Raw genomic sequence first — 123,454 nt, 5'->3', positions numbered from 1 at the left:
CTCCTTATACTTCAATTTAGGAACATGATGCCAGAATACCAAATAAGCACATTTCAATGTTATATGACGTCACCATAGGGTAGGGATGACGTATGTGACCCAAAATAAACATATATATGCCGATTAAGTTGAAATTAACACATAATTTTCAAATTGACATATTCATGAATTAGAAACGACATCGAATTACGTCAGCAACCAATTGATGCTCATTTTCAAGTAGCTTTACCAAGGGCGCAACCACGTATAAAAGGTACGGGGGTCCCAGTCAGATTGTGTTGGAGGCGCTCAATCCCCCGATAAGTTTTCGTTTCTCTGCCAGAAGTTGAGGTTCCACATGAGGTTTGGGCGTGAGCCTCCAAGTGGTTGTGCCCTTGGGCTAATGGATGTTGTGGAGGAATGACATAAACATTAGGACCAGCATTAATTAACCTAGTGCAACAGGCACATATACCTATGTATTCTACACGTCAACGTCATCATCGGATTCAATGTCTGGTCCCAGTGGTTCTCACAGAAATCCACTTGGCATGGTCCACATGCTGCTGTGCAGGGTAATCCATACCCTCGTCAAGTACATCGCCTCGTTCACGCCGTTTGACAGTTACAATGTACAACCGTCAGTTTGGGTTTGGGTTTGGGCGTGAGCCTCCGTCTTTCTCCTGGCCGCACCAAACTCTGATTTGATAGTTACACCTCAATGAGTGGAATTTCGTCGCTGACGCAGTCGGGGGTAGCCGTTCTGGAGTAACAAAACTTGTCACCAAAGAGTAACGCCATTGCTTTGTTTCCATATTGTTCAATAGTGTAAGATGTTTCTCCGACACTCTCAAAACGAACTGCACACGAAACTAGGTCTTTGTCCCCCTCGACAATCTTCTGGAACAACTTTTCCCCCACACCAAATAGCATGGATGAACAGCAAGTGAGAGCAGAAGTTTGAGCTCATTAATGTTATAAACTCGAACTTTGTCGTTAGACCGGAAGAACAAAGTTTTGTTTTCTGGGTTCATATAGAACAAGAAAAGAACCAACAAGTCGGTGTCTTCTCCAACTAGAGTAGTTGTTCCAGTTTCGGAAGTTGCAATGGCGGCATGAACAATGTCACAGTCCGCATCTGCCTGACATGACATCCTTTCTCTCGAAGCCTATTGTTACTTCCCCTTGAGAGAACTCATCCTTTGTCCCACGGAACACTGCTCCAGGGGTTACGCTCACCAGTGGGTGCTGCCTGTGTTGCCCGTGAGTGCTGTCTTTGGTAGATTGTGTCTCTTGGACAACAGTTGCAGGGCCATAGTTTCTAAGGGTGAAATCTGCATAACAGTGCTTTATCTGGCTTGCGGAATACACCATTTGCTTCAAAAAGCGAAGGGGGGGGGGAAGGAGTCACTTCGAACTCCAGGATAGGTCTCCAGCTTCTGCGACAAGTTTGTTACTCCAGAACGGCTACCTCCGACTGCGTCAACGACGAAATTCCACTCATTGAGGTGTTACTATCAAATCAGAGCTTGGTGCGGCCAAGAGAAAGACTTGGAGGCTCACGCCCAAACCTCATGTGGAACCTCAACTTTTGGCAGAGAAACGAAAACTTATCGGGATTGAGCGCCTCCAACACAATCTGACTGGGACCCCCTTACGTGGTTGCGCCCTTGGTATAGCTACTTGAAAATGAGCTGACGTAATTCGATGTCGTTTCTACTTCGAGTCGTTTCTACATCTGCCTGGTTTCGTTTGAAAATTGTGTTAATTTCAACCAAATCGGCTGATATATGTTAATTTTGGGTCACATACGTCATATAACATTGAAAATGTGCTTATTTGGTATTCTGGCATCATGTTCCTATGGCATCATGTTCATATGCCAAAATTGAAGTATAAGAAGGTTCTCGGTACATTGAAGCCTTTGGGGTCCGCCATTTTGGAAAAAAAAAAAAATTAACCCCTTTCCCGGGTTCCGATTTTGGGAGATGTCAGTAACCTATAGAGCGACTTAAAGCAAAAAAACCTTTTGTTGCAATTTTTTTGAGGTCAATTTTTTGTGATATTCAAAAACAGACGTCACATTGAGTTGCGTCCGTTTGTGATGATATCTCAAGATAGAAAGGTCATATTTTGTTTAGCAATTGACTCCCAACGTTTCTTTATAGCAAAACTTTTAACTGCAATATTTTAAACACGCTCTTTGATGAAGATGAAAGCAGTCTCATCCTTAAGAAATAATAAAACCCCATTGTGAATAAGGCGAAAAATCTAAAAAAACACATCCAAAAACCAGAAAAATTCACACCAGTCAGTTTATTTTCAACAGTTTGCAGTCAATGATGATGAGCATATATACCCCCCCCCCCCCCCCCTTCAGGCTTTCACTGTAGACCAACAATACGCTCATGGGCATCTGATGAAAAAACGAGTTTCTGACAGGAAGAAATCTGAAAATCAATTGCACAAAAACAGAAATTTTCAAAGAAAAGGACTTGTTGGAAGCTTGGACCGAAGAAGACATTTTTAAAAGCAAAAACAATTACGACTGTGTGGGGCACAAAGTGTCAATTTCAAAGGATATTGGCTATCAACGAAACCATGAGTTTAGATTGAGGTTGCTTTAAGAACTTGTTACCAGGGGTGAAATTGTTTTAACATTATGCATTATGCATTGGTTGGAGTAACAGAAGCTTATTGTTTTTTATGTATGCCAAAAGGTCGTTTGGGGTCACTAGGGAGGAGACATCATCGAACCCAACGTTATGTGTGCCTCGTATAGTGTGATATGTCAAGAAAGGAAGGTCAGACCAATTTCATTTGTTGTGTGTAGCAGCAGCACATTGAGTAAAAGAAACTTGGTTGTTTCTTATTTGGGGTTGTTTCTTATTTGTTGTTTGGTTGCGGCGGGTATTCAGGAAAACACGCCTATTGTTTTATACATTTTTTGGTAATTTTTTTTTTCCATTCCCGACCGAATCCTCCCGACGGGTCAACAGTGTCTCCTTGCGTGTTTTTATCTTTTCGACCTGCTCGTGAAGTTGTGTCAGGGTGCCCATTCGAAATCGACAGAAACTGGTGATTTCTTTCGTTTCCAATGCGACCAAACAGCATGTTTCCATTCGCAACATGCGTCACGAATGGTCACCTGACCATCCCTCGATATTTAACCGAGAAAGGATGTCTCCGTACGCGAAAGGCGTGAAAATGGATGGATGTTCAACCGGCGAGAGGAGACAACTCCTCTCGCCGTGTGAACATCCCCTTCCGTTTTCACCGTTTTCACCGTTTTCACCGTTTGTGTAATGGGGTGTCTTCTCCCGTCGGGAGGAGTTTCCCGTTTCTCGCTGGGTGAACATCCCCATTCGTTTTCACCCGAAACTGATGTTTTCACCGCCCCTTTTGGTCCGCGAAACTGGTGATACCGTTTCGAGTAAAGGGGTGTCTTCTCACGCCGAGGGAAGCACCCCATACGTTTTTAACCCGAACGGCCTGTTTACGTGTTTTCGCACTTTTTTGACAGCGAAAGGCGTCCTATGTTACATGAAGGGTAGCTCCTCTCGCTGGGTGAACATCCTCATTCTTTTTCACCCGAAACTGATGTTTTCACCGCCCCTTTTGGTCCGCGAAACTGGTGATATCGTTTCGAGTAAAGGGGTGTCTCCTCTCGCCGGCTGTTTTCGACCCAAACAACAGCTTTTTTGGCAGCGAAAGGCGTCCTATGTTGGTGATAGGCACCGTTACGTGGAGGGATGTCTTCTCTCGCCGTGTGAGCATCACCATCCTATGTTGGTGATAGGCAACGTTACTTGAAGCCGGCTGAACATCCCCATCCGTTTTTGACCGATACCGTTGTTTGCAGCACCCGTGGTGTGCTTCAAACTGATTATACGGCTTCGAGTAAAGGGGTGTCTTCTCCCGCCGAGGGAAGAACCCCGTACGTTTTTAACCCGAACGGCCCGTTTACGTGTTTCGACCCAAACAAGTGCGTGTTTTCCGCAGCGAAAGGCGTCCTATGTTGGTGATAGGCACCGTTACGTAAAGGGTGGCTCCTCTCGCCGGCTGAACATCCCCATCCGTTTTTGACCGAAACCGTTGTTTTCAGTGCCTGGTGTGCTTCAGACTGATCGTACGGTTTGGTGTAATGGGGTGTCTTCTCCCGTCGAGAGGAGTTCCCCGTGCGTTTGCGACCCAAACTGCCTTTTTATTTACAACCTGATAGGCACAGTTACGTGAAGGGTAGCTCCTCTCGCTGGGTGAACATCCCAATTCGTTTTCATCCGAAACTGATGTTTCCATCACCCCTTTATGTGCACGAAACTGGTGATACCGTTTCGAGTAAAGGGGTGTCTTCTCACGCCGAGGGAAGCACCCCATACGTTTTTAACCCGAACGGCCTGTTTACGTGTTTTCGTGCTTTATTGGCAGCGAAAGGCGTCCTATGTTGGTGATAGGCACCGTTACGTGGAGCAGTGTCTTCTCTCGCCGTGTGAACATCACCATCCTATGTTGGTGATAGGCACCGTTACTTGAAGCCGGCTGAACATCGCCATCCGTTTTTGACCGATACCGTTGTTTGCAGCACCCGTGGTGTGCTTCAAACTGATTATACGGTTTTGTGTAATGTGGTGTCTTCTCCCGTCGAGAGGAGTTCCCTGTGCGTTTGCGACCCAAATTGCCTTTTTGGAACCTGATACAACCCGTTACGTGAAGGGTGGCTCCACTCGCTGGGTGAACATCCCAATTCGTTTTCATCCGAAACTGATGTTTCCATCACCCCTTTATGTGCACGAAACTGGTGATACCGTTTCGAGTAAAGGGGTGTCTTCTCACGCCGAGGGAAGCACCCCATACGTTTTTAACCCGAACGGCCTGTTTACGTGTTTTCGTGCTTTTTTGGCAGCGAAAGGCGTCGTATGTTGGTGATAGGCACCGTTACGTGAAGGGTGGCTCCTTCTCGCTGGGTGAACATCCACATTAGTTTTCACCCGAAACTGATGTTTTCACCGCCCCTTTTGGTCCGCGAAAGTGGTGATACCGTTTCGAGTAAAGGGGTGTCTTCTCACGCCGATGGAAGCACCCCGTACGTTTTTAAACCGAACAGCCTGTTTACGTGTTTTCGACCCAAACAACAGCTTTTTTGGCAGCGAAAGGCGTCCTATGTTGGTGATAGGCACCGTTACGTGGAGAGGTGTCTTCTCTCGCCGTGTGAACATCACCATCCTATGTTGGTGATAGGCACCGTTACTTGAAGCCGGCTGAACATCCCCATCCGTTTTTGACCGATACCGTTGCTTGCAGCACCCGTGGTGTGCTTCAAACTGATTATACGGTTTTGTGTAATGTGGTGTCTTCTCCCGACGAGAGGAGTTCCCTGTGCGTTTGCGACCCAAATTGCCTTTTTGGAACCTGATACAACCCGTTACGTGAAGGGTGGCTCCACTCGCTGGGTGAACATCCCAATTCGTTTTCATCCGAAACTGATGTTTCCATCACCCCTTTATGTGCGCGAAACTGGTAATACCGTTTCGAGTAAAGGGGTGTCTTCTCACGCCGAGGCAAGCACCCCGTACGTTTTTAAACCGAACGGCCTGTTTACGTGTTTTCGACCCAAACAACAGCTTTTTTGGCAGCGAAAGGCGTCCTATGTTGGTGATAGGCACCGTTACGTGAAGGGTGGCTCCTTCTCGCTGGGTGAACATCCACATTAGTTTTCACCCGAAACTGATGTTTTCACCGCCCCTTTTGGTCCGCGAAAGTGGTGATACCGTTTCGAGTAAAGGGGTGTCTTCTCACGCCGATGGAAGCACCCCGTACGTTTTTAAACCGAACAGCCTGTTTACGTGTTTTCGACCCAAACAACAGCTTTTTTGGCAGCGAAAGGCGTCCTATGTTGGTGATAGGCACCGTTACGTGGAGAGGTGTCTTCTCTCGCCGTGTGAACATCACCATCCTATGTTGGTGATAGGCACCGTTACTTGAAGCCGGCTGAACATCCCCATCCGTTTTTGACCGATACCGTTGCTTGCAGCACCCGTGGTGTGCTTCAAACTGATTATACGGTTTTGTGTAATGTGGTGTCTTCTCCCGACGAGAGGAGTTCCCTGTGCGTTTGCGACCCAAATTGCCTTTTTGGAACCTGATACAACCCGTTACGTGAAGGGTGGCTCCACTCGCTGGGTGAACATCCCAATTCGTTTTCATCCGAAACTGATGTTTCCATCACCCCTTTATGTGCGCGAAACTGGTAATACCGTTTCGAGTAAAGGGGTGTCTTCTCACGCCGAGGGAAGCACCCAATACGTTTTTAACCCGAACGGCCTGTTTACGTGTTTTCGTGCTTTTTTGGCAGCGAAAGGCGTCGTATGTTGGTGATAGGCACCGTTACGTGAAGGGTGGCTCCTTCTCGCTGGGTGAACATCCACATTAGTTTTCACCCGAAACTGATGTTTTCACCGCCCCTTTTGGTCCGCGAAAGTGGTGATACCGTTTCGAGTAAAGGGGTGTCTTCTCACGCCGAGGCAAGCACCCCGTACGTTTTTAAACCGAACGACCTGTTTACGTGTTTTCGTGCTTTTTTGGCAGCGAAAGGCGTCCTATGTTGGTGATAGGCACCGTTACGTGGAGAGATGTCTTCTCTCGCCGTGTGAGCATCACCATCCTATGTTGGTGATAGGCAACGTTACTTGAAGCCGGCTGAACATCCCCATCCGTTTTTGACCGATACCGTTGTTTGCAGCACCCGTGGTGTGCTTCAAACTGATTATACGGTTTTGTGTAATGTGGTGTCTTCTCCCGATGAGAGGAGTTCCCTGTGCGTTTGCGACCCAAATTGCCTTTTTGCAACCTGATACAACCCGTTACGTGAAGGGTGGCTCCACTCGCTGGGTGAACATCCCAATTCGTTTTCACCCGAAACTGATGTTTTCACCGCCCCTTTTGGTCCGCGAAAGTGGTGATACCGTTTCGAGTAAAGGGGTGTCTTCTCACGCCGAGGCAAGCACCCCGTACGTTTTAAAACCGAACGGCCTGTTTACGTGTTTTCGACCCAAACAACAGCTTTTTTGGCAGCGAAAGGCGTCCTATGTTGGTGATAGGCACCGTTACGTGGAGAGGTGTCTTCTCTCGCCGTGTGAGCATCACCATCCTATGTTGGTGATAGGCAACGTTACTTGAAGCCGGCTGAACATCCCCATCCGTTTTTGACCGATACCGTTGTTTGCAGCACCCGTGGTGTGCTTCAAACTGATTATACGGTTTTGTGTAATGTGGTGTCTTCTCCCGACGAGAGGAGTTCCCTGTGCGTTTGCGACCCAAATTGCCTTTTTGCAACCTGATACAACCCGTTACGTGAAGGGTGGCTCCACTCGCTGGGTGAACATCCCAATTCGTTTTCATCCGAAACTGATGTTTCCATCACCCCTTTATGTGCACGAAACTGGTGATACCGTTTCGAGTAAAGGGGTGTCTTCTCACGCCGAGGGAAGCACCCCATACGTTTTTAACCCGAACGGCCTGTTTACGTGTTTTCGTGCTTTTTTGGCAGCGAAAGGCGTCGTATGTTGGTGATAGGCACCGTTACGTGGAGAGGTGTCTTCTCTCGCCGTGTGAGCATCACCATCCTATGTTGGTGATAGGCAACGTTACTTGAAGCCGGCTGAACATCCCCATCCGTTTTTGACCGATACCGTTGTTTGCAGCACCCGTGGTGTGCTTCAAACTGATTATACGGTTTTGTGTAATGTGATGTCTTCTCCCGACGAGAGGAGTTCCCTGTGCGTTTGCGACCCAAATTGCCTTTTTGCAACCTGATACAACCCGTTACGTGAAGGGTGGCTCCACTCGCTGGGTGAACATCCCAATTCGTTTTCATCCGAAACTGATGTTTCCATCACCCCTTTATGTGCACGAAACTGGTGATACCGTTTCGAGTAAAGGGGTGTCTTCTCCCGCCGAGGGAAGAACCCCGTACGTTTTTAACCCGAACGGCCTGTTACGTGTTTTCGTGCTTTTTTGGCAGCGAAAGGCGTCGTATGTTGGTGATAGGCACCGTTACGTGGAGAGGTGTCTTCTCTCGCCGTGTGAGCATCACCATCCTATGTTGGTGATAGGCAACGTTACTTGAAGCCGGCTGAACATCCCCATCCGTTTTTGACCGATACCGTTGTTTGCAGCACCCGTGGTGTGCTTCAAACTGATTATACGGTTTTGTGTAATGTGATGTCTTCTCCCGACGAGAGGAGTTCCCTGTGCGTTTGCGACCCAAATTGCCTTTTTGCAACCTGATACAACCCGTTACGTGAAGGGTGGCTCCACTCGCTGGGTGAACATCCCAATTCGTTTTCATCCGAAACTGATGTTTCCATCACCCCTTTATGTGCACGAAACTGGTGATACCGTTTCGAGTAAAGGGGTGTCTTCTCCCGCCGAGGGAAGAACCCCGTACGTTTTTAACCCGAACGGCCTGTTACGTGTTTTCGTGCTTTTTTGGCAGCGAAAGGCGTCGTATGTTGGTGATAGGCACCGTTACGTGAAGGGAGGCTCCTTCTCGCTGGGTGAACATCCACATTAGTTTTCACCCGAAACTGATGTTTTCACCGCCCCTTTTGGTCCGCGAAAGTGGTGATACCGTTTCGAGTAAAGGGGTGTCTTCTCACGCCGAGGCAAGCACCCCGTACGTTTTAAAACCGAACGGCCTGTTTACGTGTTTTCGACCCAAACAACAGCTTTTTTGGCAGCGAAAGGCGTCCTATGTTGGTGATAGGCACCGTTACGTGGAGAGGTGTCTTCTCTCGCCGTGTGAGCATCACCATCCTATGTTGGTGATAGGCAACGTTACTTGAAGCCGGCTGAACATCCCCATCCGTTTTTGACCGATACCGTTGTTTGCAGCACCCGTGGTGTGCTTCAAACTGATTATACGGTTTTGTGTAATGTGGTGTCTTCTCCCGACGAGAGGAGTTCCCTGTGCGTTTGCGACCCAAATTGCCTTTTTGCAACCTGATACAACCCGTTACGTGAAGGGTGGCTCCACTCGCTGGGTGAACATCCCAATTCGTTTTCATCCGAAACTGATGTTTCCATCACCCCTTTATGTGCACGAAACTGGTGATACCGTTTCGAGTAAAGGGGTGTCTTCTCACGCCGAGGGAAGTACCCCATACGTTTTTAACCCGAACGGCCTGTTTACGTGTTTTCGTGTTTTTTTGGCAGCGAAAGACGTCGTATGTTGGTGATAGGCACCGTTACGTGAAGGGTGGCTCCTTCTCGCTGGGTGAACATCCACATTAGTTTTCACCCGAAACTGATGTTTTCACCGCCCCTTTTGGTCCGCGAAAGTGGTGATACCGTTTCGAGTAAAGGGGTGTCTTCTCACGCCGAGGCAAGCACCCCGTACGTTTTAAAACCGAACGGCCTGTTTACGTGTTTTCGACCCAAACAACAGCTTTTTTGGCAGCGAAAGGCGTCCTATGTTGGTGATAGGCACCGTTACGTGGAGAGGTGTCTTCTCTCGCCGTGTGAGCATCACCATCCTATGTTGGTGATAGGCAACGTTACTTGAAGCCGGCTGAACATCCCCATCCGTTTTTGACCGATACCGTTGTTTGCAGCACCCGTGGTGTGCTTCAAACTGATTATACGGTTTTGTGTAATGTGATGTCTTCTCCCGACGAGAGGAGTTCCCTGTGCGTTTGCGACCCAAATTGCCTTTTTGCAACCTGATACAACCCGTTACGTGAAGGGTGGCTCCACTCGCTGGGTGAACATCCCAATTCGTTTTCATCCGAAACTGATGTTTCCATCACCCCTTTATGTGCACGAAACTGGTGATACCGTTTCGAGTAAAGGGGTGTCTTCTCCCGCCGAGGGAAGAACCCCATACGTTTTTAACCCGAACGGCCTGTTTACGTGTTTTCGTGCTTTTTTGGCAGCGAAAGGCGTCGTATGTTGGTGATAGGCACCGTTACGTGAAGGGTGGCTCCTTCTCGCTGGGTGAACATCCACATTAGTTTTCACCCGAAACTGATGTTTTCACCGCCCTTTTTGGTCCGCGAAAGTGGTGATACCGTTTCGAGTAAAGGGGTGTCTTCTCACGCCGAGGGAAGCACCCCGTACGTTTTTAACCCGAACGGCCTGTTTACGTGTTTTCGACCCAAACAACAGCTTTTTTTGGCAGCGAAAGGCGTCCTATGTTGGTGATAGGCACCGTTACGTGGAGGGATGTCTTCTCTCGCCGTGTGAGCATCACCATCCTATGTTGGTGATAGGCAACGTTACTTGAAGCCGGCTGAACATCCCCATCCGTTTTTGACCGATACCGTTGTTTGCAGCACCCGTGGTGTGCTTCAAACTGATTATACGGTTTTGTGTAATGTGGTGTCTTCTCCCGACGAGAGGAGTTCCCTGTGCGTTTGCGACCCAAATTGCCTTTTTGCAACCTGATACAACCCGTTACGTGAAGGGTGGCTCCTCTCGCTGGGTGAACATCCCAATTCGTTTTCATCCGAAACTGATGTTTCCATCACCCCTTTATGTGCGCGAAACTTGTGATACCGTTTCGAGTAAAGGGGTGTCTTCTCCCGCCGAGGGAAGAACCCCGTACGTTTTTAACCCGAACGGCCCGTTTACGTGTTTTCGACCCAAACAAGTGCGTGTTTTCCGCAGCGAAAGGCGTCCTATGTTGGTGATAGGCACCGTTACGTGAAGGGTGGCTCCTCTCGCCGGCTGAACATCCCCATCCGTTTTTGACCGAAACCGTTGTTTTACCACCCCTGGTGTGCTTCAGACTGATCGTACGGTTTGGTGTAATGGGGTGTCTTCTCCCGTCGAGAGGAGTTCCCCGTGCGTTTGCGACCCAAACTGCCTTTTTATTACAACCTGATAGACACAGTTACGTGAAGGGTGGCTCCTCTCGCTGGGTGAACATCCCCATTCTTTTTCACCCGAAACTGATGTTTTCACCGCCCCTTTTGGTGCGCGAAACTGGTGATATCGTTTCGAATAAAGGGGTGTCTTTTCACGCCGAGGGAAGCTAACGGCCTGTTTACGTGTAATCGGTAGTCGACCAAAACGGGTGTAAGTCACCGTTTTATCCCAAACCGTTTTCGACCCAAACAACAGCTTTTTTTTGGCAGCGAAAGGCGTCCTATGTTGGTGATAGGCACCGTTACGTAAAGGGGTTTCTTCTCTCGCCGGCTGAACATCCCCATCCGTTTTTGACCGCAACCATGGTTTTCACCACCCCTGACGTTTTCGAGATTGATGATACGGTTTTGTGTAATGGGGTGTCTTCTCCCGTCGAGAGGAGTTCCCCGTGCGTTTGCGACCCGAACTGCCTTTTTACAACCTGATAGGCATCGTTAAGTGAAGGGTGGCTCCTCTCGCTGGATGAACATCCCCATCCGTTTTCACCGAAACTGATGTTTTCACCGCCCCTTTTGGTCCGCGAAACTGGTGATACCGTTTCGAGTAAAGGGGTGTCTTCTCACGCCGTGTGAACATCACCATCCTATGTTGGTGATAGGCACCGTTACTTGAAGCCGGCTGAACATCCCCATCCGTTTTTGACCGATACCGTTGTTTGCAGCACCCGTGGTGTGCTTCAAACTGATTATACGGTTTTGTGTTATGGGTTGTCTTCTCCCGTCGAGAAGAGTTCCCCCGTGCGTTTGCGACCCAAACTGCTTTTTTACAACCTGATAGGCATCGTTAAGTGAAGGGTGGCTCCTCTCGCTGGGTGAATATCACCATCCTATGTTGGTGTTAGGCACCGTTACTTGAAGCCGGCTGAACATCCCCATCCGTTTTCGATCGATACCGTTGTTTGCACCACCCGTGGTGTGCTTCAAACTGATAATACGGTTTTGTGTAATGCGGCGTCTTCTCCCGTCGAGAGGAGTTCCCTGTGCGTTTGCGACCCAAATTGCCTTTTTGCAACCTGATAGGCACCGCTACGTGAAGGGTGGCTCCTCTCGCTGGGTGAACATCCCAATTCGTTTTCATCCGAAACTGATGTTTCCATCACCCCTTTATGTGCGCGAAACTTGTGATACCGTTTCGAGTTAAGGGGTGTCTTCTCCCGCCGAGGGAAGAACCCCGTACGTTTTTAACCCGAACGGCCCGTTTACATGTTTTCGACCCAAACAAGTGCGTGTTTTCCGCAGCGAAAGGCGTCCTATGTTGGTGATAGGCACCGTTACGTGAAGGGTGGCTCCTCTCGCCGGCTGAACATCCCCATCCGTTTTTGACCGAAACCGTTGTTTTACCACCCCTGGTGTGCTTCAGACTGATCGTACGGTTTGGTGTAATGGGGTGTCTTCTCCCGTCGAGAGGAGTTCCCCGTGCGTTTGCGACCCAAACTGCCTTTTTATTACAACCTGATAGACACAGTTACGTGAAGGGTGGCTCCTCTCGCTGGGTGAACATCCCCATTCTTTTTCACCCGAAACTGATGTTTTCACCGCCCCTTTTGGTGCGCGAAACTGGTGATATCGTTTCGAATAAAGGGGTGTCTTCTCACGCCGAGGGAAGCTAACGGCCTGTTTACGTGTAATCGGTAGTCGACCAAAACGGGTGTAAGTCACCGTTTTATCCCAAACCGTTTTCGACCCAAACAACAGCTTTTTTTTGGCAGCGAAAGGCGTCCTATGTTGGTGATAGGCACCGTTACGTAAAGGGGTTTCTTCTCTCGCCGGCTGAACATCCCCATCCGTTTTTGACCGCAACCATGGTTTTCACCACCCCTGACGTTTTCGAGATTGATGATACGGTTTTGTGTAATGGGGTGTCTTCTCCCGTCGAGAGGAGTTCCCCGTGCGTTTGCGACCCGAACTGCCTTTTTACAACCTGATAGGCATCGTTAAGTGAAGGGTGGCTCCTCTCGCTGGATGAACATCCCCATCCGTTTTCACCGAAACTGATGTTTTCACCGCCCCTTTTGGTCCGCGAAACTGGTGATACCGTTTCGAGTAAAGGGGTGTCTTCTCACGCCGTGTGAACATCACCATCCTATGTTGGTGATAGGCACCGTTACTTGAAGCCGGCTGAACATCCCCATCCGTTTTTGACCGATACCGTTGTTTGCAGCACCCGTGGTGTGCTTCAAACTGATTATACGGTTTTGTGTTATGGGTTGTCTTCTCCCGTCGAGAAGAGTTCCCCCGTGCGTTTGCGACCCAAACTGCTTTTTTACAACCTGATAGGCATCGTTAAGTGAAGGGTGGCTCCTCTCGCTGGGTGAATATCACCATCCTATGTTGGTGTTAGGCACCGTTACTTGAAGCCGGCTGAACATCCCCATCCGTTTTCGATCGATACCGTTGTTTGCACCACCCGTGGTGTGCTTCAAACTGATAATACGGTTTTGTGTAATGCGGCGTCTTCTCCCGTCGAGAGGAGTTCCCTGTGCGTTTGCGACCCAAATTGCCTTTTTGCAACCTGATAGGCACCGCTACGTGAAGGGTGGCTCCTCTCGCTGGGTGAACATCCCAATTCGTTTTCATCCGAAACTGATGTTTCCATCACCCCTTTATGTGCGCGAAACTTGTGATACCGTTTCGAGTTAAGGGGTGTCTTCTCCCGCCGAGGGAAGAACCCCGTACGTTTTTAACCCGAACGGCCCGTTTACGTGTTTTCGACCCAAACAAGTGCGTGTTTTCCGCAGCGAAAGGCGTCCTATGTTGGTGATAGGCACCGTTACGTGAAGGGTGGCTCCTCTCGCCGGCTGAACATCCCCATCCGTTTTTGACCGAAACCGTTGTTTTACCACCCCTGGTGTGCTTCAGACTGATCGTACGGTTTGGTGTAATGGGGTGTCTTCTCCCGTCGAGAGGAGTTCCCCGTGCGTTTGCGACCCAAACTGCCTTTTTATTACAACCTGATAGACACAGTTACGTGAAGGGTGGCTCCTCTCGCTGGGTGAACATCCCCATTCTTTTTCACCCGAAACTGATGTTTTCACCGCCCCTTTTGGTGCGCGAAACTGGTGATATCGTTTCGAATAAAGGGGTGTCTTCTCACGCCGAGGGAAGCTAACGGCCTGTTTACGTGTAATCGGTAGTCGACCAAAACGGGTGTAAGTCACCGTTTTATCCCAAACCGTTTTCGACCCAAACAACAGCTTTTTTTTGGCAGCGAAAGGCGTCCTATGTTGGTGATAGGCACCGTTACGTAAAGGGGTTTCTTCTCTCGCCGGCTGAACATCCCCATCCGTTTTTGACCGCAACCATGGTTTTCACCACCCCTGACGTTTTCGAGATTGATGATACGGTTTTGTGTAATGGGGTGTCTTCTTCCGTCGAGAGGAGTTCCCCGTGCGTTTGCGACCCGAACTGCCTTTTTACAACCTGATAGGCATCGTTAAGTGAAGGGTGGCTCCTCTCGCTGGATGAACATCCCCATCCGTTTTCACCGAAACTGATGTTTTCACCGCCCCTTTTGGTCCGCGAAACTGGTGATACCGTTTCGAGTAAAGGGGTGTCTTCTCACGCCGTGTGAACATCACCATCCTATGTTGGTGATAGGCACCGTTACTTGAAGCCGGCTGAACATCCCCATCCGTTTTTGACCGATACCGTTGTTTGCAGCACCAGTGGTGTGCTTCAAACTGATTATACGGTTTTGTGTTATGGGTTGTCTTCTCCCGTCGAGAAGAGTTCCCCCGTGCGTTTGCGACCCAAACTGCTTTTTTACAACCTGATAGGCATCGTTACGTGAAGGGTGGCTCCTCTCGCTGGGTGAACATCCCAATTCGTTTTCATCCGAAACTGATGTTTCCACCACCCCTTTATGTGCGCGAAACTGGTGATACCATTTCGAGTAAAGGGGTGTCTTCTCCCGCCGAGGGAAGCACCCCGTACGTTTTTAACCCGAACGGCCTGTTTACGTGTTTTGGACCCAAACAAATGCGTGTTTTCTGCAGCGAAAGGCGTCCTATGTTGGTGATAGGCACCGCTACGTGAAGGGTGGCTCCTCTCGCTGGGTGAACATCCCCATCCGTTTTCACCGAAACTGATGTTTTCACCGCCCCTTTTGATCAGCGAAACTGGTGATACCGTTTCGAGTAAAGAGGTGTCTTCTCCCGCCGAGGGAAGCACCCCCGTACGTTTTCAACCCGAACGGCCTGTTTACGTGTAATCGGAAGTCGACCAAAACGTGTGTAAGCCACCGTTGTATCCCTTGAGTTTTCGACCCAAACAACAGCGTGTTTTCCGCAGCGAAAGGCGCCTATTTTGGTGATAGGCAACGTTACGTGAAGGGATGTCTTCACTCGCCGGCTGAACATTCCCATCCGTTTTCGACCGAAACCGTTGTTTGCTCCACCCCTGATGTTTTCGAAACTGATTATACGGTTTTGTGTAATGGGGTATCTTCTCCCGTCGAGAGGAGTTCCCGACCCAAACTGCCTTTTAACAACCTGATAGGCACCGCTACGTGAAGGGTGGCTCCTCTCGCTGGGTGAACATCCTCATTCTTTTTCACCCGAAACTGATGTTTTCACCGCCCATTTTGGTCCGCGAAACTGGTGATACCGTTTCGAGTAAAGGGGTGTCTTCTCCCGCCGACGGAATCACCCCGTACGTTTTCAACCCGAACGGCCTGTTTACGTGTAATCGGAAGTCGACCAAAACGGGTGTAAGTCACCGTTTTATCCCTTGAGTTTTGGACCCAAACAACAGCAGATTTTCCGCAGCGAAAGGCGTCCTTTGTTGGTGATAGGCACCGTTACGTAAAGGGGTGTCTCCTCTCGCCGGCTGAACATTCCCATCCGTTTTTGACCGAAACCGTTGTTTGCACCACCCGTGGTGTGCTTCAAACTGATCGTTCGGTTTGGTGTTATGGGGTATCTTCTCCCGTCGAGAGGAGTTCCCCGTGAGTTTTCGACCAAAACTGCCCTTTTCAGCGTAATCAGAAGTCGACCAAAACTGGTGTTCTTCTTCGTTTTATCACTTGTTTATTTGACCCAGAGAGCATGTCTCCCTACACAAAAGGCGTCCTTTTCTGGTGATAGGCACCGTTACTTGAAGGGTGGCTCCTCACGCCTGGTGAACATCCCCATCCGTTTTTGACCGAAACCGTTGTTTTCACCACCCCTGATGTGCTCGAAGCTGATCATACGGTTTTGTGTAATAGGGTGTCTTCTCCCGCCGAGGAATGCACCCCGTACGTTTTCAAACCGAACGGCCTGTTAACGCGTGATCTGAAGTCGACCGAAACGGGTGTTAGTCACCGTTTTATCTCTTTAGTTTTCGACCCAAACAACAGCATGTCTCCCTACATAAAAGGCGTCCTTTGTTTGTGATAGGCACCGTTACGTAAGGTTAGCTCCTCTCGCCGGGCGAACATATCCATTCGTTTTCGCCCGAAACTGATGCTTTTACCACACTTCAGGTGTGCGAAGCTGGTGATACCGTTTCGAGAAATGTAAATTCACCTTATCTTGTACTCTTTTCTTGAAGCGTCTCATGGTAGGCTTTGAGTTGGGTGTGATATAAAATTCACTTAAGCCCCGCCCCTTATAAATATGCATTATATCAACTTGAAAATATAGCAACATGTACCAACTATCTACCAATATATTAATACCAAGTATAAATAAATCTGACATTTGGTTGCGGAGTTAAAAGCATTTGGAGATTTGCACGTTTGACCCCGTGCAATGAGTAGCAAAATCAATAGGGTTAATTTGCTCATCATGTCGCATCTATGTACCAAGTATGACTTGAATCCAACTTGTCGTTGTTCAGCTACAGTGTTCACAAGCTATTTGAGTGAAAATTCACTTAAGCCCCGCCCCCAATAAATATGCATAAATCAACTGGAAAATAAAGCAACATGCACCTGCTATCTACCAACATATTAATATCAAGTATAACTTAATCTGACGTTTGGTTGCGGAGTTATAAGCATTGGGAGATTTTAACGTTTGACCTTGTGAGTTGTGACCTCTTAATTATTCATGAAATGAGCAACAAAAACAATAGGATTAATTGACTTACTATGGTGCATCTTTGTACCAAGTATGAGCTGAATCCAACTTGTCGTTGTTCAGTTACCGTGTTCACAAGCCATTGGAATGCAAAATTCGCTTAAGCCCCGCCCCTAATAAATTTGCATAATAACAACTTGAAAATAAAGCAACATGTACCTGCTATCTACCGACATATTAATATCAAGTATAAATTAATGTGACATTTGGTTGCGGAGTTATAAGCATTGGGAGATTTTAACGTTTGACCTTGTGAGTTGTGACCTTATAATTATTCATGTAAGGAGCACCAAAATCAATAGGGTTCAGCTACTCACTATGGCGCAGCTATGTACCAAGTATAGCTTCGATCCAACTTGTCGTTGTTCAGTTACCGTGTTCCGGCTATTTGAGTGAAAATTCACTTAAGCCCCGCCCCCTAATAAATATGCATAATATCAAGTGGAAAATAAAGCAACATGCACCTGCTATCTACCAACATATTAATATCAAGTATAACTTAATCTGACGTTTGGTTGCGGAGTTATAAGCATTGGGAGATTTTAACGTTTGACCTTGTGAGTTGTGACCTCTTAATTATTCATGATATGAGCAACAAAAACAATAGGGTTAATTTACTTACTATGGCGCATCTTTGTACCAAGTATGAGCTGAATCCAACTTGTCGTTGCTCAGTTACCGTGTTCACAAGCCATTGGAATGCAAAATTCGCTTAAGCCCCGCCCCTAATAAATTTGCATAATAACAACTTGAAAATAAAGCAACATGTACCTGCCATCTACCAACATATTAATATCAAGTATAACTTAATCTGACATTTGGTTGCGGAGTTATAAGCATTTGGAGATTTCATGTTTGACCCCGTGACCTCATAATTATTCATGAATGAGTAGCAAAATCAATAGGGTATAATTTACTTACTATGGCGCATCTATGTACCAAGTATGACTTCAATCCAACTTGTTGTTGTTCAGTTACCGTGTTTACGAGCTATTTTAGCGAAAATCAATTTAAGCCCCGCCCCCTTATAAATATACATAATATCAATTTGAAACTGTATCACCATGTACCCACTTTCTACCAACATATTAATATCAAGTATTTTAGCGAAAATCAACTGAAGCCCCGCCCCTAATAAATATGCATATTATTAACTTGAAAACTATTTCACCATGTACCCACTTTCTACCAACATATTAATATCAAGTATTACTTAATCTGACATTTGGTTACGGAGTTATAAGCATTGGGAGATTTTCACGTTTGACCTTGTGACCTCATAATTATTCATGATATGAGCAGCAAAATCAAAGGGTTCAGCTACTCACTATGGCGCATCTAAATACCAAGTATGAGTTGAATCCAACTTGTCGTTGTTCAGTTACCGTGTTCACAAGCTTATTTGAGAGAAAATTCCCTTAAGCCCCGCCCCCTAATAAATATGCATAATATCAACTTAAAAATATAACAACATATTTCTACCAACATATTAATACCAAGTATTACTTAATCTGACATTTGGTTGCGGAGTTATAAGCATTGGGAGATTTTCACGTTTGACCCCATAATTAATCATGAAATGAGTAGCAAAATCAATAGGGTTTAATTTACTCACCATGGCGCATCTATGTACCAAGTATGACTTGAAACCAACTTGTCGTTGTTCAGTTACCGTGTTTACGTGCTATTTTAGCGAAAATCAACTTAAGCCCCGCCCCTAATAAATATGCATATTATTAACTTGAAAACTATTTCACCATGTACCCACTTTCTACCAACATAATAATATCAAGTATGAATTAATCTGACATTTCGTTGCGGAGTTATAAGCATTTGGAGATTTCATGTTTGACCCCGTGACCTCATAGTTATTCATGAATGAGTAGCAAAATCAATAGGGTTAATTTACTCACCATGGCGCATCTATGCACCAAGTATGACTTCAATCCAACTTGTCGTTGTTTAGTTACCGTGTTTACGAGCTATTTTAGCGAAAATCAATTTAAGCCCCGCCCCCTTATAAATATACATAATATCAACTTGAAACTATATCACCATGCACCCACTTTCTACCAACATATTAATATCAAGTATGAATAAATCTGACATTTGGTTGCGGAGTTATAAGCATTGGGAGATTTTCACGTTTGACCCCGTGACCTCAAAATTATTCATGAATGAGTAGCAAAATCAATACGGTTAATTTACTCACCATGGCGCATCTATGTACCAAGTATGGCTTCGATCCAACTTGTCGTTGTTCAGTTACCGTGTTCACAAGCTATTTGAGTGAAAATTCGCTTAAGCCCCGCCCCTTATAAATATGCATAATATCAACTGGAAAATAAAGCAACATGTACCTGCCATCTACCAACATATTAATATAAAGTATAACTTAATCTGACATTTGGTTGCGGAGTTAAGCATTTGGAAATTTCATGTTTGACCCTGTGACCTCATAGTTATTCATGAATGAGTAGCAAAATCAATAGGGTTAATTAACTCACCATGGCGCATCTATTTACCAAGTATGACTTCAATCCAACTTGTCGTTGTTCAGTTACCGTGTTTACGAGCTATTTTAGCGAAAATCAATTTAAGCCCCGCCCCCTTATAAATATACATAATATCAACTTGAAACTATATCACCATGTACCCACTTTCTACCAACATATTAATATCAAGTATAAATAAATCTGACATCTGGTTGCGGAGTTTTGAGGAGATTTTCACGTTTGACCCCGTGACCTAATAATTATTCATGATATGAGCAGCAAAATCAAAGGGTTCAGCTACTCACTATGGCGCATCTATGTACCAAGTATGAGTTGAATCCAACTTGTCGTTGTTCAGTTACCGTGTTTAGGAGCTATTTTAGCGAAAAATCAACTTAAGCCCTGCCCCTAATAAATATGCATAATATCAACTTGAAACTGTATCACCATGTACCCACTTTCTACCAACATATTAATATCAAGTATGAATAAATCTGACATTTGGTTGCAGTTATAAGCATTGGGAGATTTTCATGTTTGACCCCGTGACCTCATAATTATTCATGAATGAGTAGCAAAATCAATAGCGTTAATTTACTCACCATGGCGCATCTACGTACCAAGTATAGCTTCGATCCAACTTGTCGTCGTTCAGTTACCGTGTTCCGGCTATTTGAGTGAAAATTCCTTAAGCCCCGCCCCCTAATAAATATGCATAATATCAACTGGAAAATAAAGCAACATGCACCTGCTATCTACCAACATATTAATATCAAGTATAACTTAATCTGACGTTTGGTTGCGGAGTTATAAGCATTGGGAGATTTTAACGTTTGACCTTGTGAGTTGTGACCTCTTAATTATTCATGATATGAGCAACAAAAACAATAGGGTTAATTTACTTACTATGGCGCATCTTTGTACCAAGTATGAGCTGAATCCAACTTGTCGTTGCTCAGTTACCGTGTTCACAAGCCATTGGAATGCAAAATTCGCTTAAGCCCCGCCCCTAATAAATTTGCATAATAACAACTTGAAAATAAAGCAACATGTACCTGCCATCTACCAACATATTAATATCAAGTATAACTTAATCTGACATTTGGTTGCGGAGTTATAAGCATTTGGAGATTTCATGTTTGACCCCGTGACCTCATAATTATTCATGAATGAGTAGCAAAATCAATAGGGTATAATTTACTTACTATGGCGCATCTATGTACCAAGTATGACTTCAATCCAACTTGTTGTTGTTCAGTTACCGTGTTTACGAGCTATTTTAGCGAAAATCAATTTAAGCCCCGCCCCCTTATAAATATACATAATATCAATTTGAAACTATATCACCATGTATCCACTTTCTACCAACATATTAATATCAAGTATGAATAAATCTGACATTTGGTTGCGGAGTTATAAGCATTGGGAGATTTTCACGTTTGACCCCGTGACCTCATAATTATTCATGTAATGAGCAGCAAAATCAAAGGGTTCAGCTACTCACTATGGCGCATCTACGTACCAAGTATGAGTTGAATCCAACTTGTCGTTGTTCAGTTACCGTGTTCACAAGCTATTTGAGTGAAAATTCACTTAAGACCCGCCCCCTAATAAATTTGCATAATATCAACCTGAAAATAAAGCAACATGTACCTGCTATCTACCGACATATTAATATGAAGTATAAATTAATCTGACATTTGGTTGCAGAGTTATAAGCATTGGGAGATATTCGCTTTTGACCTTGTGACCTCATAATTATTCATGAATGAGTAGCAAAATCAATAGGGTTAATTAACTCACCATGGCGCATCTATGTACCAAGTATGACTTCAATCCAACTTGTCGTTGTTCAGTTACCGTGTTTACGAGCTATTTTAGCGAAAATCAACTGAAGCCCCGCCCCCTTATAAATATACATAATATCAATTTGAAACTATATCACCATGTATCCACTTTCTACCAACATATTAATATCAAGTATGAATAAATCTGACATTTGGTTGCGGAGTTATACGCATTGGGAGATTTTCACGTTTGACCCCGTGACCTCATAATTATTCATGAAATGAGCAGCAAAATCAAAGGGTTCAGCTACTCACCATGGCGCATCTATGTACCAAGATGTCATTGTTTGAGTTAAGGCCTCACATACACACACACACACAATCACCATCGCACAGATTCCTTGAGCCTTCGGGCAAAGAATCAAAAAGTGAAGTGTGAGCTGATGAATGTGATGACAATCTGCAGTTTTTCAATAGGCATAAGCAAAGATTGAACAACACTGTAGTCCAGCCTGGTGGATAAAATCCTTTTAGGGGTGCTATCTAAAGTTAGGGGTAACAATCTGTCCCTTATTATGTCAATGTTATCACCAAAGCCATGAAAATGAATGCTTCTGGCTATGAATGGATTGATCATTATTTTAGTTAAGTGTGTGAGAATTGCAAACAATAGAATGTAAAATGGAATGTTATGAGCAGGGTAAATACTTAAAAACAAACACTCTAAAGAGGGTTGAAAAATGACGTAAGAAGAGAGATCAAATAACCACAAGTTTTTGTTGACAAGATGCTAATTACATAAATATAACATAATTAAACACCTTGTTCCTCTTACAGACACGTAAAAATGTTAAACAAGATATGCTTAGATAAATATACATATATATATATATATATATATATATATAAACATACATATATATAAATATACATATATATATATATATATAAACAAAAATATATAAATATAAATACAAATTAACATATCTATATACACATATATATATATTTATAAATATATCTGTAAATATAAATAAACATATATATATATATATATATATATATATATATATATATATAAATATACATATATATATATATATATATATATATATATATATATATATATATATAAATATACATATATATATATATAATAATAATTATATATATATATATATATAAATATACATATATATATATATAATAATAATTATATATATATATATAATAATAAATAATATATAACATAATAATTTCATCATCAGGTGAGTGACCAGTTCATTTGGTATACCTATTTTAAAGAAAGTTTTACTACTATTGTCCTTTAAACTTACAGAGTAATGGTGCATCATACAGAAAACCAGTTGCTTTCTGTTAAGTGTAATATAAAAATGTGTAGGAATTATATTTACTCTTTTCACAAACATTTCAATGTCAACTCTCTGAGACAATTGAAACAAAGGAAACAAATATTGCAAGATGCCAACTCAATCCAGTACCCAAAACCAACCAAATGCAGAGAAGTTATCTAAATTACAAAACAGAAACATGATAAAAATAAACAGAAATACATGTTGAAATTTAAAAGATGAACAAAATAGGCCTTTTCCTTGTAAAGATAACTTAGTATGACATATGAGACGTATGGATGATCCTGTAAATACACAAAGTATAGTGATAGTTAAGTAAGAAACTCACCTATACCTTCATTGTTATCAGGCTAAATTCCTACTAATTCATGGACTTATAAATGGCAGCAAAGTCATATCTAAAGTGAAAGGAGACTGGCATTCCCTCCACTCATAAACTTAGACTGAACTGGAAGTCCTCTTCACTAATTTGACAGCTTGGTAAACATATCTGTTACATTAACATGCACAGTAATTGTTTTATGTTATGTTTGGTCACTAAAATGTGATTCTACAGATATATTTTTTAGAAACATTGATATATATGACAAAGTAACTATTAGTTATTTGCCACAATTATGGAAGGCTCAACCCTGCACCATGGTTCTAGACATCTATCTTGTCAACTTTGGATCCAACATGTGTTACCAAATTAGCATCCGTTGGTGTCTCGACAAGTCCTCTGGTTTTACCATTAGCAAGGCAGAAAATAACTTCATCTTTTATTTTGTAACAATTTAACTTCCTCTCTGAAATAATCTATAGTTTTTTCTAAACCGTCGGAGAGTGGCACCTGTGAAAATAACAATATAAGTACAGTGTTAGAAAGTATTAACACATGTATGTTAGGAGTTTCTTCTCTTCTTAATCTCAAATAATCATAAACCATCTGGTTTCCAGTATGCAAAATAACAAAATAAGAGTGCAGTCAATGCAGTCACTTCCACAGGTCTTGAAATATAGGCCAGAAAGTGCGGCAGAGAAATTGTGGCTCATAATTTTGTTATGGTTCCAAGACAATGTTTTGCAGCTGGCTATGTGAATGTCAAAACATTTGGAGGTCACTATAGGTGATTTGATGTCAGCTATCATGAACAGTGTTTTTCAGCTATATGCAAAGACAAATGGAATGTCTATGTTGAGAAAATATCACTTAAAGTTTTGAGGTGACTTGTACAATCTATCATGCTTTCAATCACCATGAAAGGCAGCCTTCCATATTGTCTGTGTGTAACAGCTGATTATAATCAACTGTGGTCTAAATTAGATTTGTATTTAAAAATTCAGTTAATTACTTACTGCAAAGACCTCTTATCCTTTTGAAACTTTTTGTGCCTTTCACCAACTGAACACTGCCACTAAGTTTCATACATTTCAGAATTATAAATGCCTTGACCCAAAGAGACCTCGGACATACTTTATCTGTTAACTTTAATGAAGGCACTGACATGGACAATAACTTGGACATCTTGGTCAGGACCATGCAAATGACATGCGGGCAACAGCCCTTCAATTGATGTTGACGGACAGATCCATTGTCTGATTTAAAATTGCTTGGATTTAAGAGTGCCTATGCAATTGCTAACCAAGGCCCAGGCACTCTCTCTACTCCATCCTTGCCACACTTTACGTGAGAACGATCATGGTATACCACACAAGGTTTCCAGGTTTGACTATTGCTACCAACAAGTTACATGCACTCAAGTGGGCAAATATATTGATCAACTTCATCCTCTCTTTAACTTAGCATGTTAACAAAAAGTTTTTTAGACAAAAAGCAATACGGTTGTTGAACCTGCTATAGTGGATCTACATACCATGCACCAAGTTGATCAGTGCTTTACTTTTCAAATGATGCATTTTGCATTTTTTTAAAGGCATAAACATCCATTCCGGGGCAAGTAGCTTGTAAATTCCAAACTTGCTGCATTAAATATTCACAAGTGTTGGGCTTACCTGTCTCCTCTTAACCACAGCACCTCGTTCTACCGTGCCTAAAATGAACTGGTAACCTTTTTACACTATGTCCGGACATCTCCATTCAATGGATTTCCTTCTCATTAGACCACTTCCTCTTCCCAAAGTGATTCCCTATCACACACCAGTCAGTCTCGACTATACTCACAGGAATGGCTACCCTCAGTCCCTTGGCTTTCACATTCCAACCAAGAGAAATTCATGTAAAACGTATACAATGTACAATATACAACTTAAAATATACAGCAATATAAAATAATAAACACAGCTATATTGCAATATTGATATGACATGGCACAATCTGCAAAATAAGCGAGCAAATTGTATGTCACCCTGACCGAGTGCTGTATGCTCCTTCAACATTTTGTTTTTTTTAACCTAGTTACTACACTTTTCAAGTTGAAAGTTGGTTCAAAACATTGAACTCACCAATAGTAACACTGTTCACCATCTGGGTTCAGACTGATGATGGCCCTGACCTCTATTAACTTGAGCTGAACTCTCCAGGGAGCTTTAAATGTACTCTAGGGTGACCACCCCTCCGTCCCGCTGTCTCCCTAACCCTCACAGAGGAGGGAGGTGTGAATGGAGACAGGTAAGCTTGTCACTTGTAAATATCCAAACCAGTGAGTTTTGGAATATTTACTTTGGTCCTCTCTTACCCTTCTTGTCACAACCTCAACTGCAACAAGATGGGTGGGATGCCCAAGGGTAGGAGCTGGGATTTTGCATCACCGCGTTAGACTCAGCCTGTAAAGTATCTGATAAGTAACATGTGACAAAACTTGTCAGTGTTCTCCAGGCTGCCGCAAAATGGCCCCTGTGCTAAAATAAACATGTTTGTGGTTGTCGTAAAGTTTCTCGGTTCCTTCAGGTACCATTTCAATGCCCAGACTGGTCATCATAATTTATCTTTGGCGGCAGAAGACATAGCGTTGATTCCTGGGATGAAAATACCCCCTGGAAGGAAATTCAATGTTAATTTTACGCCATAGTCGGGAATTGTAAGTTGCCATTGTAGATCTCCTTCAGTTGGCTGCATTGGAGGCAACTGCCTGCAGAAATCCTGTCTGTCTGAAGGAAGCCCTGACAACTTCCAGGCAACTCTTCGATATCTGGGTGTATATATGAGCATTCCTCTCTTCTGTGATAACAGGTGGTAAGTAACCATCAGAATTATGGTGGGATTGTGAATGCTTCCAGATAATCCCAAGAAAACGATAGAGCATCTGTATGGTAAGCCCTTGGGTGGAACTGTATTGTGCAAAACAATACAGACTGGTGTTCTGGGAGGTGGCATACCGATCTATTAGTGGTCTTCCCAGAATCTTGAATACTGTGTCACATGTCCTTGGGTACAGGGGATCTAAGTTCCCCTTCAACAGATAATCTGCTTCTACGTTCTCTTTCCCTGCTGTGTGAAACCTAGTATTACCTTCCACTCCGTGCACTGCATCAGTAGTTCCCATGTCGACTGGCACAACTTCTTGGAGTGTGCCCCCAGTTGCAGATTGACATAGGCCACTACCATGGTGTTGTTGGTGAAGACTGTCACCTTTGAGATCCTCACCTGTGCTAGAGAGGCCTCCAATGTCGGTCTAACAGATTGATCTGCTCCTTCTCTTGCCAATGAGCTCCCCACCCTGGCACCCTGTCGGTGAGGCACCTGTAGTGGATGTCATTGGTAGATCTCACCTCAAGGGAACCCCTTAGTTCTATTTTTCTTCTACTTGAGGAATTCATGCCTGCTTGTCCAGATTTTTTGGGCCATTGAACCATTGCAGATGAAGTTGGAGCGGTCCACCATGCATGAGCCCCAGGGAGCCAATCTACTGCTGACGATTCTTGTTGTGACAAAATTTGGTCTTCTATTGAAGGGACTGCCAGTAATCAACTGTGGCACGTCAGAAATCTAATTTAGCTCCCAGAAACTGGATACTTTGTGTTGGGACTAGATTTGGCTTTGCCTTGTTCACCAGCCAACCTTGATCAAGTAAGACCTGCAAGGTTTGTGGACGTTGTTCCTTGTATATTCCTTTGGTTTCCCAACAATCAGCCAATCATCGAGGTAAACAACAGTGTCACCCACTTTTGTGAGAAAGGAAACCCCTGCTCCTGCACATCTGGTAAATACATGAGGTGACGTCGACAAGCCTAACAGCAGTTCCCTGAACTGAAAATCTCTTCCTTTGTATCGGAAGGCCAGGTAGCATAGATGTTTCTGGTGCAGCGGTATGTGTTAGTAAGTGTCTTGGAGGTCCATGCTCGCCATATATATGCCTTTTCTCAGCAATGGAATAAAGCGAGTTAGTGTTCCATGCGGAAATGCTCTGGCTTGACACCGTAATTGTTGAGGGGTTTCAAATTTAGAAAAAGACGCCACGACCTGTCCCTCTTTTTGGTTAAGAGAAATGAGGACCTGAAGAGTGTTCCCAACTCTCCCAATACCTCAGGCTACCACTGCTCATTTTGTAGTAACAAATTTCCCCCTTCAATGGTAACTTTTGGACGGGAACCGAGAATGTTGGTGTAACTCTTCTCCGAAAAGCAGACCAGACGTAACTCTATCTTACCTTATACCTTTGATGATGTCACTGTGCCAATAAGTGCACACTGCTGGGCAAAAGACCATTTTCCTAGTTTTACACGGGTCCAAATATTGGGAACCGGGTATCCAAGAGCCGTTACCCGTCGGGTATCTGGGTACCCGAAGAAAATTGTTTACCCTCGTGTTTCGCCCCTTTCAAGAAATTACATATTGGATGCTATACCTAATGAATTATATTCTCCACTGACAATGTTTTCATGTTCAAATACGTACATGTAAGATAAGGTATAAAACCTTCCTCAATATTTTCTATTTGCTTTTGCTTCTTTCATTAACTTGTTAAAAACTTCATACAAATGAAAAAATAATAATTGTGAGAATTCTTTCAATTTCTTCCACATGGTAGCCTAACACCACGCTAAGCCAACAGGGAAATCTAGCCTAACAATCTGTTTACTCGCTGAAATTGTTTCGCAGTTATCAGATATCAATGAAATACATTCATTTTACTGTTCCTGTTATCTTTGACCATATGGTAGCCTAACACCACACTAAGTCAATGGGAAAATCTTGCCTAACTATCGGTGCCAAAAAAAAACAAATCACACTTTGCGTAGGATTGGGGTAATAAATGAGGAACCTGGTTGTATCGCGTCAGGTGGGTACCCATGTTATTTCCAACCCCCAACCTCCAGTTTTGCCGAGGTTGGGTGAGCATCCCTAGGGCCGGGCGGTGAACAATAATAATAATTATAATCAGCAGTTATTTTATGACACTTAAGCGATGGCAAATGTGGGAGGAACCCACAAGGGCTATGGGCTACAACTTACACGTCAGGTGGCTTCCAATTCAACATTTTAAGTGAAATTTGGAATCTTTTCAATTTAGAAATTCATTCAGATGGGAAATTGATTGCTCTTGGATGAAAGACCCACTTTACTATGATTCATTGCTTCAAATACCTCCGCCTATATCTGCCTACTGCAGGAGCGCCCACTGTCCAGTCTAGTCGTTGCTGTAGAAGATCCTTTAGTGATAGTAGTGTTTACATGGGTCCAAAAATCAGGAACCGGGTACCTGAGAGCTGTTACCCGTCGGGTATCCAGGTACCCAGAGAAAAAATTGTTTACCCTTGTGTATCATGATTTTCAAGAAATTACATATTGTATGCTATAATAAATGAATTATATTCTCCACTGACAATGTTTTCATGTTCAAATACGAACATGTTAGATAAGGTATAAGACCTTCCTGAATAATTTCTATTTGGTTTTGTTTCTCTCATTAACTTGTTATAAACTTCATATAATTAACATCACTACTAACATCGTACTGCTGCCGCTGCTTATGTTTGCTCTCCACCTCTATTGGATCAGACCATATAAATATCCAATTTAGCCCTTAAGCAGTTGTTACTACTACTACTATTTATTATGCATTATCTGCGAGATTGCGCGTTTCACGCAATTTGATCGCATTTGGAATAAAAGTCTAAGTAAAAAGCAATTTGCGATTTATATTTTTTAGTTATCCCAGCTATAATTCATTAACCTCTCGTGAAATTCCTTGTCAGCCTTCACTTCTATGAAAGAAATGAATGAATAAATAATAATTATGAGAGTTCTTTCAATTTCTTCCACATGGTAGCCTAACACCACACTAAGTCTATGAGAAATCTAGCTAAGCCTAACCATCAGTTTATTCGCTAAAGTTGTGACGCAGTTATAAGATATCCATGAAATACTTTCATTTTTGCTGTTACGTTTGACCACATGGTTGCCTAACACCACACTGGGGTAATCTAACCTAGTATCTGTTTAATAGCTGAAATTGTGACGCAGTTATAAGAAATCCATGGAATACTTTTGTTATTGCTGTTATCTTCGACCACATGTTAGCCATGGTAGCCCAGACTAAGTCAATGGGAAATCTGCCTTACCCCTAGAGCCTATCCACAGTATAACAACTGAGTCTACCTATTGCCCTGCTCGTGAACGACCTTCTCTGCGTATAACCCTGTAAGACTCCTCGAACCCCTCTGGTAGGTCTTGCCTCTCTTGGTCAATAGCGTCAAGGTCTACTTCTCTCCCATGACCTGAACTCCTACTTTGCCTGGGTCTCTTTACGGGTCAACTCTTCCTGCAGCTTTAGATGGATTTTACCTGCAAACAGGTCATCCCCCCGCCCCCCAAAAACAGAAGTGCTATCATCCTTGTCCACCTGGTGGATGAGGCCACCTTCTCCTTTCTGCATTGTTATTGATCTCGTTGACACCCTGGAAAATTGATCATAAGTTAATCATTTCAACGGACCCCTTATATCAACGGACCCAACAGTAGAAGGAGCTGCCCGCACTGTTTCTGGAGACAGGCAATTGTTGATGGTATCTCATGAGGACTTCTGCAATCAGAATAAGGACCAATGTAAACTTCATGCCTGCGTTGCTATTGTGGCTCCTGAAACCCCAGTCCAATATTGGCCAATCTCACTGAGCACTAACTCCGGGGGTACCGTCGTTCCCCTTGCCGAGGGGGCCTCCTCTTCCAGGACTCTTGAAGAATACTCGTCTAACACTCACTGAAACCAAGAACATGTCTTCTAGACCTGAGTTTTCTACTGATGCTCTACAGTCTAGAAAATCCTCCTCTCGCAGGCCCTCTGCCATCTCTGGCTCCACTGCCATGGTGGACGTGGACACTGTTGTTTCTGTCAGGCCATATTTCTGTTCCCTTTCAAGGAGCTTGTCTCTTGCTCCCTTTTCCAGAAGATGTTTCAAGAGGCCTGTCAACTAGGTCTTACCTATATCTAGGTGACCTATTTCTTCTCTTCACCCTCTGATATCCTCTCCTTCCTCTCTTACTCCCCCCATCTCTACTTCCCCCTTTTCCAAAGAGCCATTCGGTTTCAGTAGCTGAGCTTGCTTCTGCAACTTATTCCTCCACTCTTTTAACCATGAGTTCATCTCTTGCCAATGTGATAGGAGAAAATTGAATACAAACTAGACAAGGATCTATGCTAGTGCACGTTCGGCATTTTGGCAAAGATCATGCTCGTCCCAAAATCTTCCAGGACGAAGCAACGAACAGTTCACACACTTAAGTTGGCTCCTTGAAAACATCTCTGAATTAAGGCAAATATGAATAGCAAATGGAGTAACAAAGGTGGAAAGAATGATAAGCTTACACAAAACAGCCTAGCAAGTACGGAAGTAGCAATATGCTTCATGTAAGCTACAATCCTCGAAAAAAATGATGGGACAGTATGAGCAGCAACGAGCGATATTGGTTTAAGCGCACCCCCTTCCCCCTGTTCAATGTTGTAGCCAAAAGCGCTCAGAAACTGCAACATTGATACGGGGAGTGGGGTGTCCCATCTATTTTTGTCAACGATTGTAGATGCAAGTGGCTTACAAGGAGAGTAGTAACCAAAACCCTAACAAGAATACATAAGAAATAGGCCAACGAATGGGAAAATGAAAGAATGCCAACTATAAACAGTTAATAGTCTTTGAAAGAAAACTTAACAAAGAGGATGTGAAAATACAAGTCGAATATGGCAACAATATGACTAGTACACAGACAGGAAAACTAGTGTGAGCAGTTTGAGAAACTGCTACCTTTTCCCCCGAAAAAAATAAACAAAGCGAGGAAAGGGATGTCCTGAAAACCATCCCAAATTTCTCAGGCTGGACACAACAACTTCAGACTTCTTCCAAAACACCAAAAAGGGGCTTGAAAAATCCAGTTCAGTAGAACTGAAATGATACACAATCAGACGTATGCCAAAATACTTTGGGTGGTAAGATGAGAAGGACGCGCATTGACAGGAGGGGTCCAGACAGAGCTGGCGAACCCTGTTAAAAGATTACCCGTTCATTATTTAAAAGGTACCATACCTAGAATGCTAGGCACGGTATCATGCAAGAGCTAAGGCTGTGAGGAGACGGGTAAGCGAGGAGCGAAATAAATCTATCAGATTTACCACTGGTGTAGGTGTTGGGTAGCTCCTATAAAACTGTTCATATTTTTTCTGTCTGTGACCTCCTTGATCATTGGGGTTACTCAACACAGACAGCCAAGAAATTAGAATGAGGAATCTATGTACCAAGTCTGAAGTTATTGTAACCTTCAGTTCCTGAGTTATTATGTCTATGCACCAGGTTGTCACATATGTACACACATACAATAAACATGAAGGATTGTTTGTACTCACAATTGGTTCCCACTTAAGGTGCTTCTTAGCTTTTGCTATATCTGGTTTTCTTCTCTTGGGATCATCCTCTGCTGCTTCGATGTTAGTTATTTTGCTGTCTCCCCCTGCAAGTGCAAACACTTTACTTGAATTAAAATTTCCATCATTGTTGAATATTAATTAGACACAGCGTGGCAGATTTCTCCATGCGATTCAATATTAAAATCCAAAGCAAAAATCATTCATTAACTCTCAAGTAATGAAGGAAACTTAAAAATTCCTATTTTATGAGGTTAATATAGTAATGTGAACAGTGTCTGAGTGGTTGAGATGTGAACCAAATTAGGGCTGTAACGGTTAAACGGTTAACCGACCGAACGGCCGGATAAACGTCCGCCGTACATCGTATAAGTTTAACCATTTTTGTAATGCCAATTACGCAGTCGCAACGGCGCGTCTTCACATCACTTTATTCCCGAAATAGACCGCAACATTTGCTTGCCGAAAATCACGTAACAATTGCAAACTTTATCACGCATCCATACAAAAGATTTTTAAGATTGGCGGTACGATTGAAGGGATTACCAAGCGGTATGCGACCCGTGAAGCGCCTATTGTTACCCTGTTCGACAACGGGGCGAGTCTGCATCTAATCCTTTCAAATTTATATTGTATTTAAGCAGTAAACGTTTTCTTTATTATGATGTAATTTCAGTTCAGTGTTCCCTCTAAGGTGCGGGATTCCATTCAAACAGACTCAGTAATCCCACAAAGAAAACATTTGTCTGCTGGAAATCCCCGCATCGTTTTCTTGCATTCGCGATAAGTTTATACTCAATGCACAACGTATACACTTGACTGTAAAGAAAACTCTGAAAATCAGTAGAGAAATAACCAATTGTGTACGAAAAGTAAGTGGGTACACCTTTCAAATTTTACGAAAGATCGAGCGAAAAACTTTCGAAAAATTCACGCGAAACTGGCATATCTTGCTAAATGCAACTAATGTCATGTTAACAAGGCTCTAGTACACCCAATTATGAATAAAACGTAAGAACACATCTGGTGTTAAGCGGCGAAAAAGTATTTTCTAGAATTTCCAAAATTACGGAGAAAATAATATCCTACCATAGTTTAGTGTATAGCAAATAGCCTAACCACCTCGTCGGTTACGGATCTCACGTAACTACAAAACCACAACTAATTGTATATTGCGAAGTTTACGTTTTCTACAAGAACATGGAAACAATATTAAGCATTTAGTTAATCATGCCAAGTGGCCTTAAACATGTGATTACAAGGTTTACTTTCATGTATCATGTGGAATAGTTTGTCTTGTTCATGCGGAGGAGTCAGTTGCCTGTTTTACTTACCTAGCTGTTACGGGGATCATATTTTACCTACTTTTCTTAAACGTCTAAGATAATAATTCTCATAACTTAACCGAACCTTTACTGACTGACCTTATTAATTCTAGACCATGAAACGTTCCTTGGCAACATGCCAAAAAATTGTTAACAACAGGTGTTAGACAGGGGATGAGCTCACAGTTGTTTGGCAAGGTATCTTGGAAAATGTAGCCTACCGTAGTTGTAGTATAGTGCAAGCTATTGTTAGGCAGTCTAGGAATGGGGCTTTGCCGAACGTTGTTTCATAAAATCGCATGTTTTTTTAAGTTAAACTTTTTAATGATTGTAAGACAGATAGATCTCTTTTCATTTTATAACAAAATATGGCTACTCTAAATTGTCATTTCAAAAATTTCATCAGTTTCGTAACAATTTAAATTAAAAAAGTTGTCAGTATTTTGCATCCACAGCTGCGAATATTTTATCGCCAGACGCGCCAAATTTTCCGGGGCGTTAACACCTGGACCCCCACAAGGGGTTCCACCACATGACCCCACCGGGGGACTACCCCACGCCATTATGCTACGCGTGCTAATTGTGTTTGCTGCGCGAACTCCGGCGGGAAATCGACAGGGTGTTCGCGGGAAATTTTACAATGTTTTCCACACTTCCCCCCTACCCTCTGCCTACCCCTCCACCATGCACAAATTCAATATATCTGTGACCCATTGTTGTACTTGTAATTGCGTAGGCCTAGCCCTACTACCGTACACTTCTGTAGTAATCGCTTCCTAACAACCGACTTTCCTAACCTTGGCTAGCTGGTAATAGACTTGTAGTCTAACACTCCATATGATCGCGAACTTCAATACACAATGCCAATATTAAGTAGGCCTTGTAATATTAGGCTTATAACTGCCATACAATGCCTGCGCTATTACAGTAGGGGCTACGCAATTAACGAAGAAATATTTGCTTCAAATATCTCTGTAACAGTTACCGATGAACTGAAAGAGAAACAAAAATCTGTTTAAAACTTCATGAAAACGCGCGATTCGTCTTTTTCAATGCAACGATCGTCAAAACTAAGCAAATACAACCAAATTCTTGACATACGCGTTACGAAAAAACGATACTTGCAGCGCTATTTTGAGAATGTACTTCCGCATCAAAAGTGGTGGCGCTCTTTCGGAATTATAATCTGAGCTATATAACTCTGATTTTCGGCTTTTATTTTGAGGCAACAACACGGGTTACGTTTAAACGTTAACCGTTCGGTTAATAGAATCGGTTAACCGGTTAGTCAATTAAATGGAATGACACAGCCCTAAACCAAATTTACTTGGTCAAAAAATGTATGATGGTGTCTTAGTTTGAGCATTTGCAATACTACTTTGATAATACTGGGTAGGTTGGTCAAGGGACTGACTATATGGTTGTTGAATAAACTCCTTTAAAAAATCAAAAAGCTATTTGCAGGAATATCAAGCACTCCACAAAGATAAAGAGCCAAAATGGTAAGTGGAATTGGACATCTGAGGGAATACCAAGATGTAAAATTATGGCTGCCTTACCACCAAAAAATATTTACTGCCAGAAATGACAGGCAGCTACAATAGTTCTTCTGTTACTTTTTAAGTTGTTACTGAGCACCAGTGTTTCCTCTAAGAAATTTCCCATTGAGTCAAAATGGCTAATATCTGAAAATTTGACTCACCCCGTCCTGGGGGAGCGGGGTCTTAGGGGAAGGGGTTAAATTCCGGGAAAATTATTTTATTGAACCCAAAACACAATCGATCAATGTTTTCGTGACTTCACACGATGTAACATTTTACCCACAGTATTAGTACCAGGGGCATAGCCAGGATTGTCAAAGTTGTTGACAAGACTATCTGAACGGAGCGCCACCATCGGTTGGCGGGGAGCGTACAAGAAAATTTTTGGTTTTACAAACCCCCAGATGGCCGGAAACAGCCCTTCCAGAGCGTTCATTTTGGTTCCCTGGCTTCTTGGTAATTTGAGACACCTCATTCAATATCACTTTTAAACCAAAACAACAAACGAGTTAAAAAAGTACTTAATTCAATACTACATAATGTATTTAAACATGTACAGAGTAAGCCAGTAACAACAGCCAACAAAGTGCTGCAGCTCTATACAGTCTGCTAATCAACGATATGCCTATATGACTGTGGAATGTTTCTCAACTGAAATATTATCTGCGTAAATGGGTTCTTAACTAGATATTAAAAAACTGACAAGATCGGATCCTAGTCTTCTTCGGCAGGTAGAGTGCTGATTAAAACGGCACGCGATAGAAATGACAGCCTAGATGACAGAAGAATAAGTCACCTAATTTAGCCATATTCTTGCTATGTTCATTTCAATAGATTTTCCTGTCTAGACTCTAAAACTCGTCCAGCAAGCTTATGGAATTGAGTTACGGTGGTTAAAAAAAAAAAACTTGGCCAAAAAAGGGTAGGCCCGGGCCTACAGTGCTACATACTGGCTACGCCCCTGTGTACTAAACATCGGCCAATCCAATGTCTGATTTTAAATTGAGGCTTGGAACCCTGAGCTTTACTGTATATACACGATGATTGCTAAATAATAATAAATTAGTTCATTGCATATTACGCTTCATCTTTACAAGCTAAATTTGGCTCAAATATAGTGGTGCACCACTTGCAATGCAGGGTAGAAATTTAGATTTGGCTCTGGGAGGCTATTTTGGAAAATGAAAAGTTGACAACGCCCCCCGTAATGCATTTACGAGGGCTTTTTTAAGGTTTAAGGGCGCTTTTCCAAAGTTCAATATGCTGTTTACGGAAAAGGTTTCATTCATCAGGATTAAGCATTCATCAGGATCAAGTAAGCACAATTACCCTCTTCCTTGTTAGCTGCGACCGTATAGCAAATTCATTGAAAGTTTAATTGCCAAAATTTGCGATCGTTTAGCAAATAACGTCAATTCACTGAATATATGACGAAAAACCAATAACCCATCAACTGATATATAAACACAGGTTTACTTCTACTGAAGGTGCCCTTTCCTTTAATCATGTATTTTTTCGTGTGTGGATAAAATTACCCACCACCAAATACGAAACCATTACACCGCTGAAAAGTATTCGAAGTTAAAACCTTCAATGCATCACCACAGCAAAGGTGTATGTAAAATACAACATACCCTCTCTAAGACATAGCACATACCTTCAAAACAACTGCCGATTTCCAACGATTTTTTTTTTTTTTTTGCAAACCAATGGTTAGGCTACATTTCCCATTGACTTAGTGTGGTTGTTAGGCTAACATGTGGTCGAAGGTTGCAGTATTTCATGGATATTTTAGTTCTAGTAATTTCAGCGAATAAAGAGATGCTTAGGCTAGATTTTCCCGATGACTACCTGTGGTGTTTGGCTACCTTGCACGCGAAGATAGCAGCAAGGAAATTATGTAAACAAAGCTACGCAAAGTATTGTTATTATTTTTTTGCAAACCGACCGTTAGGCTACATTTCCCATTGATATAGTGTGGTTGTTAGGCTAACATGTTGTCAAAGATTGCAGTTTTTCTTGGATATTTTTTATTTGCGACACAACTTGAGCGAATAAACAGATGGCTAGGTTAGAGTTCCATGTTGACTTAGATGGAAGTTAGGCTACCATGTCGTTGGAGATTTTGGGGGATTTGAAGTTATTGTCGCTGGTACTGAAATTGCTTAGTGGAAGCCGTAACTTTTGCCAGTGACTGCGCGGGAAGTTCTGGGTGATTGTGCGCGACCCTCCCCCACTAGCTGCTTCAAATTTGATCAAATGTGATGTGGGATTGTGAGAACTGTTTGCGCGATTCGCGCTGCTACTGCGAAACCCTAGCTAAAGCAAAAATATAAGATTTAGCTTTACAACAATCAAGCTAAATCTACGTGACTGTATAGAAACCACAGTGCTAGGGTCAAGTTAACGATCGCTAATTTAAAATTTCTGACGATAAATTGGAAACAATACAGTAATAATTTCTTCACTTCAAGTTGAAGTTCTGAACACCATGCCTTTTGAAACGATTTTTTCCCAATTCACATTGTATAAAATTCAGGAGAAAATGAAACCCTCTTTTTTTCTCTTTCTCTGAACGCCAGTGCGTCAAATCGGCAAGCCATTGCGTCAAAATCGCGTCATAGCGGCTTAGTGGAAACACTGCTGAGCACAGGTTGACAACTTACTAAAGCTTACATCAGAATTCAAATATTGAAAGATAAACTTGAAAAGTGGTTAAAACCCAAACTTCTCACAATTTGGACAGTTTACTGTATATATGTACAAAAAAATCCCTCCCTCTTAGAGAGCTGTATGCAGAGCCCATGTATGCCCATGTAAATCAAAGCTATTAAATATATATTAAATATATATTAAATATACAAGGTAACATTATTAAACTCACCAATTTTCTCTTTGATTATGTTAGCAAAATCCATAATAGTATGCTCCTCTGGATTGCCCTACATTTAATAATGAAAGAAATGTGATCATATACCTTTGATATGTAATTGGTCTATCAAAACAAAGTAAATAATATATGTTGGAAGTGGAGCAGGTGCTGCATGTTATCATATCCTATGCAATATCGGATTAAAAGGGTATTTACGATGAGAACTGGCAGTTATTTAGGGGCCTTTTCAAAACTCACCATTGCGGTGTGCCGCGGAGAGCCGAATTTCCTTGGAGGCTATGAATATTCTGAATGACATCACTAGGCTTTGACAGAGAAGTCCCGAAGATTAATTAGGTAGTCAGCAGACAGAGCTTTGTCCGCGGGCACAATGGACAGCCTGCACTGAATGGAACGGCTTATCGTGGAGTGAATGAGTAGGCCTAGCCTATGCCTATTGTGTTCAGCAGAGTGTAACCCGGTCCTTTTTTTGGCTTGCTTCTTTTTTATGTTATTTCACATGCCATTTGATATTTTATATCCTGAGAAACAAACCGAAATCCTTATTAAATCAGGGAGTTGTTATGCAGGCAGTTGTTCCATAACAACTCCCTGATTAAACTCTTAAATCGATTCTCCAACGAACAGAGAATAGTAGCTGAAGGAGTTCGACAACATTGCCTACAGTACATACACCCATATATACTGTTAACACTCGTACCGCGCGTGTGTGGTGTTCACGACAAAACTTCGAGCTGTGCCTACTTCGTGTAATAATTAATGAATATTTAATAATATTTAGCAGGAGACTTAAGTACATGTGGCCCATTACACGTGAATAATAGTGGAAACGGTGTTTATGACAAAAAGAAATTTAGCAAACTGCGATGTTAGCTTTGACTGCTCTACTATACTTACTTCTTAGTAGAGATATCATGACACGTGAATCGTTGATTATTGAAACCTATCTGCAAAGTAAATGTCTACGATACCGCGCACTCATTTTCTTCACAGTGAACTCTTTCAACTCAAGGGCCCCTCAACTGAATACCCTGTATATAGGTCCCAAATTATAGCATGCTATAATTGCTAGAAGTTTCAAAGGTATTTCCCTCAATGTCTTTACTCTCCATATTGTTCTCAGACATACTAAATGAACACACAAGATGACTGAATGTCCCTTTGGGTATATAACCTCCGAGGTGATAATAAAAACAGTTGAAGAATTTTGACCAAAGGTGACCATATTTTAACTTCTGGCATATTTGGGGCCAATACAGCATACCTCTAAAAACTATACATTCTAAGCGACCAACTAACTGATGCAACGTGTTATGTTTCAATTAAATATCACTTGTCAGTTTTCTGAAGAGGATTGCAACGCAGACTGTGACAAACTTGGCAGATGATCAAACACAAATTCTTTGATTGTTTCGTTTCGTTTATTTGGTTGATCACTTCATGTGTAAGCACATAAGGAGAAAGGTTATTGTTAAAATCATCGACATTTATTAAGTTATGCTTCCACAATCATAGGCGTACGGGACCATTTCAGTTTGGGGGGCAGAACTTTTTGTGCCCGAAAGTTCCTGTGACACTATCTAAGCGGAGCGCCACCATCGGTTGGCGCGTAGCGTACAAGAAAATTCCTCTCAGATTGCCGGAAACGGCACTTCTGAGGCCTTGCAAGTTGCATCTAAACATTCTTTATTTTATAATCTCACGTTTTAGAAATTTACACTTCCCCAAAAATTTGGTAAATTAGAAGAAGAAACAAGAGCCCAAGGTCACTGTGGTTCCTTGCGTAGGGGTATATGACAATACACATAATATTATCAAGCAAGATTGGGTTCAAATAGTCAAGTAATTGTGGTCCTACATGTACCCATAACGTAACCAACACTATAGCCAACACATTTGTGATCACAAATTGTGATCGGATTATGATCAAAATGCGGTTTTGAGATCTGAACATGGCATCGAAAATGTAAGAGATATAAGGTCACCTACAAGAAGGTCAACATATATGATAACATTGGTGACCACAGATGACATGACCGTGAAATTTGAAATGTTCCACCATTCACAACTTGTCCCAAAATATCAGCCATGGCATTGGGATTTAATTGCATAACTGCACACCCGGAGGTCAACCAATTGACCTTTCTGAACGGTGAGACCTAAATAGAGCATCAAAACTGTAAAAATTCAAACATTTTTTCTTTGCCCATTTTCCCCCCAAAATACTAGTTTTTTAACATTAATAAATTTTTAACATTAATAACTTTGCACACGAATGTCCCACGGGGGTCAACCCATTGACATTAATGATCAGAAGGTACCTTTGACATCTGAAAATAGCATCAAAACTGTAAAAATCCCCAAAACAAGTAAAGGTCACCAGAGGTCAAATTGAGGTCAAAGGTCACCCACATGCGGGTTGACAATTGGATTACATTTAAGTAATTTCCAACCCTAACGGACAATTCATTCTCAAGTGATCGCCAAAAAACTAGTTTTTTATCATTAATTGACCTTTGTTGACCTCGGATCACATGGCCGTTAAGTTTGAAAATATTTCCCTATACCATTTGCAACTTGTCCCAAAATATCAACTGTGACACACCTTGGCACTGAAAGTTATTGCACAAAATGTCTGAAATTTAACTTTGACCTTGTATAACTTCGCATTCGAAGGTCACACGGGGGTCAACCTATTGACATTTATGATCAGAAGGTACCTTTGACATCTGAAAATAGCATCGAAACTGTAAAAATCCCCAAAACATGAAAAAGGTCACAGAGGTCAAATTGAGGTCAAAGGTCACCCACATGCGGGTTGAAAATTGGATTACATTTAAGTAATTTCCAACCCTAACAGACAATTCGTTCTCGAGTTATTGCCAAAAAACTAGTTTTTTATCATTAATTGACCTTTGGTGACCTCGGATCACATGACCGTTAAGTTTGAAAATATTCCCCTATACCATTTGCAACTTGTCCCAAAATATCAACCGTGACACACCTTGGCACTGGGAGTTATTGCACAAAATGTCTGAAATTTAACTTTGACCTTGTATAACTTCGCATTCGAAGGTCACACGGGGGTCAACCTATTGACATTTATGATCAGAAGGTACCTTTGACATCTGAAAATAGCATCGAAACTGTAAAAATCCCCAAAAACACGTAAAGGTCACCAGAGGTCAAATTGAGGTCAAAGGTCACCCAGATGCGGGTTGACGAGTTAAGTTTGAAAATGTTCCCCTAACCAGTTCACAACTTGTCCCAAAATATCAACCTTGTCACACATTGGCACTGGGAGTTATTGCAGTTTTAATATTTTTGGTTTTTGGACCATAACTGACCTATGGTGACCTTTGTGGGCACCAAAAACAATAGGGCACACCTTCTCCATATGGGGGATCCATAGTCCAAGTTTGGCCTCAATCCAACATTCCCTTATTGAGATAGAGCGTACCCAAGCAAGTGTCACAGACGCACACACACACACACACACATACACACGCACGCCAACCTGACTGCATAGGTTCCTTTTGCTAAAGCAAGGAACCAAAAATGGTAATATCACTTTGAAGGGGAAAAATGGGACAGTATATTTTTTAAGCTCCTATTTAGTTACCTATTTATTATTTTAACACAGTACTCAGCTACCTCCGGAAAAATATACATTGTTCAACGACACGTAGGCGGGATAATATCGCTGTGTCGGATGAGACTGCAATTTGTCTCACAAGAAAGTATGAAATATAACAAAGAATACGATAAACCTGTACTTTTAGGCTTGTAGGCACTCCCCCCCCCCACCATCCATGAAAAAGAAAATATTTCTTATATACACTAATGTCTGGGATGTCCAGGTCAAGGGCGGCGGAAGCACTTTTAATCTGGGGACACCGACATCAAAGGGCTTTTTGCAGAAATTCGATTGGACTGATGCAGCCTTATATTTAGTACCCTTTATAACTCTTATTGTATTATCTTATTTGTGTATACACATCACTCCATCAAGGTCCCCCCCCCCCTTCAAGGAAATTATGCATACTAGCACTGCAATATCCAATGCGCAAATTGGGAAACAAGGAACAAGTTTTCTTTTGAGACAAAATGAGGTGAAATCATGCTAGTTGCTAATGTAGGAATCTTCAGAATTAGAGTTTTTTCTTGTTAATATCTTAACAAATTTTTTCCATTCGAAATAACTTTGAGTTTGACCCACAGAAATTCATTAAAAGTCACAGGGTTAGCCAGGATTTGCAAAGTTGTATGCACGACTATCTGAGCGGAGCGCCACCATCGGTTGGCGCGGAGCGTACTAGAAAATTTTTGGTTTTACAAACCCCTCAGATGGTCGGAAACGGCCCTTCTCGAGTGTTCATTCTGGTTCCCTGGCCTCTTGCAAACTTGAGGCACCTCAATTTTTATGTAGAAAAAAAGGCACATTTTTAACCTGCCCCCTGCGCCCCCCCCCCGGTTCCGCCGCCCTTGGTCCAGGTATACAATTGACTAGTTAGAAAAAAAATTGATCGTGCAAAAAGCGTGGTAGCCCAGATGAACTGCGCTTGCGGTGGTGTTACACGGAAATATTCGGGCATCATGATGCTAAGTAAAGAAAATCATGGAATTGTCGGGCAAAAATTTGAAAAGATTCGGGCAAGCTACTGTATATATATAAAAAAATATATATATATGTATTTTTTTCTCCTCTTAGGCTGCCCGAATTTTTCAGGACTTTTGCCCGAATTTCTTGTCCTCTGGAAATTTGGGGGGGCAGTCTGCCCCCCCGCCTCGTACGCCTATGTCCACAATAATAATTAGTTACGGTATTAAATAGTGTTTGCACGGGGTATCCGGGTACCCGCCCGACGCGATACTGTACCCGGTTCCTAATTTATTACCCGAATCATACGCAAAGTGTGATTTAAAAAAAAAAAACAAAAAATGGCAAACCTACTGTTAGGCAGATTTCCCATTGACTTAGTGTGGTGTTAGGCTACCGTGTGGTCGAAGATAACAGCAATAATGTAGGTACCTGCTCGACGCGATACTACCCGGTCCCTAATTTATTATCCGAATCCTACGCAAAGTGTGATTTAAAAAAAATTTCAAACCGATGGTTAGGCAGATTTCGCATTGACTTAGGCTGGTGTTAGGCTACCATGTGGTCGAAGATAACAGCAATAACGAAGATATCCCGTCGGTGGATACTACCTGGTTCCTAATTTATTACCCGAATCCTACGCAGTTTGAATTAAAAAAATAAAATTGCAAACCGATGGTTAGGCAGATTTTCTATTGACTAAGTGTGGCGTTAGTCTACCATGTGGTCGAAGATAATAGCAATAACAAAAGTATTCCATGGATATCTTATAACTGCGTCACAAATTCAGCTAATAAAAAGATGGCTAGGTTAGATTACCCCATTGACTTAGTGTGTTGTTAGGCAACCATGTGGTCAAACGTACTGTAACAGCAATAATGAAAGTATTCCATAGATATCTTATAACTGCGTCACAATTTCAATAAATAAACGGATGGTTAGGCTTAGCTAGATTTCTCATTGACTTAGTGTGGTGTTAGACTACCATGTGAAAGAAATTATTATTTATTCATTTGTTTATTTCATAGAAGGGAAAGCTGACAAGGAATTTTACGAGATGTTTATGGTTTATAGACGGGTAAACTAAAAAATATTAATCGCAAATGGCTTTTTACTAATCGTATATTCCAAATGCAATCAAATTGCGCAATATCGCGGCTAGTGTGAAACTTGGGCCTGCATAATAGATAGATAGATAGATAGATAGTAGTAGTAACAACTGTTTTCTGATCCAATAGAAGCGGAGAGCAAGCATAAGCAGCGGCGGCAGTGCGATGTTAGTAGTAATGTTAATTATATGAAGTTATTAACATGTTAATAAAAGAAACAAAGCAAATAGAAATGATTGAGAAGGTTTTATACCTTATATTATTCCGGTCTCCCTGGCCTGTGCATAAAACCACTCTCTTCTTTATAACAATTCAACATACTGACAATCAACGACAGATGGACGAAGACTTGTAGTTTATTGACCAATACATGTTGTGTTCTAAGGCAATAATTTCTTTATATTTTCTTGCTGTTTGTCTTAAGAAATGTTTTGTAATAAAGATTGCGTTCAATATATTAACGATGGGTATCATTTAGTCTGTTTCCTGCAAAGTCCTTATAGTCTGGTCGATAAAGGTGAAAAATAATAAAGTTGTGTTGAATTTATGATGGTATCAAATTCAAACGTAACAGAATGTTGTGTAAAAGGATACATAAAAAAGAATTCTCTGGCGAAAAGTTTTATGTGCTAGTCAATTTGGATGCTATAAATGGATTTCTAAAAGTTATCGGTATTAAAACACCCAGACAAAATTTATGCCGACGATGGAAAGCACGCGTACAGTATTATAGGTTCGATCTGCTTGCCCTCTGTTTGATAAAATTACATTCAGTGCACATATACTAAGCAACAAGCGCAGTACATATTGAGCAGCTAAATATAATTAAGGCCGAAGCCACGGACCCCTTTCTTGACGGAAACTAGCGCTACAAGACGAGAGTTATGCTGGAATCACTTCCATATTGGAACGCGCTGCACATAACGCTATTTCACACGTAGAAGGCTAGGCTTTTTATGTAACTGTGTGACTTGGCCGTAACTCAGTGCTCGATACCGGCGAATAAACAGAATGTACAAACGGAGACAGTTTTTCCCAAGAGGTTGCATTGAAGACCTCTTTTTTATATACCATAAATTTAAAAAATAATTAACATCCAATTTTGTTAGGAAGTGACAATTTCAACAAAAAGTCAAGCTTTTCTTTCTTGAAAGTTTATTGTGGGCCGTTGGTTAATGTTGCGCGATGTAGGCCTAGGATAAGCTCATTGCCTACCAATTTGACAATTGTGCTTGTATTACGATAGTTGTAGTTACGATGTTGTAAACAACAATAGGTGGGGAAACACTTTCTTGACGAAACAGTAGGTCGAACTCGGTAAATCACTACAGTATAATAACTTCCTGGACTGAGGGTATGGATCGTTTCTGCTCCTAGCAGCAGTGCTTTCTTTGTAACTCTATGCAGATTAAGTGCATGCTAGCTCTGTTGTATTTCAAAAAGGCTCGGGAGTGATCACTTGAGCTTGCTGCAATATTGAGACACACCTGAGTGCACACGAGCTGTGCTCTTCCGCGGCATACCGCAATGGCGAGTTTTGAAAAGGCCCCTTAGTACAAATCAACATCCAAACAGTCACTTTCTGAGCCTTGATTCAAAAAATTAACCTCCAGTAGAAGAATGAGAGAGAGCCTGAGTACTTACCAAATTGACAGGTGATGATATATTACTATTCATGAGGGCAATCATACCAGCAACAAGGTCACTGTATTAAAAAAAATACAAACAAAAATATGAATCAACATTCTAAAGTGCAAATTAACTATAACTACATGTTAAGATCAGGGTCAGTATATTTATTTAACAAAATCCAAAGATAAATATCAATAAACATTAAACAGATACAAGTTTACTGTGATATGAAATTATTTGTGGTGGCAATCAAGCCAGCAGCAAGGTCACATTATTTGAAAACTAGAAAGCAAACAAGCTTTATGATAACCTGCTATGTTTTCAATGAAAACATAAAAGGTAACACTACATACACGTTTTAAGTTTCAACTGCAAATTTTGACTTTCACAAATAACAATAGGGTTACGGCACAGTCACTACGGTGAATCTGCAATACTAATTATGAAATTCACTCACTTTGGAGTTATTCATGTTTATTATGACTTTGACTTCTGGCAACCTCAATGACTTTTAGATTTTTCACAAAAATCTACATTTTGCTGTACTCAGTAAGGTGGATGCAAATATTATAAATGAAGTTCACTTAAGCTATTCTTTTGTAGTTACTGTTTTTATAAATCATATAAGCTTTTGACATCTGGAAAGAAGATGTTTTCTTGTACTCATTAAGGTGGTTTGACCTTCATCCAAGCTAAACAGACAGAGATATATTGTTAATAACACTTAAAATGGGTTAATAGGCAGTTGGCCCACTTGGATTTATTTGCTTGTATCTTGACCACCAAAATGGATCAGTATGAAAAGAATACATTAAGATCAGATAACTGGGCAAGTGAAGTTGTCAATTTCACTCAGGAATTACTTGCACCTTAAGCTGTAATTAATTAAAGGAAAAAAAGAAAATTGAATTCATCACATGGGAATGAATGAGTGGAATATAATACAGTTGATTCCTATTATAAGTACTAATAATTCTTGAGAAGCCACAATTCTCCTGTTAGAAAAAACATCAAATGCTTATTTATAAGTACTAATAATTCTTGAGAAGCCACAATTCTCCTGTTAGAAAAAACATCAAATGCTACATATGCAAGGGTGAAATTAAGATTTTGAGGTCCAGGAGCCCCTTTCTGGGAAAGGTGGCTCCTCACTCACAGGCTGCTTGGTTGACCTAGGTCCCACTTGGCAGGGACCAAGAGTCAGTTGTAATTTAAACAAAAAACATGTGTGTAGATTATATCTTGATCACAGGGGTGGGCTTGGTCAGACCATGAATATCTACAAGAAAGGCCAACTGAAAAGCCTGTCATGTAGAAGAGCCTATTCTTGAGCGACTACTTTTTAAAGAAATAAAAAAAAACAATAGCTATTTGGCTAGTGTGACTATGGGTCTATTCACCCAAAAAATTGACTTGTCCCTAATAATGCTACATTCTAGTCTCTGTAATTGTAATAGATGGCACAAGACAAGATGTAACATCATTTCTTTCCAACTGATGCTAGGTATAGATGTACATTCTACTTCTGATTGCACACTGGAAAATGGTATCTCTGTGCTATACAAATATATCCCTTAGAGGAAAGTGATGAACAACAATTATGTCACAGAATCATTGAAGCACTGGCTGCACTCTTGTTGTCCCAAGCAATTCCCAAAGAGACTTATTCCAATAATTTTCTCGTCAAAAACAATCTTGGTTTTCACAGTGTTTCAGAGTCAAATGAAATACCATGTGAGCTATGGGTTAAACGAGAGGTGCTGAGTATACTTATGGGATTTGATGACACTGAGATTGAAAGAGCCATATGTCTACAGTTGGTCCCGTTCCCATCAATACTAGAAGACCACGTCCCATCCATGTGAGATTTTTTATATAGTGACCAGGAGAAAGTTTTATGTACAGCTCTCTCATGACTCAGAGGTAAAAGAGATGTGATAGAAAACCAATGTAAAATGTGATGGGTCAACAGAGAAACTGCTTCAGTAATTTGAGGAAATTGTACCAAAAAGAGGATGGACCTACATTGGGAACTTTTTGTTGTGAAAGCAGGTGGGAATGTTTGAAGAGATATTAATTATACTTTTCATTTGGACAGTGTGGTAATTGTTTCTTTCTACAACATTACTACAAAGAAATCTGGCAAGTCGGTATTTGGACCATAAATTACTACAAGGGTTATGGAGAATTGACCAATATCAAAGACATATGATTATGAATGTACCCTGCATTGTCCTGACACTGTGTTAACTCTTCCAAACGAAACTCAATTTTGAAGACTTAACTTTATATGGATATTCAGGGTAAACTATTTTGCATGCTTCCTATAAAAAATAAAAAAGCAGAGAAACAAAGAGTGTTGTGTCTCTTAGTTAGCATTTAGAATGTAACAGACATGAAAGCATTGAATAAAGAAGGTATATCGATGATTTGCAAAGTGAACTACAGTAGAGATGATTCAGTAAGAGTTACGAAAACGCTTTAGCAAAAATGAATAGCTTAATCAAGGTTTGGCTTAAGTGCAATTTAAATGTACTAAGTGGTATTACAGTTGTCAAGTCGGTAAGTCTCCCCTTATTTAACGATTACTGTAGACAATGGCATTACCAGGTGCTGACGTTATGACAAAGATCAACTCCTTACTTTTTATATTTGTTTAGCCTTATAAATCTGATCGTGTTTGTCATTATCAGATAATCAAAGATTTTTCTTAAGGTGGTCTTAAAACGGTTGAATTTGTTAGCTATTGTTTAGGCTTAAAAATAAGTTGTTCCACTCCCTTTTTGGGGGGCAGTAGCAAAATTTTCGCTAGATGTATTTTGAAACAAAACTTTTTTCTTTTTTCCCTTGTTTGTGTTACTAAACCAAATTCTATCCTAACATTGTAAGTGTATGTCACAATGCAGCCTAGCCACCTCGCGGATTTCATATGCTTCGATAGTGATTTTTGTTCTTTTTTTTTTTACCACAATGGCAATGTATAATGGACTTGTTCCTTACCACCTCAGCTCTAAAGGACCCTTATCACTAACTCTTGGATTTTAAACATCCAAACTCAGAATATCGTGGTTACAATTTGTTACTTTTTTTTCGTAATTTGAGGTGCTCTGTCTGCTCCTTAAACATGCAATGTGTTTTGTCTTTTATTTTTTCTGATTATCAAATGAGGCAGTTGAAATTCCCATTATGAGAAACTCCAGAGTGTTATAACCATGGATACTAAATATTTGATACATTACTCCTTCAAGAGAAATTGATGAGAAACGTCCGCAGTATTTTACTCTAGTGACAAAACATGGCATAGGACCATCAAACCACAGACCTATAGACCCACCTTCAGGATACTTATCATGCTTAGTTTGGACTATGGAAATCAATCTCTCTTGACAAACTCCAATAACTGCATACATTTTCTGACTTTTGGAGAAACAGCTTTAATTGTGACTCAAAGTTGTTGTCACTTCCAAAAGACACTCCACTTAGCTCTGAAGTCAGTCCAAGAAACATTTGCAGGAACTGCAATGACCTCTATGAGTTTAATAAAATCTCAGATTATTCCCTACACTGTTAACCAAGCTGACTTCAAACAGAATTTTTCTTCAATTAAATGGTGCATTTTACAGACAAAAGTTGCCTGCACTGCGGGAAGTCAAGCAAATGTTTCAGGCTAGCAGACTATTGGAAAAGAAACTTACCCTAGGCCCTTGAAACATATCAATACTTAGATAGAAACACTGTAGTTCCCTTTAGCCACCTTTAAAGGCTTAAAGGGGATACTTTGAAGTACCCTGGTCTGTAAAATAGGTAAGAACATTCTTACAGAAACAATTATTTGGAAGATATAAATGCTGCCAATGAAGGCATATTTCTTACCAAGAGAACTATCTTTTTAAATGCTCATGACCAAAGAGCCACCACACTTAAAACTGACATAAATTCCACAAAACAAAACCTGTGACATAAAAAATGCACTAATGAAAATTGGACTTGAAGAGATGGACCTGCTGGATTCCAAATTTCCCCAACTGATAATTGCTTACAAAAGAGCACCTGCAGACAGTTTAAACTAGCATTGTGCAGTAGTCGGATTTCACACAACCGGTAGTGTTGCAACATGAATACCGGTATCGTAACTACAATGGGTATTTTTCTCAACTATCATCTATGGTTCAAAGCACTTAGTTACGAGACTCAATGTCATGTCCATAGCCTACAGTACCGCTCACGTATAACTGGACATGTGTACGCGCACATGGTCGTATAAACATGTACCATCGCGTATAAACTCGTTGACAAACAATTTCCGCCATGTTCCACCGAGAACAGGTTTACTTTGAATAGTTGGCAAAATTTTGAAGAAATAATAAAGTGTTACTAAGCGTTTCTTGTGTCAATTTTTTATATAATTTACCATTGGTTCCAACAGAATGAAAAAAAAAAAAAAAACTTCCACCCAACAAATTTGAAGCAGGGCCGGTTAAACACAAAAATGTTTCTCGTCTGCGCAATGGGCCTCCTTTCTCCTGATTCCCGAGTTTCTATTCGGATAACAAGAAATCTAAAGTATCCTTAAAATTATTTTGTAAAGGTTGGAACATATTCCAAACTAGTATCAGCGCATGAAAAGAAGAAAAATGGCCGCCCGTTTTTTTTCATATCTCAGAACAAGAAACATGTATTTTATTTGGATAATATAGAACAACTTTCGTTCCCTAGCTGTATGTCGATTTTTATAAAAACCTTCATGAAAATTAACAGACTTGTTTGAAAATGGATTTTGAAGCTCAGTCAACAATTTAAGAAATGCTTACCGTTAAATACTGGCGTCAAACAATACATTTCATATTTATTCCAATAAAGATCCACAAAGGATAAAAATGCTAAGTAGGATAAAAATGCTAAGTAGAGCTTACTAAAGAGAAATAGAAACTGCAGGTACATGGTCATTTTAAGTATCCAAGTACTATACAAAGAGATCGAGTTCACCGGAACACCCCTTTTCCCCATCACCTGAGGAAAACCGTCTTTTATAAATTATAGTAGGCCTACCATACAGTACTTTACATTTGATACAAAAGTTACTTCTACAACAGCTTCCCAAAATTTGTTTGTGTCGCACAGGGCATATTTTAAGCGAAATTAATTGATTAGCACGTTTTGCTAACCAACTGCCATTTTGATTAGCACTGCATAAAAATCGATTAGCATTGAGAAATTTGTGAATCTAGTAATCTTCATTTCTCATTTATGTATAAATGTATGTACTGTAGCCTAGATACGCCTGGTGCTATCATTCCACAAAGTATGCATCAAAAGGAGGACATATAAATAAATTCCTTGTGTGAAAATGCAGGTGGTATCCGTTTCTCATTTCTTTCAAATTTGAACTGAAGGTGGTATGATTGGTATCATGGTTGATAACTTGACGTACTTACCAAGTTACCACAACTACCATCCTTCTACAACTACAGTCTTCTACAGTGAGTAATTAGCTTGTGGATGGTCCAGCCGCTCCAGCGACTCCAGCAGGTCCACTCCTCCTGACTTTATCAGAGAAGAACATGTTGACTGAAGCAGATGGATCAAAGTCATCGAAATCAGGCCCATCTATATCGATGCGGAGGAGATGGTTCAGGGTGCTCTCGCTGAGGCTATTTCTCCAGTCACTTTTCACTCTCCTCATGAATGAGAATGCCGGCTCTACTTTGGCATTTGATACAGGCAGAAGTTTCAGCACAATGAACACATGCAGTAGATTGGGATATTGTGTCTTCAAGATGCTGTAGCCAGCTGACCAGAAGTCAGCCCTGCTGAGATGGGACAGGTTACTGTACCAGAACAGCTTCATCTCAGTGAACTCACTTTCTAATGCATCAGGCCTGACACTGTGAAGCTGGAACAGGCCATCAAAATGTGTCTTCACCTGTAAGAGTTCTTCCTTCCCAAACTCTGTTAGAGACTCTTTATTCTTGGGCCAGAGAGCAGGGTCCAATAGCACCAGTCCCTTGAAGATCCTCTCATTCTGTAGGTCTTCGAACCTCTGCTCAATACAATGTTTGAGGCTGGCAGCATATCCCCTAACATCCTCCTCAATTGTCCGTAGGCTAGCCTCTACATCCGTTAGGCGGACACCTTTGAAACAAACATTGTTTGGCTCTGCTTGAAATGAGACTTCAGATTCACTCAGGAACCCAGATGATCTGCTCACACCTGCTGCAGCTCCATTCACGATATCGTCAAGATTACCAAGCAGAGCCTCAACCCCAGCCTTTGCGAAAGGAAGGTCACACACATCACCTTGCAGATTACAGGACAAACGAGTGACAGGCTCCAGAAGTTCTCGAAAAAATAGCAAATTCAGGACAAACCTACAGCTCTTTAACTTCTTGAGGTAGCCTCTGAATTTTGCTGTGTCAATGGCATTACTCTCAGTGACAAGGTTCTCCAGATGGGAAACTATCACACTATAAGACCTGATCAGGGCATCACATGCTCTGCTTTTGTGTTGTGCCCACCTTGTACCACTGACACGAACAGGTCTTACAACAGCCTCCCCCAGAATTTCTGCCAGGGTTCTCAAGTCCCGAAGCCTCTTGGGACTTCTCCCATATGTGGAGTGAATTGCAGTTAGTATGTCAATGATCTGTTCAACATAATACTGAGAGAAAGCGTCTTTCAGGGCAAGCTCCAGACGATGATTCATACAGTGCATTGTGACTAACCAAGGCGAGTCTTGTCTGAGTAATGCTGCCAGTCCACGATTCCTCCCCATGTTCACACTAGCACCATCACAGCATAATCCAACAAGCTTATTTTGCATGTTTTTCACACCAAGTTCCTGGAATGCATCAATTATAGTCTGTTTCCAGCCTTGTCCTGTAGCATCATGTGCATCAGACAGTTTGAAGAATCTACATGCCGTTTCACCTGATTCCGTCAGATATAGAACATAGATTAGTTCCTTTTCTATAACACTTGCATCGGTTGATCCGTCGGTCAGAATTGTGATGTACGGCGACTGATTGAGCTCTTGCACTAGTTCATCCTCAAATGCCTGTCCGATGTATGTGGTGAACTCACTACACTTTTCCTCATTTATGTATTTGGTCCCAAGAGGCACCTTATGTCGTTTTTCAGTTTTGCATACACTAGGGAATTTAGAGAATGGAAGCTCCTCTTTGGCGAGCATATATGAGATTTCAATGAGTTTACTCACGCAAGATTCCTCATCGGAATTGGATTTCTTGAAGGCTTTGCCCAATGGTGTCGAGCTGTATATTTCTGACAGGGTTCTCTTGACTCCTCTTGAAAGGGCAATTGCCTTTACGTGCATCTCCGTCCTGCTGTGCTTTTTCACATTGTCTTTTTTCATTGCGGATCCTGTGATCCCTTCGACAAAAGAGTTGGAATAGTTCCGTAGGGCCCTGACCCTCTCCTTCTCATCAAAACACACACGACACCCCAGTCGCTCAACTAACCTACTCGCGCCAGGAGTCAAGTCATATTCCAGCCACGACCAATTGTTCTCCGAAATCCATTTCTTAGCCGTTTCCTCCTTTAAACCTTTAACTGCCATGACGAAGTATTCGGAAGTAAATTACAAAACGGAATCTGTGGAAACTGCGCGATCACAAATCCTGAACTCCTTATTCTGTAACAATGTAATTTCTGTTCAACCGATGGCGATAAATCCGATAATCCTATTACATTCTGGCCGCTAGTGAAACTACAGTACTACACAGTGCAATATTATTATTGTAATGTTAGCCTATAGCCAGCACCAGTAGGCTAGTAGCCCACAACGTGGTATTGCAATGTTCACCAAAATGATTACTGTGTGCACTGCGCGCGGCTGCCAAGCATGCGATTGGCGTACGTGACAACAACAAACGTTGAGTTACGTCATAACCCAAAGAGGTATAAACTACTGGAAGAAGCATCTGCCCTAGCTCCGCACCGATACTTGAACAGCGCCCACATCCCACAACATATATCATTAGCAATATCAGTTACGCGATGGTCCGTATCATAGTGGTACTGGTACAGTACGGATGTATCAATGACCATACTTCTAGTAATTTATACTGCCCGCACATACGTAGCGCCCGTTCGCGGACTACGACTGTCATTGATATAGTACATACTACGGCGCTGTGTAAAACATGCATTAGCAACTTGATTGCGATTTCCAGTTAGGCTATATTGGTGATGGAAAAACGTAGCGATTCTTGATTCGCAGAACTTGCGAATCAACTAGGGAAATGATTCGCAAACAGGCTATTTCGACTCGCAAACTGCGATGCGAACCCGGTTAAAATATGCCCTGGTGTCGCAATAGTTTAAGTTTTAACAGAGCAGCGCAGTACCATTCATAATTTTCATATTACACCAAAATTTACACTCTGCGTCCAGATGGCGGGAAAATTTACCATCGTGTTCAATGTGTTGTCGTTCCCATGGTGCAATGAACTTGGGCAAGTTGCCAAGTTCGAATATCCATGACCTACTTATGTTCCGTGACCAATGTCAATGGGAATTATGTGTGTAAAAACTCAGGGTTTTCCACGTGTAATATATATGGAAGTTTTAAGTAAGCGGAGCGAATTTCGGGGCGGCTCTTTGATTTTGAGGAAGCACTTATCTAATCATCAATTTTTGTGAAAAATATCATACGTTTTTTTTTTACAGAAAATATTTTTGACTAGTAATTGGAAACTCAATGTATCAAGAAGTACTGGGTCTAGACCTCAAGTGCAAAATGTTGTTTTTTCATTTAAGGTTATCGTGGCTTTCTTGCAAGGTGTATACGTGTAACTTTCGATGTAGGCTACGTAAATACGGGATTATAAACTACATACATAATAGTAAATATTTATTTATATCGTTAATCGGTTGATGTTTACTTCAAAAAATAACCAGTACTTTCAATACGTGCGATATCAATTTTCGTACAAAAGTTCTTAAAAATTAAAAAAAGTAGCCAAAGATAACTAGAAATGACATCGTGGAACGCATTAATAAACGAATCCAATTCATTACAGCATCTAATCTCAAGTACCGTACTGCACTGTGTACCAGTACCGTACCCTAGGCTATCTTAACATACAGTCCCGTGCTAAGATGGATTTAAACTGGATATACTCCCTTCGGTTTTGGCTCAAAAATTATTAAATCGTTATAATTATTATAACAAAATGGGGTGAAATGCATAAGGGTAAGATTTTGTACATGGGAACCTTCACAATCATCGTTTGAAGGAAGAATAAATAACACAAATTTCAGAATAACTTTGAGGTCCCGTAACATGCTGAGCCTAAGTAACGTTCGATATTTGGTGTAGCCTAGAGGTCCAAATTACTACGTGAAAAGTTGATTCGTTAATATAAAGGACTAGGCCAGTGTGTAAATTGATCAGATATTATTCAAACTAAGAACACAGAAACCAGAAATAAACGTGTTTTGTTTTCTTTATTTCAAAAAGTAACACGTAGATATTTTTATTTTTTCTGGGATTCCCGGGAATGATACCGAAACGAATGTAATAACCGTTTGTTTTCCCAATACCGGTAGTAGTTACACATTGCACTGTGATCGGGATTAGTCAATACCGGGATCGGGATACCGGTATTCACTCGACTACCGGGATCCCGCACAACCCTAGTTTAAACATAATGGATTCACAAATTAAAGCACTTTAATGACAATTACCCACTGAACTAGTTGTTAAGGTGAACTACTGATGATGTGGTGCAACTCTAGGCATACAGTATATGTTACCAGAAACTTGTCTAATGGACATATCTTTTTTCAAATAACAGCCAAGGTTGTTCATATCTGAATCACTGTTTACTTTTGGTTCTATCTTATCACAATAGTATGATGTCAACTACTGATCATTTGCTAAATGTTACTTTTGCAGTCAGAATTGACTGATGTTAGTTTGAAAATAACTGTCTTCTGAGGGTTCACATAGTATTTGTGGCAACAATCCAAGCAATTACATGTTTGCTTGTCACATAGCTCATAAACTAGAGCTATAATACAGGTACTTACGAAACATACTGGAATGACCTAGTCTGCTTGCCAGATCCAAATATTGTTATTGGCTCTCCCTTGAGAGACTGGATGATGAAATTGCTGACCACTCGACCATCGTTCATGTGCATTCTGGGACCAAAGGTGTTGAATATTCTAGCTACTCGTACTTCAACATTTTCCTAGAGTGACAGTGAAACATAAGTGAGACAGAAGTATGTTAACATTACCTCAGTATCTTCAAAAGAATATGGAATTCATCAATATAAGAGTGACAGCATGATGATCCAAACACTCACAAAGACTGAAGTAGTGACAAAACTTCAATTGAGTCAATGAAAAGTGGTTGCTAAAACTTACTTAATTGCAATAACTGCTTCTCTTATCAAAAGTGTTGCCCAATATCTTCTTTGCTTCATTTTTCTCATAATTTCTCAGTCAATTGTATGTTCATGGATGCCAATAGTTCTTTGTTCATGTTTGTTCATTCACTGTTTATAATTTCCTAGTTACTCTTTTTGTCATTTTGCATATTTTCTAGTAGCGATTGGAGCAGGAAGATGACTGTAAACATTCTCAGGCCAGAAAAAAGGAGGTTACACAGGAACCTCTTTCCCGGGAAATTTTAGTTACTCACAGGAAATTTTGGAGCAGAGATAAAAAAATAAATCTTCATTACTCGTGGGAAATTTTGGAGCAGAGATAAAAAAACAGGCAGCAAAAACATGAAGAGGGAGGAAAAAAGAAAGAAAGATGGAAAGGAAAATGAAAAGAAATTAGTGTCCCACAATAAAACATCATATGTGAACCATTACATTAGCACATTAAGCTCTATTATTACCGATTTACCGTCAGTCACTATCTGCGGGTCAATATAGGCCTACGTGCACTACGTGACCTAGGCTACACCAAATATCGAACGTTACTTAGGCTCAGCATGTTACAGGACTTCAAAGTTATTCTGAAAATTTCGTTATTTATTTTTCCTTCAAACGTTGATTGTGAAGGTTCCCATGTACAAAATCTTAACCTTATGCATTTCACCCCATTTTGTTATAATAATTATAAAGATTTAATAAATTTTGAGCCAAAACCCCAGGGAGTATATCCAGTTTAAATCTGGAACTGTATATTATTATAGCCTAGGGTACGGTACTGGTACACACTGCTGTGCGGTACTTGAGAGTTGATGCTGTAATGAAATTGAATTGTCATTTATAGTTATCTTTCTTTCCCCACTTTTTTAATTTTTAAGATTTTTTGTACGAAAGATTGATATTGTACATATTGAAAGTATATTTTCTGGAGTAAACAACAGCAATTAACGATATGAATAAATCTGTACTATTCTTATGTATGTAGTTTATCATCCCGTATTTATGTAGCTCCTATGTTACATTCTTATTGTCTGAAGTTCCAAACATGTGACTTGTTGATAGTTAGAAACTTTTCATTGTGAACTTTTGAACTTGAAGGGGTTGCCCTATTCCAATATCATGGAATAGTGTGGAACTCCCAATTTCTTTTTGGGTACGGGTTACTAGTTTAATCCACGTGCGAACGTGATAATCTTATATCTTACGTCGAGTATGAAGAAGGATAGTGTGGGTTGCTTTTTTCCAAGGTTTGTGCTTTTCTTTTGGAAGTGTATGTTAAAAAACAAAAGCCCTAATAGAGTGTGTTATTTTTTATAACCGTACGTGTCAGAGTATGTACATACTGTAGCCTAGGCTATGCATATTGAATTTATGAGATTGACAGTCTCGTAACTAAGTGCTTTGAACCAATGATGAAAGTTGAGGAAAATACTGGTTGAAGTTACGATACCGGGATTCAAGTTGCGACAAAACGACTCATGTGCTACTGTAACATGGTTTAACACATGAGTAGTACACTGGCAATCACTGTAAAATGGGCCACCAAATCGCGTCAATTGGGTCTTCAATTTTCAAAAAGGTTCAGCTTCTGCTTCTGAGGGGGGCTCATCCCCTTTCAGACACCCCCCTACAATGCGTTCCACGAAGGAAAATCCGACTTAGTCGGATTTATGTTCCAGGGAAAAAAACATTTTTTCTGACCATGAACATTCTTAATTTTTCCAAGCTATAAATACCTGGCCCAGGAATTTAAATTGAATAAAAATTCACTACCATTGTTCACAGTTTGCAGATAAATTTCTATACAAAGTAATGAAAAAAGTCAGGTGTTCCTTCCCATCATGTGATTTTTGCTTTCTTCTTGATGTCAATATTAGAGAGCATAAATGTACTGAAAAGATATCAAAAAAGAATTCCTTACCATGATATGTGTCTAATGTAGTGTGCAGGCGCTTAGCCAAGGGGGGGGGGGGCGAAGGGGGCAGCCGCCCCCCTTGAGCATTTTTTGATAATTTTTTTCAGTGTTTTTATGATATCGCTAGTAATTTCAAAAGAGAAAATGCTTATGATGCAACTTAGAAGGCCTGGGAAGTGCCATTTCCAGCGATCTGGGAGGCATTTTCAGCCAAAATTTTCTGGTACGCTTTGCGCCAACCATGGTGGCGCTACGCTTAGATAGTTTGCAATGCCGAATCTACGGCTCTGATAATTTGACTACAGTTTCGCCCCTCCCTTAGCAAATTCCTGGCTACGCACCTGGTAGTGTGTAGCATATGTAATATTGCTACATTTCTTGCAGCTACACCTTTGTACTTGTTAACAAGTTCAAAAGTATAACAATTTTGTATCAAATTTAGTCAAAGGGTCCTGTGCACAACACACTTTACCATTTAATCAAGAAAAATAAAAATTTCATTGAAACAGGATTCTTTCATAACCTGTTCACATAACACAACAGGATGCTTATATGTATATATATATATTTGCATAGTACAGTTATGGTATGCATGAGACAAACTAATATTACCCAGAAGGAAAGTTTTTAACCTTTTTCAACACTATTTTGTAGCCTGATGGAATAAAAAAAAAGATGCAATGACCAGCTAATGAGCATACATGTATTGTTACAACTTGCATTTATAAGGAACATATACCTGCTTTGCATATGCATAACACATTGTCTCTGCTACTCTCTTGCCTTCATCATAGCAAGCTCTGGGTCCTATAGGATTAACATGTCCCCAATATTCTTCATTCTGAGGATGTTCTTGTGGGTCTAAAAAAAGAAGAAGAAAGGGATCAATTCACAGATTGTACAGAAGTAATTGCAAGGCAACTATTTGGCGTGTCCGATCACCCGAGGCAGCCAAAATCATAGAAATTTCACAAACTTTATGTCCAGTTTATTTTAAATGATCAATCAATATTTTGAAACAAAAAATTGTGTTTGGAAAGTTTTTCATTATTATTTAAGTTCTCATATCCTTGATTTTGCTAACATAGCTTATATAGCATTTTCATCATTATTAATTAATAAAATACACCCTGGGCAGCAAAGTTGAACCAAATCAGTTCATATAATTCTATAATTCTGCTTCTGTTTACATTCTACTGTTCTTTGTTATGTACAGATGTACTTTCCATGAGATCTTGTTATTCTTCGTTGTTTGTTACAATATCTTCTGAAAACTGGACTTTTAATCACAAATACAATTGTGTTGAGCTTAAATGATAGAAATACGATGAAAATATATGATGCTATAATGTTACATGATAAAATAGTCACTTGTATGACTGCCATATCATTGTACAGATTCCTCTCTTATTGTTGAAATTATCAAATTTATTCTAGCACTGTGTGAACAAATGATGTTTACCACACATTTGTGACATGTTGATATGAGCCAGTTCCTCCTTCAATTGCAACATCAATTGAGCAATTTTGCCAGTAGATGGGACAGAACTACATATGGCATATAGGGTATCTTACTAGCAATAATAAGAACACACAATAAGAATGACAAGCAGCTGTCATACCCTATCTTCTCTATAGGAAAGCAAACTTATCAAGAGCATATAGTTTTATGCATGCTCCAAGCTTAGCTGGTTGGTAATATATGATGCTCCCTTAATATAACAACACTAGTATATCTTTCTTAGTTAGGTCTTCTGATATAACAATCAGTCTACCAGGATGTGTTGCCAGAGGTATTTTAGTATCAATAGAAAGAACATGTCTCAAGAAACCAAGCATGTATTAGACCCTTGGTATTGTGGAAGGTCAAAGGACATGGCAGGAGAGTAGACATGCTTTTTGTGGGCTCTCAAATTTTTCTTCACTTTGATGACTCTCACATCATCTTTATCCAACAAAAGTGGGGATATAACTTGTTGCGGCTATTTTCAATTCTTAGCTGTCATCTGAACATTAAAATGGGAAAATGTCAAGCAGCAAAATACAAAAGAAGTCTGGCCTATCGCCTACACAATGTCAACTCCGAACCTTATGCTACAGCACCAGGCAAGCTGAATCAGACAATGCATGCTACGATACTGAGTGTAATATTAGATGCCTTGGAGGAGGCGGTTCAAAACATTTTCACTAAACTTAAATAGCTACTGTACAGAGAGACTTTGGCACAGCCCTTGATATTCAGTGTATCAGAGTAGAAAAAGAAAACAACATAAAAAGATCATTATGGGAAAGTTTATCAAAATGAGTTGAGCAATTGGAAGCAGACAGATATAAACAGTCTGCCTGGATTTACAACCATGAGAGATTTTCTTACTGCAACAATTTGCAAATTGTTGGATACCCTTTGTCGGAAAAAGAAGATTGCATGGAAATAGCATCAGCAAGTGTTACAGAAAGTGGGTATCCAACCTGTAAAATCAAACTTGCTCACAGAGATGGTAAGAGTGTGAAGTGAAGAAGCCGACATAGCCAGGAAATCTGTTTTTTTCAGGACAAGCTGAAGACAATAGGGGAAGCAAGGGGATCACTAGAGAATGATAGCTTTTTCATAATTGATGATCTTACCCCAACTGACCTCAGAGAGAAAAGAAATGGGCCAAACAAGCTTCAGACTATTTCGTAGTGGGACGAGTTTCAATTTTCTGGGAGAGAATGGATATCCCAGCCTTACCGTTAGCAGTCATCAAACCACTGAGTGTAAGATCTACAACAGCTTTCTGTTATTTACACATATGAACTACAGGGATTTACTTTGCCACTTTTATATTCTAGCTGAACCACTCCTTGTTCAGTTGACTTATGGGTGTTTTATGTGGTGAGTGTCATGTTATATTATTATTATTACGATACTTGTCTGCCATCATGTTACTGTGGCCTACGTGGGGCTTCTATCACCCTTTCCGGTTGACCTAGTTTCAATATGATTGGAAAGGCTGCCAATTGAATGGATTCTCTTTCCCTTTTTGTTTCCTTTTTTTTCTAGGATATGTTTGTGGCTATCATTGGTTTTTTACATACTTAAAGACCAACTATGTTTTTTTTATATGGGTTTTTCCATTAATTTGGGAGTTTACATACCCATAATCAACATGTGTAAAAATAATCTTCGAAAACCTACTATAACCCATCAAAAAATGACCACGAAAATGGACATTTTGGGTAGTCACATGACATGAACCTCTGGAATGTCTGAAAACAGAGATTGACCAAAAGTAGCCTCTGGTCACTGTGTGACGTCATAATTGGTATACCAGGAAAATCAAACGCTAAACTAGGCACTGTTTATACACAGATAGCACACAATTGTACTGTATTTGACTTCCAATTTCGAGCGTTTGAAAAGCTTTTAGCTTAAAACAAGAAAATATGAAGGTAAACAACTAGTTTAAGACAATTTTAAGCAGAAAATATATACATGGTCTACATATGCGTGATATAATGTTACATGTAAGAACGGCAAGGGCGTGTTATGAGGAGACTTGAAAGGGTTAATTTCACATTAGCTATGTCCGCCACAGTTGTCGAAAGTATATAATTTTCGCAGAATGAGACATTTGCAGCATACACAGAGGCCGGGTCATGCATGTGGACTTATGGGCATGAGATACTCCGGGTGCTAAAATCTTTCTGCATGGATCTCACAAATTTATCCAAAGTCTACGACGTTTTACGTCGGTTCTTCTACTCGGAAAGCTAAAAAAGCTGATGCTTTTGTTGGCTGAGGTATAACTACAACCTCCAACAACACAGAATTGTGGCATTTCGGGGGGAAAGGAGTAATATCGTTGATGTTTTTGGCAGCTCAAGTATACAACTTTACACACTGAAAGTATTGTTGTGAGTGCGTTATACCAACGGTGACATCACATGGTCACCTGATGTCTTAGGAATGTTTCAGGAATGTCTGAAATACTGTAGGTTCCCTAAAAAGCTGACTTTTCTTCCCATTTTTCACATAGTTAACGTCTGAAATTGGTAAAGTTAATGACAGCAATGTAATTGGAGTGAGTTAAGGATTACATATATATATGCAAAATGGTGGGATTTTATGTTCATCAAAAAGTCTCCATAGTTGGTCTTTAAATGATTACTTGAATGCTTTCATGGCATAGTAAGGATTCATCCAAATTCTACCTACATGTCATGCAATTAGAAACTGTTTTGATGTTGGTTGCTACCCCTGGACAAAAAAAAATGTCAAATGCACATTGCAAACATAACCATGGACATGCTTGAAGGACAGACTTACGATTAATAAGAAAATGATTTATTCAGCTGATACATCACAATAACTTGGGGGGGGGATGGGGTGGGTGCGTAGAGGGGGTAATTTCATTCTCATTTCTGGACCTGCTTTCAACTATTCCATTTTATACAGGTACTGTATACATGTACATTCAAGGGAAGGTATAGTTAAACTGCTTCAGGAAAGGTTGATGCAGCCACACAATAGCCATTGCCCACTCTCTCCCAGACCCTGAACTTGTCTTAAGAATAGTGTTCACACGGGTCCAAAAATCGGTACCTGTCGGGTATTCGGGTACAAAATTGTTTACACTCTTGTATCGCAATTTTCAAGAAATTATTATTTTTTAGTTATCGCGTCTATAATCTATTAGTAAAAACTTGTTAAATTCCTTGTCAGTCTTTCCTTGTATGAAATAAACGAATGAATAAATAATAATTGTGAGAATTCTTCCAATTTCTTACACCTAACACCACACTAAGTTTATGGGGTAATCTAGCGTAACCATGTTTATTAGCTGAAATTGTGACGCAATTATAAGGTATCCATGGAATACTTTTGTTATTGCTGTTATCTGCGACCACATGGTAGCCTAACACCACACTAAGTCAATGGGAATCTTGCCTAACCATTCGTTTGCAGCAGAAAATAAAATCACACTGCGTAGGATTTGGGTAATAAATTACGAACCGGGTAGTAACGCGTAGGCGGGTACCCGGATACCCCGTGAAAACACTATCTAAAGATTAATGATATGAAGAGGTTTAGTGGGTGGCTGAGCCTTAAATACTTTTGCATCAAAATTTGCGATCAATAAATAGGCGTAGGGATAAGTACTACAAAATTTCGCGCAACCGGTATACCCATACATTAATGGGCATCATGAAACATTTAATAAACTCATTGTATATCAATCCAATAATTTTGTTCTCTGTAAATTTAATAACACCAGTTGAAGATATTTTTAATTTTTAGGCATTCCTGAATAACAGTTAACCTGAAAATTTCGTTCCGTTTTGTTGTCCGTCCCGCGTTACGTTCGTTTAAGCAGCGTTACGTTCGCCTTGTCAAATAATTGTTTTGACCTATCGTTAGCAGAGTGCTACATGTACACATGGAAGTAAGGCTACTTCGTAGCAGATGGTCAAAATAAATCAAAATATCCGTACCACCAGTCCAACAAAACTTTTCAGTTTAAAGTTTTAATACTTTTCCTAAGTTAAAGAACGTAACGGTAAATCGAACGTCACGCAGGTGGACGGAAGTTGTCAAAATGTGATTGTTTAGTTTCGTTTTGTACTTACGAAAATGTTTGGCCTGACACATTTGAAGACTGACTTGATACAGACTCAATAATGGTGCGATAACAGAACATTGATGACGATAAGTTCGTTCACCTTCAACGAAGTTTCTTTGGTGATCGAGCGAACGTATGGCAAGCCGTTTTATCATTTACATCACAATTTGTCTTAAGTCGAATACATTTCACTTAAGTGGTATTCAATTTCATTTAAGCAGAATACTATTTAACTTAAGTGGAATTCTATTTCACTAAGTGGAATACCATTCCACTTAAGCTTAATTGTAGTTTACTTAAGCTGAATTCATCAACTTGTCACTGCATTTTACTTAAGCTAAATTCTATCTCAGTTAAGTGGAATTGAATGCATTTCACTTAAGTGGAATTGTATTCTACTTAAGTGGAATACAATTCCACTTAAGTGGAATGACCTGTCTATATCACTTAAGTGGAATACAATTCCACTTAATTGGAAATGCATTCCACTTAAGTGAAATGTGATTGGATAGTCTATTTCACTTAAGTGGAATGTGATTGGCTAGTCTATTCCACTTAAGTGGAATGTGATTGGCTAGTACATTCAACGCCAAACTTTGCCCTGCCTTTGCGTGCCATTATACACAACTTGCCGCGATACGTGTACGTACGTACGTGGTGTCGATATGTATATCGGCTGAATTTTGGCTGTCCATCAGGATCCAGCTAGCACTTAACATCCGTGCAAGGTGTGAACCTACGTACCTGACCTGGTACCTGACGAATACCATTACCAAAATAAAGCCATGGCAAATACATTAAAAGTGGTTGAAGCTACAGTCGAAAATGCATTGACAAGGGCAAGAAAACGTATTACTTTTTTTTTGATTTGATGGAATCTTTCGTAAAAAGTAAAAATTAAAAGTAAAAAAAAAGTAAAAATTTTTAAAAGTAAAAATTTAAATTTAAAAGTAAAAATTTTAAAAGTAAAAAGTAAAAAAGTAAAACAAAAGTAAAAAACTAAAAAAAGTAAAAAAAAAAAGTAAAAATTTCGTAAAAAGTTTCACTATCTAAAAGGTTAAAAGTTCTGCCTATGTTACTTAATTAAACAAGATGTAAGTCGCCTCTGTTGTGCATCATACTGACTGTTCCCCTGTGCAAGTGAGGAAACAACAATTCTAATTGTGTCTCTAACAACAACAATTATTTGATCGCATTCCTGCAATGTTAGATGTGAATGATTAGCCATAGCCATGATGTACACCTGCAACGAGGATCGACTACATCATCATATGTGATGGGCAGTTGAATGCGTAATGACGAACATTACCCTAAATTGTGATTATATATAAGCCACATACCGTATCAACATTTCATCTTAAGTGGAATTGCATTTTACTGAAGCAGAATAGAATTCCACTTAAGTGAAATTGACGCCCAAAAGATATTATTCCACTTAAGTGAAATTGTATTCCACTTAAGTGGAATGCATTTCCACTTAAGTGAAATAGAAATGTCAATTTCCACTTAAGTGAAATGGAATTCTACTTAAGTGAAGTTGAATTCCACTTAAGTGTAATACATGTTACTTAAGTGGAATAACATTTCACTTAAGTAGAATGTATTCCACTTAAGTGAAATGTATTCGACTTAAGTCTATTTGTGAGGTAAATGTTAAAATGGCTTGCCATACGAAAGTGACATGGAAGTGTGGACAGACATAATGTTCAACATCAAAGATTGCTTAATAACTCACACATTTTTATAATTACTGCAATGTTTTGGACAAGATGATGACGGGCGATTTCCAATGTTGCAATCACATTGACTGACGGGAGAATTTGTTTCTTTGTTTTTGAAGGAAATAATACATTTGATCACAAATTGGATAGAACTTTAGAAGTTCAAGGTAAAGAAATTCAATGTCTGATTAGTGAAAATTGAATGGGGAGTAGAACCAAAACTATTTTTTATTTTGTTCCACTATTCTGTTCTAAGAAATGGTGGACAATATTTGAAGGGGTGGTTAATTTTAAAAGAAAAGGCCTCAAGAAAATGAGGTGTATAAAGATATGGGACCCTAGTCCGTCCAGAATATATAGTTCCTCTTAATAAAAAGACTTGGGACACAGATAAAAAAAAGACACCACATAAAGATCATTATTTTTTTTATTTATACAATCATATACTGTAACTGTATTATTCTGGTACCACATTTTTTTTTTCTAATTGAATATGTTGCATTACCTCAACTCATATTTGAAAAGTACAATTGGACCCCTTTACTGTGAAATCTGCCAGCTCCTTTATGTGAGATTCAATATAATTAATGATCAACTTGCTCCATCTGTATATAGACTGAACGATCTCAAAATGGTAATTAGAATTTGAACACAAATTTCACCAGAATGCTAAATTATGTTCCGCTTTAACATATTGAAAAGACATTTTGAACTGGACTATTCTTTGAATGTTAATGTTTGATCACTTTTTACTACATACTCAATTCATACTTATCCAGAAAACACACATAGGGACCACTCATTGATACCATTTCGCATACAGTAAATCTCTGCTTCACCACATTTGCTACCTGTCCAGCATACCATTTGCATTGGCAAGCGTTCACTAACACTTTTGAGAAACAAATTGCAACTATTAATAAAAAATAACTCGTACATAATATTTCAGAAAATGGTATTCTTATTGACTGCAAAGAACTTTCTATTTTATCACCCAAAAGGGGTATAGAATTCTTTATAACTTTTATGGTTTCCACTTTTCCATCATACCTAGATGAAGTCTGGAATAATTGAAACAAACAGCAAATATTTTAACCATTTAATAAATATACAGATGTACAGGATACATCCCTACATAGCTAATTTGGCATCCAACTGTTTTACAGTAGGTAGTATCATTTAAGTCTACAATTTAAACAATTTTCAGAGGGGAGGACGGGAGGATCATACCCCAAATTCCACTTGAATGCTTGGTCCTATTTTGCAATGTCAGCAATAACAACTATCGTGCACCCCCTTCAAATGTTGCCCACCTGCCCCCAACCCCTCCCTGTTCAGCTTTGAGCTAGATCTGCCACTGTTGAAGATTGTTACAACTGGCCCAGCTAAGCAATAGTAGTAGCCTACCGCTTTATCTTTCTTTTGAGCTTCATGCCTTGGCTATTATCATATGAAAAACAAGTATTCATGTTTTGTTGTATACACCTTGTCACATATGAATTATGAAGTACATTGTACGATTCTTATTAGTTAAGCTTACATTTAAGTATAAGGCCTAGATGTTAGGGTAAACATCAGCTCAGCAAATGTTCAGCTTATCTTTGTTTTTCATAATCATAAATATCTGTATACTTATCGCTTAGCTCTAAAGTCTGAAGCAACTCTGAATGAAAACATTGTCATGCATGATGCACCACTCTGTGTGTATCAATACTGTTGACACCATCGAGTCAAACCTGGAGGTTTCATCCCACAGTAAAGCCATGTACCAGTCATAGAGGGTCACGTTATTATGTGTTCCAGGGTGGTACTGATAATCTGCTATACTGCATTACTCTCCCCCATTGCCCTTTGTGACTTACTAACTAGTAAATGCATATGTGGGCTTAGAGCAGCAGACAACACAAAGTTACCTAGCAATGTCTGTACCTTAAAATTATAGTTGTAGTCATTGACCAACATTTATAGGTTAGTTCACCAGACACATTCCACAGTCCTACTACTTAGCTAATAATTCGGCAAGCAGGTCATCTGCTCCGGACAAATGAGCCAACTTTGTCTACTACATTTCACCAACCACTGAGAGTGAAAACAGATAGAATCATGAGCGATGATAGCCACCAACTCCATCAATTTTTCGACAGATCGGTTATTCCCAGAAGTGGAAGGATGCGGCTACCACCGTCTCAAACGAATCGAAATTCTTCCGCATTCATTCCACAAGGCATCAAACTTTATAATGAAAACTTTCAACGTTAGATCTCGTCTGGCTGTTTCTTCTGTTCCGACTGTACTCTCTTGCCATTGTCATGAGCTTTGTATATTGTGTTACTGCATGTTTTAAAATGTCTTTCGTTTTCATATTCTTACAATTGTTTGATACTGTACGTTTTAGGTTTTCATATTTTAATAATCGTATCTCATATCCTGTTTTAAAATGTCATATGTTTTCATATTCTTACAATTGTTTGATACTGTATGTTTTAGGTTTTCATACTTTAATTTTTGTGTCTCATATCCTGTTTTTAAATGTCTCTTGTTTTCTAATTTCTTACAATTGCTTGATACTGTACGTTTTAGGTTTTCATATATTAATGTTTGTATCTCATATCCTGTTTTATACGAGCATGCAATTACCCTTGTGGTTTAATAAAGTTGATCTAATCTAATCTAACATCTTCCAAAAGTACTGGTAGCTTTCCGTGACAACCATCAACAGTTACATTGCTCTGACATAGGGTGTCATAAATGCACACTGATTTCATGTATAGAGAGCGGCAGAAGACACTGAACGGTGTTCGGTTTATGAAAGTGGCGTTGAGATACTGTCCCGTAGACCAATGTGATAGAAAAATTATCTACTGTATGCTACAAAACTCGTCTAGGCCTATTCCAATTGTGTGTAATTAAGTTCACAATTCTCAAACTGATATTGGGAAATATCAATTGTTACCACCCTGGAAGCTGGAACACATCACATGACAGTCGTCCGTGCATGGTGACCATGTGTTCATTGATGTAGTTCTTCTAGCCTATAAATAGGCTTTCTATGGTTTTGACAAATACTGTACAGTAGCTTGATTCAAGCTATAGCAGACAATTACAGCATTACTTTCTAATGTACTATATAATGTGCTGACTGTTTTACAATATGTCGGATCCAAAAAGTGATGTCCGAAACACATGGTGACGTCCGAAACATACTTTTAAGGATATTTTGCTATAATATTGGTGAAAGATGTAAAAAGTTTTGAGTAGTGCAGTATGTATGTTTGCAACAACAGAACTTGTCATATAATATATTGTCTTTTTTTCAAGCAATGTTAATTAAAACTTGCTTCGGACATCACTGTTGTTTCGGACATCACACACATGGACGGAAAACTTGTAATGGTTATCAAATCCAAAACGGATGAGTAGAAATGTGTCATGTACATACTGTAGTTGGGGGAATACTTATGCTTCAATAAGAGCAATAAAACAGTCTTGTGGGTTTTAACATACTTCATACATTAGTTGCTTCATGATGTTTTGGACATCACCAAAATGTGGACGGAAACATTTTGCATGTTGTTTAACTTTATTGTGTATTACAATGTGGCTGAATGGACATGCATCTGATATACAACTATGACAGTATTGAAAAAGCACTACACTTTCAACATTTGTTATTTAACCCCAAACTACACCACTCACAAATTGGTGTATAAATGTGGACGGAAAAAGTGATGTCCGAAACACTGGTCCGGTTTTGCAATAATTTGCAAATTCATCGCTGAAGTCTTCTGAAATATTTATGGGAGGGAACCTATAGCCACAAAGTTCAAACATGAAAAAACTATCTCAGGAAATTGTCTATGCTATGGTAGATACAGCTGGTGGACTCTCTCCATGGGATTAATATTTGTATCTCTAGAATCTCTAATTGTTATGTTACAATGCTCCAAATGCCATGTATGCTAATTTGAACGCTTAAACGTGAACAGACCCACGTCTACTTTATTCAAGAGATGCATAGTATGGAAAGAGATGAGAGTTACTGACAAATCAAATGGGGTGGTAAGATAATCTTTAATCATAGTTCTTCACAAAGGCGGGGTGTTGCTATTCTTCTCAACCCAAATTATGCTTTTGACAGACTTAGGATTGTGCGTTTCAATAGTGTAAGGCTCATTATAGTTGAGGCTATTGTTTTGCAGTTGGTATTCACCCTAGTTAACCTGTAAGACCCAAAATTAGATGATCCATCTTTCTTCTCCTCGATCAATCTTAAACTTGCTAATTTTAACTGGGAATGTATAGTTATTGGGGGAGACTTTAACTTTGTATTCAATTTAGAAATGGATAAAAAGAAGGGGGTAATCCTAGAACAAATTTTAATGCCAGGGAAAAGTGCAAGGATTTAATGAGGACCTAAGATCTAATATATGTATGGAAGGAGCAAAACCCTGGGTAAAAAAGATTCACCTGGTACTCAAACAAAATTATTGGTATTCATTGCAGACTCAATTTTTTCCTTATTTCACAAATTTACTTATTCGGTGACAAGAATTTTTTTCTCTGCCAGTTTCAATTCTGATCACTCAGTTGTTCTTTTAGATATAAAGGTATTAAAGGAGGACAGATGCCCAAGTTTTTGGAAATTTAATAATTCATTGCTTAATGATCCAGATAACAAGACTTTGATACTCACCACTATTTCAAGAGGTATAAACAATTATCAGGGTTGTAAACCCTCATTTAGATGGAAACTAATCTAAAGTTACCTATAATAATGCTTATGTGGCTTATAATTAAAAGAAGGCTAGGGAGGGACGCCACAATGAAATAACTTTGATGAAGGAAATTTCAGTCTACGAACAAGATTTCTCCCATACTAACTCCCCTGTTTGTTAAGAAAAATTGAAGAATACCAAAAATCAACTCCATGAACTGTATGATTATAAAATATAAGGTATTCAAGTTCCATCTGAGGGCAAGGTTGAGAGTACAGCATCTAGAAAGGCGTAACAAAAAGACCTGTATTATTCAAAACTAAAAATGGCAGAAGGGATTGAGATGCTGGATCACCCCAAATTCTGAAGGAGTTGAGTGACTTTGCAAAGTTCTTTATAAAAGTGCGATATGTGCAATCCTACTTATTTTTTCCATGATTTGAATGGTGACTCTAAGCTCACTTTTGAAGTGGCAATGGTCTGTGAGGGGAGTCTCACAGAAGATGAATGCAAAGGTGACCTATTATCTTTGAACGACCGTAAAAGCCCAGGAAGTGATGGTTTGACAGCTGAATTCTGTAAACATTTTTGACTAGTATTGGAAATTTAGTTACAACTTCCCTAAATTATGCATATGACCACTTACAATTCGCCCCTGGTCAAGGCCGTAGTATTATTACTCTTATCAGAAGCCCCAGAAAGACAAAACTCTTGGGAAAAACTACTGCCCAATTCACTTCTTAATATAGACTACAAGACTTGTTCAAAGGCTCTTGCTTAGTATTTACTTAACAATTTTCACTCCAATTTACTTTTGGTCCAGTTATGTCACTTGGTATTACCTTTGACAAGAGTAATGATTAGTGTTCAAACGATTAACCTAATCGGAATCGGTACGATTATTGCATAATCAAAACATAATCGGAATCGGTAAAAATTACAGTGGAATACCAGTTATGTCATACCGATTATTCAAAAATATATGGAAGGTGAAAATATCATTATTCAAAAACATATGGAAGTTGAAAAAATCAACTGATGTATTAGGTTTGTTCTTTTACTACGAAATATTAAAATAAAGACACCCTCTATACGTCTTTCACAATGTAATTTCATCAAATTAGGCTGCCGTGGTCGCCGATTTTGCTTCCCTCGTGGTTAGTGACTTCATATTTCTCGGCAAAGTAAGCATGGCAGCAATACCAATTTCGCGAATTAGGAGTTGCAGCGCGAATCGCGCAAACAGTTCTCACATCCCGCAGAGTGACTTGCAAATTACGGCCTCTACAGAGCAATTTCAGTACCAGCGACAATAACCTAAATCCCCACAAATCTCAGTACTGACTAGGTAGGATGTTATATTTTCCTATTTTGGAAATTTAAAAAAAAAAACTTTGTTTCTTTCCGAGAAACTCCAGAGGTAATTTGGTACATACAAAAGGATATCTAAGAGCCTTGTATTACAACAAGGCAAAAGGAAACAAAGGAAAATCACAACAATAATTGTTTCTATCACAAACTTTATTGCCGATTTCGTATAAACGGGATATTTTCTCATTTTCAAATAATCGGAATCGGTACGATTATGAAAAAAATAATCGGTAATCGCTATTTTCTGTTATGCATAATCGTTTGAACACTAGTAATGATAGCCCATTTCACCTGAACTATGTACCAAAGCTTTCCCGTCTCAAAAGTTTGCTTATCTCTGGCCACAACATGACCTGACCCCTTTTGGGAAAAACCCCAATTGCTAAATCTTTTGAGCTTTCCCAGCTTGTCTTCCTCTTTACCTAATCTAGTGTTTACACAGGTCCAAAAATCGGAAACAGGGTACCCGAGAGACGTAACCCGTCAGGTATCTGGGTACCCAGAAAACCCTCGTGTATCGCGATTTTCAAGAAACTACATATTAGATGCTATAATAAATGAATTATATTCTCCACTGAAAATTTTTTCATGTTCAAATATGTAGGTGTAAGGTAAGGTATAAAACCTTCCTCAATAATTTCTGTTTGCTTTTGTTTCTTTCATTAACTTGTTAATAACTTGTTAATAACTTTATATAATTAATATCACTACTAACATTGCAATGCCGCCGCTGCTTATGTTTGCTCTCCACATCTATCATATAAATATCAATTTAGCTTTTAAACGTTTTTTACTACTACTATCTATTATGCAGGCCCAGGGTTCGCATTAGCCGCGAGATTGCATGATTCGCACAATTTCATCGCAGTAAAAAGCCACTTGCGATTATTAATTTTTAGTTATCCCATCTTTAATCCATTTAAGTAACATCTTGTAAAATTCCTTGTCAGTCTTACCTTCTATAAAACAAATGAATGAATAAATAATAATTGTGAGAATTCCTTTAATTTCTTCCACATGGTAGCCTAACAACACACTAAGTAAATGGTGAAATCTAGCCTATCTATCTGTTTATTCGCTGAAATTGTGACGCAGTTATTAGATATCCATGGAATACTTTCATTATTGCTGTTTATCTTCGACCACATGGTAGCCTAACACCGCTCCAAGTCAATGGGAAATCTTGCCGAACAATCGGTTTGCAAAAAAACCAAGTCACAATTTGCGTAGGATTCGGGTAATAAATTAGGACCGGGTAGTATCGCGTCGGGCGGGTTCCCCGATCCCCTGTGCAAACAATAACCTAATCCTCCAGAAAATTTTGTAAAGCAGATTGGAGGTTGTATTTTCTCGTCATAGGGAAAATGGACAAAGTGAAGCGTCGTTCTCTAATTGCCCTGACTTGTAAGGGTGGGTTAAAAGTAACACATGTCAGCAGTTTTATTCTAAAGTAGCCTAAAGTGCACGTGGATCAAAAGATATCTAGACGATTCTAAAGGTAACTTATTTTTTATTATTATCTCATGAAGTATGGAAAGTACATGCTGTATGAATTTAATATCAGGGATAAGGATATTGTTATTGCAAACATGTCTATGGAAGACACAAGCAAAGCATGGTCAAAGTTAAGATTCTGGAATTCGGTGGAAAGCTGTGCAGATAAAATTATTTGGAATAATAGCAATATCCAAGTAAATAACAAAACTTTTTTTTACAAAAGTTTGTTTGACTCTGGTATACAGTACATTAAAGATGTTTTCCATATTAACAACCCACTCAGTTATAACACATTTAAGACTAATTTCAGTGTTCGTTCCTGCCCTTTCATGGTTTAATAACGCATCATTGATGAGGTTTTTATCTAAATAAAATTAAGTTTATACTGTAAGTTGAAAAGTTTCTTTTAAAGAAACTTGAAAAAGTCTTTCATATGAGGCATACAGAAAAGCATTTGGTAATTGTACAATGTTATTTAATTAAGAATTAAGCTCTAACTGAGCCATTGCAAAGACATGTATCTTTGCATAGGCTACATTATGATCCATTGGGTAGCTTGGTTATTGTCTGATGTTATTTAAGTTTTGATTGAGAGCTGTTAAAATGACTTGTATGAAAGCACACACATTGAGAAAGTATTATACCCTCATCTTTTCCACAGAAGAGGAAGGTAGTCAAGAGGATTTATTTCCTGAGTGCAAAAGTTTAGCTGGTTGGTGAAATATAGAGCTTCCATGGAACAAAGCCTAAAGGTATCTCTTTAAGTAGCTCTTCTGATTTACAAAATCAAACTGAACTAACTCATGAGATATTTTTGAAGTATAACGATTCCATAAAGCTGATATTACTCTTATTTTGCTTACATTTCAAAAGCAAAACTTACCCAAAACTGGTATTCATCAATTTCCCTTTCCACAGAAATTCTCTCTTGTTTTGTTGGTATATTCGCAATATATCTTCTTTGAATCATTGCTCAAAATTGTCCAAGGAAAGTAAAGTTAGTAGGGCACTTACATCAGTATAGCACAGTTGGTAGTGCACAGATTTGTAATCCCAAGGTAATCTAGTTCATCATGTCTTTCCAATACCCAATTTTCTTCATGATTTACTTATATGCTGGATAACAACCTCATTGCTTTTATGACCCTTTTACATCCTCACAGTAACTTCTATTTTAGTGGAATAAGGCACATGTTTTTATTAATAAATACAAAACAAAAATCCTCATCTGATGCAATGTAGATTGATATAAACTAAACAAATCAGTGTGGAAACAAGCACATTAACTTTATTCATTGCTCTGCTTACTACACTTCTTGGTCTACTTAAAAGCTTAAGAATGTGACCTTTAACATCAATAGCAGATATATTCAATTAGCTTTTCTTCTTACAGGACTTGGGTGGTATTAAAGGGATATTCTGTTGTCAAATAATATAACAATTTGAATGGGGGAAAATATTCCACAATGCTTTCAAATACTTGACTTTCCTATTACAGCATTCTGCTATGTGATATATGTTGAATGCTTGTTTAGCTGTGAAAAATTTTAGTAGTGTTCAAACGATTAACCTAATCGGAATCGGTACGAATATTGCATAATCGGAACATAATCGGAATCGGTAAAAATTACGTGGAATACCAGTTATGTCATACCGATTATTCAAAAACATATGGAAGGTGAAAATATCATTATTCAAAAACATTTGGAAGTTGAAAATATCAACTGATGTAATAGGTTTGTTCTTTAACTACGAAACATAAAATAAAGACACCCTCTATACGTCTTTCACAATGTAATTTCATCAAATTAGGCTGCCAGGGTTGCCGATTTTGCTTCCCTCGTGGTTAGTGACTTCATATTTCTCGGCACAGTAAGCATGACAGCAATACCAATTTCGCGAATTAACGAATGTGCTGGACAGGGTCGGAAATAAGCGGGAACGACGGGCGATTCGCGATTTGCAGCGTGAATCGCGCAAACAGTTCTCACATCCCGCATCAAATATCAAGCAGTGCGGGAGGGTCGCGCACGATCACCGGGAAGTCTCCGTGGCAAATTACGGCCTCCACGAAGCAATTTCAGTACCAGTGAAAATAACCTAAAATCCCCACAAATCTCCGACCACATGGTAGCCTTACTTCACACTAAGTCAACTGCATGGAAATCTAACCTTGCCGTTTGTTTTTTCGCTCTAGTTGTGTCGCAAATAAAAAATAAAAATATGTATGTAAACTGCAATCTTCGACCACATGTTAGCCTAACAACCACAATAAGTCAATGGGAAATGTAGCCTAACCATCGGTTTGCCCAAAAAAATGCGTAGCTTAGTTTACAACTTTCAATTTGCTGGAAATCGGCATTTGTTTGGAAGGTATGTGCTATGTCTTATAGAGGGAATGTTATATTTTATATTGGAGTAGTTTCTAGTTGTTATTATTTCTTTACATCAATCTGGTAACATTTTACAGTAATTTTAAACAAGTTACGATGGTACAATTTGCTTTTCAGTTTGATTGGCCTAAGCTTACATTTTCTAATTGAACCTGAATGGAGTTAAATAGGTAACGAATAGGTATGTTTAACTTCCAAGTTCGTAACATTTCTATTTGTTCATAAACGGTATAATACTGAAAATAAGTACAAAATAATGTCGGAATGAAGGCAATATGTAATTAAAATTTACACTTTGGTAAAGATTGAAGATGGATGGTTTGTCTGAGATAATTTTTGAGATGGATATTTTGAGTAACTATTCTTAGCCCATTTCAAGCCATTAACAGGTGACATTCACGTTGAGGTGTTTAGGCCATTCGCTTAGCACAGTGCTGACTAGGTAGGATGTCATATTTCCGTATTTTGGAAATTAAAAAAAAAAAACTTTGTTTCTTTCCGAGAAACTCCAGAGTTAATTTGGTACATACAAAAGGATACCTTAGAGCCTTGTATAACAACGAAGCAAAAGGAAACGGGGGAAAATCACAACAATAATCGTTTCTGTCAAACTTTATTGCCGATTTGGTATAAACGGGATATTTTCTCATTTTCAAATAATCGGAATCGGTATGATTATGAAAAAAATAATCGGTAATCGGTATTTTCTGTTATGCATAATCGTTTGAACACTAGTTTTTAGCACTAAGAATTTAAACTAAATACCTCTTTTTGTAGGTATATGACTTTTTTTCTGTGGATAAATCAGGTAACACTTTTTAACAATTATGTATATGGCTCATATGCACATATTATGGCTCAATTGACAAAGATGACAAACTCACTCTACCTTTGCAATATGCATTCACAAATTGTGAACAAATTGGAAATAATCTTATCTTGACTATACAAATGTTATATGGAAGTGGTTTTGACCTGAAGATGAAAAACTTTCCTTTAGTTTTCTTATATGCAATCAAACTTCACTCACTGCAGTATCCCTTTAACAAAGTTATTTCACAAATGCTCACTTTGATGGCCTTCACCCCACTGATTATAGTAGACATTTCACAAAAGCTTTAAGTGAGGGCCTCTTTCCCGAAATAGCCACATGGCAGTGGTAACATTGAACAAAATAGACATTACAGAATGCCAACTCAGTGTCTATGCCTTTAAAAGCAAGTAGTTTTTGATAACAAAATATACTTCCTAGCCCGCCTTACCTCCATAGACTTCTGATGTTGACGCTAAAAGCAATCGAGCCTTAACCCTTCTGGCTAGACCGAGCATGTTGAGAGTTCCTATGGAACTAGTCTTGATGGTTTTGATGGGGTTATACATGTAGTGAGGAGGTGATGCTGGACATGCAAGATGGTATATCTGGTCAACTGTAGATACAAACAAGTAACAAGTTTGAAAGGAACTTTGTATTTGAATTACATTCTCCAAAATAATACAAAAGGTGTTGATAGAAATGTGTACAGCACAAATTCAGTGTTACCTTTATTTAATGGGGAGCAAATAATAATATAGAATTTCCAAATTATGAATAAAAGAAGGCAATTTATATTCAGTTTATTGTGGAATTAAAGGTATTTATATAATAACAAAGAATCATGCACGAATGTACCAGAGAAAAGCTCAGTTGTAAAGCAACTTTGGTAGGCATTATTCTATAAAATAATGCATTCCAAAGTCAATAAAACTTACAACAAAGAAATCAAATAATGTACTGAGGAGTTGCTTACGGCTGGTCACTGGTTTGATTATGGTTTTTGAAACATTGTGTTTTACAACTGAGCAGGAAATCTTGCCACAGTGTGTCATTTCATTACTTATGAAAGTCAGGTAACAATTTGAGTAATAAAGAAATCATAAGGCAGCTGTGGCAGTATATCATCACTTCCAAGTGTCACAGAGTAACCCTGTAATCTATGTCATTAACAAAGAATAATTATAATAATCATAATCAGAAATATTATTTATAAAATGTGAACATCCGAGTTAACAATCTTCTATGATGTTGAGTACTCAATCATATAAAGATTAATTCAGCTACAGTAAGTAGTTGACATAATACGTGTATTGTTGGGCAACAATACTGAAATACGTACACCCACTTCACTCCAAGTTGATCTCTCTGTGCAATAGAACAAACAAGTACAATCTACAAAATCCTACTATCTTGCACTTTTAGATTTATGCTTTTTAAGAACTCATTTATCAACAGAGCAGCCATTTATATTCAAAATGGGTACTTAGAATATCTGTTATGAACTTTTTAATCCTTTTCAACCTTTCATTCTAAGGAAAAACTTCTAATCCTCCATCTTATTTCTGATTTGTTCATGCTTTCATGATTGTACATTTTACGTCTTTAGTGTATCATTGTAATGTGTCCCATTTATAAATTTGTAATTTATGATGGAATAAAGAAATTGAAATTGACAATGTAAGCAGTATACAAAACCAGAAGACAAAACTGTTAGTGGTTCTAATGCCTAAACTTATTCAGTGTGGTAAGCCTTACATGGGTAATATTCTTGAACTTGTGCACACCAAAATGAAGAGGATTATTATTGACTAATGCAGCCAGCAACATATTAAGGAAGGTACCAGGAATCAGTTAGCATGTTGACAAAGGCTATTTAATCACATAGCATAACCAGAAAGCCTGTCGGCTTTGTGTTTTCTTGCCATACAATTGCTAAATATTCTACATAAGTATGTGACTATTGTAGAGCAAGTGACTTAAATTTGTGTGACAATTAAGTGAGAACCAGAAAAGATCAGAGAATTCCGCTGTTGTGTATCACTCCCTTTTGGATATCAACCACTGGTAAGGATTTCACAGTTTAAAGGTTTTATTCCAATTCCTATGTGAAATATCTATACATACAGTGAATGAATAAAAGCAAATTTTCTATTTTTTATATTGAACATGCAAATCCCTTTAATAATTGTTATAAACTACTGAGCGCTCAACTGACATTGCTTAAACACCCCTCAAATATCTTCACATCCTGGTATAAAAAAGGGCAAATTTTGAGACCAATTGAGAATTTGAGATAACATGTTGACCTCTTGAGAATTTTTTTTTTTTGCACCATTCAAGATAACCTGCTGACCCCTTGATGCTCAGAGAGTGAAACTTATTTGGGCCTGTGGTTAGTGTGTTTAAAGCAATACTACATATCAACTTTCAGTGAAGTTGATTTAATTTCCTGGTTGACTATGTTTTGTTGAAGACTTATAGATCCTCTTTACAAAATTTAATTGAACTGATTCTGACTAAACTAAGTTCACCAAAAGAAAATATTAGTTTCTGAAAATTGACAGGTTTATTTCAGCTATAATTATGTTGAGTTATGATGTTTAAAAGGTTCCCAGACTTTGACATTTTTTTTACCTCTACCAATTTCAATCATGGGGCATGTATCAACCGAGCATGGCTTTGATTCAACTTGTGGTTATTGAGATACCATGTTTACAAGTTATTTTTGACAATTTTCCAATAAGCCCCAACCACCATGAATATTATTGAGATAAAAATAAAAATTGCTATTGCATAAAACATTTACCTATGATGTAATTTGTTACATCACCATACCAAGAAGGAACTAAATCGAAAATAACTTTTGTAGTGTCTATGCTTAAAACTTACTTATATACCACCTCATACTGGAAGCTTATGTATAAAGGTCATATATATGTCAGTGAAGAAACTGGGAACAGAACTTACAAGCTTGGTAGTCAACGAATATCATCTAAATATATCTACTGAAACCCACACTTTTTTATTACTCTTATTAATTGGCAAATCCGGACAGCGCACTCAACATAGTTTGGCGACGAGGATACCAAATTCGTACTGATAAAGCCGTGTTAAAGTTGTTAGATTTAATTTGAACAGACCGCTGTAGTGTTTTGCCGTATACACTAAAGTTCTTGAGTATCTTAAGACATACGCAACGTCCAATATGAAGTATACACACGAGTTAATATTTGTGAACTTAATGATAGCACATATGTGAAGACCTACTATTGAACGATGGCTATGGATGATGTAGGCTTATCATCGTTGAAACAGTTTGACCCACATACTGCAACGTCAAGTGGATGGAGCCAGGGACTTCGCTAGAGGGGTGGGGGTGTCTCACCCCCAATCTTGGTAAAACTGACGATAGTTGGAAAATTTGAGTGCGACAGTCTAATTTTTCCGACTGTTGTTCTCTTATTTTCACATATTCTTGTAATTTGTGAGTGACCTAAAATTTTTGGTCAAAATTGACCTCTAATCAGTCATATTTACCACGTTTTCCTTGTCACATTGGGAAATTGTATCTCGGGATCCTTATACTCCACCATACAAAAACTTTGTATGATTTTGAATACTCTTAAAAAATGCCTAAGTCAGCTTCAATTCAGATAATTTACATATTAACTTTCCTATTAGGTGGGTTAACCCTGTTCCCTAGCTTCAAGTAAGTTCAGGGTTTACAATGTCTCTATCGTATACGATTAAAACACTCAATGCTAATATACGGAAGCTTAAAAGTGCCATCTACATAAGAAAAACTTTGCCCCATAAGTTGACATTCTTTCAGTAAATTGTTAAGATAACAAGATAAAATCTTATCAAAAATCAGAAAAATGTTGGATTGCTCAGTTGCTTTAACTGAGCAATTGAGCAATTTTCTGAAAAATGTTTAATTGTCAACTTATAATCATATCTTGTCAATTGGACATTTCTCTGCAAAATGTTTAATTGACAACTTATCATATCTGGTCAATTGGAAATTTTGTTGCAAAATGTTCAATTGTTCACTTCATTCCATTTGAGCAATTGAACAAACTTACTTAAAAGGCAGCAGTCAGAATTTTATGGCTCCAAAACCCATCCAGTTGGAATTTCAGCCACTACACCCCCCCTCCCCAATCAACAGGCCTTAGCTACGTCCCTGGATGGAGCAAATGGTTAACACTTTTGAACTGTATGTTGTGGGAAAGGAATAAGTGATACGACTCAAAGGAGAGCTTAATTACTGAACTGTGCTGGAACTGATGGTCAGGATATTTATTATAGTTAAGTCGGAGAGGATGGCAGAATTGAAAATAAAAAGAACGAATGTATACGAGCAGTGTATAAATTTAAGAAATTTCAAGTGGTTGTCCCCAGGACAACCAGCTCACCAATTTTTGGTTGTCCTGCTGAAATTTTGGTGGTCCTGCAGTGGAAACATGTAAAGTAGGTTATATGTATTTGGGATGGCCAAAGGAACTCCATTAAGGAGAAGATACATTTCATTCAACTTCATCACTTTATTTACAACATCTTCTAACTAAGAGCCCCATATTGAAGACAGGGAACTTGGCAAATTAGTCTAACACAGTGGACGGAGAAAGAGAGATATATGGAGGGCACATTCAAAGAGAATATCTGAGTTTGTTATGAACTGTTCCCTTGAAAATAAATAAATAACCATGGAATTTTTTGGGGGGTGAAATTACCAATTGTGTACGAAAAGTAAGTTGGTTCACCTTTCAAATTTTACACTTTCGAAAAATTCATGCGAAACTGGCATATCATGCTGAATGCAACTAATGTCATGTAAACAAGGCTCTAGTACACATATTCATGAATAAACCGTAAGATCAAATCTGTTGCAAAGCAGGGGGAAAGAAAGTATTTTCTAGAATTCCAATAATACGCAAAAAATAATATTCTACCATAGTTAAGTGTATAGCAAATAGCCTAATCACCTCATCGGTACGGATAACACGTAACTACAAAAACACAACTAATTGTATTTTGCGAAGTTGACGTTTTATACAAGAACATGGAAACAATATTTAGCATTAAGTGAATCATGCCAAGTGGCCTAAAACACATGTTATTACAAGGTTTACTTTCATAAAGATGGCCATAACTATAGGGGCCTTGATATCGTGCTATGCGTGTATGGTATGCACTGTGCCTCGTGTGTCATGGGGAATAGATTGTTTTGTTCATGCGAAGGAGTCAGTTGGCTTGAGGTGTGTTTTACTACCTAAATGTTACAGGGATATTTTACCTACTTTCTGGAACGTCTAAGATAATATTTCGCATAACTTTACCGATCCTTTACTGACTTACCTAATTAATTCCTTGTCTTTACCCGTTTGTTTCACGGAACATTAACCAGCCGTTTCGAAAGTTTTTGGTTGTCCGCGGAGCAACCAGTAATTCACGATTTGACAAGTATTGGTTGCCCGGCAGGTAATTTGGTCGTCTCAGACGACCGCTAAATTTACACACTGACAAGGCAAAAGAGACACTAAGCAAGTATTTTCATACTCAGACCAATGTTCCCTATGGGAGATTAGGTTTCAGACAAATAGAACAAGGACAAGACAGTATTGAGAATCTTATAAACAAACTTTGACAACAAGCAGTACTATGTGAGTTTTGGAGACAAAGTTGATGAACACAAACAGGACCGTTTTATTTTTTATTCAGCCAGGCTGGATTTCCCCGAGCACCTGGTATTTCCGCAATCCTGGTTCGCAAGGTTCGCAAGGTTTTCCAGCCCTGGGGGTTAACTGGATGCAGACCAGACACGGATCCATTCTGGTGCAATAACGGCATTTCAAGTAAAGGTCATGTATGTCCCAAGCCCTCCCAGGACGGAACATGGAGCAGATAACGCATTTCAGTTGGCTATGTGACTAAAACCCCAAGTTAAGGGTGAACTTCTTAACAAATACTAACAAAAGTGATGGGAGAAACAGGGAAGGTGATATAATCTAGAAAAAGGTAGATTTATGTAGTAGTACCTTAACAATGTCACTAGCCTTGAGGCCTGCAGCTTACACAGGTAACAAGAAATGACCTAATTTAACCACCCCACAAAAAGTGGAGTAAACAAGGGAAACTTGAAGAGAATAAGCTCAAATTTAAGAGAAGGCAAATATGAAACAAAAATATAAGAGAGAAAATACTATTACCGCATATAGCGTGTGTGTGAGAAAAAGGTGGGGGAAACTAGCATAACTAAGGAGTGAAAGTCGCTCCCTAAAATAGCCCCCAAACCCTCCCTATTGCAAGAAAGGATATTTATCTTGCTGCCAGAACTTCTACACTCTCTCTTTACCAGTAGATGGAAAAATCGCCTATGCTAGGTAATCATAAACGGACAAATTCCGATGGAAATCATTCACTCGAAAAATAGAGCTCCAGGCACATTGGATGGTAGAATGAAAAGGAAGGGGGGTGACAGGAGGAGCTGGTAATAGAGGGCACACAGTGTTAAAAGATTACTAGGACATTCTAGGCATGGTAGAACAAGGGTGCTAAGTTTGTGGAGAGACAGGTAAGCAAGGAACGAAGTAAATCCTCATGTCCATCATACTGTACTTGCCTTCTATCATAAGAGGATTAACTACATCATGATTAATCATCTCAAAGTTTGGATGTCCGATCCAATGCTCCACATTTCGCTTTCTTCCTGTAAAGAAGTTGTCCACCACTGTGACCTCATGTCCATCTTCCATCAGCCGATCCACTAAATGCGAACCAACAAAACCAGCCCCTCCAGTAATCTATGAAAGTACAAGACAGAGGCAGACATGAGAGAAACCATTTGTCTCTGACATGCTGTCATGCATCTACTATGTTTGGCAATTCTAGGTTAAGTCTTCCAATTTGTTTCTATAGCCCCTCTCTGTATGACCATCCAAATCTTGGAAAACTGTTGCACCGTATGCAGAGTACTTATTTAACATATACTTGGTCATATAAAATCTTCCAAAACCAATACTCAAGAACCCAGTACCTACCAGGATTCTTTTTCTTTCAATTTCAGGTAATTTTCTAACTTCAGGAAATTTCTTCATCGATCTGTTATGAGAAATGGCTATGATTGTTACATTATGGACACATGGCCTTACAACCAGCAGAAATTCTCTAGATCAATTCAACTGGGCATAGAGTAAATGAGTGGGAGAGGCGGGTGAAAACGATGGTGAGGGAGACAAACAGAAAAGACTTGCAAGAAGGATTTCCATCAAAACCAACAAGTTGTTACAGTCTTTATAGACCCTTCATGAAAGCTTTGAACTGCATTTAGTTTCTATGTGAATGGTCATTAAGTGACAAGATTTGAGAGATGGACCATGAAGAGGATAGATAAGATAAGAAATATATTGCAGGAGATATATGTTGAGGGTCACATCTTAGATTTTGACATAATGTTTAGTACAACTGTGGATAAGGGGAAGGTTTTTTGTTAATTATTTGGGGAGAAAAAATCCATGCCCCAAAGGTTTTCCCCCATAAAACATTGTGAACCATAAGGTTTTGTCATCTGCAGATACGTACATATTACTCCATAGTAATAAACAATATCGAAAAGAGTAAAATGTTCAAATTTATTTCTTATTCCCTCACCTTTTTGGCTTGCAGCAGAATAATCAGTTATTATTGCACCAACTAAAGAAACTAAAGGCCATTTACTTAAAACCTACTACAAGTCTAACAGGTGTGGGTCCTACAATGTCTAAAATATAAAAAAGCTTATAGCAGCTTTCTTAATTTGACACTAAGTTTGTTATCGGTGAATAAACTATTTAGTAACTCAACTCTTGATTGCAAATTTTTTTAAATGAATTACAATTTAATTCATTAATGTCATGTACTGTAGTAGTACGGAATACAGTATATTGAACTAAAAAGCTGTAAGCTCCATTAAGTCACTCATAGCTACTGTAGTCTGCATAATTTTCATACATGCCTAGAGATTTTTACTTCACCAATGGCTCATGCTCAAAGATAAAGAAAAGTTACTTTACAGTTTTTGTACATGACGCTAGTTAAAAGTAATATTTTGGGGGTTTGCATGTTCTCATTCAATTAACAGTTCATATCTACAACATCCCTTCAATTTAGTCTCCCTCAGCTGCTTTACTGATAGTTTCTATGCCACAGAGACTTTGCTCAGTCCCAATATGCATTCAAATCAGAAGGGTCTCATAACAATTATTTTCATCACTGGCAATTTAATTTTTTAATGTGATTCTACATGTGATTTAACATTGATTGAACTTCATTATTTTTTATGGTAATTCCTATACATAACTTAGGAGAGCTTAAACATGATAATCAACTCAAAGGTTTTATGTATAGGCTTGCAGGGGTGTGCCCAGGATTTCCTGAGTGCCGGGTATACTGATCGCTGTCTTGGGGGAGGGGTCTAAGGGAGAGGGGCTGTCCTTCCCTTTGATAAATTTTTTGATTTTTGAAGGTGCTCAGATGCCAAATGCTGGCACTTGTGTACCTTTTTAAGTTTTGCTAACAATTTACATTTTTTTTCTAGTGAAATATATTACATACAGGTACCTGGCAAAAGTTGCATGGTGGGTGATTAAATGTGAATTGAAGCAAATTCTTTACTTACTTGGTCATTAACATTTTTCACTCGTAAAAAAATTTGAATGGTGTCTTAGTTGGATTAATTGCAATCTTTTTTCATCATACTTGGTACACAGTGTAAATGGTTAGTTGACAAGCTGCACATCACAATGCTTCGGCCAACGAAAGATTACTTCCTTGTATAGTAAACAACTGTCCTCTGGCAATTTTGCCAACACATGGGCTAATTATATGTAACTGCAGATCGGTTACTTAAAACAGCTGCAACAGATTGTAATCGGTTGAACTTTTCCCATAATATGAAAACTCAATTAACTAAAAAAATGAATTTTAACTTACAGTTTTTCCAGTTCTTCGATTCTCTTTTGCAAAGGTATGACAACCTGATGGAGGTGAGCACACAAACCTTTAGTACAATCACTATACCAGTTTAAAGTTAAGAGTTATGAAAATAGATCTATTTATTTTCTAGCTTTATTTTCACAGAAAGTCTCCTAACTAGCACTTGATTGTCCCAATCAGACAATTTTCTTACCATGAAATTTCTATTATGTAACACTCTCATTCATCAGCAAACAGTTACACCAACACTAAGTGAATGAACTAGTCTTAATTATTGAAAATACAAGTTCTTGGAAATTTCATTTTATGGACTAAATGTAATTGTATCTGAGCACAGACACATTGTCGATTTCAACTCAAAACCTGCCTCACAACTACATAGTGAAAATATCTCTTTTTTTCATGAGGCACAAATGTGCAAGTTGTAAAGTGGTTTGACCAGGATAAATTCTCTAAGAAACACTGACTAGGAAATAATTACAATTTGTAAAGAGCAAAACTGCTTGAGGGAGAGACCTCAGGATTAAATTATTGTAATCCTTAGATGACTGGTTTTAATATCAATCTAACCAAATTTCAATAAGAGCAATTTCAATGGAAAACCAAACCAGCCCATGCAGTTGTCAGACAGGCAACCAATATATGATTACAGTAAGAGGAATACATCATATCTTCTTTTAAGCATAAATGATCATTTATGTTCTTAGAAGGACCATGTTGTCCAACAACAACAAGCAGACTTCTGAAAACTCAATGATTGCCCAACAGATTATGCTGCAATCTATGTTTGTACACACTTATATGCATCACTAAACTTAAGGATCACAGAAAGAAAACCATTAACGCCCTAATGCTCAATTACTAAAAGTTTGACAAAACAAACAAGTTAGATCAATAGCTTTCTTTCACCTATAATGGCTGGTACCTGGAGCTAGTACACAGGATATGAGAATGCAATTTAAGCTATAACTTCTTTTGTGAGCACTAAAGATTTAGATGACAGGGTATTTGATGATACTGCTGGCCTTGTTAACACATGCTCCACTTTTATGATAGTACCCCAAACAATTAATCCTTTCTCCTAGAAAACTGAATTTGCCAGTGAAATGTGTCATTTTTTACTCTATACTTCAAACACAACCTGATCCTTTGACATGGACAGAGGAAAGAAAAGAAAACAGCCAAGAAAACGAACCTCATTTATAACACTATCCATCCTGTTGAGGTTATCAGTATCTGCCCTGCAGTGATAAGCAGAATAACACCTAGATGAATCATAACAATACAAAAATAGCTGAACTGAAGGTTAGTTATATCCAAGAAAAGATGACCTGAAAAGCAACGAAAAAGTCAAGGCAAGGCAAACAGGAAAAACATACATTTAAAGAAAATGTATGTCATGTATTTCAGACAGTAGTTTTTCATTGACCCTTCCCCCTTAAAACCAGAGTGCAAAAATGGGGAGTAAATTTCACATTTTGGTGAGTAGAATTTTAGACTCGATCGCCAGTTGGTGAGTAGTTTAAAAAAAATTGTCGAGGCATGATGTACACTAAGGCTAACACTTAAAATATTTAATGCAGGATGTTAAAGCAGTATATAATTCATTGCGCTTAGTAAATTTGATATGTTATGGGTTTATATACACAAGATAAAGAACATCTGATCAACAGTACCTCTCTTCTTGTTCAACTGTATCTTCACCTCTCCCTAGTCTTCCAAAAAGAACTGAAATATCAAAGTTTAAGAAAGTTAGAACTTATAAACAAATTAAAGAATTCAACCTTGTTAGACTTTAAATCTATGAGAGGAATAGACTATGACAAAGTAATAGTTAACAAAGTAAACTGAACATAAAACAACATTAGTGAAGGCTGACTTATGTACTTATTTACTTACTCAATCGTACTTAAATAATGGGTGCTTACTTACCCAATCCCAGTCTTGATATGCCTGACATTTATGCATAATTTGGTGGGTGTATGGACGTAATAAACACAGTAATAAGCCAAAATCCAGAGGGGTTTACATTCCCATCACCCTTTTCAAAGCCCAGAGACACAAAGGGCACTATGGTTCCTTGCTTATAGTAGTGGAATATTAAAAGAGTTACACCATCACCCACTGTCATAACATTTATGTACCAGCTCTTAAACAACTAATTTGTAGCCAAACTATGCACCATATCACATATATCCCCAAAATTTGAGTCAGCTTTAATGACCTCACTATATACCCCCCACCCCAACACACACCCAAGTACTCACATATTTGAAAAAACATTAAAATTTCTTTTTATACAATACAAACTGCGAGAGTGTAATGCTGAACACTTTTTGACTGTTTAGATGGGATATATAACAGATAAAAATTCCCTCCACCATGGCTTGATGAGTCTCTCAACTCACAGACTGTGACTGGGTGCAGAAAATTATGTGCACCATGCTTATTCCGACAATCAGGTAAATAGCCACTTAATGCATTCCATTCAAAACATGCACAAAGCATGCCTAGATCATCTCTTTCAGTTTGAAATGTTTATGATCAGGATTTCCCAAAATTGGAAACAGGTTACCCGAGAGACGTAACCCGTCGGGTATCTGGGTACCCAGAAAACCCTTGAGTATTGCGATTTTCAAGAAATTACATATTGGATGCTTTCATAAATGAATTATATTTTCCACTGAAAATGTTTTCATGTTCAAATACGTAGGTGTAAGATAAGGTTTTAAACCTTCCTGAATAGTTTCTATTTGCATTTGTTTCTTTCATTAACTTGTTAATAACTTCATGTTATTAACATCACTACTAACATCGCACTGCTGCCGCTGCTTATGTTTGCTCTACACATCTATTGGATCAGATCAAATAAATATCCAATTTAGCTCTTAGACACTTTTTACTACTACTATCTATTATGCAGGCCCAGGGTTTGCATTAGCCGCGAGATTGCACGATTCGCGCAATTTCATCGCATTTGGAATAAACGTTTAGTTAAAAAGCCACTTGCGATTATTATTTTTTAGTTATCCTGTCTATAATCCATTAGTAACATCTCGTAAAAATCCTTGTCAGTGTTTCCTTCTATGAAATAAACAAATGAATAAATATTAATTGTGAGAATTCTTTCAATTTCTTCCACATGGTAGCCAAACACCACACTAAGTCAATGGGGAAATCTAGCCTAACCATCTGTTTATTCGCTAAAATTGTGACGCAGCTATAAGATATCCCTGGAATACTTTCGTTATTGATGTTATCTTCAACCACATGGTAGCCTAACAACACACTAAGTCAACCATTGATTTCCCAAACAATAACACTTTGCGTAGGATTCAGGTAATAAATTAGGAACCGGGTAGTATCGCGTCGGGCGAGTACCCGGATACCCTGTGCAAACACTAACCTAATCTGATAATATTTGCTCGTTCATATATGGTCGGGGAAAATGGACAAAGTTAAGTGTAGTTCTTTAATTGCTCTGACTTGCAAGGGCGGGTTAAAAAAGACACATATCAGCAGTTTTATTAGTAGCCTAAAGTGCATGTGAACCGGGTAGTATTGCGCTGGGTACCTGGATACCCCCTGCAAACACTAGTTTTGATCATGAGTTTGTGTATGGTTCCAATTTCTTAACTGGATGTTGATCCTAGAACTGTTCATAACTGTACATTTGCGTATATATATGTAATGGTTGGTATTTTATGCAATGTCTATATGCCTAGCAACATTATGTACTGTCATCTTATTTTCATGTTCACATGTACAGTACATTGATATGATACATTACTACCAAGTTTATACTGTAAATTCCATTTTTTTGATTAACATTGTCTTAATCGAAATTTGTCAACAAGAGCCCAAGGGCACTGTGGTTCCTTGCTTGGGGTATATGACAGACAATACACATAATATTATCAAGCAAGATTGGGCTTAAATAGTCCAAGTAATTGTAGTCCTACATGTTCCCATAAAGTAACCAACACTATAGCCAACACTTTTGTGATCACAAAATGCGATCTGATTTTTGATGAAAAGGCACTTTTGAGGTCTAAATATGGCGTCGAAAATGTAAGAAATATAAGAGACCTACAAGCGTGTCAACAGATATGATAAAATTGGTGACCTCAGATGACATGACCTTTAAGTTTCAAAATGTTCCACCACCCCATTCACAACTTGTCCCAAAATATCAACCATGTCACACCTTGGCATTGAGATTTAATTGCATTAAATGTCTAAAAATTAACTTTGAACTTGTATACATAACTTCACACACAAAGGTCACCGGGAGGTCAACCAATTGACATTTTTGATCGGTAAGACCTAAATAGAGCATGACTGTAAAAATACAAACATTTTTTCTTTGCCCATTTTCTCCCCCCAAAATACTACTTTTTTAACATTAGCTGACTTTTGGTGACGTTGGATCACATGACCGTTAATCTTGAAAATATTCCCCTATACCATTTGCAACTTGTCCAAAAAAATCAACCTTGTCACACCTTGGCACTGGGAGTTATTGCATTAAATGTCTGAAAATTCACTTTGACCCCATATAACTTTGCACACGAAGGTCACACGGGGGTCAACCCATTGACATTTATGATCAGAAGGTACCTTTTAACATCTGAAAATAGCATCGAAACTGTAAAAATCCACAAAACACGAAAAGGTCACCAGAGGTCAAATTGAGGTCAAGGGTCACCCAGATGCGGGTCGACAATTGGATAACATTGAAGCAACTCCCAACCCTAACGGACAATTTGTTCTTAAGTTATCGGAAAAATACTAGTTTTTTATCATTAATTGACCTTTGGTGACCTTGTACCACATGACTGTTAAGTTTGAAAATATTCCCCTATACCATTTGCAACTACTCCAAAAATATCAACCTTGTCACGCCTTTCAACTGGGAGATATTGCATTAAATGTCTGAAAATTAACTTTGACCTCATATAACTTCGCACACGAAGGTTACACGGGGGTCAACCCATTGACATTTATGATCAGAAGGTACCTTTGACATCTGAAAATAGCATCGAAACTGTAAAAATCCACAAAACACGTAAAGGTCACCAGAGGTCAAATTGAGGTCAAGGGTCACCCAGATGCGGGTCAACAATTGGATTACATTGAGGCAACTCCTAACCCTAACGGACATTTCGTTTTCAAGTTATTGCAAAAATACTAGTTTTTTATCATTCATTGACCTTTGGTGACCTCGGATCACATGACTGTTAAGTTTGAAAATGTTCCCCTAACCAGTTCACAACTTGTCCCAAAATATCAACCTTGTCGCACATTGGCACTGGGAGTTATTGCAGTTTTAATATTTTCGGTTTTTGGACCATAACTGACCTTTGGTGACCTCTGTGGGCACCAAAAACAATAGGGCACACCTTCTCCATATGGCGAATCTATAGTCCAAGTTTGGCCTCAATCCAACATTCCCTTATTGAGATAGAGCCTACCCAAGCAAGTGTCACAGACGCACACACATACACACATACACACACGCCAACCTGACTGCATAGGTTCCTTTTGCTAAAGCAAGGAACCAAAAAGGAAAACTTGGCCCAAAAAGTGAAGGCCCGGGCCTACAGTGCTACATACTGGCTACGACCCTGTGTACTAAACATTGGCCAATCAAATGTCTGATTTTAAATTGAGGCATGGAACCCTGAGCTTTATTTAAATGATGATTGCTAAATAATAATAAATTAGTTCGATGCATATTACGCTTTACTTTTACAAGCTAAATTTGGCTCAAATATAGTGCAACATCTGCAATGCAATTAGATTTGGCTCTGGGGACTATTTTGGAAAATAAAAAGTTAACAAGAGCCCAAGGGCACTGTGGTTCCTTGCTTGGGGTATATGACAATACACATAATATTATCAAGCAAGATTGGGCTCAAATAGTCCAAGTAATTGTGGTCCTACATGTTCCCATAAAGTAACCAACACTATAGCCAACACTTTTGTGATCACAAAATGTGATCAGATTTTGGATCAAAAGGCACTTTTGAGATGTAAATATGGTGTCGAAAATGTAAGAAATATAAGAGACCTACAAGCGTGTCAACAGATATGATAATATTGGTGACCTCAGATGACATGACCTTTAAGTTTCAAAATGTTCCACCACCCCGTTCACAACTTGTCCCAAAATATCAACCATGTCACACCTTGGCATTGAGATTTAATTGCATTAAATTTAAAAAAATTAACTTTGAACTTGTATACATTATAACGTCACACACAAAGGTCACCCGAAGGTCAACCAATTGACATTTTTGATCGGTGAGACCTAAATAGAGCATGACTGTAAAAATTCAAACATTTTTTATGTGCCCATTTTCTCCCCTTAAAATACTACTTTTTTAACATTAGCTGACCTTTGGTGACGTTGTATCACATGACCGTTAAGTCTGAAAATATTCCCCTATACCATTTGCAACTTGTCCAAAAAAATAAACATTGTCACACCTTGGAACTGGGAGTTATTGCATTAAATGTCTGAAGATTAACTTTGACCTCATATAACTTCGCACACGAAGGTCACATGGGGGTCAACCCATTGACATTTATGATCAGAAGGTACCTTTAACATCTGAAAATAGCATCGAAACTGTAAAAATCCACAAAACACGAAAAGGTCACCAGGAGGTCAAATTGAGGTCAAGGGTCACCCAGATGCGGGTCGACAATTGGATTACATTGAAGCAACTCCCAACCCTAACGAACAATCTGTTCTCAAGTTATCGCAAAAATACTAGTTTTTTATCATTAATTGACCTTTGGTGACCTCGGATCACATGACCCTTAAGTTTGAAAATATTCCCCTATACCATTTGCAACTTGCCTCAAAATATCAACTGTGTAACACCTTGGCACTGGGAGTTATTACACTAAATGTCTGAAAATTAACTTTGACCTCATATAACTTAGCACACGAAGGTCAGACGGGGGTCAACCCATTGACATTTATGATCAGAAGGTACCTTTAACATCTAAAAATAGCATCGAAACTGTAAAAATCCACAAAACACGAAAAGGTCACCAGGAGGTCAAATTGAGGTCAAGGGTCACCCAGATGCGGGTCGACAATTGGATTACATTGAAGCAACTCCCAACCCTAACGAACAATCTGTTCTCAAGTTATCGCAAAAATACTAGTTTTTTATCATTAATTGACCTTTGGTGACCTCGGATCACATGACCCTTAAGTTTGAAAATATTCCCCTATACCATTTGCAACTTGCCTCAAAATATCAACTGTGTAACACCTCAGCACTGGGAGTTATTACACTAAATGTCTGAAAATTAACTTTGACCTCATATAACTTAGCACACGAAGGTCAGACGGGGGTCAACCCATTAACATTTATGATCAGAAGGTACCTTTAACATCTAAAAATAGCATCGAAACTGTAAAAATCCACAAAACACGAAAAGGTCACCAGAGGTCAAACTGAGGTCAAGGGTCATCCAGATGCGGGTCGACAATTGGATTACATTGAAGCAACTCCCAACCCTAACGGACAATCTGTTCTCAAGTTATCGCAAAAATACTAGTTTTTTATCATGAATTGACCTTTGGTGACCTTGTATCACATGACCGTTAAGTTTGAAAATATTCCCCTATACCATTTGCAACTACTCCAAAAATATCAACCTTGTCACAACTTGGAACTGGGAGTTATTGCATTAAATGTCTGAAAATTAACTTTGACCTCATATAACTTCGCACACGAAGGTCACACGGGGGTCAACCAATTGACATTTATGATCAGAAGGTACCTTTAACATCTGAAAATAGCATCGAAACTGTAAAAATCCACAAAACACGAAAAGGTCACCAGAGGTCAAATTGAGGTCAAGGGTCACCCAGATGCGGGTCGACAATTGGATTACATTGAAGCAACTCCCAACCCTAACGGACAATTTGTTCTCAAGTTACCGCAAAAATACTAGTTTTTTATCATTAATTGACCTTTGGTGACCTCGGATCACATGACCCTTAAGTTTGAAAATATTCCCCTATACCATTTGCAACTTGTCTCAAAATATCAACTGTGTAACACCTTGGCACTGGGAGTTATTACACTAAATGTCTGAAAATTAACTTTGACCTCATATAACTTAACATACAAAGGTCACCTTGGGTCAACTTATTGACATTTTTGATTGATGAGACCTAAATTAGAGCATCAAACTATACAAATTCAAACATTTTTTCTTTGCCCATTTTCTGCCCCCAAAATAATAGTTTTTTAACATTAATTGACCTTTGGTGACCTCGGATCACATGACCGTTAAGTTTGAAAATATTCCCCTATACCATTTGCAGCTTGTCCAAAAATATCAACCATGTCACACCTTGGAATTGGGAGTTGTTGCATTATATGTCTGAAAATTAACTTTGACCTCGTACAACTTCGCACACGAAGGTCACACGGGTGTCAACCAATTGACATTTTTGATCGGAAGGTACCTTTGATATCCAAATCTAGCATCAAAACCAAACATTTCCTTTTTTGCTCGTTTCCTCCCAAAATAAGCACATTTTTTCTAATGTGACCTTTGACCTTTTGACCTTGGTTTCACATGTAGTTTAATCTCCTGATTCCAAAAAACAAAACGAAAAGTCTGTACAACCATCTTAACTCCGACCAAAAAACTTTGACCCCATATAACTTCGCACATAAAGGTCACACGGGGTCAACCTATTGACATTTATGATCAGAAGGTACCTTTGACATGTGAAAATAGCATCAAAACTGTAAAAATCCCCAAAAACACGTAAAGGTCAACAGAGGTCAAATTGAGGTCAAGGGTCACCCAGATGCGGGTCGACAATTGGATAACATTGAAGCAACTCCCAACCCTAACGGACATTTCGTTCTCAAGTTATCGCAAAAATACTAGTTTTTTATCATTAATTGACCTTTGGTGACCTCGGATCACATGGCCGTTAAGTTTGAAAATGCTCCCCTGACCAGTTCACACCTTGTCCCAAAATATCAATCTTGTCACACATTGGCACTGGGAGTTATTGCAGTTTTAATATTTTCGGTTTTTGGACCATAACTGACCTTCGGTGACCTTTGTGGGCACCAAAAACAATAGGGCACACCTTCTCCATATGGCGGATCTATAGTCCAAGTTTGGCCTCAATCCAACTTTCCCTTATTGAGATAGAGCGTACCCAAGCAAGTGTCACAGATGCACACACAGACACACACACACACACACACACACACACACACACACACACGCCAACCTGACTACATAGGTTCCTTTTGCTAAAGCAAGGAACCAAAAATGGCCCCCCCCCCCTTTAATGTATTTACGAGCCTTTTTTAAGGTTTAAGGGGGCGCTTTTCCAAAGTCCAATATTCTGTTTAAACAAGAGCCCAAGGGCACTGTGGTTCCTTGCTTGGGGTATATGACAATACACATAATATTATCAAGCAAGATTGGGCTCAAATAGTCCAAGTAATTGTGGTCCTACATGTACGCATAAAGTAACCAACACTATAGCCAACACTTTTGTGATCACAAAATGTGATCGGATTTTGGATCAAAAGGCACTTTTGAGATCTAAATATGGTGTCGAAAATGTAAGAAATATAAGAGACCTACAAGCATGTCAACAGATATGATAACATTAATGACTTCAGATGACATGACCTTTAAGTTTCAAAATGTTCCACCACCCCATTCACAACTTGCCCCAAAATATCAACCATGTCACACCTTGGCATTGAGATTTAATTGCATTAAATTTCAAGAAATTAACTTTGAACTTGTATACATAACTTCACACACAAAGGTCACCCGGAGGTCAACCAATTGACATTTTTGATCGGTGAGACCTAAATAGAGCATGACTGTAAAAATTCAAACATTTTTTCTTTGCCCATTTTCTCCCCCCAAAATACTACTTTTTTAACATTAGCTGACCTTTGGTGACGTTGGACCACATGACCGTTAAGTTTGAAAATATTTCCCTATACCATTTGCAACTACTCGAAAATATCAACCTTGTCACAACTTGGAACTGGGAGTTATTGCATTAAATGTCTGAAAATTAACTTTGACCTTGTATAACTTCGCACACGAAGGTCACATGGGGGTCAACCCATTGACATTTATGATCAGAAGGTACCTTTGACATCTGAAAATAGCATCGAAACTGTAAAAATCCACAAAACACGAAAAGGTCACCAGAGGTCAAAATGAGGTCAAGGGTCACCCAGATGCGGGTCGACAATTGGATTACATTGAAGCAACTCCCAACTCTAACGGACAATTTGTTCTCAAGTTATCGCAAAAATACTAGTTTTTTATCATTAATTGACCTTTGGTGACCTCGGATCACATGACCCTTAAGTTTGAAAATATTCCCCTACACCATTTGCTACTTGTCTCAAAATATCAACTGTGTAACACCTTGGCACTGGGAATTATTATACTAAATGTCTGAAAATTAACTTTGACCTCATATAACTTAACACACAAAGGTCACCTTGGGTCACCTTATCGACATTTTTGATTGATGAGACCTAAATTAGAGCATCAAACTATACAAATTCAAACATTTTTTTTTTGCCCATTTTCTGCCCCCAAAATACTAGTTTATTATCATTAATTGACCTTTGGTGACCTCGGATCACATGACCGTTAAGTTTGAAAATATTTCCTTATACCATTTGCAACTTGTCCAAAAATATCAACCATGTCACACCTTGGCACTGGGAGTTGTTGCATTATATGTCTGAAAATTAACTTTGACCTCGTATAACTTCGCACACGAAGGTCACACAGGTGTCAACCAATTGACATTTTTGATCGGAAGGTACCTTTGATATCCAAATCTAGCATCAAAACCAAACATTTCCTTTTTTGCTTGTTTCCTCCCAAAATAAGCACATTTTTTCTTATGTGACCTTTGACCTTTTGACCTTGGTTTCAGATGTAGTTTAATCTCCTGATTCCAAAAAACAAAACGAAAAGTCTGTACAACCATCCTAACTCCGACCGAAAAACTTTGACCCCATATAACTTCGCACACGAAGGTCACACGGGGTCAACCTATTGACATTTATGATCAGAAGGTACCTTTGACATCTGAAAATAGCATCAAAACTGTAAAAATCCCCAAAAACACGTAAAGGTCACCGGAGGTCAAATTGAGGTCAAGGGTCACCCAGATGCGGGTCGACAATTGGATAACATTGAAGCAACTCCCAACCCTAACGGACAATTTGTTCTCAAGTTATCGCAAAAATACTAGTTTTTTATCATTAATTGACCTTTGGTGACCTCGGATCACATGAGCGTTTAGTTTGAAAATGTTCCCCTAACCAGTTCACAACTTGTCCCAAAATATCAACCTTGTCGCACATTGGCACTGGGAGTTATTGCAGTTTTAATATTTTCGGTTTTTGTACCGTAACTGACCTTTGGTGACCTTTGTGAGCACCAAAAACAATAGGGCACACCTTCTCCATATGGCGGATCTATGGTCCAAGTTTGGCCTCAATCCAACATTCCCTTATTGAGATAGAGCGTACCCAAGCAAGTGTCACAGACACACACACACACACACATACACGCATACACACATACACACACACACACACACACGCCAACCTGACTGCATAGGTTCCTTTTGCTAAAGCAAGGAACCAAAAAAGGTTGTAAGCATTCATCAGGATCAAGTAAGCACAACTACCCTCTTCCTAGTTACTGTAGCTGCGACCGTATAGCAAATTCATTGAAAGTTTAATTGCCAAAATTTGCGATCGTTTAAGCAAATAACGTCAATCCACCGAATATATGACGAAAAACCAATAACCCATCAACTGAAAAAGAAAACACAGGTTTACTTCTACTCAAGGGCGTAGAAACCGGGGGGCTGGGGGGGCGCCATCCCCCCAGTGAAAATATGGACGGGCGGAAGTATCAATCCGTTCCCCCGCTTCGCAAGTCAGAAAACCCTGTTTTCATTTCCAAATGAGAAAAAAATCTCATTTGGAACACCAAATTGCATCTTAGGCCAGGTGAAAATGCAAAATTATTTACAAAATGGAGTGGGTGTTGAAGTGTGCTATATTGCACCAAATTGCATCTGAGGCCACCTGGAAATGCACCCTCTCCCCTTAGACCCCTCCTCCAGGCCGGCCATCAGTCCTCAGCCCACTGAGAGCTCGACATTTATGCTAATTCTGTTAGGGGGAAATTATCGTAAATATTGAAATATCGCGATAACTTTTGAACTATTTATCGTGACGGTAAAAAGCAGATATCGCCCAGCCTTTCCTCCACGCTATGAAAACTAAGCATTGTATCGATCGGTTCACTCCCATTGTGTCGGTGGTGAATAGTGAGCGCGGGGAATTTGCGTTCCTTTATTTGGAGTGCGGGGAAAGCAGTTAAGCTGCGTTTTGCACTGAATCGTGCTCATCTTTACCAAGTTACTTATTGGCGGTACTGTATATGCTACCCTGGTGGCCTGGTCGATTCGGACCAGCGTCTTCTCGTAGTTGTTCGATTATGTTTAGTGTTTTTTGGGGTAATTCGGTGACAGTAACTATTTCCCCGTCACATATCACGCATGAGGCATCTTTTAGGTCTAATCTTCTGTTCAGTTTGTGGTATCTTGCGATCAAATTGTTTTACGGAATCGGCAAGCTGCTTGCATGTTCTGCAGTATATTGTACCATACGTACTTATGGACGCTCCGCCATGTAAACGATGCCTCCATTTGAGTGGAAATTTTGCTAATAAAATAACCCATTTTACTCAATTTTCTGCTTAAAATTGTCATAAAACGGGTTGTTTGCCTTCATGTGTTCTTGTTTTTAGCTAACAGCTTTTCAAACGCTCGAATTTGGAAGTCAAATACAGTACAATTGTCCGCTATCTGTGTATAAACAGTACCTATTTCAGCGTTTGATTTTCGCGGTATACCAAACATGACGTCACATGGTGTTTTCAGACATTCCAGAGGTACATGTCACGTGACTACCCAAAATGCCCATTTTCGTGGTCATTTTTTGATGGGTTATGGTTAAGTTTCGAAGAGTTTTACACATGTTGATAATGGGTATGTTAACTCCCAAATTAATGGAAAAACCTAACAAAATTGCTTTATGCCTCAGGTGATTGACTAGGTCTGTGTAGCCTAACGTAACAGTACTCACCTACAAAGGCAAAATCGATACATTTTAATATTCTGATGGTACTCGTGCAAGGCCCGGCATTTTAAAATCCAAGTGCTTTCATTTGGACAACCAAATTCCTTCAGACAACCAAATATGAAGGCAAGGTTGTCCGAAGGATAAACTTATAAGCTTCTTAAAAGTCAACCCAGGTCTGCGGATTATTTGTGGAATATTTACTACGAATATGCCTAGCCTAGTCGGCCTAATGTTAGGCCTACCAAAAATATAGTTAAGTTGGGAATTGAACGGTCGTTTTTATACTGCAATGTTAAGTCTAGTATTACTACTACTACTATATAGTACTACTACTAGTCCAGGCTACTTTCGAAAATGTAAGATGATAGTACTTACTCAGTATTAACGCTAAAATGACGCTTACAATAAATACGTATCGAAATCGCTTTACTGTTAAGGCCATAGCAGATGATGTTACATTCATAACTGTCTTCTTGTCGGATTATGTTCGAAGTTAGGCTAGTAATACCACGGCTATCATGCACTCGTTTTGATGTTATTACCCAGCACCAACTTTTCTTAGGCTAGACTAGGATTTTACTTTCACTTACAGCTTAGACGTGTGTTTCCGTCAAATGTGTACGGTGAATGTTTAAGCTAGGACGATACAAGGGCAGAGGGTGACAGTGTTACTAGTATGTTACCACCAATCAAAATAGATCTTAAAGAAGGTCTGGGGTTTCAGCCAATCGCTGCCAAGCACCCCTATAGTCAAGATGTCTGCAAGAAGAAGGGCGACTCCAGACCGACTCCAGGCGTGTATAGATAAGATTAAGGAGCATTGATCATACTTTGTATACAGATATGGCGAGGGGTCGATTCGAGTGCTTTGGAAGCGATGAAGAAGTCCGAATATCGAGCAATGTCGCACGCACATGCTTTTTTTCTCCGTTTCGCGTAACTGTGCCGCCTGCGAATTTTTTCCGTAGTACAGTGAGGGGCTCATGAATTATTCATGAATCTTACAGAAATTTCCACCACTTCAAAAGCACTACGACGTTGTCACAGAGTGTTAGTACCAATCAAAATAGATCTCAGAAAAGATTTAGGGTTTCAGCCAATCGCAGGCATTTCCTGGATAAACAACATGTCTGCGCCCTTGTGTAAACTTATGCCGATCCCGGTTTCAGTAGTGTACATGGAATTACGTACTAATAGCCAAGGCCTATACTAGTTACAGTCACTTTATTACGCTGAACAACCAAAGTGAAGGCTTCAGTTCCTATTTTTGATATGAACGCAATGCATGTGTGCCCGGTGACTGTGCTGAGGACTAGCAGGTAAAAGTGGTCGGATTTTCACAAAATAACGTTATTGCGTTACTTGACAAATTGACAATTCGTCCATATGAGTCAGTTACACACTGAGACGTGAGACTGGAGTAGGCTAGGCCCTAATAATTAAATAGGCAAAGGCCTAACGTTTACAGCTCGTATGGCACCTGTACCTATTTATCTGAAAACCAAACTCATGATGAGGGACGTGTTGAAGATTCATGTGGATCTTCCAGGCAGGTAGGTCTAGGCCAGGGTTGTCCAACCTTTTGCAGAGGAGGGCCACATGGAATGATTATGATGAAGGAGGGGGCCGCATGAACCCTAGCCTATGCTCGATTTTTTGCCCGAAGCCCAAGGCAACAAAATGTGAGCACTGCGAGCAGAGCGCACTGATTATACAGTTGTTATTCTGCCGATTCGAAGTAAGCTTTCACATTCATATGGTACGGATTCTAAAGTCAGGCCCTAATGGTACTGATTTATTTTCCGTCCTGATAAAACGGATGAATAAAGTTCAGCCGCCCGCCCCTCCCCCCTCCTCCACTGAGAGAGTGTCACAAAAACTGACCTGTATGCAGTTTTTTGGATGCAGAAGGTTCGGATGATGATTATATAGCTTCAAATTGTTATCAATATATCTGCTCACTAAAATTTCGCACCGTAGATACTCTCTGGCGGGCCGGACGCAGCCTTGAGGCCGGTCCGTAGGTTGGACAACCCTGGTCTAGGCTATATAATGTTTCTTCTCCAGTCCTACATTTGTTCAAACAAGAAGATATTATTCCTACTTCACCATGATATTTCAGAAATATGATAGATTTGAAGACAAACAAAGGTCTGATTGAGATATTGAAATGCAATGGTCTCCAACTGTGTAAACTCATTGAACTTCAATAGGCCTGTACATGTTATGATATTCGTTGTAAATTGATTGTGCCATTAATAACATTGTCTGCAAAAAAAAACATTTTTACAGGTTGCACAAGATTATTCTTCCCCTGATGAAGTCTTTTCAAAATAGGTGGGCTGTGTGGAATGCAATGTATTTTCCATATAGTGGAGACTTACTCCACATCCATGACTTACTCCACATTCATCATATTCATACATTCATCTGCTGATGGTTCTCCAAAGTTTCATTCCCTACAGTATGTGTGGCAATTGTATTGAGGTATGATTTGTTCTTTGACATTCAACTCCAAAATTGGACTTCAGTTTTAAAGTTCCAGGTGCTAGAAACATAGACCAAATTGATTTTTTTCTTTTTGGAACTTGTTAGGCCATGATATAATCTGTTCTGGTGATGCAGAATTCATTCAGCAGATGGTTCAATTCCATCAACAGATATCATACAGCCATACAGTTTCCAAAAAGAAGGTCAAGTATTCGGCACCATCATGAGACTTGTAACAAAAGGAATTACAGGATTTTTCAATGGCAAAGCTCTCGTTGAATTTCCTCACATTGTCTACAAAGGAATTTTCTTTGTGATACAGTAATCTAGCTTTCTAGTGTCAATCACTCTACATAGCAAATGCGAACAGTAGGGGTAATTTTAAAGTTATCATGACTTCATTATAGACCATCCACTGGTGTTCCAATGAAAGGCTCAAAATGAGTTGTTAGCTCGGCAGCTAACTTCAGATTAAACAACAACAAAAACTGTTTAAAGAAAATGTGTTTGGATGTTGCCATCTCAGACTTTGGAACTACTGGAACAGATAACTATTATAGAGAAGAACAGCTTTCAGCAAACTGGTTATCCACCATAAGCCATGTGTATGGAAATGTCTGTAGTTAGTGGACCTGAAGTTTCCCACCGGGATGCTCTGTAGGCTAGTGTAGGCCCATATGTTTAAACAAAAGAAATTTTTATTACACACATAGGCATACATTTCTCATCAGCGAAACAAATTGTTGAACTATGCAAATATTACAGCATGTTGGCATGGCTGAGCTAACATTGGATGATTTTGAGCACCTCTTGTAAAGCCAATGTGTTCATAAGCACCATTAGATGACTGGAAAAAAAACCGATATTTTCACTTGTATGTAATCCATTTGTGCTTAACTTTGCACCTAACCACCCCAGATAAAGTTATCATGAACAATGTTCATCTTGTATAGTGTTCTCCATAAATTCTCCCTTCGTATTTGCTATTCTGTGTTCCCCAGTTTCCATTAAGGACATGCATTAGTCACTGAATCACATATATTATCTGTCTAGTTTTTGTCCATTTTAGGGCACTGTACCACCCCAGAAGTGTTTAATACTGAAACTGGTAAATGGAAAGTGGTGGACACAGCATACATAAGCCTATGGAGAATTGGGGACAGCATAATGAACACATAAATTGGTGTCACTGTTCCTGTGGCTATGTAAAGATCTCTTGTAATTTCTTTATATTCTTGCAAGGAAAAAGTTAATGAGTAAAATGTTTTGTGCAATATAGAGGCCCGGTTAAAAGAAAGTAGATATGCATTGAGAGTGTTTCAAGTAAATCACTAATTCCAGGTGGGGTTCCTCTTAAAGGTGTACTTTATTGGCTAACTATGCTAGATATTCAAATATGGTCACCTTTGGTCAATATTCTTAAACTTTTTTTTATTACAAACTTTGAGGAAAATTCCTAACTGGGACATTTAGTCATCTTGTGTGTTCCTTAAAATTTCTGAGAACAGTTTGTATAGTAAAGACCTCCAGGAAAGTACTTTTGAAAACTTCTAGCAGTTATAGCATGCTAGAATTTGGGGGCTATACTGACTACCTTTAAAGCCAAAAGTTTGACTAATCTCTGTTCCAAAATACCCCCAAAAGTATGAGCAAGTATTGTTATTCTATAGTGGCTGACACTGGGAACCACCACCTGCCAGTAAGCACTTTGTAGTACTTTAGGGTGGAGGTTGAGGGGCTGGAGGTATCTGACTAAAACTGAGAGGTGTTGCCAATTAGAAGCATAAACACAGTATGTCTTCTGGGAAACAATATTCTTGACAGGATTACAAGCAAATCACTTATAACAAAGAAGAAATGGAAAAATAGAGGCTTAACTTTAAACATGAAGGTAACCTATGGGTTTTCTCTCCTGACCAATGCAGTACTGTAAGTACAAGGCCCCTTTCAGTATGTGAAATGATTGTGTTTATCCTATGGTTTTAATTTGTTCTATACTTCTAGAAATAATTAAAAATTCATTGAATTCAATGCATCATACTCATGGTTTCGTGGGCAATGACTTTGTTTAATACCCTGTAATAACAAGGACACCTTGAAGCAAGAGCCACGACAAAGCAAAAACATGAGAAATGATCTGCAGAAAGTTATGAACAGTTGTTAATTTTGTTTTCTTAACTTCCTGAAATCTACGAAATATATTGTATTGCTTCCTAACTATTCGTTTATTTTACTACATTTTATTCATGAAGGCACCAATTCAATGCAAAGTGTGTTACTTGAGATGCCTCGACGATGGAAACAGTTGCTGACAACATCTGAAGTACGGTGGTTTGGAGCACTCAGTGTTTCTGTGGTCCAAGCATGTTGCAGCATTTGTTGAGTGAAATAGTGAACCATGATAACTTGCACCCATCCATTAAGAAAAGCGGAGGGGTGAGGTGGGGGAGGGTGGGCGGGTCGAGAGTTTCAGGTACACCAATCCATGGGCAACTTAATGTATAAATGCCTTTTATTATTATTATTATTATTCATCTTCATTCTTATTGTTGTTATTATTATTATTGTTGTTGTTTTTACTATTATTACTTTTATTATGATTATCGTCATTGTCATCCTCATCATTCTTATTGCTATTATTATTTTTGTTGTTGTTGTTACTATGATTACTATTGTTATCTTTATCATCATCATTCTTATTATTATTTTGTTGTTACTATTATTATCGTCATTATCATCATTATTTCTATTATAAGTCTTCGGAGGGGGTGGAGTGGTATAGGTAACTGGGATTGTAATGACTTTTACAGTACATTTCAATCAAGTTTATTTCAAGCTCCTTATCACATCTTTTCTCTTACCCTATATATTCATATTTTGTGTACCTCGTGTATTTTTACATTTATACTATATTTTTGGTTTGAAATAAAAAGAATAAAATAGAAAAGTCTGAGTCATTGTATTTCAGTTGCTGTAGTTCTCTGGGGCATTATATCCAGAAAGAGGCCTCTTTTGATTCCTTGCCAAAGACTGAAGAAATCCATGCGATGGTGATTGTGTGGGTTAGTGCGTGTGCGTGCGTGCGTGCGTGTGTGTGTGTGTGTGTGTGAGACACTTTCTTGTAAACACGATATCTCAACAATTGAAGCTTGTATGTAACTCATACTCTTCATATGGGTAACCCATATTAGGAAAAAGACTACTATTGTTTTTGGTGGAGGTCAAAGGTCATTTGAGGTCACCAGAGGTCAAACTAAAAAACCTCTTAAACTGCTTGTAAACACAATATCTTGTAGGAAGGGGTAACTTGGAAGGATTTCATACTTAGTATGTAGATGGCCCATATTGTGTAGGAGATCCCTATTATATTGGACGCGGGTCAACAGTCATGTGAGGTCAGCAGATCTGAGGTGAAAGTCTGAAAATCTTGTGAGAAATTACTCTAAAAGTGAAATTGCGTTAATGTACAAACAAAGCACGTAGATTGCCTTTGGTGAGAACAAAATCGCTGTGGAATTTCATGCGTGTCAAATTTCCTTTGAGGTCAAGAGAAGCAGTTTTCAGAAAACCCAATCTACGGTACCCAACATCGACCATACTGTCATCACATACATGTTTCTGCATTACGATCATGATGCACAAGCCTATATCATTTCGTCGTCCGGATCAGGCATCCGTACAAAACTGTCGCAACGAAACCGGTGTACGAGCTGCATTTCGCGTAAGTTGCTGAGTTCCTGTAGGTTCTCTCTGGCCAGTATCTTTGTAGTAAGCACTAAGATTTTGATATGTACTTGGTATGTCGATGATCCATATCAATTAAATAACCAAGTTGTTTTGGTGAAGGTCAATACAGCCCAAACTGTGAATAACCTACAAACATGGTATATCCAAATCTGTAGTTGAAATCAAAGCCCTAACAAAATTTCTCCTATGGGCCCGGCAAGGAATCACTAAATCTTTGACTTTCTGGTTTCTTATTTGTTCATTACTAGGCTGCTCATTGCCCTTTTGTAAATGATGTTCTTATCCTTTAAGAAAAGTGAATAATAAAGAAAAATACCACAGCAGCACGGCTAATAAATGAGCAGTGATGTAAGATGTTTGAATAGCTAACCACCGGACCAAAGTTCAGCAGGCTGATTCGAAATATACCAATAACAGATGAGAACAATTTGCGGAAGGAAGGAGTGCTTCTAAATAAACCTTCACATGATCAGCTATACGTACACAATAATGCACATGTTTTGTAGCATATATAGTCCAATACACCTGTTTTCTCAAAGGTATTCCGTAAGAGTGGGGGGGGGGGGGGTCTTTAAAGGGGGTGGGGTCCGATCGATCTTCTAATTGTATGGCTTAGTGGGTCACTAGTTCCCAAACATATTCGAGACGGATGCTCATACCATTTCTGGTTTAGAAGGTTAAAGGTTAAAGTGCTAAACTGGCCATATTTTCAAACTGAGGCTAAAAATCGAAAGAAACTTGCAGAACTAATAGTTTCTATGGAAAACTTCCCCACCTTCCAAACGAGTGTGATAACGTCACAGAATCACAGGAGAATGGCATGTCCAAAATATTAAAGTCTTAAGAAAGTCAAAATCTTGGTTGGAACTAAAATTTACATGTGCGGCATTCAGTGGAAAGGATTTCGACTTCGAAAAGAATTTTCGAAACAATTATGGCGGTAACCCACACCCTATAGGTTTACCATTAGGATGAGCCTGATTAATTATGGTGTCTAAATGAATTAGGTCTATAGGAAGCTGAACCTCCGAATGCATATTATGGCAGACCGATGCTTTCACGTGATATCCATGTATAAGCTCATTGGAAGTTGCTCTCCATGTGAGGGCGCTTCATAAGAATACTTTCTATGGCAAACCCCACAGCACTGGAAAGATCTGTGAACTTGAAACTTATAATTACCTTGAAAGCTAAGTGGAAAGGTACGTTTTGTCAATTAAATCCCGATTTTCCCGTCTTTTAACTCCAAGCGGATGTGACGTAGTCGTGTACGTCAATAAGTCGGAAATGCAACATTCAATGGCATGATAATTTGTGGCGTATATACAGCATGACATTTTCTCTTACTTCTTAAGTTTCACATCTTTTCTTATACTTGAATAAAAGGCGGCATGTTAAAAAAGACATACAAAAATTTAAAAAATATAATAAAAAAATTACCAGAGGTCGGAGGCAATCGATATGACATTGCAAAACTGAGCTTTGTCTTTATTATTTAAATATAAAATTTCAAGCCAGTCGGGCAAAGTTTACATTGGCGCAAAATACCGCTCCACAATATAACGTCATAAAAATCGATAAAAATACTGTTTGTGATAGAATTGGACTCGCTGGGTCCACTGATGCAATGATCAGGACGATCAAATGCATTATTGTAGGGATTGAGAGGAGAATGAAAGGGTAGATAATTATGATATCATTCCGAGTCTATACAGCTAGGGGAGGCCAGTGGCGTAGCCAGAGGGAGCCAGGTTTTTTTTCTTCTTCAAATTTGCTTTGTGCTACAGTCTTGCCCCCCCCCCCCCCCCAAATGAGATCCAGTGATGTATTCAAAATTATACTTTTTTTAACATTTCTTCGAGTTCTGATCACAAGTATTCATACCTCAGGGCTCATGTTCATACTTCATGTAAGGTCAGAACTTGGTAATCAAACCGAAATATTATACATTTTGGGCCTTCATCATACCCACATACGGAGACCGTTGATCAATATCGTCCTACAGAATAAGCGCCAATAATTTGGCCAGTTGTATAACCGTTACAAACTAACGCTAGCAACCCATGTTTATTTTCAGCGACCAATGATGCCACTTGTGGAGAATAGGCCTAGTGAAACTTGTTTCTGTGGGAATCTGGGCATGTTGTGAATTAGAGTAGCAAATTTATTCACTGTATCCTTTTCATATTGTGCGGAATTATGCAGAAACCACGACGACTGTCTCCGCAATAGAGGTAAATTAAGTGAAAGTGTGTCATGTTCCACTGAACCATTAGATGTGTATTTGTGCAGACGAGGTGCCCGTTAATACATATATTTCTTGGTAATTCCTACCATCAACCCCTCTTAAGAAAAATCTTGCCCCCTAACAATTGAATGTTGGCTACGCCACAGTGGGAGGCCACGTTGACTTAGAACTTATGTTGTTGGTACAAGACCACAGATGGGACTCACTATTGTTTATAGTCTTGCCCGATTTAAAATGTCCCGTGATTAAAATGGCATGCAAATGTGGCCAAGGAACAAATAAATATTAGTAGAGGGCGCTCTTGTTAGCTTACATTTAGAGCTAATTTATGTTCTACTTACATTCAGAGCCATGTATACCTTTTTGTTTACATTAATGTAAGATACATAACCTGTCATATTTCAAAGCTATAAGCCTTAAAGTGTTGAGATTCTTCATCCTATCAGACCAACCTATGAGAGGTTATTGATCCCCCCCCCCACTCCCCTTGGCAGTAGTATACTGCATGATGTTGGTGCGAAGAAGAGTTTTGCCTGACCATTGCCTTTTCCAAACTTAAATGATCGGGCTGTTGTTAGCATTATAGGAGTGCTGTTGTAGGTGCAACTTTCCGAGTTTTCCCTACGAAAACACTTGGGTATGGGGGAGGGGGAAAAGTGGAAATGTTATAAATAAATCAGCCTCCCTAGAGAGTCATGGTTTTTGTGGTAACATTAAACATGGACCCTCACACTTGCAAAGTCATTCACATCCAGTGTGAGGGTATGACAGATAGGTGGGGGGGGGGCCAGGGGAGACACACCCAAAATGTTCTGCTCAGTATCCCCAGGGGAGACACACCCAAAATGTTCTGCTCAGTATGTGCTGTAGACATGCTGACGGAGTTAGTGTGAAGGCTGGTTGCATGTGAGATAGTTGTCACAACATCAAATGATGTAGCATCACAGGCAATTGGGTTCATCTAATAATTTTAAATTATTTTATGCTAGAGAGCACCTTGACAAGATTTCAGTCCCTTCCATAATAATAAAAATGTCAAGAATGTGGATTTTTATCCATCTGTCAATAATAGTTAATGAAATAAACAACCAAATACCATTATCAATTGAGACTTGAGTTTATTGAAATCACCAAGTACAGTCCTCTTGTTGCAATGTCACCAGATTAAAGTATTGCCTTTATTCACCACAAGTATGCTTTGATATCACTTGAATAACAAAACAAATCACTGCTTTTTTCCAGCAACTAGATCGTAAGTAGAAATAAGCAAGCACAAAGCACACATACTAATTTACATATGAAACACAACCAGCTATGGTATTTCCAAGATACATTTGGCATAGCAAGGTACTGTCAACCAGAATGAAAACATTTCATGGTTCCTGCTGCTGCTCATTGATTAACAGGGAACACTCCAAGTATGTAATGATGAAGGAAGATCAATAATTGCCTTACAAAGCCACACCTCCTCATAAATTATCAATTGTAACACACATCACCATGTGTAAGCTACCTATCAATAACACACTCACTTTTGATGGGACTGTGACTTATGGTTGTCTACTGTAGGTTTAACCCTGTGACCTCATTAATATTCATGATATGAGCACCAAAATCAATATTTTTATCAACAAATTATGGACCACCCACCCACCCACCAAATATAGCATTGATCAATCATAGCCCTTGTTGAGTTATCGTGCATAAAAACTTAAGTGTCACACACATACACATATACACACACACACCGACCTGATTACAAAGGTTCCTTTGCTTTCAGCAAGGAACCAAAACTAAAAAATGCCGTACACAAAATGCACATAAATTTAAGTTAACTGTTGTTTTTGATCCAGGCACAATGCAACATGATATGTCTTGTTAATTAAACAAAGAGGTAATTGCATACTACCTTGACAGCAAGGAAATTTTAATTGACTGAAAAGAATGCTTAACATACAATGGGTGGGTTCATTTACTGCAATGTTCAGAAAATAACATAATATGAACCCTGCTGAAGGATAACTATTTCATGCCACAAAAAATACCTTTTCACAGTGAAAAGAACCTTTTTAGACTAAATAGATCTGTCAATAAAGGAACAGAACATATATCACCTGTGATTTGCAAAGGGCATATTTCTATAGCGTTTTAATGTTGAGAATTGTTATTTATTTTAACATTGCTTACTAATTATTAGTCACTAATATAAAATTCTTCTTGATTAACTGTATGATTAGGTGGCAGAAATATGATAATTATGATAGTAACTTGAGAAAAAATTCCTACAAACCTTTTCTGCCACACCCCCTTTTTTTTTATCATCACTGAACAACCATTCTAATTGTTATTCTGCTTGCATACAGTGTTTTCTCAATTGACTTGAATTGTGATCAATCATAGTTATTTGGATCATTTGCTTGATCCTATGAAGTTTTACAGTACCTAAATGAGTAAACATCTAAGAATGTCTGCAAAGGTAAAATACTAACTGTATCCAGGGAGAGTATTTAACTTATCACAATATGAGGTTCAACTGCATTACACCATACTGCAGCTTTAAACAACTACATACACATAAACCTGCAAAACCAAGAAATATGCCTCCTCCCAACCCATTGCCTTTCAGGTATGCACAGTATGCCTTCATTATTAGCAATCATGGCTGGTGAAAGACATAAAAATTGATAAAACTAGTAGAACATATAATTTTCAGTTATGTCCAGCCAAATCAGTCTCTATGTGATTACTGTCATGTCTTTCTGCTACTACTGCACTCATGAACCTTTCTCTATGAGGCTTCTTATACCCTTCAGCATGTCTCTTGACATAAATAGAATGAAAAGATAAAAAGTTTCAACACAATATGCATGAAAATATGAGTGTGATGTCTGGTATTTTGTGTAGAGTATTTGCCAGTTTTGCCCACTTTTGGCAAAAGTTTTGCAAACTGCCATAGGTGAAATTATTGAATTTCTTCTCATTCAATGTCTGGAAATTTTGCCAACAGATGATTGAACGAACACCGGCTCAGTGACTAAACTGAGAGGATGAACATTTCTAGTTGCCAGAGGAATGCTTGTGGTTGCAATTGTGACATTGCAGAGGAAATTGCATCCAACTTTCACAAAAATCCATCACAAAAAGAGTTTCCAGAGCACTTAAACAACCATAGATAAATGTAATACCACTCAAGTTGTGAAATTTTAACCCTAAATTTATATAGCTTTTTTAATACTACTGATAAGTTACCAAGTGCTGTAAACTGGTCATATATACCAAAACATTGATTGATTTGCAAACCCTGAAACTGGCATGTTGTATGATATGCTGCAGATTTCCTGTAAACAAGGCTCTACTTGATTCATAAATAAGTACTCGACCACATCGTGTGTCAACCTGAAAGAAATAGACATAATTTTTATAGAATTCCTAAATACAAACTGTAAATGATGACTCCTAGGCTGCTAGCACAGATACATGTATGGTGAACAAAATTACCACCTTGATGGTTATCTATTACATGTTAACACAACTAGGAAGCTAATTGTATTTTGCCAATTTTGAGCTGTCTACATAAACTTAATAGTTCAATCTTTTGTCAAGCAATCCCACTTGCCTCAAACACAAGACTGCACGGTTTAAAGTTGGTAAAGGATGGCTAAGCCAAAGGCTGTCATACAGTCCCAGTGCTATGAGGGGCTTTCACACCACCCATTCAGTAGTTACTTCAAAAAGGTACTATAGAAAGATGAATAACAGATGGATAACAGCTAGATAGATTGACAGAGTGAAGATTCTGAGTCACAATAGTTCAAGTGGCATAGCTTGTTCGAGCTAAAAGTAACATTCCAATATGGGGGAGTCTTTCGAATATCCAGTTGCTCAGACTTGCACCAGTATTTTACATACACTGTGCTTGATCTCCATTAACCAGGTGCCACTCCATTAAATATGGAATAACAACATTTTGCTCCAGAGTCTCCGTTCATACAATACCATGATGGCAACTTCCATAGACCAATCATGGAACCATGCAAAATATTTTGTGTGTCTTTGAGTGCAGCTTAACTTTCCTTTCCAATGTTTTTTGGTTGTGCTTCTATACTGCTAGTACTATCTTTTTTATCAGCATGTTAACGATCATTGACATCTTCTGCCAGGGTTTGTTGTCAGTAAACCATCTTTTGAAATTAAGGCCAGACTGTATAGTCATGCTTTTGAATGACATATCAAGTTCTCTTGGATCTCATGCTGATCACCTGTCACAATTTTATTAAAATAGCTCAACACCTTGTCCAAACAAGGATGTCAATCACTGCAGTTTACAAAGTCATTACAAACTGAGGGCTTCCAATTTCATCCACAAAAGTCCACGAAATACGTACAGTATAGCCTACAGTAGTGCTGAAGAACATGTGGAGTGAGTACTTGGTAATAATATTATATTTTTCAAAATTGCAGACAATACGCTGCACATTGTTATACAGTGTACAAAGGACAAACAATGGGGCATTAGACATATTGTGAATCGCCTTTGGGAAAGCACGACACCCCTCCCCTTGGATCCACCAGTACAAAGCTAAGTATTGATCCTAGGCCCTAGGGTACTAATAATTATTAAAATACCAGAGTGAATTGCCGTGCATGACACTGGCAGTACAGTTTGCAGGCCTAAGTAAGGCTAACACAGTTACATTCCTAAAATACAGTTACGCCTAGTGAGTAGTAGTATGCTACTAGTAGTAACTACAGTAGTTAATACTATGCCTACAGTATAGTCAGTATTGCGAAGTTCGCCATACTGCGAAGTTCGGGCACCCTAAGAAATACACGATTTTCACCATGAAAACCTATAGGAAGAGCCAAATTTCACCAAAAAGTACGAAGCTACAGTTATTTTCTCTCCAAAATGACCCGTGTGCAAGAAATTACTTACATATTTGTCAATAAAATGACGAAGATCTATGAAGTCTGTTATAATTACTGAAAGAGCAACAGCGCCACCAATTTTTACCAGCGCCACACTGTAGGTTGCGTGGCCGAAATTCGCAATACTCTAGCAAGAAATACCAGTTCCACAATCACGAAGAATCTTCTTGGAAAACAACGTGAAAACAGTTTGCAGGAAAGAAAGTTTGGCCGTGTATCGTACTATAACAAAATTCTCCCACCATATGAAGTATATTTTTAAATGATTTATACCAGAAGATTTAGTTTTGGGGTGTTTTAAGTCTTAAGTGGGCGAACTTCGAAGTCACCATCCTACTACTAGTTATAGGTAGGCTATATCGAAATTCGGACTTTTCCATCACTTCCAAAGCGCCCCCGAATCGACCGCTCGCCATTTCTCTATTTCTATGCTCCTTCACCTTGACTATGCACGCTTGAAGTCGGGCTGGAAGTCGCCATTCTTCTCGTATACGCTTTGCACTTTGTTTACATCTATGGGCGCAGACATCTTGATTTGGGGTGCTTGGCAGCGATTGGCTGAAACCCCAAACCTTCTTTAAGATCTATTTTGATTGGTGCTAACATACTGTGACACCGTCAGCCTCAAAGTTCGCGGGGTTTTCCAGGTCTACAAGATACGTCATTCATTGGACTGTATGATGACATTTCTCGACATACTAAACTGTGTGCAAAACGGTTTTCTCGAGAAGTACTGTCATGTGAGGGCTGGGCGAAATTTCCGTTGAGAAACTAAGTTTTCATTTTTCACTTGTAACATAGTACAGCGAACAGCGCTGTTGTATAACTTTTTGCACGCTCGTGATCACGTACACTGAATCATTGGCAGAAAGCAGGGGCGTATCCAGGATTTTCTGACCCGGGGGGGCGCGAATTACTATCTAAGCGGAGCGCCACCATCGGTTGGCGCGCAGCGTACAAGAAAATTTCTGTTTTTGATACCCCCCAGATCACCGGAAATGACACTTCTCGGGCTTGAAAATGACCAACCAGATGTACACTTTTTTGCCTGAGAACCAAGTATTTCTCAATAGTTGTTTTACCATCCATAACCTTTTTGAAGATTGTCACCAGTCACAAATCATGTTCGACCTAATCGCATGTCCTGTGGATCATTGCTTTTGTAGGTGATTCTACGTCGCGGCCCACAATACCCATCAGCCCCACTTTTCAAGGTTTTCTCCATCTTCATAAAACATTCGTTGTTTACACTAGCATCGCGCGGTATACTGCGCAACTTTCACGGAAATAACGGTACACTATGGTATGCGATGTAATAACCGACGCTGGCTTATATGATAATGACATTGACATGTTGAACGCGAAAATTTTTGGTTGTTTTTGGCGGGCAAGTCGTTACAGCCCCCAAATCAAATTGGGCTCCTACGCCCATGACTTCACACATAGACAGTTTTTATGCTGTTCATCCTGTAACGCCATTTTCATGCTCACTGATATGATGTGATATCTTCTATTTGCTCTATAAATTCGAACAGGCGTGTAGCGAGGAATTTGCCAAGGAAAGCCTGTAGGCAAACTATCTAAGCGTAGCGCCACCATGTGTTGGCGCGAAGCGTACGATAAATTTTTGGCCGAAAATGCCTCCCAGATCGCTGGAAATGGCACTACCCAGCCGCCCTGCTGCAGCCGCCCTCCAACCAAAAATTTTTGTGAAAATTCTGGCAATATGCTGACAATTTTTCGGGCACCTACTGAAAGAAATAGAATTTGCTATGTGTTTTTCAATGGTTAAACTGATATTATGATCATTATTATTGTAACGACTTTCCCACCCAATAATTATAACCAACATGGAAGGGTAAACACACGGCAAATGATTGTATGTTATTGGCATGCGATGTAATAACTGACGCATGCCTATGTGATATGCACATTAACATGTTGAACGCGCGAATTTTGGTAATATTTTTCGGGTAAGTTGTTACAGCCCCCAAAATCAAATTTGGCTCCTACGCCTATGGTAGTAAACATTTAAAACTTCCCGAAATATTTCATTCGACGTGGGTTTCGCTTTGTAAACTCTCTTTTTATTTAGACATTTTTATGTAGAAAAAGGGTACATTTTTGACCTGAGGAAAAGTGGGGGGGGGGGCACGTGCCCCCTGTGCCCCCCGGTTCCGCCGCCCTTGTTCCCAGTCCTTGTTAGTTGCATCTAAGCATTTTTTATTTGAAATTACTAGCGATATTATAAACAAATATGCTCAAGGGGGGGGGGGCGGTCGCCCCTTCCCGAAATGCGTCATGGTCCCCGACGACACGATCGAGTTCGAGACCAGCCACATTTGGTATCATAGCAGGTTTCATATGCACACACGCGCGTTATGATAGACCATCTATAGTATTTATATAGAAAAATTAGTGACAGAGGAAAAATGGAAACGTCAAAAATGGAGTTGACGTTGCAAGGGGTAGGGTGAGGCGCACGCCCCTTCCGAAATCCTCGATCCGCCACTGGCTACCCTGTGTATATATTAGGGATCAGCGCTGTAATGATGTCACTGTTCCTCTTTCTCTTCCCGGTGTCTTTGCGTTTTTCTTTTACTCCCTCCTTTTCTCCTTTTTCTCTCTTTCTTCTTTTCCTCTTCTCTTCCTTCCTCTCCTCCTCTTTTTCCCCCTCTTTTTTCCCTTTTTCTTCCCTTTTTTTCTCTCCTCTTTTTCTTACCCGGGGGGCGCGCGCCCCCAAGGCCCCCCTGGATACGCGCCTGGAAAGTTTTTTCCATCACCTACGTACGTTGCACATGAGATTATGTTGAACGTATAAAAACCTAGTGTAGGGATGTGGCTTAAACACCCTTCAATTAGGGGAGGAGCTTAGAGCTCTGCATCCTGTCATGTGACCCTGTTTGCCCCTCTTTTTACCATCTCTGTCCTGCCATGCTCTCTCTCTTGTTCTTGCTCTGATTGAGTGCAGACGTGTAAGTTTCCTCTGCCTTTTAAACGTACATTTTTTCAGTTCTGTTAAATTCCGCGGCTATTTCTGCCAGGAATGTAGGGTAAATACTTATTTTTACTTTGTATTCATGTGTTTTCTGCAAATTGACTATATTTTCTTTGGTAATAATGCAGGGAAAATCCTCTGAAAGATCGTTAATTCATCTACCTGTTAGGATAGCCTTCAGTGGGTGGTGTCAATAGGATTGGGACACACAGTATACATATGTGATTTGTGACATTAGGCTTGAAATTTATGATTTCGTCTGAATACTTGTGATTCATATTTATATCGGGCTTTTAAGATCATGGATAAATTTAATATGTCAAGGAACCATTGTTATGGAAGAGTTATCATTTTAGCATTCTAAATAACGCTGCTACCGCTAGGTCAGGTTTCCCCACCGTTGCGTTATATTTAATCGTGGTTAGGCGCCCTCTTTCTTTCTCTTCTTGGTGTTGACTCATCCAAAATGGCCGCGCCCTCGATAGTCAGGCTAGAGTGTGTGGGATAGCTGGATATCTAAATATTTTTAGTTGTTTTGTTCCTGAAAAGCAGAGGATTAATATTTTATTGATTATTAAAAGCTTATTGGTTATAAGCAATGGGATCTGGGATTTGAACTGTATTTTTGATGGTGCTGATCATTATTTGTTGGCTTCTATCATAAAGCTTTGGCCCAGGCTTTCCCATGCCCCAGGGCCGTTATTATACTTTGTGTCCTCCTTACTTTGCCATTTTCACATCCATGTTATCTGGGCTTCACTAGGATAGTCTTGAGATAGTCTTAAGATTATATATGTTTTTTATGGTGTATGAATTCTCCAAGTATGATGTTTTATGACATTTTTTTTAGGATTTCTTGTATTGTGACCTTGACACGGTCATGCTACAGTAGTTTGGTGTCTCTGTAGTATTGAGATTATGTGTTTACTGGAAGTATATTCTTCAACCCCTTTTTCTGATGTTATCGTTTTGGCTGACCTTCACTGGTTGTCCGAAGGGTAACTAAGTTGGGTTTCACAAGATGTTATCGTTTTGGCTGACCTTTGCTGGTTGTCCAAGGGGTAATTTAGTTGTGTTAGTAAGATTAGTTTGTTTTCCCTCCACATATGTCATACGAATTGCCTTGTCAAATTTAGTTGGGTTATATTGTTGTTGCCTTGCACTAGTACTCTAAATTAAGAGTGGAGATTTCATCCCTGTATCTTGGCTTGACCTTGAGCTAGGCTCAAGTATGATGTTTAGGGATCTCCATTGTATTTGGCTCTGGATCTGCCTTAACTGTGCAACCAGACCTGGATATGGGTAAATTTGCATGGAGAGAATACTCTTCAAGTGGTGTTATTTGGAGATCTGCTAAAATGTCGGGATCTAATTGTTTTGTTTGATGCTTACTTTAAATAGTACTTCATTGAGGTTAAATGACCAAAAACAACTTTCCCTTATTGGTACAATCAGCCTTGAGTTACTTTAAATAGTAAGTGTGCATAAAATAACATTAATATGTATTATGTCAGGATTGTTGATTGGAATTTGATGTTGTCAGATACTGATATGTTTTCCTCTTATCTGTTGTTTTTCCAGGTGCTAGAGTAAGGGTCACATTTAAGTAGTTTCCACCGCCCTTTTATGTTGATTTAAATTGCGTACAAAAAGAAAGTGTAATTCATCTGTTTTTCATCTATTCATATCTTGAGTAAAAGATATCTTTGTCATATTACTGGCCTGATACCCAGTAATTCTGCTTGGACCCTTAATAAACATCAACTAGTGAAATTCAAATTGCTTTGTTTTTGTTTTATTAATGCTGTGGGGTTGACTAGTTGGCTCAGTGGCATTACAATTGGTAGTACGAGTGGGGTTCAGGCAGCTGTGTACCTAAAGTGACCAATTTTATTAAATTTTTCAAACCAAAAAAAAAAAAAATTCTGTAAGGGCGGTGGAAACGAAAAAAAAAGGACTTACCCTGTTGATGACCTTGACTATTGATTGGGACAATGACTGAAATGGAAGCCATGCAGAAGCGGTTGGATGCTCTATCTACCAAGTTAGCTGACACCCAGGAATCGGTGAGGAAGCAAGGAAACGTGTATCTTCTCCCCAAGGATAAGAAAGTAAAAATTTTCAGTGGGTCAAGCCACAACTCCTTGGCTGTCAATGAGTTTGTAGAGGACATTGAAAATGCAATAAAGTTGAGGCACCTGGAGGGCGAGAATGCTGCCCATTTTATTCTGGCTCATTTGGAGGGGCCCGCACGACAAGAACTGAAACACAGAGGTGTTGCAATTTCTAAAGACCCACAAAAGATAACTGAAGTCCTTGTGGAAACGTTTGGGGAGAAAAAGGACCTTGGAAAGGTAATGCGGGGCATATGCAATCGGGTCCAAAAAGAGGACGAGTCTATTACTGATTTCGCCTATGCCCTAATGACACTGGCAGATAAATTAACTGATTTAAGCGGTGGGCCAGATAAGGACCAAACCCTTAAAGAGCAATTTCGAGATGGTCTTAAAGATGGCAGCTTACGGAGAGAGATCAAAAGGCTTCTGAAAGATAAGCTAACCACCTCTTTTATTGATCTTCGAGACTGGGCATTGGACATGGCGGAGGATGAGAATGGTATTCATCGACCCCAGAAAACGCGTAAAGTAGGGCAGTATGCCGTGGAAGCCACCCATGATGTTTCAGAAGCCCTGCTGGTCCTGTCCTCAGTTGTAAAGAGCCAGACGGACGTTTTGGAAGCGATCCAAAAACAGCAAACCGATTTTCAGACCCGCTTAGAAATAGTAGAGAAGGGTAGGAGCTACCACCGTACTCCACGAAACAGACAGAACCGGGACATCTCACAAGTGGAATGTTATCGTTGCCATGAGAGGGGCCATTTTGCCAACCAATGCAATGGTGCCAGAACCAATTCTAGTCAGGAAAACTAGAAACACCCAGCCCCAAGAGTCCAGGTCTGGGTGTGAATCAGGTTGGTAAGAAGGGCTCAACCTCTGTAGGTTCTAATATTGTTGGTAGTTGTCCTACAGTAGTTGTAAGGTTGGGAGTTGGAGAGGTCAGAGCAGTTGTGGACACTGGGTCCCAGGTCACAACCATATCCAAACATGTATTCGATCAGTGTTTTCCTAACGTAATATTAAGTGACCTAGGCTGGTTGACCTTAACCTCAGCCAATGGAGCAAGGATACCCTATCAAGGTTATTTTGAGACTGACATTTGCGTCTCTGGTTTTGTAGTACCGGGTCGGGGGATTTTGGTCCTGAAAGATTCAGCGTCTTCTCCCATGCTTGTCGGTATGAACGTGTTACAAGAGTTGCCCCCTGAAGTGGTTGTGCGGCAATTAAAATTGCCCCGGCATGTTTGTCTAGATAGGACTAATATTTGTAATATCAAGGGTATCGCCAGAGTCGCTGGGAACGATTGTGTGTGGATCCCAGCACAAGCAAGTTGCCTGGTCAAAGTGACTTGTGGCAGGTTAACAGCCGGTTTAGAAGTTCTTGTGGAACCTTGTGAGAATTTGCCCAGAGGCCTTGTAGCTACTCCTGCTCTTATTTGTATTCCCCATGGCAATGTTTCACTATTAATCAGCAATTCTAGTGATGAAGATATTTCCTTAAGACCTAAAACTCCATTAGGTAGATTTCATTCTGTGGTGTCGGTCAATGATGGAAGTGTAGCAGTTAACAATGTAAATGTAGATAATGACGCTACTATCACCCATGATTTTTTCAATGATTTTGATCAGTATTTGGGTAGTGACCTTACTGCGGAACAACTAGGGGAAGCTAAGAGTGTTTTATTAGCTAATAGTGACGTGTTCGCTGCATCTGATAGTGATTTGGGTTTCACAGGCACTGTAAGACATAAGATTAAGACTGTGGATGAGGTTCCTGTGAAACAACCATACCGACGAATACCCCCATCGCAATTTGAACAAGTTCGGGACCACATTAGAAAGTTGTTGGAGAGCGGGGTGATCATCGAGAGTGCTAGTCCCTATGCATCCCCAATTGTGATTGTGCGCAAGTCGAATGGAGATTTGCGGCTATGTGTGGATTATAGAAAGTTAAACGAGAAAACTGTAAAAGATGCCCACCCAATCCCACGCATAGACGAATCGTTAGATTCCCTTCATGGAACGAAATGGTTCTCTACTATCGATCTCCTGTCTGGCTACCATCAGGTGGCCATGGATGAGGCTGATCAACACAAAACGAGTTTTACAACTCCGTTTGGGCTTTACGAGTATACGAGGATGCCATTCGGGCTATGTAACGCCCCTGGTACTTTCCAAAGATTAATGCAAGCATGCCTTGGTGACATGTTCTTTTATTCAGTGTTATGTTATTTAGATGACATTCTTGTATACTCAAGCACTTTCTCTGATCATCTTGCTCGCCTTCAAACAGTATTTGATAGGTTACGGAAGTTTGGCCTCAAGATAAAACTAAAGAAATGTTCTTTCTTTAAGACCAAGGTCAGTTATCTAGGTCATGAGGTTTCTAGTGAGGGAGTTAGGGCAGACCCGAGTAAGACTGAGGCAGTAAAAGAATGGCCTAAACCAACAAAAGTAAAAGAACTGAGATCCTTTCTGGGTTTTTGTTCATTCTACAGACGATTTGTTAAAGGTTTCTCTCAGATTGCTAAACCCTTGCATACTTTAGTATCTACTTGTATCCAGCACCAGAAAGATGGTGTTAAATTTAATTTTTCATGTATGTGGTCAGATGACCATCAAGTAGCTTTCGAGACTTTGAGGACTAGACTGTGTGAACCTCCCGTGTTGGCATTCCCCGACTATTCTCTCCCATTTGAACTTGAGGTTGATGCATCCTTTGATGGATTAGGGGCAGTACTTTTTCAGCGACAAGAGGGAACTCGCAAGGTTATATGCTATGCTAGTAGAACCCTTAGAGGGGCAGAAAAGAATATGGAAAACTATTCAAGCTTTAAGTTAGAGTTTTTGGGTTTGAAGTGGGCTGTCACAGAAAAGCTTAGGGATTACCTGTTGGGAAATAAGTTTATTGTCTTTACAGACAACAATCCCTTGGCCCACTTAAATTCTGCCAAGTTGGGTGCCACGGAACAAAGGTGGGTTGGGGCTCTTGCCAGCTTTGATTTTGAAATCCGTTACAAACCGGGTTGCCGCAACCAAGCCGCAGATGGGTTGTCTCGTAGGCTCAATGGTATAGACGTTAGAGATAGTTCATTTAGTGAAGTGTGCACTAAGGTACAGGGGACAACTGTGATACCCTCTCCAATTCATTCTATGTTTAATGATGTAGATTTATCTGAGGTTGAGGTTGAAACTTTGACTTGTGCTATTGGTGTATTGCCTGGTTATTCGGTCCCTCAAATGAGAGACTTTCAACAAAAGGACTCTGCTTTGGTTAGAATCAGACAATATATGGAACAACCAACCATGACCAAACTTGCATGTGATTCAGTTAAAGTAAAATTATTTTTAAGACAGTTCACTAAGTTACAGATCAAAAATGGTCTTATGTACAGAGTAACTAAGGATGGTGAAGTATGGCAATTGTTGTTGCCTGAAGCGTTAATCCCTGATGTATTGTATGCTTGCCATGATCAAACTGGGCATCAAGGTGTGAAACGTACTTTAAGTTTAATTCGTGACAGATGCTATTGGCCAAGAATGACTAAGGATATTACGTTGTATTGTGTAAATTGTGATCAGTGTACCAGGGCTAAAAACCAACCAAGAGTAAGAGAGCCTATTGAGAACTTAACTGCAACTAGGCCAAATGAGATTTTAGCTGTGGATTTTACTATCTTAGAGAAAGATGCTAATCGTTATGAGAATGTACTGGTTATGACTGATATATTTTCTAAATTCACACAGGCTGTAGCCACGAAGGATCAAACGGCCGAGAGCACTGCTCAAGCATTGATCAGCCACTGGTTCAACCGGTATGGTGTGCCCAAACGGTTACACTCTGATCAGGGCAGGAACTTTCAGTCCGCTTTGGTCCGACAACTGTGTAAGATATATGATATTAAGCAAACCCGTACCACTCCCTATCACCCTGAAGGGAACGGCCAGGCCGAGAGGTTTAACAGAACTCTCCATGACCTCTTGAGAACTCTTTCTGAGAAAAAGAGACGTAACTGGTCTAGGCATTTGCCTGAGGTATTGTATTCCTACAATGCGACTCCACATGCTTCGACTGGGTACACACCTTTCTTTTTGATGTTTGGAAGAAATCCCAGACTTCCAATCGATTTCCTTCTGGCTGAAAGTGCTGCAGAGGCAATTGAAACTGAAAACCCTGTGGTAGATTGGGTTAATTCTCATGCTGAAGCTTTGAGATATGCTTACCAAAAAGCAGGGGAGAATATGGCCAAAGAGGGTGATAGGAGGAAGCGATACTGTAATAAGGGTGCTCACACTAAACCTTTAACTATTGGTAGTCATGTGTATTTAAGGGCTCACCCCAAGGGTAGGTGTAAAATAGCCCATAAGTGGGGATCAAAGGTTTTCAAGGTTGTTGACCACCCGGGTAATAAGGCGATTTATACGGTAGAACCTTTTGATGGTAGCGGTCCTCAAAAAGTTGTGAGGAGAAGGGAGATGTGTCCCTGCCCAGTGGTACAACCATACAAAGGAGTTCCACTGCCAAAACGCAATGGTAACCGACCAAAACAACCAGCAATTCCTAGAGTATCGCCATATGAAACAGGCAGCTCGAGTGACTCTGATTTTGACAGAGTGGTAATAATTCCAAACTATTGTTCTGAGTCTGGCAATTCCGGACCCTACAGTCCCAGCTCTGGGGACACATCTTCTAGTTCTGATGACTCAAGTTCCGATGGTTCAGAGTCTCCACCAGGGTTCCGTAGGAGTAGTCGGGCCACTAAAGGTCTCCATAGCAATTTGTATCATGAACCTAAATCTGTCGTTCCTGGTACTTCCTGTTCTGCTATGAATTTAGGATCTGAGTTAGAGCACCTCAGAATTCAGAGCAGATTGTTGTTAGACAGAGCCACTGCCATTCAGTCAGAGTTGTAGGTGTTAAGTTTTATTATGTTAAGTGGTATCTACATGTTGAATGTAGAATAAGTTTTCATATTTATAGTTTAATTAGTTCCATGTTAGGTAGTTTGGGGTCAAACTTACTGTCAAGCAGGGGAGAGTGTAGGGATGTGGCTTAAACACCCTTCAATTAGGGGAGGAGCTTAGAGCTCTGCATCCTGTCATGTGACCCTGTTTGCCCCTCTTTTTACCATCTCTGTCCTGCCATGCTCTCTCTCTTGTTCTTGCTCTGATTGAGTGCAGACGTGTAAGTTTCCTCTGCCTTTTAAACGTACATTTTTTCAGTTCTGTTAAATTCCGCGGCTATTTCTGCCAGGAATGTAGGGTAAATACTTATTTTTACTTTGTATTCATGTGTTTTCTGCAAATTGACTATATTTTCTTTGGTAATAATGCAGGGAAAATCCTCTGAAAGATCGTTAATTCATCAACCTGTTAGGATAGCCTTCAGTGGGTGGTGTCAATAGGATTGGGACACACAGTATACATATGTGATTTGTGACATTAGGCTTGAAATTTATGATTTCGTCTGAATACTTGTGATTCATATTTATATCGGGCTTTTAAGATCATGGATAAATTTAATATGTCAAGGAACCATTGTTATGGAAGAGTTATCATTTTAGCATTCTAAATAACGCTGCTACCGCTAGGTCAGGTTTCCCCACCGTTGCGTTATATTTAATCGTGGTTAGGCGCCCTCTTTCTTTCTCTTCTTGGTGTTGACTCATCCAAAATGGCCGCGCCCTCGATAGTCAGGCTAGAGTGTGTGGGATAGCTGGATATCTAAATATTTTTAGTTGTTTTGTTCCTGAAAAGCAGAGGATTAATATTTTATTGATTATTAAAAGCTTATTGGTTATAAGCAATGGGATCTGGGATTTGAACTGTATTTTTGATGGTGCTGATCATTATTTGTTGGCTTCTATCATAAAGCTTTGGCCCAGGCTTTCCCATGCCCCAGGGCCGTTATTATACTTTGTGTCCTCCTTACTTTGCCATTTTCACATCCATGTTATCTGGGCTTCACTAGGATAGTCTTGAGATAGTCTTAAGATTATATATGTTTTTATGGTGTATGAATTCTCCAAGTATGATGTTTTATGACATTTTTTTTAGGATTTCTTGTATTGTGACCTTGACACGGTCATGCTACAGTAGTTTGGTGTCTCTGTAGTATTGAGATTATGTGTTTACTGGAAGTATATTCTTCAACCCCTTTTTCTGATGTTATCGTTTTGGCTGACCTTCACTGGTTGTCCGAAGGGTAACTAAGTTGGGTTTCACAAGATGTTATCGTTTTGGCTGACCTTTGCTGGTTGTCCAAGGGGTAATTTAGTTGTGTTAGTAAGATTAGTTTGTTTTCCCTCCACATATGTCATACGAATTGCCTTGTCAAATTTAGTTGGGTTATTTTGTTGTTGCCTTGCACTAGTACTCTAAATTAAGAGTGGAGATTTCATCCCTGTATCTTGGCTTGACCTTGAGCTAGGCTCAAGTATGATGTTTAGGGATCTCCATTGTATTTGGCTCTGGATCTGCCTTAACTGTGCAACCAGACCTGGATATGGGTAAATTTGCATGGAGAGAATACTCTTCAAGTGGTGTTATTTGGAGATCTGCTAAAATGTCGGGATCTAATTGTTTTGTTTGATGCTTACTTTAAATAGTACTTCATTGAGGTTAAATGACCAAAAACAACTTTCCCTTATTGGTACAATCAGCCTTGAGTTACTTTAAATAGTAAGTGTGCATAAAATAACATTAATATGTATTATGTCAGGATTGTTGATTGGAATTTGATGTTGTCAGATACTGATATGTTTTCCTCTTATCTGTTGTTTTTCCAGGTGCTAGAGTAAGGGTCACATTTAAGTAGTTTCCACCGCCCTTTTATGTTGATTTAAATTGCGTACAAAAAGAAAGTGTAATTCATCTGTTTTTCATCTATTCATATCTTGAGTAAAAGATATCTTTGTCATATTACTGGCCTGATACCCAGTAATTCTGCTTGGACCCTTAATAAACATCAACTAGTGAAATTCAAATTGCTTTGTTTTTGTTTTATTAATGCTGTGGGGTTGACTAGTTGGCTCAGTGGCATTACACTAGGAAAAAAACATGACTGTTACCTCGTGTTTCTGTTCAAATGAAGATACCTACGAGAATGTCAGTGCTTGGCTGACTTGGAGGTAGGCATGAGTGTACTTTTTACTTTACAAAGTATAGTGTGGCCCTTGTTCAGTTTAAATGTTACTCTTTTTCTTTCCATTTCCTAGTCCGATTAGCTACGACCCATGGAACATGTTTTATTATTATTATATATAGGTCCCAAATTCTAGCGTGCCATAATTCATTAATTTCTAGTAGAAGTATTCAAAAAGTACTTTCCTGTTCAAAGACACAAGGCTGTAGTCTATGCTGCATCTATACCTGATTGAAAAAAACACTTTTGTTACAGCTTGCAGCCAGGCCTTTGGCAAGTATCTTGATAGACCTATAAATAGGGTTACAAAGTTGTTATTTGTGTTAACGTCATATTCGTCAGTGATGAACATGATGATTTACATTTCACAGATTAGGCCAATATAGCCTACTCATTAGAGTGTGCATGGTGAAAGCAGCTGTTTATCTTGGGTCTCATCAAGTGGCTCTCACGGTGCTCATTCACTATTATGTTTATGCAACCATATGGAGCCATGGAGCTATAAACGTTTATAGCTCCATGATGCAACCCAGCTACAGCTATACTTAACTGGTTTAATTTTGGTTCAAAATTGCCTCTTTACTTACCTGCACTATAATTACTACAAAAACATGTAATCCCATGTGGATATCAGG

At 39.4% G+C, this 123,454-nt stretch overlaps 2 protein-coding genes across 4 annotated transcripts; one reads left to right on the top strand and one right to left on the bottom strand.

Annotated features, from left to right (window-relative positions):
* Nucleotides 1–22,489: 22,489 nt before the first annotated feature.
* LOC139976486 (UDP-glucuronic acid decarboxylase 1-like) lies at nucleotides 22,490–97,857 on the bottom strand. Of its 3 annotated transcripts, XM_071985272.1 has the most exons (13): nucleotides 97,523–97,819; nucleotides 85,610–85,661; nucleotides 85,129–85,198; nucleotides 83,931–83,974; nucleotides 82,001–82,061; nucleotides 81,583–81,763; nucleotides 75,406–75,570; nucleotides 57,583–57,704; nucleotides 54,570–54,733; nucleotides 44,529–44,589; nucleotides 37,167–37,224; nucleotides 31,399–31,502; nucleotides 22,493–23,453 (listed from the first exon to the last, which is right to left on the bottom strand). In XM_071985272.1, the coding sequence occupies exons 1-13, from the start codon at nucleotides 97,608–97,610 to the stop codon at nucleotides 23,376–23,378; spliced, it is 1,248 nt and encodes a 415-aa protein (XP_071841373.1). In that variant the 5' UTR covers nucleotides 97,611–97,819; the 3' UTR covers nucleotides 22,493–23,375. The 3 variants fall into 3 exon arrangements, 2 of the variants coding, with proteins under 2 accessions (XP_071841374.1, XP_071841373.1); XM_071985273.1 differs by lacking the exon at nucleotides 75,406–75,570 and having other exon boundaries at nucleotides 22,490–23,453; nucleotides 97,523–97,857; XR_011796186.1 differs by lacking the exon at nucleotides 37,167–37,224 and having other exon boundaries at nucleotides 22,491–23,453.
* A 15,533-nt stretch (nucleotides 97,858–113,390) lies between these two features.
* Nucleotides 113,391–116,492, top strand: LOC139975871 (uncharacterized). The gene has a single exon (XM_071984140.1). It carries the CDS (start codon nucleotides 115,554–115,556, stop codon nucleotides 116,487–116,489), a length of 936 nt encoding a protein of 311 aa, XP_071840241.1. The 5' UTR covers nucleotides 113,391–115,553; the 3' UTR covers nucleotides 116,490–116,492.
* Nucleotides 116,493–123,454: the final 6,962 nt, after the last annotated feature.

The sequence above is a fragment of the Apostichopus japonicus genome, chromosome 11, assembly GCF_037975245.1.
Source record: "Apostichopus japonicus isolate 1M-3 chromosome 11, ASM3797524v1, whole genome shotgun sequence".
Taxonomy (NCBI): Eukaryota; Metazoa; Echinodermata; class Holothuroidea; order Aspidochirotida; family Stichopodidae; genus Apostichopus; species Apostichopus japonicus.
This window is presented reverse-complemented; position numbering and strand designations above follow the sequence as displayed.

What these genes read in the sequence shown, in the direction of transcription:
- LOC139976486 (XM_071985272.1), bottom strand. Translation starts at nt 97,610, where the DNA reads ATGAATGTAACATCATCTGCTATGGCCTTAACAGTAAAGCGATTTCGA. An exon ending in TTGAAAGAAAAAGAATCCTG is followed by an intron (nt 81,764 to 82,000) that starts GTAGGTACTGGG and finishes GTACTTTCATAG; the next exon opens with ATTACTGGAGGGGCTGGTTT. An exon ending in TATCATCACCTGTCAATTTG is followed by an intron (nt 37,225 to 44,528) that starts GTAAGTACTCAG and finishes TATTAAATGTAG; the next exon opens with GGCAATCCAGAGGAGCATAC.
- LOC139975871 (XM_071984140.1), top strand. Translation starts at nt 115,554, where the DNA reads ATGACTGAAATGGAAGCCATGCAGAAGCGGTTGGATGCTCTATCTACC.